The 144,179-nt window shown below is 41.9% G+C and overlaps 1 protein-coding gene across 2 annotated transcripts; it reads right to left on the reverse strand.

Moving 5' to 3' along the window:
* Nucleotides 1-30,164: 30,164 nt before the first annotated feature.
* TCF7L1 (transcription factor 7 like 1) lies at nucleotides 30,165-106,961 on the reverse strand. 2 transcript variants are annotated; one of them, XM_089692466.1, is made up of 13 exons: nucleotides 106,604-106,961; nucleotides 103,741-103,801; nucleotides 98,808-98,935; nucleotides 44,991-45,074; nucleotides 39,359-39,491; nucleotides 39,187-39,289; nucleotides 39,027-39,110; nucleotides 38,775-38,915; nucleotides 35,143-35,302; nucleotides 34,950-35,057; nucleotides 34,546-34,620; nucleotides 33,193-33,247; nucleotides 30,165-32,195 (listed from the first exon to the last, which is right to left on the reverse strand). In XM_089692466.1, the coding sequence occupies exons 1-13, from the start codon at nucleotides 106,787-106,789 to the stop codon at nucleotides 31,777-31,779; spliced, it is 1,737 nt and encodes a 578-aa protein (XP_089548592.1). In that variant the 5' UTR covers nucleotides 106,790-106,961; the 3' UTR covers nucleotides 30,165-31,776. The 2 variants fall into 2 exon arrangements, with proteins under 2 accessions (XP_089548592.1, XP_089548593.1); XM_089692467.1 differs by lacking the exon at nucleotides 34,546-34,620 and having other exon boundaries at nucleotides 106,604-106,960.
* Nucleotides 106,962-144,179: the final 37,218 nt, after the last annotated feature.

Below are 144,179 nucleotides of genomic sequence, written 5' to 3' on the forward strand. Positions count from 1 at the left end.
GTGTTTTGTTGCACATTTTCTAGCCAAACTGTAGCTATCTATCCCTAATCTCCTCCCCCTAGTGCTTTATATTGGCTAAAATAAACACGCCTGAAGCTTGAATACACATGTTGTGCTCATTGGTGTATTTAGGCAACATAGAACCATCGCCCCCCCCCCCCTTCCCGGTGCCACCACCCTCTGCCACTACCACCTGCCACCCATGAGAGAAGATAGAAGGGGTAAAGTGGCAGTAGAGAAGGGAGGGAAAGTGGGGCATGCAGGGAAAGTGGCAGTAGAGAAGGGAAGGGAGTACTAGGTAGTCTTGCAAGGCACAGCAGAGTTTTCCCTGTATAACAGACATAATGGGTATGTCCTACATTTGCTGCATATAATGCATTTAGTACATGAGGTGCACTAAGGTGCATATGAAATTCAGGCAAAGCAGTTTTTTGTGTCCAATGCTGCATTTTCTATTTGAATGCAGCCACAAGTGTTTGAATAAAGAATGAAGCATATGACACAAATGGCTATCAGCTTCTAAAAGTCATGTGAAAGCCGCAAGAGATGCTTCTAGATGGTTTACTGAGCAGACACACATTATCTACAAATCTCAAAGTGCTTACAGACATCAACTAATGTTTGCCCAATTCAACTTTTAACAGCCAAACTGACTAATTTCTAACCCCTGGTAGCATTCCTTCACTCTTACTCATAGAACAGGTACATATAGCGGAAAGCAATCTCCTACATCATTTGAGCCACATTGTTCCTCTGAATGCTGCTCTTCAATAAAAGGATACAACTCCACCAGTCCTTAAACGACTGGAGAGCACAGTCCCAGTCACGGCTATAACTCATCAGCTTGTCTTCGGGTGCCGCCCCCATGAAAATTGCTCCCCAAGGAAAATGCCTTGTTTGCCTCACAGTAAATACACTGCTAGTTGTGCTGTCCTACTAAAGGTTAGCCGAGAGCTAGTTAATAAAACTGACAGAAGCAGCGTTGTGTTTCATTCCAAAACTGAATTTAATTCTGCGAATAGTTCTGTAAAACTGCAATGCAATGACATAAACTTAAGTTACAATATGCTTGTAGACATGTCTTTCACAAATGCATACAGTGAACCCATTCCTTGTAAACAGCTACCTACAAATCACAATAAATACATTTAAATGTGATCTGGATATATATGTGATACTAACAAGCACAACAAATGAACTTACGGGCATATATGTATCAAAGGGAGAATGAAAGAGACCTTCACTGGTGTTCTTCAGAAAGCTAAAATGGCTACAGTGGTAGATGGGAAATCTTTATTTTTAAGACACTCCCTATTCTTGTTGAAAGGAATAACAAAAACAGGTGCAGTTGCAGTGAACACACAATAGATTGCTCCCTACTCAACACAATATTGATATATGCTTGTGTAGCACTACCCCCTTAGGAGTTGCTCCCCTATAGCCCTACAGAGCCAGGCAACATGTATTTCTACACCAACTTGCATTCAGGAGTCAGTAATCAGTCCTTCAGCTTGGTTTTGGATTTTTTTATTAGGGGGATTTCAAATTGGATGGGGTAAGGGGTGTACGGGTTGCCCAACGGAACTGAGAAACTGAGGACAACATGCTGAACTATGTACAAGTGGTTACAGCAAAACAGTCTCTTCTGGAGAGCTAGCCAGTATCACTTGCAGTACCACCCCAGACCCTAGATACTCCTTTTCTAGCTGTTCTGGGTTAATTACCTTAGCAGGGGATACGGTGTCTGCCACATGAATTGTGAAACAGTCCTGGGTGGCAGGCTAATCCAGTTTCCCACTAGAGTGCCTCCTTCCCCTATCTGGTCCAGGGGGTGCAGGTCTATTCACTCAGTCCTTCTCCTGTGCAGCTGGTGGGTTGGTGGCTGCTACTGGTTCTTTAACTGGGCCGCTCCTTCCCTGCTACACAGGTGGTCCTCACTCTGGGGGCTGGTGAAGGTCTGAGCTTTCCTCTTTCCAAGCTCCACTGCCTACAGGTGAGCCCCTCTCCATCTGGGCCTCCTCCCAGGCTTCTCTCTCCAGCCTCACTCCATCTCCTTCTCTTCTCTTCCTTCTTCTCCTTGCTGAGCAGACTCAGTTACTCTTAAAGGTTGTCCTGGCCCCTTGCCAAGCCTCCTGTTGGGGATTTGCCAGGATCTTCTAAGAGTACAGACTAGCCACTCCTCAGATCCACCCACTGCTTCAAGACCTTTCTCCAAAGTTCTAGAGCAGGGGGAAATTCCATAGGGCTGGTCTGCAGAGCCTCTCAGCTCTGACCACAATGTGACCGCTGCTAGCTGTCACACCCAGGATGTTATTCAGCCTTCCTATCTGACAATTAGAGTCTAGATCCCCCTTTGCTGACTAGGAGGGTGCTACACTTGTATTACACCTCTAAAATGCTCTTATACACTTGCAAAATGCTCAAATAAAAACACCTCAAAAACACTCTGCTCAGGTGTGAATGCAGGCTATAGGTATGGCACCTTTGATTTGAATAAATGCTGTCTGAGGGCAAAAGACATTGCATTAGCTCTCTTGCATCAAGTGTAAATTGAACACCATGCTAAAGAACAGGAACCCAGTGAAGGTGTTACAAAGACCCCTCTGTACACTACTCCTATAAGCATGTGAAAGAGGAATTGTCTATTGCCCATTGAAACTAATAATCTGGGCAGGTGGCACTGCAGTTTAGTTCCTCAGACATACAGAGGGATGTCAAGTGTTATTTGAGGTAGCATGGATGGAGAAGTCTAAAACCAGTAACAAAACAAATACAAGATATAAAGAAATTTGCAAAGTAAATCAATAAAATGCATCCCTTAGTGGTAACCATGAGGGATGGCATATCTGGGGGCAAATGAACTATGTATCCACCCCACCCTCCAGGTATCTTGCACAAAGTTTTCTATTATGTCTTCCACAGTAAGGGTGGATAGTAATCTATTAAAGTTACAATAGCCAGCATCCGATTCCGGCTCTGCAGGCATAAATTTGCAAGTCGGACTCCTCAAAGCTCCCGTAGTCTGGGAACAGCTGTAGCCCCCCCATAGTTCAGTAATTTTGTGTATATAGTTTTATGTATAATGCTCATGCTGCATGTAATGCAGAAATCTAGGTCTCCCTAGCTCATGTGCAGCAGCTGCTCCCAGGATTCCGTGATGTGTATAAATGAATAAGCCCAATTAACCCCAGCCTGCTCTGTAAGAAGGGGCACCGGGGACATCATTAGCCATTTCAATTAGCAGGAATTAAGCAGCTCATCATACGAAGGAGGGGGTAAGGAGGCTGTTACACTGGAGACACCATAAATTCCCATGGGATTCTGTTGAAAATCCAAAGCAGTCACTATTAATCCAGAAGTGACAATCATGATGACCTGAAACTTCATAGAACAGAAAAGCAAAGCAAAGCAAAAAAAAGAGAAATATTATTTATAACGATTTTTTTTAAGTTTATTAAAGCTTAACTCCAGGTACCCCAAAAATGAGAGAAAAAAACAGTAATTTATCTCTTTTTTTAATGGCTTTGAAGATGAAGTTCAGAAAAATGTAAAAATTACAACTATATACCAGCAATAATTATTCTTAGCTTCTCTCCTTTTATACTCCTCTTCAGCTAAAAAGTCTCTATTGTGTAGGAGAAATGTAACAGCTAACATCGAGACAACATGTCTGAGCTTGTACCCTATGCACATCAGTGCAATGAAAGCCTTTTGAGTGGTTTAAATAGTGATCCACAGTTGAAGGTGTACCATGTGTACTATGGGTCAGCAAGGGGCAGGAGGACTAATGGTAGTTCTTAGCAAGGGGCGCGAGGACTAATGGCAGTAAAGTGCAGAAGGAAAGGAGACAGAAACAAAAGGAAAGGAAGGCAACAAAGAGAAAGATGTGACAGATGGGATGACAGTTCTGAGAAGAAAAAGCCCTATCTACCATTCCTCATGGTATGGCTACGGTTTCAGATATTTCAGTAATTTGTGTGTGTGTCCCTGTTTAGTAAGCCAGTTAGGAGTGTTTCACCATCAATTCAGTTTGGGTTCTTAATTGTCAAGGGAGGTTCCCTCTTTGATGAAATGGGATGGAATTGGGTAGATCAGGGGTGTCAAACTGCAGCCCTCCAGCTGTTGCAGAACTACAAGTCAAAAAAGGCATTTTAAAGCTGACAGTTTCAAGCATGACTCTCAAAGGCAGTTTGACAGTGATATGCATTAGATGCACACTGACGTGCTAGACTGTGCACTTGCAGCAAGTTAAAGTGGTTGCAAAAAAAGCAGTATCCATTTAACTGAGGCAGATTCGGCTCAAAATGAAAACCTCCTGTACTACACACAATTGTGCCCAGGAGAACTGCATGAACATTGTGGCCAAAGCTGCATCTGTAGAAGCTTGGACTTGCATGCCAAAAAACTTGGAGAAGGTATGGACTGAAGAGCAGGTGTCAGCCTTGCAAAACTGGGCAACAGAAGCTTGATGTTGAAATGCATGGGAAACACCTACCGATCTTGTGGGGTGAGCACCTAAGAGTGCTGTAGGTGTCTTATACTTTAGAGTTTAGACTCTTGAGATGAGTTGTCTTATCCACCTGGCAATGGTGGATTTCAAAGCAGGATATCCTTTGGGAGGTCCTGATGACAAGACAATGTGAGAATCTGTCTTTCTTATTAAAGCTGTGGCTTTTAGATAAACTCTGATAGCTCTGAGAATGACCAGCTGACCTGCTTGGGAGCAGGACACAATGAGGGAAAATTATGTCTTCATAAAAGTGGAAGTTAGATACCACTGTAGCACCCACCTAGTTAGGATGCTAGTAGGATTAGGTAAATTTAGTTTCTGGCTCCTCTGTAGCCAGTGGAGCAGGATTTGATTATTAAGTGTTCTTGCATGGCAAGACCACTTACTGTTATCTCACATATATATTCTTATTATTATAGCCAAATTTACCACCTTAACTCCTCCCACAGTTTTTACACTACATAGACAGTAATATACCGAAACGTGTGGATTGTTCCCGATTGGTGTGCTATTACTTTGTGTTTTGCCGAATGGTTCACGAAATATTGGCGTTTTTGTGGTGAAATTGGTCCCATAGGAATGAATGACGGAATGTTCAAAACTAGAGTGGGAGCTGACAAAAGCTAGAGTGTGAGCTGAAAAATTAGGACATGATTTCTAAACTGCCATCACTCCCTCATTTTCAAGCCCACCTACACAAATCTTGTATCAAAATGTTCAGCTATCCCTGTTGCCACTAAAAATGTCCACGGCTAAGCCATAGTCCTGATAGTTTTCACAATATGACCATTTGTTTGCAACTCACGCTGCCCATTGACCTTTTCCCAGTTACTCCAGCCACTCCAACCACACAACAGTTACTCAAGCCACTCCATCCAGTTCCTCCACCCACTCCAGTTGTAGACTACTGGTGGAGGCAAGAACACTTCACACAGTTTCCCCAGAAATTGTAGCTTTTCTAGTTTTTGGCTGTTCTGGTTGCAGGCTTGACTGCTCCCCCCCTTTTTCTAGCAGATTCTAGAATATAATGGGTTGGAAAAGGCAGATCCTGGGCTGAATATTCATACAGCCTCAGCCAATCCCTTGTGTAATCGAGATGCTGGGTGCAATAACTAAAAGCAAGTCATATACACGCACACAATCAACATGTAGTCATGCAGGTACATTTTAATCAGCATTTAAACCATTACATATTCTACGCATGTGAAAGATCATCTACCAAATGAACACCTGCCCTGGCACATCATAGCATTCACCTGGCACTCCAAGAAATAACACTCCAACTGCAATATTCTTGCAATGTCAAAACCTCCATTTGTATTATCACACGACACACAGGAGGATATATCTTATAGTCATCACAATCTGCACAATAGCACACACCAGTAAGAGTGTGAGCATTACAGCATGAAACAGACACATCATTTGTATCACAGCATAGAATTAATACATTACCAAAGCTATGTTAGAAGCTGGGAGGAACAAATCCCATCGGAACCAAACTGCCCAGGGGGTCACAGGGAAGCCGTAGGTGTGACCAGTCGATGAGCCCATATAGCCTTGGCAAAAATCCCAGCGTCATAGCGTCCTCTGGCCACTAAGGGGGGGCTTCTACTGGTCTCGCCCGGACCGCTGCCTTATAAACCAATTTTATGGAAGCTGTCCAATAGTCGGTGGCGCCACACCCACCACAGGAGGAGCTAGCAGAAGGGTTCCACGAGGATAACAGAGTCACGTTCAACCACCATATTCGTTATCTGAAAAGTCACACTTTTGATTCTTATCTACCCCAAAACCTCTTCTCATCTCCCCCAGACTTAAGGATTTCTAACTTAGACATCTTTAAACAGGTTTTTATCTCCTAATGTGAGGTTACTAGATGTCATAAACACGTTTAATTCCATAAACAAGTTATTATCTTGCTCTCAGCAGAATATCTTGTGACTTTGTTCCTTTGACCTAGATAAATGACACATCAGTCACCTCTCATGCCCCTGGCATTTGGGCAACAATGCTTTATTGTAAAAATTACCCAATCAACAAAGGGTCCAAGGCCAACACATTTCATAGGCATTACACCTGGTCAAGGGGATGACCAGCAGAGGGCTGATATGTGTATAAATAGTCTGAGGCATGGAACAGCAGGGTCCTTGTCCTGGTGAAGAGAGACCCAGCCTGGATGAGCTGTCTGCCATCCTGGGCTACTTATTGGAAAACTGGTGGAGGTTCATCGAGGTCCCAGTTTAGGGAGAGCTGGGGTACCCATTGCCGAAGCTGTGAAAACAGTCAAGAAAAAGTCTGCTGCGGATCTGGCCTGAAGGCTCACAGTACAGGGTCTGGCTGGTACTGGAAGGAGGCATCCATGTATACAGAGACACAGTGACTAGAGGCCTGAGAGAGAGATCATAGAAAGACTGTTGCAGTCTGATATCGGAGAGACTGTTCCAGCGTTGCTGGCTTAGGGCTGCTTCCAAATAGTCTTTTAAGCTGAACGTCAACTGTAACAGCGTATACCCAGAGATGGACGCAGTTCAACCATTTTGGTTTCAACCTCCATCTTGGCCAAGTGGTTAACTGTCCTGACACATATATTTCTCCCTTATCCTCCCCCCACCCCTCCCTCTCACTGAGAGGAGACATCTGGCCAGTGTGTGTGTGTGTACTGTTTATGGGTCACTGGCCGGCCAAGGCATCTCTAGTTAGGTGCCGAGCTGTCTGTGAAAGCTGTATACTTTCTCACCTAGGAAGAGATAGGACCAGCTTTCCCAAGAGAGCTGGAGTCTCACCGTCCAAAGTACCTGTGTAATTTCACGCCTCGTGAAGGGATAGCGGAGCCTTCCCAGGAGTTGAAGGGACTCTGAGCTAATAAACTTAGCTCAGCATAGGTGACAGAATTAGATGAACACTTCTCAAATCAATTTTTCCCCTATGTCTCATATCTTGGAATATGATGGACTTACATAAAAACCGGACACCTCGTCAGATGGCCAATGAGCAGGCGAACAGTTTGATGGGTCACCCGCTTAGCTCGGACCATCAGGGAAGCCGAAACAGAAAAGTCGTGAACCATGCAATATATCATTTCATAATTCATATCTAAATAATCTTCAGACTTGTCTGCATAATAATATACCCACGGGTGGACTGTCGCTTGTGCAGATGGAAAGTTATGGACCAGAATGTGAATTATGAAAGATGTGGGCTCCAGTTTAGGGTTCTGCTTGACGATCCCTCCCTAAACAGGGGATTGGTCTTCTACTTTAGAACCACCCCCTGCTGGGAAACTTTAAAGCAGGCTGTCAAGCCTAAGAGTAGTAAGTTGAAGACATCTCCCATTTTTAACATCAATATACCACCTGGGGAGACCCGTGCCTTTCGCTCTGAAACGTGATCTGCTTACATCCAAGGCTTAATGGCAAGTAACTTAACCCTTTAACTTCTCCCTGTTATCTCTTTGCTGTGCTGTTTTCTGTATATGTATATATATATATATATATATCTTAGTTACATCTTCTCTGTAAATATTTTTATTGCACCTGTTTGACCCTTTTAGTAATAAATCTCTCTTTCTGAAAGTGTTGAACTGTTTCTATAGCTCTTAATTGCAAATTACGAATCCCTGCCTTTGAAGAGACGCTACTGTTTGTTTTAACCCTCTGTATAACAGGCCTGTATTATGACCGGGTTATGCAGTCGATTATATCAACCATTATAGTGTTATAGCTGAACGTCGAGTTTCCTCTTTCTTTGAATAATAAGGAGGTGGTGGCAGTGTGAATGGTTAATTGCATAATTAACCTGACCCAGTAACAATCGATCCAGGCTGCTGGCACGTCGATCTGTATCCATTAGCTGGAAAATCGTTGTGCAGGGTGCAGCTGGGTGTGGCATTGTTACGCACGTCACATTGCGGTTTTATGTCAGCTAGCCCTTCGGTCACAAGTTTTGGTGAGAAGGTCTGGGATCTGACGCCGTGATCGTGACATAATAGACGTCGCGATCGTGGGATCGTCGCATGTTGGTGGCGGCGATCTTGCGATCTGTGACATCCACTACCTTCTATTACAAGAGTTTCATCAAGAAGAGTTTAGTGCACTAGATTTGGATTATCCCAAGGCTCAGCCTATAGCCTATCCAAGTTCTTCAAGCAACAAATACTAAAAAGACACATACTGCCTGGTTTTTCTGTGGAGAGACTGAGAAGCTGCTGTATGTCAGGCTGCTGTGCACCCAATAGAATAGAACCTGGGGCAAACAGTGGGACCCATCAAGGGTCTGTGCACTCTACCACCTTAGACAGAAAGCTAGGTTTTGGGCACAAAACTACTTTGTCTTTTTGAAGGATTAGGAATGAAGAGAAAGCAACTAGTTCACAGTTACATCTGACAAAAATGATAGCCACTGAGAAGGCTTTGCAGAAATGATCATCCAAAGAGAGTTTACTGAAGATTTTAAGCACTTTTTTAAGCTCAATAAACACTTGGAAAAACGCTGGATTAAAAACCCTGGTATCAGTGTTTTAGTAGTGTCCAGAGGCGTTTAGGAGTATTTATGAGCATTAGTGTTTTATCAACGTTTTTACAGTACACCTAGAGGGAAAAAAAAAGATATAAAAAAGCTGTTAAGACCGTTTAACCATTTGCCGCCCGCCCTATGGCCGAATGGCGGCCGGCAAATGTCATCAGCGTTCCGGGTGGACGCCATATGGCGTCCTCCCGCACATGCGCAGATTGTGCTCCTGCAGAGCCACGCAGCGGCGCGATCTGTCACCAGCCGTGTACCTCGGACACGGCCAATGACAGATCTGAGTATCGGCCCCCGTTGCCGGTACCATGTGACCTGCTGGAGCATTCAGATTTTAGGAGCATTCAGCTTTTTTCTGCTATAAAAACGTTTCAAAAAAGTTTTCTGCTCCTAGATGCTGAAGCTCAAAAAATGCTAAAAGCCTAAAGTAGTGTGCATGGACACATAGGATCACACTATTTAGCTTCTAGGAGCAGAAAAAAATATGCTGATAATAGCTTCTAGGAACTTTAAAAAATGCTAGCATTAGGCTCCATGCACACTAGCGCACTAGCATTTTTTTTAGATTCTAGAAGCTGCATTATTTTCTGCTGCTAGAAGCTAAAGAGCAGGGGCGGACTGACAACTCATGGGGCCCCCGGGCAATAGGGGATCATGGGGCCCCTGTGTCCTTGCCCAAACTCAAAAAAGCCTATGAAAAAGGTACCAGGGGCATCTTATGGGGCCCCCTACTGACCCTGGGCCCTTGGGCAGTGCCCGAGTTTCCAAATGGTCAGTCCGCCCCTGCTAAAGAATGTTAACCTATGTGTCCATGCACACTACTTAAAGCAGAGCTCCACCCAAAAGGGGAAGTTCCGCTTTAATGCTTTGTCCCCCCCTCTCCATTAAGGATTGGCACCTTTGGAGAGCAGGTACCTGAAATTGACAGATACCTGCTCCCACTTCTGCTGCAATCGCCTAGGCAAACGGAAGTGGAAGTTGTCCTCCCTCCCCATAGTTTTCTTGGACACATGACAGGTCAGAGAAGACTATGGGGCCATTCACAAAGGTCAGCGCTTCTTACGCATGTGCAGTGGGCACCCGGCTGTCACAGCTGGGTGCCCACACTGAAGATGCCGGCACTAGGGAGAGAAGACGACCGGTGAAACCAGCGATGGTGAGGACACCACTGGACCGATGGACAGGTAAGTGTCTGTATTTTAAAAATCAGCATCTACAGTTTTTGTAGCTGCTGACATTTATTTTGTTTTTTTTCAGTTGGAACTCAGCTATAAGGCTATTAGCATTTTTTGAGCTTTAGGATCTAGGAGCAAAAAAAATGATTTTGTAGAGCTTTTTGGAGTGTTTTTCCAGCAGGAAACAAAAATGCTAAATGCTCCTAAACACTCCTAAAAAGCTACTGATGGTTTTTTTCTAGCTTTTTTCTACATGTACTGTATAAACGCTAATAAGACGCTAACAATCATATTACCAGTGTTTTTTATCCAGCTTTTTTCCAGCATTTTTTGAGATTTAAAATAATGCTAGTGTGCATGGAACCTGCAATGTGGTTTCTGCAGGGCAGAGAGAACCAAATTAAGATCCCAAGGAAGCACAGGGTGCTGTATCTGGAAACACCTTGGATAAAGTTTTTTTTTTTCAAAAGGGAATTTTAAGCCAGAGGTTTTTGGAACAAAATAGACAAGCCTGAAACCTGTCCATTAAGAGTACTTAAGACCAAATTCTATTTAAGGAAGACCAGAATGCAGGGCAAAAAGAAATCTCTGGGATTTAAATGTCTGTGTTTACACCAGGCAAAGAACGATTGACAGGTACTGGTTCCAGCCAGTGACTGAGAAGCAGGATGGATCTGAGATAGAAGGCCTGTCTGGAAGAAGCCAGGGATCATATCCAAGAAGTTTGAGTAAGTCCATGTACCAGGTTCGTCTGGGGCAGTTTGGTGCAAGTGAATTACCTGTATATTCTCTTGCTTTATGTTGTATAGCTCTCAAGACAGATTTCGCAATGTAGGAAAGGCATATATGAACTGGAATGGGGTCCAGGGAATTATCAGAGCATCCAATGCCAGTGCTAGAGGATCCTTGGTCCTGGCTAAAAACGAAGTAACTTCTTGTTCCTGAATGCCAGGATGTTCACATATGGAGTTTCCCATTTCTGACATAAAATCAGTTGAAGTTGTCTGGATGAAGAGCTAATTTCCCTTGGCACAGGTGGTGATGGCTGGGGTAATCCTCCTCCCAATTGTCTACTCCTGGGCTATGGACAGCACAGAGGGCTGGACAGTGTTTCTCTGCCCATGTGATTATTAGATTTACTTCCACCAAGGCTGCCTGACTCCTTTTACCTCCATGGCAGTTGATATAGGCCACAGCAGTGGTGTTTTCTGATTGGGTGACACTGAAGCAGGGGAGTCCAGTGATTCAGAGCTAGCGTTATTGCTCTAAGCTCCAGGATGTTGATAGGGAGCTTAGCTTCCTTGGGTGACCATGTTCCCTGAACTGTGAGCATTTGTGGGGTTGGCATTTGTGATTGTCCTCCATGGTTGTGGTAGAAACAACTCCCCCATCATCAAGGCTGGATTGGATACCCTCCATGCTAGAGAGTTCCTTGCTAGGCTGGATAAGCACATAAGGAGGTTGAAAGAAGGAGTGTGCTTGTTCCAGGCCAACAAGCTGTTACATTGCAGAGGTCCTAAATAGAACTGGACAAAGTGTATGGCCTCAAATGAGGCTACCATAAGGCCCATAACTCTCTAAGAGAATCTTACTGAGGGATGTCTCCTAAGATCTAAGCATCTTAGAGTGTTTTGTTTTCTGGAAGAAAGACTTTTGCCCGGGCTATGTCCAGAATGTGGCCTATGTATTCTAGGCAAAACGATAGTTGACGGGGAGAGGAGTCTTTCAGAAGGAGGTTATCTAGGTACCCTGTTACCAGAATGCCCTGAGATTTTAAGAACCTTTGTGAATACTTTATGTGCAGAGGAAAGGCCAAATGCTGTGCAACAAAATGGAATTGTCTCCTAGGTGCAGGAAGTTCTGATGAGGTGGGTAAATGGGAATACAGTATGTAGATAAATAAGCATTTTTGCTCTCTACTGATAAGTATTCCCCTTGTCTTAGAGAGGCAATAGCTAATCCATTCCATGTGAAACTGTGAACGTGAAGGTGTTTATTTAGAGATTGTAGGTCCAGGATATTACAAATATCCCCATTGGGTTACATAGTTGGTAAGGTTGAATACAGACATTGGTCTATCCAGTTTAACCTGAACAGTATATGTGTGTGTTTATGTCACTATCAGTTTTCATATTCCTGTACTTTGTGTTTGCTAAGAAACACATCTAAACATTTTTTTATTTATTTATATATACTCCCTGCTAACACCAGTAACTGTGGAAAGAAATTCCACATCTTTACTGCTCTAACAGTAAAGAATCACTTACAGAGTTTTAGATTGAACAAACTACTGCTCATCCAACTTCGTTGTGTGGCAGTGTGGCAGTGGGTCTTCTTTAGAGATCTTAATTAAATATTTTTATGCAAATGATACATTCACCATTTAGTGATTTGTATATTGTATATTTGTATATTGTATGGGTTTGATAAAAGTGGCTCAAATTTTCTGTCCCCAAATCTTTAAATGCTGGAACTTCCACGGGCACAGTTTGCTGGGTTCTACTACTGGAACAGACCACTTTTTAGTTAACTCTTTTTCCATTGGGTAGTATTTGGCAACAATTCTGGGAGGGGTAAAAAATTTTTTAGTGTTAACCCAATTATCATAAATTGCTCATTCTATTTGCTCATTAATGGGGAATGTATTTTTAGACCTAGCAAGTCTCTTTGTATCCAAAGGGATATGGCTGGACAAAGGACAATCAAGTGCAACAATGCTAAGGCTTTTTGCACACTATAGATGTTAGCATATCTACATTGGAAAGCATATTGTGTGAAGCAAATCTTTGGGGATGCTAATGAATGGGGTGGGCTCGGATGTAAGGGTGGAACTCTGGGGAATCTAAGAAGGGAGTACTCTGGGGACCTTGATGTAAGGGGAGATTCTGGGGACCCTTTTAAAAGGGGGGACTCTGCAGACCCTGATTTGAGGGGGGGGGGGGGGACTCTGGGAACCCTGATTTAAGTAGGGGGCACTTGGGACCCTTATGAAGGACACAGGAGGACTATGAGAACCCTAATATAAAAGGGGAATCTAGAGAAGCTGTTGTAAGGGGAGGGGGAAACTCTGGGGACCCTTATTTAAGGAGGGGGGGCACTTGGGACTCTTATGTAAGACCCTGGTGAAAGGGGGGACACTGTAGACCCTGATTTGAAGGAGGGGACTCTGGGAACCCTGATTTAAGAAGGGGGCACTTGGGACCCTGATATAAGGGGAGGGGAAACTCTGGGGACCTTTATTTAAGGGGATGACTCTGCAGACGCTGATTTAAGGAGAGGGGGGACTCTTTGGACCCTTATGTAAGACAGAGGGGGGACTCTGGGAACCCTGATGTATGAGGGGATAATGGGGACCCTGATGAAAGGGGAGGGGAAAACTCTGGGGACCTAGATTTAAGTAGATAATTCTGGGACGCTGATGTAAGGGGGGAACTTGAGGGACGCTGAAGTAAAAGGGTGACTCTGGGGACCCTGATGTAAGGAGGGGGAACTCTGGGAACCTTGATGTAAGGGAGGGTGTTTCTGTGGACCTTGATTTAAGAAGGATGGACTGTGAGTACAGTAATATAAGAGGAAACCCTGATGTAATAGGAAATCCAGAAATTCTGATGTAAGGGAAGAGGGATACTCTGTGGACCCTGATGTAAGGGGGGGGGTGCTCTTGAACCCCTTATGTAAGACAGAGGTTTATGTGTGTCTGTAAGACTGTCATTAAGTAACTTCTATTATACAGTGGATATAAAAAGTCTACACACCCCTGTTAAAATGTCAGGTTTCTGTGATGTATAAAAAATGAAACAAAAGTAAATAATTTCAGAACTTTTTCCACCTTTAATGTGACCTATAAACTCTACAACTCAATTGAAAAACAAACTGAAATCTTTTAGGGGTGGAAGTAAACATAAAAAACTAAAATAGTGTAGTTACATAAGTGTGCACACCTTTTTATAACTGGGGATGAAGCTGTGTTCAGAATTAAGCAATCACATTCAAAATCATGTTAAATAGGAGTCAGTACACACCTGCCATCATTTAGAGTGCCTCTGATTAACCCCAAATAAAGTTCAGCTGTTCTAGTAGGTCTTTCCTGACATTTTCTTAGTCGCATCCTACAGCAAAAGCCATGGTCTGCAGAGAGCTTCTAAAGCATCAGAGGGATCTCATTGTTAAAAGGTATCAGTCAGGAAAAGAGTGCCAAAGAATTTTCAAGGCATTAGATATACCATGGAACACAGTGAAGACAGTCATCATCAAGTGGAGAAAATATGGCACAACAGTGACATTACCAAGAACTGGACGTCCCTCCAAAATTGATGAAAAGACGAGAAGAAAACTGGTCTGGGAGGCCTACAGCGACATTAAAGGAGCTGCAGGAATATCTGGCAAGTACTGGCTGTGTGGTACATGTGACAACAATCTCCCGTATTCTTCATATGTCTGGGCTATGGGGTAGAGTGGCAAGACAAAAGCATTTTCTTACAAAGAAAAACATCCAAGCTTGGCTAAATTTTGCAAAAACACATCTGAAATCTCCTGAAAGCATGTGGGAAAATGTGTTATGGCCTGATGAAACCAAGGTTGAACTTTTTGGCCATAATTCTAAAAGACATGTTTGGCGCAAAAACAATACTGCACATCACCAAAAAAACACCATACCCACAGTGAAGCATGGTGGTGGCAGCATCATGCTTTGGGGCTGTTTTTCTTCAGCTGGAACTGGGGCCTTAGTCAAGGTAAAGTTAATTATGAACAGTTCCAAATCCCAGTCAATATTGGCACAAAACCTTCAGGCTTCTGCAATAAAGCTGAACATGAACAGGAATTTCATCTTTCAGCATGACAACGACCCAAAGCATACGTCCAAATCAACAATGGAATGGCTTCACCAAAAGAAGATTACCATTTTGGAATGGCCCAGCCAGAGCCCAGACCTCACTCCGATCGAAAATCTGTGGGGTGATCTGAAGAGGGCTGTGCACAGGAGATGCCCTCGCAATCTGACAGATTTGGAGTGTTTTTGCAAGGAAGAGTGGGCAAATGTTGCCAAGTCAAGATGTGCCATGCTGATAGACTCATACCCAAAAAGACTGAGTGCTGGAATAAAATCAAAAGGTGCTTCAACAAAGTATTATTTTAAGGGTGTGCACACTTATGCAATCATATTATTTTAGTTTTTTATTTTTACTTCCCTCCACTGAAAAGATTTCAGTTTGTTGTTCAACAGAGTTGTACAGTTTATAGGTTACATTAACCGCGTGATGCACAAAATCACGTATATATACGTGATTTTACATTTCCGGGTAGGGGGCGTGCTGTCAGTCACCAGGTCCCGGCCGGTGATTACCTGCTGGCGCCTGGTGATTATTGAGGATCTCAGGCGGGGAGGAGGGCTGCTTTGTTTACTAACAGTCCTCCTCCCTGTCGGCTTGGGCACACTGCTCTGGATGGCTGTGCACAGTGAAGCACCAACACACTGCCCCCCAGTAAAACATACCCAGCACACAGTTAACCCTTTGATCACCCCTCATATTAACCCCTTCCTGCCCAGTGCCATTAGTACAGAGTCAGTGCTGATCACTGTATTGGTGTCACTGGGGATGTCAGTGAAACCAAGTCACTTCCCCCCAGTGTTAGAATGCCCGCCCCAGTCCTGCTATAAGTCGCTGATCTCTGCCATTACTAGTAAAAACAAATTCCAGTATACAGTTAGGTCCATATATATTTTGACACATGCACAATTTTAGATTTTTTCAGGTATTTACCAAAACATATACAAGCTATAGTTATATAATGGATATGGGCTGAAAGTGCACACTCTCAGGTTTAATTTGAGGGTATGTACATCCAACGTACATCCAACGTGGAGGAAGGGTTTAGGAATTACTGCTCATAAGAGTAGCCATCCCCCCTTTTTCAAGGGACTGAAAGTAATTGGACAAATGAATATAATCATAAATAAAATGGTAATTTTTAATATTTTGTTGAAAATCCTTTACTGGCAATGACTGCCTGAAGTCTGGAACCCATGGACATTACCAAAGACTGGGTTTCCTCCTTTCTGATCCTTTGCCAGGCTCTAACTGCAGCTGTCTTCAGTTGTTCTTTGTTTGTGGGTCTTTCTGCCTTTAGTTTTGCCTTCACCAAGTGAAATGCATGCTCAATTGGGTTGAGATCAGGTGATTGCAGAATATTCCACTTCTTTTCCTTCAAAAGCTCATGGGTCGCTTTTGCAGTGTGTTTTGGATCATTGTCCATCTGTAGTGTGAAGTGTCGTCCAATCAACTTTGCTGCATTTGACAGAATTGCAGGTAATGAATCGCTCTTCAGATGGCGTTTGACAGGAGGGGGTGGGGAGGCATTAATGTTTCCTACTGTCTGCTTGTTCTAACACCCAAAAATCTGAACCACCGCACCACAAACGCAAGGTGAATGGTCATGTTTGGTGGGCGCTATTACCCATCAGGTGCGGCAGCTAGGTGCCCCCGTCTGTTGCCTTGGGAGCTTAAGGGGGAATGGTAAAAACTTGACTCAGCCACAAGCTGAACCCTCCCCCGAAAGAAAAATGATCTATAGCCCTGTTGGTGAGAGTATTCCCCTATGGGGTACTCATGGAGTAGGATACAGAAACGGTATGCATGTGTTAAGGAGTACACAACAACCTGGGTGTAGACTGTCCTGTAGTGAAGTCCTCACGTCAAAAGGGGGGAAGTGCCTGAATACCTTATAAAGGGCTCTAGGTGGAAGTATAGTGAGAAGTGCAACCTGTAGTGTGAGGTTAAAACCTAGTTATCCACCTGAGGCTACACTCTGAATTTTGGAATTTTATCACCAAGCTTAAAATGTTAAAAAACTGTACTGTACAAGTGAATAATTTTCAAACACAATTCCAGATTTCCCGATAAACGTAGAGAAAATTCTATTTCGGAAACTTGTAATAAGTGAGGCTACAATCTCGGTCCAGTAAAGATCACCTTTGGGAACATGTAACGTGTTTCCCAGTGCTGTACAAAAGTACAGGGAGAAGTTCCCCATATTAGCTGTCACTTCTCATCATTCATTCACACTGTTCTGTGAATGAATGAACTACCTTACAGCTTTATTAGCTGTCTGCTTGTAGTTCTCAATGAACTACCATGGTGCTGTGGAGCACTGTGGTAGTTCATCGAATCTTCCTGTCAGTATAACTGCTTGCCCGTACATCTCGTATATTGACAGATCTGCAGAGCTTAATGGCACCAGCGATCTGCTGATCGCTGGTGCAATGCTTTCCGGGCTCCTAAAACCAAAAATAATAAATGCACGTTTTTAACTGCAAAAAAATGTGCATTTATTATTTTTGGTCAAAAGGTGAACTTATCCTTTAACCCTTTCACTGTCAGGCTTCCAGCAGGCCAGGTCCGTACTCCATATGAACCTACGTTCCTCCTCTGCTATAAGCTCATGGTCACCTCAGTGAACTTATGCAGGCCATAGACGGGACGTTTATCGGCTGAACGAAAAATCGGCCGATATTCACACCATTAGTGGGGCAATGTTGGCCGATTTTCACAGTTCTTGTCGTTTCTTTTTATCAGTCATGCTGGAAAATCTACGAAAAACTGATGTTTTTCGTAAGCATTGGTGGCAGCAACAACTGATTTTTCGTTTATGGGCCGACAAACGTCCCGTCTATGGCCAGCCTTATAGCAGAAATGTTCAGTAGGCTCTGCTGAACAAAACAATAGCTCTGATTAGCAGCTAACAAACTGCTGATCAGAGCTATTTACCTTAAATTACCCCTCTGGCGATTCCGCTGCCGCCTTTTACTAGCCCACCTGCTGCTTACTCCCCTCCTGCAGTCCCTAAGATAACCCCCCACACCGCCGCCACCACCTGTCCCCTGCCTTCACACCTGCCCCCCCCCAGCACCGCTCCTTACTCTCAGCATCAGCGGCCCCCCGCCAGCCCAGACCTCTGTGGATCCGATGCAATTGCTGGCATCACTCCGCTGCCACTCCTGCCGGCAATTGCACACAAAATCTTTTTTTTTCTTGTGTGCCCCACCCCAGGGAGCTCTTCTAGCTGGCTTTCCCTCCACTTCTCCCGCCAGCTGCCTGGGACTGCCTGTCAGTGACAGATCGTGATCAGGATGGAGAGCGTGTTTACAAGACCCTTATATTTCCTGAATAAGCAAAGTAATGATTGGTACTAATTAGTATGTGCCAGGCCAGTTTGTGAATGAATAGGATGGAGTCTCTATACCAGGGTTTCTCAACTAGGGTTCCTCCAGAGGTTGCCAGGAGTTCCTTGACCAATGAGCAATTTTTGCCTCTCAGGTAAGTTCCCATTGACACCATTGATCTTTTTAGCAATCTGTAAGGGGGTAATTCTTCCCAATGACCACAAGTGTAAGGAGCATTCTTACCTCTATCTACAATTCATGATACATTATTGTGGTAGTCAAAGTCATTTTTAGCAGAGGTTCTCTGAGACCAGAAAGTTATGTCAAACGTTCCTCTGCGTTGAACAGGTCAAGAAAGGCTGCTCTATACCGATTCCTATCCCATTCATTACAGTGCAACCCAGGTTACAGAAAAAGAGATTGTCCTCAGTCCCTTTCTCTGTCTCAAAAGAGACATTATGGGTGTCTCCAGAGCCCCCCCCCCCCCAAAAAAAAAGTAAAAACATTTTAAAAAATGAAATTTGTAAAAAATTGTAAAGCTCAAAAACCTAGTAAGGATAGATTTTGATTTCTGAGATTATTTTTTAACTTTCCTCCAGTTACTTTAAGATCATGCCCCCGTGTTCTTGATTTTGATTACATGTTGAAAATACTGCCCTCCTGAACCTTATTCACCCCCTCGATGTATTTAAAGGTTTCAATCATGTCTCCCCTTTCCCTTCTTTCCTCCAGACTGTACATGTTAAGTTCCTGAAGTCGCTCTTGATATGTTTTATCCCCCAGACCTTTCACCATTTTTGTTACCCGTCTCTGGACTTTTCTATCTTTTTATCTTTTTGGAAGTGAGGTTTCCAGAACTGGACACAGTATTCTAAATGAGGTCTAACTAAAGATCTATATAGGGGAGTCAGGACCTCCTTCCTCCTGCTGGTGACCCCTCTAGTGATGCATCCTAGAATTCTATTCTTTCCCCACTGCCTGGCACACTGTTTGCTCATTTTGCAGTCATCAGTAATAAGTACCCCCAAGTCCTTTTCCTGTGAAGTGCTGGTCAACACTGTACCCCCAATGTTGTACTCTCTCAAGGGATTATTTTTTCCCCTAGGTGCATTATTTTACATTTAGAAACATTGAAATGCAATTTACACTTTTTTTGTCCAATCTTCCAGCAATGCCAAATTATGTTCCATGTTACATAAACCTCCAGGAATATCAACCCTGTTACACACCTTTGTGTCATCAGCAAAAAGACATACCTTACCCAACAAACCTTTAGTTATATCACTTACATATGGATTCAGTAGAACAGGATCTAGTGCAGAGCCTTGTGGTATACCACTAGGGACTGGTCTCTGTTCTGAGTGAACCCCATTTACAAACACACTCTGGTATCTATCCTTTAGCCAACTGCATATCCACTGAACCACCCAAGGGCTAAGTCCTAATTTGTACAACTTTTGTATTAGATCATTATGTGGAACTGTATCAAATGCCTTGCAGAAATCAAGATATGCTATGTCCACAGCACCAACCTGGTCCAAAACATAGGTAATATAGTAAAAAAAAATCCAATCGGATTAGTCTGACATAATCCACCCACGGTAAATCAATATCTAAAAGAATGTGGCACTACTCATAAATCTCAAAAAACATACAAGTGAATTATTGATAACCTAAAATGCCACACTAAAATGACCTCTATAATAAATGAATAAACATAAAATCATGCAATGTGACACGTGAACACAATACATAAAATAAATCTGCTGTGAAAGTGAATAATAATCAAGTGATCACAGTGATACTACAATACCCCTATACATATGACATAAAAGAAATGTGCATAGGACCAGTGTATTGAGATGAGAACCAACCATACACTAGTACCTACGTATTGCCAAACCAAATACAGAATAATATGCCAAAAAATTGATCTCTAATATATGAACATCACATAAGTGCAATATAAATACAAAAAAATATATGTAGATGAAACATATGTGATAACGTGCAAGTAACACACTGATTGAATCAAACTGTCAAAGTTTGATCTGTGCTCAAAAAAGTCCAATGAGTGGGTGACACCACTACTTCAACACACATGCTAATAAAGTGAAGTAACTCCTGGTGCAGAAAATCCAACCAAAGGCTAGATTAGCCTCTCACCTCCAGACTTCGACCCGTGAGGATCAAAGCGTATTGTGGGATCAAACCCTCAGTTCCTTCCAGCACACACTGGTCTCCACTGGTCCACTCTCCCTGCACACAGATCTCCCTCTCAGGGGGTCAGCATTCAAGCAGTGGCTCCTCTTGTGGGGTATGGGTATGTGCCAGTAAAAACATAAAACACAATCTCCCATAGTGTAGTAGGTTTAATTCATGAAGATCTAAAAATACATTAAAATTGACTCACATCCATCCTCAGTTGCTGACAGCCTCAAAACCTCATGCTTTCGGTGTACTCTGCATGGGTATAGGGAAATCAAGGGTGCCTTAAGATGGCCACCATGCTGGAAGTGCATCACTACGTCAGGTTAATGGTTCAACAATACCTTGAAGTTCTCTTAGAACTCTGGGATGAATACCATCAGGGCTCATTGCTTTATTAACCTTTAACTAAGCCAATTCCTCTGCTACCTCTATCTCCAAAAACCCTAAAAACAAGCCATCATTACTACAACCAATATGATTTCCCAACTTATTGTTAGTATAATTTATTTCTGAGAAGACTGAACAAAAGTAATTGTTTAAGTGGTTTGCTACATCCACGTCTCCCTCAGCATACGTGTTGTGCTCAGTTTTCATTTTAGTGATCCCATCGTATTTTTTCCTATCATTAATGTATCTAAAAAAAGTCTCATCTCCTTTCTTAATAGATTTAGCAATTTCTTCCTCTTTCTGTGCTTTGGCAGCACTGATAATGTGTTTGGCCTCCTTTTGTCTATTCCTACACTCTTCTCTGTCAGCTATACCTCCTGTTTCCTTGAATCTCCTATATGCCGATTTTTTTCTTTACTATCCTACTTATCTCTTTAATGAATCATATTGGTTTTCTCTTCCATTTATTCTTACTAACTTGCTTGACATATAATCTAGTTGCCTCCAGGATGGTAGACTTTAACAGTGCCCACTGATTACTTACTCCTGTCGTTTTACTCCAACCTTCAACTTTTTTTTTTTTTTTTTAGAAATTCACCCATTTCAGCAACATACGTCTTTTTGAAATCTAAAACTTTTGTTTTTGTATATGATTTTTCAGTTCATATTTTAGTATCAAACCAAAGACATTGGTAATCACGAGAACCCAGATTTTCTCCCACCTCAACATTAGACAGTCAATCCCCATTTGTCAGTAAAAAGTCCAACCCGAGGCGATCATATTCTAGACTTGTACTAACTATTTTAGAGAAAGCCCATTCAGTGCTTCCATTGCATCCCTGCTCCTGCTTGTAATAGCAGTTTGAGAATTCCAGTTAATGTCAGGCATGTTGCAGTTACCCATAATCAAAACCGAGATAACTCAAATGGATATGAAGGGGGACTTCATATCCATTTGAATTATCTCGACAATCAAGTTATCATAAATGTTCGGTCTATCCTGGGGGTCTGTATATCACACCAATTCTAAGGGAAGATCCCTCTCTGGTTGGAAGGCAGACCCAGAGGGTTTCGAGTAGTAGTAGGTTTTTTGAATTAATGTTAGCCTTATGCCATTTTTGACATATATGGCAACTTCACCTCCCCTCTACCCTACTCTCTTTCCTGTATAGTGTATACCCTGGTATAGTTATTTCCCAGTCATTTGAATCCTTTAATTACATCTCCATAATTGCAACAAAGTCTAAGTTGTCCCTAGACATAAGAGCTGTCAGCTCACAAAGCCTGTTGCCTAAACTACAAGCATTAGTGCACATGACAGGAGAAACACTGCTATCTACTGCTTTATTTTTACCACCAGATACTTTAACTGAAGTGACCCCATCAGCCCAGTCCTTAGCAACACAAACCCTCACATTTATTTCAGCCTGCTGGGGACAGATTTGCTCCTCAACAATTACATCTCTGCTCCCATTTCTCAGTTTAAATGCATGTAAAAAAAACACCTAAATTCCATACTAAGAAGCTCAGCACCCTTGTGTGAGGGATGCAGACCATCTCTTTTGTACAGCTCAATGTCAGACCACCTGATAGCATCGTGACTAACATAACCAAAACCCTCAGCTTTGCACCAATCCTTTAACCATTGAACTTTTGCTATACAAATTACTTTCTCTTGTTGCCCATTATGCACATGTAAGACCTCCAAAAGTGTACACCCTAACCGTTGAAGATCCTGTCCCGTCTTCTGTACAGAACACACATTTCTGGGACAAATCACTTGTGCCAAAGTGCACAACATCAACATTGCACTCATCGCTAGCTTTTTTGACAATTTTTAAAATAAGCCTTTTATCTCTCCTAACAGTAGCACCAGGTAAATATCTAACTTCCTTTGACACTTCCACATGATTTCCTAAAGAAACACCCCTTACAACTGAACTACCAACAAGAAGATGACTTTTCTTTTTAGGAGCTTTAGCCACAACACTTGCCCAGAATGGAACTCCAGATAAAACAGTTACTTTTGGCAAAGAAATTATTTTCTCAGGGTCCTCCTTCCTATGCTCACAATCAACTACTCTTGCAACGCTTGTATTTGCTTCTAGCCCAGATAGAACAAAGTTACGTAGTGTCACACCAAAAGCTACATGTTTATGGTCCATAGGCCTCACTCTTCCTGACCCAACAGTTGTCCACACTTCCTTTTTCCTGCACAGTCTAAGAGGTGGCTTTTTGCAAGGCAGCTCAACAGAACAAATTGCCTTAGACAGCCTCCTAATCTCAGACTGCAGGGCACTAACCAGTGAATTTAGACAAGGAATGTCATCACATAGGCTAGAAAACTGCATACAAAACAGGACAGCATCCCAGCTTCCAAAAAGCACCACGAAAAAACAAAAACCAAACAAGTACTGCACTAAACTAAACCAGACATTTAAAAAAAGATTTACTTAAATTCAAACACAAGTACTAACCAAAGATAGTTGGCAGTTTTCAAACTACGCTGTTCAAACTATGTCCTGCTGCACTTCTCTACAGCTGCACTTCCAGTAAAGTCTACAGAGTAAAGTCTGGAGATCGCACTCCAGAGGCTACTGGACAGGCAGTGAAGAAGCGATTCAATGCCTTGCCACCTGTTTGAACCCCATTTCTGCTGACAAATGTGCTGCAACCGCGTGCATTGCACACAGTTGCAGGGCCTTTGTGGCGCTTCCTCAGACTTGAAGGTGTATTGTTCAGAAGGTGGAATCAGGTCAACTGTGCTGCAGGCTTGCAGAGAAGCATCATGTCCACAGCATTCATTCACTTTTTGCACAATCACATACGTGTGTTATTGTGCTTCGTGTCTTCAGGTATCACCTTTTAGAGCCAGCGGTGGTCTCTCTTGTAATAGCAATTGGAATGGCTAATTAGCCACTTAATTGCCATTACAAGCAGCGGGAAGGGACTGCCCTGCCACCTTCTGTGGCTCACTCGGGCTTTACTGTCCCATCGGGAGACCCGAGCAATTAGCTGGCCGGCGTCCTGAACAAAGACAGGATCAGCTTTGATCGGGTCTCCATAGAGGTAACCTGCAAGTGATGACCTGATATCACTTCTGGTTTATCCGGATGCCATCAACACCATTTTCAAACTAAAGCATTTACACCACTGATCTTGGCGTTTTGAATGCTTTTGAGGGCAGAGGATGGATTTGGAGTCTTATAGATCCCAGATTCTTTCATAAAGAGTACCTGTCACATGTCCATTGCTGTCATAAAGAGATGTTTACATTTTTCAAAAAGGCACAATTTAAAATGTACAAATATTTGTTATTTATTAACTCAATACAGGTTAAGCTTTTATGTTTAGCAGGAATTTTGTAACATTTGCTGTGTTTTTATCTGCTAATAATGATTTTGGGGTATTTTCAGCAAAAATATTGCTTTGATAAACATTTGTGTATGTATCGTGGGGCCTTAGAAAATCAGTAGTACCTTCTTTATATTCTACTGGTCATGTGATTTCAGAAATATATGGTTTAGAGGGGTCTTTTACAAACTCTGAAACCTGTAAGGGAAAAAAAAAAAAAAAAAGAAAACAATGTAAACAAATTGCAAAAATGGTCCGGCCAGCTGAGTTTAAAAAGTGGAGCAAAGGGCTTGACAGCAAAAGGGTTAAACATGTCTTACCAGTCCAGGCTTCCTCTGAAAACTGTGGGTTTTCAGGATCTGATTTTTCCAGAGGCCATGGCCCTGGATGTGTATAGCACCCTGAAGCTGACTACAGTCATTGCAAGTGCCAAGGTGGGCACTCAAGTAGGAACTAGTGCCTGACCCACAGCATGGGGTCTGGGTGCGGCTCCAGATGCTCTGCTTCTATTGTTGCATTAGACAATAGTGAGGTGTTGATTGAATGATCCTTAGAGACATATTTTAATTCACTAGTTTAATATTTTACTAAGAGAGAAGAGGTCTTCTACCTTGGAACACTAGCAAAAAACTGAAGTCTCACAGAGGGTGCTTATAGGGGTACACACGGGGAAGGGAGGGGTGTATCCGGAAAAGTTTTGCCAGTGTTCAAGCGCCTGAAGATACCAGCCTATGACCCGAAGTCTATGAGGAGCCATCCTGCATCCTACAGTGTAAGATTAAGAAAACCTTTTTGACTTTAGCTATACTTTAACAGATAACCAAACCAGATGTATACCTTTTTTCTATTTATTTTCTTTAGCAACAACTTCATGCTTTCAGCATTACCTGTGATACCTGCAAAAGTAGAAAGGGCTGATCCCTAAGAAAGTATAAAGAGATCCAATATCTTAGGCACACTGAGCTTTTTATATATAGTCATGGCCAAAAATATTGGTACCCCTGCGTTTCTGTCCAACAATGCACCACTTCACTGCACACTAGACTGTGGGGTCTCTTATAAGAAGTCGGTGTACCTGAAAAGTGGATCATTTTGGAAGAAAACCATTGTTGTTTTGAATAAAAGGCGGGTTATATCCCGCAAAAGAATGTGAGTGGTCTGGAGAGATTATTTGGAGGAGAGATTACTACGGTATCACGCTATGGTCTTTTCTTTTTCCTGATTTTCTTTGGGGGATTCGGTGAGAGGAGTAAGCAGAAGAGGTACCCAAATATAAGAGGAAACAGCATTTGGAGGTCTCACAAAAGTAAAGGGGGTCCAGGAGCCCTTAATATTCCTGAAAGGCGTGTGACTTACTAATATCTGGTGAGTGCAGGTTAATGTTGATTTCTGCACTGGTGGATGGTGAAGGGAGCAGTAACACGGAAGAATCCAATGATAATTATAAATTGATTTATTTTTGTCACGGGACTGTTAAATATATATATATTTTTTTGGGACTTTTTCGATTTTTTTATCACTTGATTTTTTTGTCACTGGACTTATGAATTTAATTTAATGTTTTTATTTTTATATTAATTTATTTATATATAATTTATTATATATATCTTTATTAGCAAAGCAATGATTTTTCAAGTTGAGTAATGCAATTGAATATGTGGGTTTGCGCTGGTTTTCATTGCAATTACAAATGTTTAGGCATTCTCATGTTTATTTCTTTTTTTGTATTTGTATGATACAAAAGTTGAGAAACAAAGCCAAATCTGACATGCCACTTAAAACCCCAAAAGTGGACTGGAAAAAATTATTGGCACCTTCGCAAAAAGTTGTAAGAAATAATTGCAATCAAAGTTTGTGATGCTCCTTAAACCCACCTGGATCAATTAACAGGTGCTATATTCAAAGTCCTCCTACGCTTTGGTGAACCTGTGACTAAAGCTGCTAACACCTTACCATATACCAAAAAAATGGTCAACCCAAATTGTAAAATGTGGTGCTGCGCGAATAAACAATATGTGAACCCCAATACTTAATATACAATAAATAGGTGACCAATATCCCCTTAAAATCAATAATAGGGGAAGGGGTGAAGAGGTTGTGGGGTTTGACTTATTTGACTTGGTGATCCAAGTAAGATAATCCACAAATATACACAACATTAATACACATTATTAATAAGTTGCATCAGCACGCCAGAAGTTGTGTCACCACGAGCCCACGCGTTCATCAGGGACCCTGATTTTTTTTTTTTTTTCAGGACACGATTATTTTTGGGGTTTGGTTTTTGTTTGTTAGTGGGTGGATTATCCAATGTCGTTATATATATGTTTGTGGATATACGGAAAGTGTGAAGCCGCTTATTTAGAACCCCCATTTGGGGTTACATATCACGTCTATAGGCATTTAGCTTATTTTTTTTGGTGGTTTCATGGATTCACTTTATTTATCCCATATTGGGATCACTGGCATTGTTTTCATTCACAAGTCATTTTGAGCTTATACATACATTTATTCATTTGATTCCTCTCTTTTTTGTAGGTTTACCACAAGGAGTGGTTTCACTGATTCACTTTGTCTTTATCCCCCCAGTGGGATCACTATTTCTTTCACACCAGTTTATCCAGGGCATGTAAAGTTTACATGCGTTTAGGTCACTATAGTTTCACTGGTGTTGTCGTTCAGGAGTTCTCAGTTTCACGTCATTTAATATAGGTGTATTAATATGGTGTATATTTGTGGATTATCTTAGGAGAAGGGGTGGAGAGGTTGTGGGGTTTAGGTCTTATTTGACTTAGTTATCTATTGATTTTAAGGGGATATTGTTCACCTATTTATTGTATATCAAGTATTGGGGTTTACATATAGTTTGTTAGTGCAGCACCACATTTTACAATTAACAGATGCTGACAATATAGAAATCACACCGGCAACCAGTTAAAAAGGTGATTATTGACTCAACCTTTCTGTTGTGCGTCTGTGTGCCACACAGAGAAGAGAGAGCAGCATAAGGACAAAACGTGTGGAAAAGCATGGACGATCTCAAGGTTACAAAGTGCATCTCCAGAGACCTTAATGTTCCTGTGTCCACTGTGAGCAACATTATCAAGAGATTTACAGCCCATGCCACTGTAGCTAATCTTCCTGGACACGAACGAAAACAAAAATAAAAAAAAAAAAAAAAAAAAAACACACTTTAATCAAAGATTGCAATAGGACTATTCGAATGGTGGCTAAAGAACCTCAATCAACTTCCAGACAAGTCCAAGCTGACCTTCAGGCACAGGGTACAACTGTCAGCTCGTACTATATGTTGCCATCTGAACGAAAAGGGACGCTATGATAGGAGCCCCAAGAGGACCCCACTGCTGACACAAACATAAAAAAGCCAGATTGGAGTTTGCCAAAACGTGCCTGAGGAAGCCAAAATCCTTTTGGGAAAATGTGCTGTGGCCAGATGAAAAAAATTACAGCTTTTTGGTAAAGCCCATCATTCTATTGTTTTCGGAAAAATAATTTAGGCCTCTAAAAGAAAAAGATTACAGTCCCTACAGTCAAACATGGTGGAGGTTTATTGATATTTTGGGGTTACTTTGCTGCTTCATGCAGTGGATGTCTTGACCATGTGCATGGCATGAAATCTGAAAGACTACCAAAGAATTCTGGGGTGCAATGTAGGGCCCAGTGTCAGAAAGTTGGGTCTCTGTCAGGGGTCATGGGTCTTACAGCAGGACAATGACCCAAAAGCATACATCAAAAAAGCACCAAGAAATGGTTTCATACAAAGCGCAGGAGAGTACTGAACCAGCCAGTAATGAGTCCAGATCTCAATCACAGAGCACCTGTGGAGAGCTGGCAAAACAGCAGTTGGGAAAAGGAACCCTTCCAATCTGAGAGACCTGGAGCAGATGGTGAAAGACTGCTCCAAAATTCCAGTAGAGAGGTGTAAGAAACTCATAGATGGTTATGGGAAGCCATTGATTTAAGTTATTTTTTTCCAAGAGGTGTGCTACCAAATATTAAATTGAGGGTTCCAATAGTTTTGTCCAGTTGATTTTTGGGTGGAATGTGTCAGATCTGGCTCTCCACTTTGTGTCATACCAATACAAAAACAAGAAATAAATATGAGCATGCCTAAACATTTGTAATTGCAACAATTTTCTGGGCGAAGTGGTACATTATCTGACAAATGCAGGGGTACCAATATTTTTTAGCCATGACTGCATGTAGACATTGCTAAAATACAGGTGTGGTTCAAAAAGTACTATCAAACACTTAGTGTAAAAGTCACTTTCATCCACCAGCAACTACAGCACTACGGTGTGGGCATGTTGCTATGGATGAGACAATTGTGCAGGTGTAACTATGAAAGGGTTAAGTTTGCTCTTACTTTTAATTTGCATCTGACCTATTAGCTTTAGGAGACAAGGATCAAAAAGGTCACCAGAAGACAGTAGGTGATCTGTCAATTGTCTAAACACAACAGGGTTGATTCACTAATTATGGAGAGTGCAAAATCTGGTGCAGCTTTGCATAGAAACCAATTGGCTTCCAGTTATCTTTTTTTAAGCTTTGACAAAAAAATAAACAAAAGTTCACCTTTGGAAACATGGTACACCCGTTTTTACATGTTCCCAGTTCTGCAGCCACCGCCTGATTTCCCCATCCCCCCCCCCCCCCCCCCCCCGTGACAGCAGTACAGGAAGAAGTTCCCCATACAAGCTGTCACTTTTTGAGTAGAGTGCGGGGCTCGGCCTACACAGCCGTGTCATTCAGAGTTCTGTGAATGAATAAACTACTAGTCCTGACAGCCTCAGCAGCGGTTGGCTCGTAGTTCTCAAACGCAATAGTAGTTCATTGATTTTTCCTGTCTGTATATCTGCTTGCCTGTACATCCCGTAAGGGCAAGCAGATATACTGAGATCTTCAGGAGACCTGCAAGGTATCAGCAATCTGACCTCATAACTGTGGTTAGAAAGCTTTTAGCAACATGGGACAAAAAGTACAATACAGAACAGTACTGTAACAAAAAATGCTAGATATTCTTTATTCTGCACACAGTTGTAGCTGTGTTCGCTTTGAGTATTGAATACACATTTAATTTTGTAAAGATGCACCACTGGAAAGAACAGCTGGGGTGAGCACATCACTGCATCAGGACAGGTGAGTGGCTGTTTTGTTTTGGTTTTTTTTCTTGGAAAAAAAGTCAGCAACTACAGTTTTTGTTTTTTTACACAAGAGGCTGAGAACAGCTTTAAAATCAGCTTCCTAGCGTGGCTGCTGGCTCTCAATCACAGCTGTTATCAAGATAACCCAAGCATGATGATGCTGCTGCTAAATTGGTCTGGGCATCTAAGACTTTCGGTCAAGGATGGGTTAAAGTAAATCTTCCTGGGAAAAAACACGGAGGCTCCCACTGCCAACTCTTAATGCAAGCTCCACAAATTTCACATTTCTCCTAGCAATATCTTTTGCATATACCACCTTTGCAGTGCATGCTCTCAGCGTTTAAGTTATGTTGAGAGGATGCAGCTCCACGCATATGTAGGAATTACATCAGTGATGACCAAGTGGCCAAAAAAGGCACTGGTTCAGAAGAAGTGCTGGAGAAGATGGCAGCGATGGAGGAAAAAAGGATTCTAGTGGGAAACTCTACTACATGCAAGCATGCTGTGCATATGGCAAGAGTTCTTACACCACAGCTGCTAAGTGAGAATCTGGATAGGCTGGAGTCTGCCCCATTAATCATGTAAACAATTGCAGCTCCCTTTTAAATTGTGTGTGGTGTAGCTGTAAGGCTAAAAAGATTTGTCTGCCCTTTACAGGAAAGAAAACTAAAACCACATTATTTTAAAACACAATATATTTTCTATTTTGTTACAAAAAGTCACATTTTTGTCAAGAGTTTTCTTTTCCATAAATCAAAAAAAAAAAAAAAAAAAAATACATAATAAAACCGGAGAAAGAATGGAATGAAAAAAAAGGGTGGAAAATAAACACACAAAACCTCAGAATAAGTGGGAGAAATAAAAGAAAAAATACATATATATGTGAAAATAACCCAGGGAATGCCAGAGAGACTGCAGCCTCCAGTCCAGGACCCAACGTGCACCCATCACCCTCGAGACTGCCATTCTGTGAGAATAAATACTCAGCCTATCAATTCACAAGGATATAGTGACATCAGAGAAAATTTAAGCCTCATTTTTAAAATAAAACGTTTAACACTTTGCTGACTCACTGTTATGATGTAACTACTTCCTTGAAAAGTTTTAGGTTGCGATCTATGAAATTGTTTTAAGGAACCTGTGAAGAAGGCAGTTGGCTGTCACAGCTGAAGTCCCCATCCAGTGCTGGAGGCAGACATTGTTGACTCCTGGAAGAAAGTTTAAGGCAGGGCACAGCTCTACAGTCATCACACAAAAGAGTGAAAAGCCTGCCCTGGACATAGCACTGCTTCAGGAGTCAAGCAGCCCAGCAGTGGATAGGAAACTTTACTGCTGCTAATAAAAATGCCTTCATGACCAGTTCCTTTTACACTCACAGAATGTCTGACTAAAGATGGATATCAGTTCTTTATTAAAAGAGACAGTGCTCTTAGATCTCAGAATAGCAATGCCACTAGTTTCTTATAAAATGAATAGGCCACATCTGAACCGTTATTGAAGACCACAAATTGAAATGGTCAGGATCAATGGCTGCGATTTCCTTGTGAAGCTGCATTCTCTTAGATATTAGTCAAACCCACAAAATGGCTGTCTCCACAGCATGGCAATGAGCACACTTTAAAAATTAGACCCAACTCTTAGAACATAAAAAAAGACCCCCTCCCACCCCTTTAATAAAAGCAAACATGCATAGCCCATGTTTTCCCTACCTGGGCACATTTCTATGTACAATTTACATTTTTTTCCTATTTATCCCATTTAAATTTTATTTAAAAAATACAGAAAAGGATTTAACAACAAGATCAGCAGAACCAACGGTAAAGCCGCCAGGTCAAATATTGACCAATAATCCGTGTGGGTCTGGTGTTTCCGGCCAAGTATGTGGTGTATTGTTTGTTGGAGAAGTACAGCCTGGACTGTAGCCTGGTCTGCCTGCACCATACCAGATAATTGTGAGCATCAACACTAGAAATCCCCGTCACTGGATTGTCCAATCATGAGTCACTTATGAGAAAAAATTCATGTCCTGTAGGGCCATTGCAGTGAACTGTATGCATCAGCGCACAGTGATGTCCACATTCACAAAGCATTGTTCATATTTGTATGCATTAAAGGCCAAAATGACAGGGCCCCAGGTGCAGAGCATTTTATATACACGAGTTCGTGCAGAACATCCATATCTGCAAAGCTGTATATTAGGAGTGCAGAGCAGGGTATGTGCAGGTCGACAGGAACTACTCCTTTTATCTGTGTGGGTCCTAGCTACCTGGGCCATAGAGTCCTTTCGAGTCAGTCACTGGATTTGGTCACCAAAGACAGGGGTTGTGCCTGCAGCAGTGGTAAAGCTTGCAAGGCCGATGGGAAGATACCAGGTGGAGACAGTAAGGAGGACGAAAGCGGGATGGGACGGGAGAGCAGTGACGATCCGACAGGAGATGGCAGGTGTCCTGACAGACTGGAGGACGGAGATTTGGAGGCCAAAAAGGCAGCAGAGTGGCTGAGTGACAACTGTACTCTGGCTTCAGGCTTGGTGGTGAGTGAGAGTGGCTGAGCCTGCTCAGAGTGAGTAGCCGCTGGGGCTGCTGGAGAAGCAAGAGCAGCAGAAGGTGTTGCTGGAGAGTCCAGCATGCTACCATGGGAGGAGGCTGGGCTGTCACACGACTTCTCCGCAGTGAGGTGAGGCACACATATCTTCTTGGCTTTAGACACTAATAGAAAAAAAGAAAAAAAGTAAATGCTTTGTTCACAGAATAAATACGTTTGTAGATTTTGTTCCCATCTGCAGGCTTTCCCCAATGGCACCAGACATCAAGTCTTTGGAAGAAAGATGGCCAGTATTCAAATTGCAGTTTTCCCCTAATCAGGTTTGTGGAAAGATCTTTTTATTCACCAATGAATGTTTGCAGGTAGCTTACAGTTAGCCAGATTGTATGATCACCTCAGGTTTTTGGATATTTTTATTTCTATGGAAGTGGTGCACACTGCCAGATTATAGATCTCATGTGAAATGGTAAACAATCTTGTAGCAATTGTTATTTGACAGCTGGCCAGCAGACAAGCCTGAAAGCAAATAAGACTGTGCCTACACATTCAATTGCCTTCTAATGTCTATGGCTGGCCAAATACTAATTGGGAAATACCAGTTAGTCTATAGTTAAAACTATAATTATTTAACAAGGGGAAATGAGTACCATGAGAATTAATTAGGATTAGTAATAGCCCGTCTTGGATCTGATGTGGTATCAAGAAGGGATTATGCATTCTACATTTCCAAATCTTGATTGCAACTCCTTTATGGGACAATTTATTATATACAATCATAGAACACCCAAAAGGCTGTAATGTACTGCCCACAATCAAATGATGTAGCATCTTGAAGGCAACTGCACAGAGCAACACTTGGGTGACAGGTCCAAGTCTGCTGCTGTCACATCCAAGATGGTCTTTTGGAGGAGGTCATACACAAGGGTGCCTTTACAGGGAATTGCATGCATAAAACAAAGTACAGCAAGCATGTAATCTTCTAGGACGATTGTTGCCGATTTGGTCGGGGAAGAGGTTTATATGCCTTTTTATTATTGCTAGATCAATCACCACCACAAAAAAGGCATGGCTTTTCCCTCCAAGGACTACATTAGTGAATGAGGACAGAAACAGACAGTCTCTATAGCACACACTTTGTTTTAAGATGATAACCGCATCTACCTTCTGACTCTGGCGAATGCTGTTGCTTCTCTCTCTTCCGCTTCTTTCTTTTTCCCTGAAAGATGGAAAGCCCAGATAAATGAACATCGGTTGTTTCTTTTGTTACCAAAACAATACACGTGTGATTGCAATAGAGCTGCACACTGCTCAAGCAGCACACAATTTATATTGCCATCAAAAGGAAGACAAATATAACCAACCATTTTGCTGGATTCATGCTTAAAGTGAAATCTCCCCAACTTTAAAGTGCATAAGGTAACGGTTTCAAAGGGCAACATCCATATGGTACAGGCCTTCCATGTGAAGCCCATTGGATTCTAAACCCAGGATGTACACAACTCCTCTTTAATCCAAGATTAAAGGGATACACTTCAGGCAATTAGTCAAATACACATGATGAGTTACATATATGGGTTTTTTCCCCTGCCATTTGTATTTCTGTCAATCAGTCCTGACATTCATAGGAAAGCCCCATCTAGCAGGAAAAGAGACCTGAATTTTCTTTGCTGCACTAAGACCTAGTTCACACCAATGTGGTTTGCATTTTGTCCTTTTTGCAGTGAGGTTTGCATTTTTGCACGCACGTTGACTGAGGAATTTTGATTTTTTTTTGGGGGTGGGGGGGGGGGGGTCAACTTGTTGCGGGGCATTTTAAAAAAAACCCAAACAAAAAAAAAAAACAATGAATGCAAAATTTGTCAAATGCACAGCTTGCCTTTTTTTTTTTTTTTTTACAGCGTCTCTATTTAAGTCTATTGAACCAAAAAACGCAACTTCTGCATTTAAAAAAAAACTAAAAAATTTCCTGACCCTTTCCAAAAACGCAGTGGCTCAAAAATGCTTCGATGTGTGTGTCATAAGAAACCATGTTAAATGAACTGTAGTGCATTGCTGCAAAAAGCACTAAAAAGCGCATTGGTGTGAACACTTACAGATCTTGTACCTCCCCTAGGCTGTGGTTGGATATTTTGGGAGAAACAGGCTGGTGTCTTTCTGCTCTCCTTCTATAACTAGGTCCTTTTATAGAACCACAACTGATTCGCTCATTGTGCTGCTTCTACTGCAAGAAAAACCTGCACTGCTTGCGTTTAAAACACTCAATGATGCAGTAATACAGAGCCACAATAATTAATAATGTCTTTTATATCTGCCTGGAGTTGAGCTTTATGCCCTCTACAATCTTAGAGCTGAAAAGACTGAAGCTTAAAGTATATGTGAACCCTTACCTTGTAAAAACAAACCAACCACTCGGTTTAAAATATAAATGAAAGCCAAAAATGTATGTATGTATGTATGTATGTATGTATGTATGTATACTGTATATAACATTTGCAGAAACAGCGGTACACTGACCTTCCCAGTGAATGGTTGGGGGGGGTGTTGGCACAAGAGTGTGCTTCTATGCCTAGTGTGGTCAATTTGACCCACCTGCGATACAAAAGAACATGACCTATTGGGGATATTTCATGCTAAAGTCATGAGAAGTGGTGTTGTCACCTATATTGGTTGTTTATTATATATTTTTAAATAAAAGCATTATTTCTGTGATGGTTAGATCAATTTTAGAAGCCATTCATGCAGCAATACAGAAAATGCACACATATGACTGCATCAATTACACACAGAGTGCAGTAATATTCCCTGTACAAAAGGAAAGTTACTTGAAGTTTGAACTGTAAGTGCAGTTAAAAGATAATTACCACAAAAGTCTGACACTTGGTTTGTACTTGCAATATCTTTGTTTTGGACACACTTACATAGTTGTCTCTTGCAGACCATGTCGGATAAAGCTGAGAGTGAAGCTGCCTCTCTTTTCTTGCCAGTTCATAATACTTGGCCTGTTCTTCTCGGGATAATGAGTGCCACTGTGGAGAAAGGACAGTCAGACCTGCATTTAGCACCTTCTATTCTCCAGAACAAAAAAGATCAGCCAAAATTTCAAACACTCACTCGGCGGCCAAGGATCTGGTTTATGGCAGCGCTCTCTTTGAGTGTGCATTCCGCAACCACCTTCGCTCGCATCTCTTTCATGTATAGCATGAAGGCATTCAAAGGCTTTTTAATATGTGGCTTCTTCTCCTCTTCTTTCTTAACTGAAACTGGTGGCTTCCTGCAGAAAAAAAGAAATGGGAGTTTAAATGGTTGTTGGGGTGAAATCTCCTCACTGTACATTTCAGCTCTACCTAAAGGACCTCGGCCAATACAAAAAAAAAAACCACATAAATAAATCACTGTCCCACAAGTAACTTTTCACAATATAGAATACATAAAAATTATCGAACCAAAGTGTACCACAGTGACATTGTGTGGTGAAATGTTGGAAAGAACTAGCAACAAAAGCAAGGTTTCTGCAGGGACATTTCACCACTGAGAGCTTAAAGATATATGGAACATACCAGTACCGACCCATAACGGAAATGCAAGTTTTGGGTAGGGTAGGCCTTAAAACTGGATTGAACCCTAAAATAATGTAATAGCTTAGTCCTTAAATGTAGTGGCTACATTAGTTCCCCTCCCTCTTTATTTTTACCCAGTGATCCAGCCAGCAACACTTCTTGTCTTAGGATGTCTCCACTCTGAATGGAAGCACACTGGAGACACCCTTGGACAGCAGAATTGTCAGTGTGGGAAGAGGGTAGTGTTGGTCACTTATGTAAAGTCAATCTAAATCTACTAGTGCATCTAACAAATTAAAGTGAAACGCCAGCTAACACTTTTTGAGCAGCTATAGCAATAGCTGTACCTCTCAGGATAAAGGTTTAAAAAAAAAATAAAAAATTAGAACAAAAATGTATTCTGCTACATATCTTTGGTAAAATAAATAAATAAAAAACCCAATACGTGGATATTAATTGGTTTGTGTGAAATTTATAGCATCTACAAACTATGATATGTACTGGAATGTACGCAGCTTTTACTTTGACTGCCTATCATTTGAGGTGCTAAAATGCCAGGGCAGTAAAAAAAAAAAAAAAAAAAAAAAAAAAAAAGTTTTAAATTCAGAAACCGTGGTAGGTTTCCATGCGAATTGTCTGGCAAGAGCTGAATTTGGGTGAACGGCGATGTATTGTACTTATAAATTGCTTTGGCCCACAATCAATTGGTACAAATCTTAAGTGAAAAAACAGCGGAAGGGCTAAACACTAGTGCTGGCAGCAAACAGGTGTTTTTGGGGACACTATACAATATATTGATCTGTACAAACACTATAGTAGTAATGGCATTGATCAGCGACCTATAGCGTGAGCAATCTTAACGCTAGCTGACCCTGGCTGGGAGGGGAGCTTACAGACCCTGACACTATCTGATGTTACTAGTGGTAGTAATACAGGGATCAGTAAAAAAATTCTATATACGGACACTGTACTAATGGAACTGGCTGGGTGATGGGACGATCAAAGGGTTAAAATGTGCTAATCTAATGTGTGCGTGTAAAACATAGTGCTTTCACTCACAGTTTGGTGTTCTCTCATCTCTTCCTAGATCGACGGGTGGGGGGGCGCAGGCGTGTTAACACCCCCAAATAGAAAGACGTAAGGTTACATCGCTTTGCACAGAGCCGCTGCCCACCCCAATGCAGGCAGACGGTTGGCAGGTAGTTAAAATTAAGGGTGGTTGTTGTGTGTGGGTTTTTTTACATTTTAAAATTCTCAATACAGCATTTTTTTTTTTTTTTTTATTTACATTGATAATTTATTTTTCATTTTAAAAATACTTTTAACAGTAGTACAATGGTTTGTTTTTTGTTTACACTTTGCAGGAGCAATAAAGCTTATTGCTCCTGCAATGCAAAGCTTGCTTTGAACTATCATGAATTTCTTAAGTTCATGATCATTCAAAATGGTGATCTGTGACTGGCTAGAGCTGATCACATTGTACAGGGTGCAGTGATTGGGCCAATCACAGCTCACCAGGAAGAGAAGCAGAGCTGTTATGAATCAGATGTATTCATAAAAGCTTTGCCAACATTGTGATCATGTGATCGCATAGCGTTCACTGGGATCTTCATTCTGCGGTGTCCACATTCATTGGTAAGGAACGCCTCCCTGTGTTAATACAGCCACATACCCGTACATCTCTGCCTGTAGCTGCTGCCAGTCTGCTTGCCGACCGCCCGCCCACAATGTACTGCAGTTACAGGAAGTTGAAAAATAACTTAAAATCGGTGAAAATAAAAAGGGAAGAGACAAAAAAAAGAAATCTAAAGCTGCCATCACATCAACAATTGGTAAGGTGCAATTTAATTTTTGTTTTTGAGTTTAATACCACTTTAATAAGAGTGCATGCTACTGAGCTCCTCTCAAACTGTTGATTTCTTGGACTTCTAATTCACCACTGCACAAGACAGTAGTACATGTATTCCACTATACAACTCTGTATTCTTATGCAAATCAACCAGTTTAAAACTGGAATGTATGTTTCTGCATATCTATTCTATATTATGTTCAGTAGGGAAAAAAAATAAAAATAGGATTTGTTTTGATGGAAGGGCAAATACCGCTGTCAGATTTGTAATACTGTTTGTGTCCCTTTTGGGACAATTCTCCATGTTTCCATTTGTACAAATGGTGCTAGGAAGATCTGCATTTTTGAATTATTGCTAAATCGAGGGATATTGTCATGTGGAGACACTTGCTCTGGGTACAAATGTAAAACAATTTCCCTTGCTTTGGACACATCACCATTCCCCCCCCTGCTGCGTTTTGAAATTTGGGGGAAAAAAAAAACTAAAAACACCCCACACCAAACAGATATTATAATGGAATGGTCAGACTATTTCTAACCAATTTCTTTGGGCCAAACTTACAGGTTCTTATAATGCAGACCTACAAAATAGAAAGGCAGGGTAAATTCATAATTCTCTAAGGAAGAGATGTTAGTTTTTTTTCTTTATTTCCTTTTGGCATTAAATTCAAGCTAGTGATTGTGAGTGTAATAAGGATCCCTGTAAATGGTATTGTAAGTTTACATGCTTTACATGGAATGTAGAATTTGGCTGAGACTGCAATCCAAAACTAGTCATCCACACCATTCCCAGCTTTGCCATATATAGAGAAAGCATCTAGTCAGCAGGAATTGTTCCTTTGCCTCGAAAATTGGTGTATCTTGGTGAAGACTGGCTAGAATCTTCTACTACGCAGCACATGCAAATATTGCGTTAATTCTACTAGTGTTTAAGCATTACTTCTCAACCAAGGCTTCGCTCACATGAGGCATACTAGAGCATATGCTTGTGGAGGCACGCGTTTACCCCACAGGTGTTCCACGCATCCCCATGCAGGCAGTCCCACTGATGTGTATTGGGTCCCAGCAGCTGCACAGACACAGCCAATGCGCTCAAATTTGACATCCATGTGGGTGTATCCCTGAACACACATTAAGTTCGGGGACATGCACCCACACAGATGTCAAATTGAGGACAGTGGCTGCATCCACGCAGCCACTGCATCCCAACTGACATCTTTGGGACTGCCTGAAAGGTTTTGGGTAAACTTTGCCCCCCACAGGAGTACACTTTAGTACGCCCCGTGTGAACTAAGCCTTACATTTACAGAGGTTCACTTGTAAAAGAGAATACGTACGAATTAAGATTTGGGCTGAGGCTTCCAGAGGACGGCTCCTGCTTCACGACAGGTGAGACTATGGCAGGGTGAGGGATCCCTGAGGTGTGCAAGCTGGGATGTGGGGGCACCATATGTGGAGAGAATCGGCTGGAAACCAGGCTACAGTGATAAGAATTAAAGACAATTAACACTGAGCAACAAAGAAGTAGAAATCAAAAAGGGCAAACAAGGAATGAGTGACAAGAGCTTGTTGACAGATTTTTGGTTTACCTGGACATTGAGGCATTCATGGCCAAAGCAGGATACGGATGTCTGAATCCACCTGGAGGAATGGAGTACATAGGCTGGCCTTGCCTGAAAAAACACGGAGTATAAAACAAACCATCCAAAGTAGGTAAAATATTACAGTCAAACCCATCTTAGTACTTACTGTGGAACCAGCCATCCCAGAGGATGAGGAATCTGCCCTACAGCTCCTGGAGACAGAGGGTAATACGGAGACAGCTCTGACGGATGTGGAGGACGGGGAATTCCTGTACAAAAGTTTAGTTAAAGCATTTTAACAAAGGCAATGTCAAATCCCCTAAACACCACACACTTACCGGTCTTTGGATCTATTTCGGGTGACAAGTGTCCAGGTGGTGTGCCCGGTGAGAAGCGGTCCTGGCTGTAGGTGATGAGGGGTGTTAAAGGATGCATATGATGTGGATGTTGGACAACTGGAACCTTGTTGGACTGGGGAGAAAAACAAAAATCACTGGGTGAATACAAAACCACTTTAACAAGCTGACAGACACACATAGTATTGGGACGCCTGCCTTTACATGCACATGAATTTTATTGGCATCCCAGTCTTAGTCCGTAGGGTTCAATATGGAACTGGCTCACCCTCTGCAGCTATAACAGCTTCCGCTCTTCTGGGAAGGCTGTCCACAAGGTTTAGGAGGAGTGTGTCTATGGGAATGTTTGACCATTCTTCCAGAAGCACATTTGTGAGGTCAGGCACTGATGTCGGCTAAGCTCGCAGTATCCACTCTAATTCATCCCAAATTTGTTCTATCGGGTTGAGGTCAGAACTCTGTGCAGGCCAGTCAAATTCCTCCACCCCTAACTTGCTTTTCCAGGTCTTTATGGACCTTGCTTTGTGCACTGGTGCGCAGTCATGTTGGAACAGGAAGGGGCCATCCCTAAAGTTAGGACATGAAATTGTCCAAAATATTTTCGTATGCTGACGCCTTAAGAGTTCCCTTCACTGGAAGTAGGGGGTCAAGCCCAAACCCTGAAATACCACCCCACACCATAATCCCCCCTCCACCAAACTTTACACATGGCACAATGCAGTCAGGCAAGTGTCGTTCTCCTGGCAAATGCTGAACCCAGGCAGGTCTATCGGACTGGCAAAGAGAGAAGCACAATTTGTCACTCCAGAGAACACTCCAATGGTGGTGTGCTTTACACCACTGCATCCAACGCTTTGCATTGCACTTGGTGATGTAAGGCTTGGATGCAGCTGCTCGGCCATGGAAACCCATTCCATGAAGCTCTCTACATTCTCTTGTGCTAATCTAAAGGCCACACGACATTTGTAGGTATTTAGCTATTGATTCTGCAGACAGTTTGTGACTTCTGCGCACTTCAGCATGTGCTGACCTCGCCCTGTCATTTTACGTGGCCTACCACTTTGTTGCTGTCCCAGTTGCTTCCACTTTGTTATAATACCACTAACAGTTGACCGTGGAATATTTAGTAGCAAGGAAATTTCACACATGGACTTACTGCACAGGTGGCAACCTATCACGGTACCACGGTTGAATTCACTGAGCACCTGAGAGCGACCCATTCTTTCACAAATGTTTGTCGAAGCAGACTGCATGCCTAGGTGCATGATTTTATACATCTGTGGCCATGGAAGTGATCCAAATACTTTTTGGCTATATATATATGCGCAAGTCCAGGCTGATTGGGCTGCCTTAACGCTGTGGGGGGAGATTTAATAAAAAAACTGAAGGACTCAGAATATGGTGCAGCTGTGCATGGTAGCCAGCTTCTTACTTCAGCTTGTTCAATTAGGCTTTGACAATGAAACCCAGAAGCCGATTGGTTTCTATGCACAGCTGCACCAGATTTTGCAATTTTAGTATATCTCCCCCTGTGTGGCTTTAATACACAAAAGATGTTGTAGTAATGCAATGCATAATGTGAATGAGCTTTTGGTATACTAATCACAACACTGTTTGACATCAAATAGCCTTGGTGGCTTTCCAGGCTACTATGCATGTTATATTGTAGTCTTTCCTTCCCCAATAAACATTTCTGTAATGCCACACTGGGTCTGGTAAGTGTACCATTTTTACAGCAGCCATTTTACAGAAAGAAGAAAAAAAGAAAAAAAAAAAAAAAAAAAAGTTTGCCTAAACAGGTGAAAACAAGAAGACTATCAAGAAAACATGCCCCTCACAAATCAATCTAATCCCTCCTTATTTGTGCGGTTTTTCTCCTCCGAAGATCCCCATTAAGGAGCTATAAGCATTAGGAAGGCAGACGCCAAGGAGGCCGAGCCCCACCCAGGCAATCGGTCTTTTCCAATGAAGGATTGTGAAGAGTTTAACTTCAGCCCCCCTCCTACATTAAGCAGCAGCTCAACTCTTTGTGCTGAAAGACTTAATGCCTATTGAATAGACAGGAATTCAGGTGCTAATGCAGGTATACAAAGCTGGAACAAAGAAGGACACATGTGTGAGGAGAAACATTTTGCACACAAACACAAATGCAAGCATGAGTGAGTGAGTAAAGTTATGCAAGCATGCGTGTGTGCACGTTGTGCAGCAAGACTGAGCATGAATGCATGTGTATCTTGTCAGCTCTTCCTATATAAACATTACACTGGGCAAATAGGTTTCATTTCCCCATTCCCCTCCACAGAATAGCAGCCTGAAGACATACAGTGAAAAAAAGCCTCAATATAATAAACATGAAACTAGGGTACCCAGGACAAAAGAATTTAAAGGGATTATATCCTTTTATTTAACAAGACCATATAACCACACAGGTTATGGTCACAAAGCCTGAAACATCTGCATGCAGTTTGGAATAATCGGCTTTATGATATTAGTCTATTTGTACTATACACCAGCAGTTCTGGATGTGCATCTGGCTGGTATGATAAAGGAATGATTTGCATGGCTATACCCAATGTCCTGAAATGAGAAATAATCCAATTCTTGGAAGATGTGATGAAATGAGACCTTCCATTCTAATGCAGCCCATACATTGGGGGAATCAGCACTATTTGTACAAACACACAGTGCTGATGGGGGAATACTTGCCACAGCGCTATTGTATATTTTTCCCCACGGGGAAGGCTCCCCACCGGCAGAACACAAGGATCAGTGTTGCCGGCTGTAGCTGGCAGCACTGATCATTCGGGAAAAACCCAACAGACTGGCTGTACACAAGTCGATCGTTAGATTTGGGTGCTCAACCTTTGGCCCTCCAGCTGTTGCAGAACTACAAGTCCAATGAGGCATTGCAAGGCTGACAGTACAAGCATGACGCCAAAAAGGAGGCATGATGGGACTCGTAGTTTCACAACAGCTGGAGGGCCACAGGTTGAGCAGTTGATCGAAATTTGGCTGGTTGGATTAAAATTCGGCTGTTTCAACACCATGTTCATCCAGCTTCAGAAAGCTTAAAATTTATTTAAACAAAATGCGTCTTTACGTATACCATAGTTTTCTTCCTGTCCGGCCCATGTACATAAATGGTTGGAATGCAGTAGCGCCTATCCGGGTGGACGTTTCTACCACGTTAATTTGGGATGCAGCTTGGGGCAAGGGATTTGGCATCGGGTCTAAGGGTAGTAGGGCAGATTTATCCCAATTAATCCTAAAGCCGGAAAAGGATCCAAATTTATATTGTAAAGAGTTGAGCAAACTGTTGGCGCTATATAAATCCTGTATAATAATAATACATAAATGTATGGATAAGGGACATCAGTCTTAGAAAGGGACGTATCGCCCAAAAACAGTAGGGCATCATCGGCATATAAAGCCAATTTTTCTTCAATACCACCCAGTTTAAAACCTACTGCTATATTCTGATCGCCCCTAATGGCCACTGCCAAAGGTTCTGGACGTTTCTAAAAGTCTCCCTGGGAGCACGCAATGGAGTGACCTGTGCCGCTGTGTCTGGTAAACATGGATCAGTGTAACGGGCCACTGTGGGCGGCCCTAGCACTGAGATCGAGGATTGGCCAATCCACGATCACATGCACAGTGGTAAACAAGATGTAAATTCCTGGCATCACTGTTTACTACAGTGAACTCTGATCGATCACAGGGTACAAGGCCATTCACAGCATCCTTGTACCATGTGATAATCTGTGACCAATCACAGCATTTCTCAATGGCTGCAGGTATGCAGCCAGAGAGTGAGAAAGTAGTACAGCTTCACTATGGTTGGGGTAGAAAAAAAAAAAAAAAAAAAAGGAAAATTGTAAAAAGAAAAATCGAATAAAAAAATTTTACACAAATATTTCTCTTCTATATAGAGATTTGGGTTATTATACAGGATTTATATAGCACCAACAGTTAGCACAGCGCTTTACAAAATGAAGTTAAACATTACAGTTACAATACAATTTGGTAAAAGAGGAAACAGAGGGCCCTGTTCGTTAGAGCTTACAATCTAGGAGGAAGGGTTGTGGGATATAAAAAAAGGTAATAGCTGTGGGGGGGGATGAGCTGATGGAGGAAATAAGGCAGTTTACGAGTTAGAAGCAGGATAGACTTCTTTAAACAGAAAGGTTTTCAGGGATCATCCAAAAAGGTGGATAGATTAGGAGATAGGGAGTTCCATAAGATGGGAGAGAAGCTCCGGAGAAGTCCTGGAGGAAAGCATTGGAGGAGGTGACATGGGAACTAGAGAGCAGAAGGTCTTGGGAGGATCGAAAAGAGTGGTTTGGTTTATATTGGGGCAGAGTTGTGGATGGCTTTGTAAGTCATTAGTATTTTGAATTTTATTCGTTGGCCAAGTGGAAGGATTGGCAGAGAGGGGTAGCAGACACTGAACGGTTGGTAAGGTGGATGAGCCTGGCAGCAGTATTCATGATAGACTGAAGAGGGGATAGCCTATGTAAAGGTAGGCCAATGAGGAGGGAGTTACAATAGTTGAGGAGAGAGATAACCAGGGAGTGAATTAGCTTTGTGGTATCTTTGGTTAAAAATGGGCATATTCTGGAAATGTTGGAGGTTGAGGCGGCATGATTTGAACAGGGATTGGATGGGACCTGAAAGTATAGTTCAGAATGCACGGTTACCCCTAGCACCCTGGCATGCATGGATGGGTTGATAGTGGTGCTATTGATCCTGACAGAAATCAGGGGAAGAGGCACGTGGGGGAGGAAATATTATGTGCTCAGTTTTGGCTAGATTGAGTTGTAGGAAATGGTGTGACATCCAGTCTGATATGTCTGTTAGTAAATTGGTGATACGTGAGGACACTGATGGGATGAGCTGAGTAGAGAGATAGATTTGTGTGTCAGCATAGAAATAGTATTGGAAACCATGGGAAGCTATTGGCTAACCCAAGGAAAAAGTTTAGATCGAGGATAGGAGAGGTCCAAGGACAGAACCTTAGGGGACCCCAACAGTAAGAGGAGTAGAAGAGGAGGAAGTAGAGTTTTAAGTGCTACCAAAAAAAAGGTAGCAGAATACATTTTTGGCTAAATTTATGAAGATTTGCAAAATTTTGAGAAAAATGTCCCCCCCCCCAAAAAAAAAAAAAAAGTTTGGGATTTTTATCATTTATATAGCAAAAATGAAATCCAGTGGTGATCAAAATAACACCAAAAAGAAAAAAAAACTCTGAATACCAATTACTCAGGTATGCAACACTGTACCCAAATGAAATAATTTTTTTTTTTTTTTGTGTCAAAGTGTGAGCGCTGCAAGCTGAAAATTGGCTTGGACTGGAAGGGGGTGAAAGTGTCCAGACTTGAAGTGGTTAAATAAATAAAACACTTGTCCCTATTTAAGGTTTGTAGACATGGACACACGCACCTCGTTTTGGTTCTTGAATTTAGATACATTTTAATATAGGTATGTAGGGCTCCACTCAGGTTATGTCAATAAGCCCTGTGCAGGCATCTTAAAGGCAATCAAGCGGTCACTTGAGGGAGCCAATTTCTGTAACACTCATACAGGAGACCATTGAGACATGCAACACCAAACTTACCAAATGTGCAGGTGATGGTGACCTGGCATCCTTCAATCCAGCCGTGCTTGGGGCATCAAGGAGAGGCCATTTCATCTGTAGATACTGCAAAGTAAAGGAGACAGATTTAAAATAATGTCAGCAGTTATAGATAATACTTTAATCAGAACAGAGGAGATTTTTAAAAGATGGTTGTGAGAATAGATTTTTCTATATGCAGATGGCTTCCCTACCAATCCCACTAAGCCACACTGTAGGCAGCTGAACATGGTGGATCACATTCCCCCATATATTCAAAGCTTTCATTATTGGATTTAAATTTCTGTGAAGCCAGGCATAGCCTGCGATATGTTAGAGGAATTTTTCAAAAAAGTGATCATGATCAGCCTTAAATAGTTCTCATGTTGTCTTTTTTTCCCCTCTGCCTCTAGATGGCGCCGTTACAGTTCACTTTATTAAAAAGTTAGACAATACAGCAGGAAAACAAAATACAACATGGCCCAGTTCCATCACCTTCTTCACTAGGAGATTCAAGAGGAAAAAGTAATATTGAATTAAATGCACAGATTCTTAATTCAGCAGAAAAATAAAGCTAAAAATATAAATTAGTCTATACAGCACAACTTCATCTATTCCTCATCAAAAAAATCAATAACGATCATTAATTTAAATAGGAAATATTGTGACAAATTCCTATATATGGGACAATAGTCTAAGGTCTGGTTCACACCTGTGTGCTTATACGTGCATTTGTCAGCTCATAAAGAAGGCATGAGTTGTAAAATTACATAATTTCCCATGAGGTTGTTCATATCTATGCGCTGCACTATAAAACAAGGCATGTCCAATATTTTATGGATTTACCTGCATTTTTCTGACCTATTGAAACACACACACACACACACACACACACACACACACACACACACAAAGCTTAGATGTGAACTCGGCCTAGTCTTTGTAAACCAAAAATTTATCACAAATGTTTTTATGGTTTTGACTTATGAGGTCATTTGACAGCAACATTAAACAGACTTTAGGCCGTTTCCATACAAGTTTTAAAAAGGCTCAATTTTGCAGTGGGTAGTAAGAGATACCGTTATCAATTGAACTTTACTAAGATACTTGACCCCTTTCCACCACTGCCTACCGGCCCTTTAAGTGGATGTAAATGCCAGAAAGCAGCCATTCCGATCATGTGACTGCTGATCGGCAGTCACAATCAGAAAGCTCCCTATTACAGGTATGCATTGGGAGCCTTCTGGTACCCACCAGTTACTGTACTGGAGCATGCAAGGATTACACTCTGCACAGTAAAGGGTTCACAAACAGATGCATATATTTGGCTGCTAGGCGCTAAAAGCCCAACTGCCGAGAGACTGAATATGTGCACCACGTCAGCAGGAACTGGTTAAAAATCAGCAGCTACAAACACTTTGGGCTAGGTTCACACTATTGCATGTGGCTGCAGGTATTGCAGCTGTTCCTGCACCCACAACCAAAATCCGCTGCTCTTTGGAGAGGTGCAAGGCTGCCATTTCTTAATGGCACCCCCACGAGTCTACAACCACAGCTTGATTGCAGGTGTTTGAACCACTGGGAAATTGAAAAGTGCAAAAGCGCCATGGGATTTCCCAGCTGCAGTTTTGAAATGGTGCAGGAAACACAGGCACAGCAGCCCAGTCAAATGAATAGGCTTCTGTTCCCAAGCATGTAGAACCATATATGCGGCACCCTAACTTTAGATGCTGGACTTGTACAAGTACTTTCCAGTGCGCTGATTCCAGTGCTGTCTTCCTGCAGAGATTCTTGTCACTGCTGCGGGTCCCTCATGCTGCCATCTTGATTTGGGAACCGGCTGTGGATAAGATTGTGCAGTGAGAATGACCCTGCAGCCTCCAGAGACGTGCGACATGTCCCAGGAGGCTGAGAGATGGGCAAGGATTGTGGAAGTGGCACAGACCAAAAAAAAAAAAAAAAAAAAAAAAAAGTACCCACTCCTGCAGCTCGGCTCAGGTGGGAGGGAGAGATCAGCGGCATTTCATTTTTATGCATTCTTTATTTTCAGAAAATCGGTTTTGAGTGAAGCTCTGCTTCCAATAATCAAAAACTACTGGAGATGCAATAAGGTATATGAGACGCTGGAAGCATTGTGCCAAATTCATGGAAACTGCGACACTTCCATTGTTCATACAGATATACGGATGTGTGTAACAAATTCAGGAAGTATTTGCGACACTTTTCCTGTAGGTCATTATGGTGATAAATTCATAAAGGAAAACTGCCATATCAGTAATGAGGAAGGCTGTGGTAAATAAGAGCTCTTCAATGATGGAGTAAATGGTTAATTGTGTTGCATCCCTGAAACAATTCTGCTTCAAAATTTTGATTTCTGTTACTCTCCAAGCTTCTCCATATAGCTTGTCTGCTTGTACAACTCTGCCACTGCATAGGAGAGATGCTTGAGATGGATTCACACACATTACAAGTACATAAATTTATCACAAATTCCGCCATTTGTTGAACTACTGCAAGACGAATGTCTAAAAGAGCATCTATGACCCTCTTTAGGATTTCCAGGGACAAGGTTTTGGGTGGAAGGATGTTCTGTGACAACCTGACAATCTGGGGCAGCACAGTGGCTAAATGGTTAGCACTTCTGCCTGGCAGCACTAGGGTCGTTTGTTCAAATCCCAGCCAAGGCACCACCTGCCTAGAGTTTGCATGTCCTCCCTGTGCGGGTTTCCTCCGGGTACTCCAGTTTCCTCCCACCCTCCAAAAGACATGCTGGTAGGTGAATTGGATCCTGTCTAAAAATTGTCTTTAGTATGTATGAATGTACATTAGGGACCTTAGATTGTACACCCCTTGATGTGAATGAGAGAGATATATACATATATATATATATAACTGCGCAAATTGACATCGCTATACAAGTACCTGAAATAAATAATTTAGCCATTACACTCAGGAAAAGCTTTGACAAGATTGGTAGTTTCTTCCATAAAAACCGATCTAGTCAACAGACCAGATCTTGCTGTACCCATATTCTTTTTATTCAGCTGTCAGCCCCAGGAAGATGAAGATGTACAGAAAATGGCAAATCTGGAGATTTGGGGTACTGGTGCTATAATGCAAATGATCTATGGAACATATACAGAGGGGAAAAAAAAAAAAAAAAAAAAAAAAAAAAAAAAAACGCTTCCCACATTTATTTACTTTTGACAGAATATACTTGACAAATGGCCTGCCTATAAACCTCAGAGCTAACATAATGGAAGAAATCTGAGCCCTTCTCTTCCCCCAGATCCTCCAGTGCTGGGGAGGATTTAGGGATTTGCACAGGGAGAGGGGGGTAGCAGGAAACTGCCAGCATGGGCAGATATAAATCCTGGAGGATCCCGGGAATGTTTACATGGGAGAAGGAACTGGGGCAGTAAAACCAACACAGAGCGAGACAAGGTCCAGCTGTGAATGAGCAGCCTGCAGCTAGAGACTGAAGGCCTTGTCCTACTCACAGGAGGCAGCAGCCACACCGCAGGCCCTTTCCAGCACCAGCTTGAAAACCTTAAAAAAAAAAGTTCTTAAAGTTTTATTAAAAGGTTTGTCATGACCGAAACAAAAGGCTGGCCATGGGACGGTGCCCAAAGCAGACAGGGCACTGAGTGGCAGGCCTGCTCCCCAGAGACAATGTGTGGGTGTTTAGGGGGAGGGTGAGGGTTCAGCAGCCTGCCGAGTGACTGGAATCCAGCAGGAAACGTCCTTATTGTTCCTTCTGACAATTTCCAGAACCTAAGCAGACAAATGGCATTGTCGCCCCCCATCAAGCCCCCGCCATACTCCCCCCTACTCACAGCAGTGTTCCAATTTTAAACCCTCTTCCACATAGACAGATAAGCTAAGCTGATATTTGCAGAAAGGAAAGGGGCTAAAAATGCTGGAGTAGTTCCTGTGATAAGAGTAGGGAACCGGCCATCATACACAAACTATCATTGACTGTATTCTGTTCTGATTTCAAGTAAAAAGGAAACACCTGGGCAGAGGGCAGAAAGCAGGCCTCAAGAAGCCATTGGTTTCCTCACTTGTGTGACATTCATTGCAACGTCTGACTTTACTTCCCTATACACAACACAATCAGAACCACAACTATACAAACCTGTGGAGTAGCAAAGTGATCAGATCTACAGACTTCGCCTCCTGAATGTAAATTCCAACCACCCAAGCTATTCCACAATAGACAGACTCACTTTAAAATACAGTGTACAGTTCTAGAGACCTCACTTCCAAGAAGATGGATATGAGGCAAGCAATTAAAATGGTAAAGTGTTCAAGGATACCTATACATGCATTTATTTCTCCAACCAGGCCAAACATTTTTCCACCCAGTTCCTTCGATTTTCATTCTGCCCAGACAGGGCCACCCACTGCTTGAATTTAGGCCCAAGAATGTTCCAATTGGACAAGCAGTCCCAACTGGAATCTCCATTCTCCTCTATTGAGTGGTAGGCATGAGTCCACCTACATCCAACCCGATCTGCCAAAAAACAGATGAATAGGGATCTGTTCCCCTTCCATCTAGTGCAGTGTTTTTCAACCTTTTTTGTGCAAAGGCACACTTTTTTCATGAAAAAAATCACGAGGCACACCACCATTAGAAAATGTTAAAAAAATTTACCTCTGTGCCTATATTGACTATATATAAAGTAATTCTCTTGAATAGGAATCAAACACAAAGAAATTATTTTATAATTACTTTATTATGAAATAATAAAGTATTTTATAATTGGACCCGGGGGCCGGACCAAGAGTAGATGAATGATGTGTATGTGTCATCCATAGTAAGTATAGTAATATTCCCCCATAGTAAGCATAGTAATTAATCCCCCATATAGTAATTCATCCCCCATAGTAATTAATCCCCCATATAGTAATTCATCCCCCATAGTAATTCATCCTCCATATAGTAATTCATCCCCCATAGTAATTCATCCCCCATAGTAATTCATCCCCCATATAGTAATTCATCCCCCATATAGTAATTCATCCCCCATAGTAATTCATCCCCCATAGTAATTAATCCCCCATATAGTAATTCATCCCCCATAGTAATTCATCCCCCATATAGTAATTCATCCCCCATATAGTATTTCATCCCCCCATATAGTATTTCATCCCTCATAAAGTAATTCATCCCTCATATAGTATTTCATCCCCCACAGTACTATTCCCCCCCCCCCCTTCTAGTAAGCCAAGTCCCCCGTGTCAATTCACTTACCTTTTGCGTTCCTCTCGCTGTCTTCCCGCGCCGTTCGGGTCTTCAGGGCGGACTGTGAGAGGAGCCTAGCTCCCCTCCCCTCACGTTCGGCACGCTGCCCCGCCTACACACATCCTGACAGCCACATCCGCAAGCCGGATTAAAAGGTCCGCGCGGACTTTTGGGGCTGCCAACCGAGAGGAGGCAGGGGAGCGGCCGACCGAGAGGAGGGAGGGGAGCAGGCGCCCGGCACACAGAAGAGCCGCATTAGACTGGGTAAAGAGCCGCATGTGGCTCGCGAGCCGCGGCTTGCCGACCACTGAATCATTAGATTCTAATGATTGGTCTATTTGTGAGCCGAAGCCACATGTTACAGATGAAATTGGAATTTTTCCCACGGCACACCAGACAATATCTCACGGCACACTAGTGTGCCGCGGCACAGTGGTTGAAAAACGCTGATCTAGTGGATCGGATGGCAGTTGGGTGTGAACGGACAGGCCCCCAGTTAACATCGGACCTACCATAGAGAGTGGGCTGTCATTGTCTGCCTGATCAGACAAATCCCTGCTGAGTAAACAGATCTCAGGTGGATTCCTCACCTTGTGAAAGGGGCCTTAGGCCAATTCATCAGGAATCGGCCAACATCCAGGCTATATATGGCCAGCTTGAGGGAAAAAAAATCATGAGAGACTGAGGAACTTAATATGTACAGCTTCAAGGCAGACGGGAGAGAAGTAGGATTGAAACCTTAAAATAAATTAAGAGTGTTAGGTCAGGAGGGCAGTAATTTCAATATGAAGCTGAACACATGGGGGCATGACCTCAAACTTCAAGATGAACTTTCAAAACTAATTGAGTAGCGGATGCCTGAAACAGACTTTCAGGAGAGGTAGAGAGTCAACTGAAAGTGACTTTAGATATTCTTGGGATAAACATAGCTCTATTAAAAAAAAAATGCAGATTATGGACCACTTGGTCTTTCTGCCAGTGTTCCACAGGCCATCTAAGTTTCTAGTGAACACTGGCCCGTGAAACAGTTGAGGATGCACACGGTGAAAGTACTCGCTCTCAGAAAGAAGATTACTACATTTGATACTTTTGCTTCAAACTCCTTACAATTTCAAAGGTCTCAATCATCTCTTAGATTGTAAGCTCCAAGGAGTATCTTGTTTTATCTTTTGCATTGAACTGTATGGTCTCCCTTTATTTTGTAAAAACGCTGAGCAAACTTTTGGCGCTATATAAATCCTGAATAAAAAAAAAAAAAAAAAAAAAAAAAAAAAAAAAGAAGAAGTACGTATGCACACGCCTCTCCCTGGCATTGGACTGGAACTGAAAGTTGCTGCTATAGGAGCCCAGTGGGACCTCCAAAAGCAAAGCCAAGCTGAATCCTGAGTGCGGAATATGTAAATAAGTGAAGCCATAAAAGTTTGAGCACTATATAGAGTATAATAAGTACACAAGTAGTGCTACAAGCAGCTGGCTGGAGTGTACCGGTGAACATTTCTACACCGCTCTGTAAACAGACTCAGCTATACAGACAGTTTCATGCAGACAGATTTCTTAATGCTGAATTGTTTTCTTTGCTATAGCCTTCAGGAATGCTTCCCCTCCCGCCCTCCCCCTCCATCCCTACACTCTCCGCCTCCCCCCCCCCCCAATCGGTGGCACAGTCTCCCAGTCACTCCTGCCCTGGGGATGTTTACTTTGGCTGGGCCTAGACCTATAGCTCTGGAAAAAGGAGCGGGGTGAGGGAGACTCAGGGAGTACATGCAGTTACACAAAGCTGCTATATGCTGCTAAGTCTTCCTAAAACCTGTAATGTGTCTGCTCCCCAGAGAGCCATCCCAGGGCATGCTAGAAGGCAAAAGTAGCCCAGTGTTTTAAAATTAATGTGTACCTGTCACTAGAACACAACAGCTGCCGCTCAACCAAAGTTAACGAGCATGTGGCCCATCCATTCTTTACAGGGATCCTGACAGCTAAATGTGGACTGCGAAAGCCAACTTGTTTGTTTAAAAGGTTCAAACTTCATGGCAGTTATCCTTCTCCTTCCTTCACTACCTGTTAAATCACTGACCCAAAAAATACATATGTACAACGACAGGTATCCCAAAATGGATACACACATGCTACTTCCTACTCAGTGGCTCACCAAGTGGTCAACCTAGGATAAAGCTGCACATACTGTTGGTGGCCTTGTTGGCACCACCCAGCTAGACATCTTCAACTGGAAAAGAAAATTGGAGGAGCCAGGTGAAAAATTGTCACCCAAATGCTAACAGATGCAGTTATTATTCGAGTCACGGCTGCTTGAATATAAAAAAAAGTCAGCAGCAGAGGTTCTTCCATATGACTTTTTTTACCATGGATGGAGGAATCTATTAGATAGACTTCACTCAGCTTGTGGGTTGAACAAGTATCTATCTATGCAGGACTATCCCAAGGAAGAAAGGCCTATTCAAACTATTGCAGTGATACAGGTTTTCCTATGCATTACCACAACCAATGGTAACAATAGTGCAGTGCCTTTCATTTTAAATAGCACCCCAGTACACCTAGGGAGCAAGGCATAGATGTAAGTTATCTGTGCATTGTAGTGCAAAATGTACTTTCCTGGGTAATGGCAGCCCATTCAAAATGAATGAGTTTTCTTAATGCAACACACATTACCGTGCAAAAAACTGTGCATTAATAAACCCTCAGCAACACACAGCAGCAGTCTGAATGGGTCCTTTGTGTCTTCTATGGCAGCTCCCATATCTTCATCCTGCCAGATTCCTTTTAGGAACAAGTGGCACATTTCACAGCCCTGTACAATGAACATATAATTACAGTAGCCCGCTTTGAGGGTGCAAATGCTGTGAAACAACCACATGTGCAAGCAAGGCCTTATTTTGTTTGCTGCGAGTCCATTTTAGATGACCATAAACAAGACTGTTCTAAAAGAGTCGCAGGAAGAAAATGCAAAAACGGGACACTGAAGTCTAGGGCATCTGTAGACCAAACATCTGATAAGCCCTGAAATTTCTATGTTTGCAGAAAAGCATACACGTATTACATAATCAAGCTGAGAAACATATGCAGGGCAGCACAGTGGTTAAAGGGGTAGCACTTCCGCCTGGCAGTACTAGGGTATTGGCCCTAATAGGTGTATGTATGAACGCGAGTTAGGGCCCTTAGATTGTACAGTCCTTGAGGGTTAGGGACTGATGGGAATGGGTATACATACATACCACAGAAATTTTGGGCAGGACTATCTACACTAAAAAATTATCCATTTCAGATGGAAAGTTGGAGGCATAGTTCATTTTATCCGACACTTTCTAAGTTATCACTGCCCGGTGTATGGGCACCATATATCCATATATGTAGACCATTGGAACTGCCCCCTTGTAGACATGGCTGTCAGCAATTTTTAATTAAGACCAAACCTTAGAGTGCTAGGTTCTTAGCACCCCTCAATTTTTGAGGCCATCTCTCCATGCTAGGTAGATCCGCTCATTCCATTTGTCCTGGTGACCACCATCAGGGACACAAAAAAAAAAAAAATAATAATTTGTATCTAAAAAGCCAAAATGTTTTGATTAGTAAATTTAGTATATGCATATATAAAAGTTTACTGGCCAAGTAGCAAAGCAGTGAAAATGTTAGTAAAAAAGTTTCCTCCTTGTACATATGAGAGCCAGACGTACACATGTAAGGATTACATTTTTTGATCAATACTGGTGGCATGGGGTAGTTTTTATATGCTGGGACTGGAACTGGATCTCGGGGAAGAAGAAAAAAAAAAAAGAAAAAAAAAAAAAAAAAAGTTCTCATTTTTATTTTCCCTGAGCTATAAAAAGCAGTGAGCCAAGTACAAGGTGGCGGGGCTGTATTTGGGATTGCAGACGGCCTCCCTCTGACCCTGTGCAGGGTGATGTTTCCTCCAGCGGAGCCTTTGATGCGGCTTACACAGCAGTGGATGAAAGAGAACTGGGTAGAGAGGGGGAGTCCCCAAATCTGGCAAAGAGACAAAAATACAAACAGGGAACCCCAGAGCCCTCCTGGAAGCTCAGGAAGAGAAGGGCAGCGTTAACTCTCTCTGTCAGCAGGCCCTGAAAAAGGTGACTAGGCTGCTTTTATGGCAACGGAATGCCAGGAAATGTAGAATACAGAGCAGTCAGATGTGAAAAGCATCAGCTGTCATAACATGCAGAAAGACTGCCATCGTATATATACACAAAATGAGGAAAAAAAACCCAAAAATGTATGTTAATCATAACACATAATAAAAAGAGGAACTCCTACAAGTCTAGTTGTTTTGGACAACATAGGCACTTTGCGGTCTTTTCACTGTGCAATAATTGATTGATCTAACAACCATCTCTATAACAAGGACGCCACTTTATTTCTAAACCCGTTTTAGTGTGAAAGTAACGCAATACTACCAATGAACACATCTGCTTTGTAAACTTGAAGCAGCTATGATCGAGTCCAGAACCAAGACATCCAAACTTCAATTAGTGCTACGTCTGTGCCCACTCCCATTGACCACTACGACAGATTTAGGAAGAATGGCCCAAACAGGTCCTATTACCCTCCCTACCTTTATAAATTCTACATGCAGTTACTGTTTGAACCATTTGGATCCCATAAAAAATTTTCATGAAGAAATAAATATTCTTAAAATGGTAATATATGGTCATTACCATTATATAGGTGAATACATCAGACATTTTGCCTCACTTAGGAGTGTAAATGTGTAAAGCAATGAGAATGCACCATGTAAACCAAGCGTTCCACAGCAAACAGACTATGGAATGGTTACAACCCCTTTTGGCATCCATACCCAATTGGGGTTACTTTCCTTCCCTGCCATCCTGTAAACAGAATAGGAAGAGGAAAACCCAAATGTTAGAGAATAGTCATCAGAACAAGTGTCGCCAATGAAAGATTTACACTCTACTGCTGTTCAGGTGAAAACTCAAAATTTTGGATTATTGCTCACTTTGTGTCCTACTGATGGTGCTCACCAGGACAAAAGAGGAGATCTCCCTAGCAGGGAGAGGCAAAAAAAAAAAACAAAACAAAAAAAAAAAAAACACTAGGACAGACATCAAAAGAGGGGAAGCAGACCAAGAGAAAGATCCCCAAGGTCAAGGGGTCCCAATGAGAAAAAAACTGTGGCTTAAAAGCCGCAGTATGTCCTCATTGGGACCCCTTGACCTTAGGGATCCCTTTCCCTTCTCTTATGCATGAGTAGGTTCCGAGGATATCACATTATGATTCACATGCGAGTCAGCTATGAGTATTTTGTAGTATTAGGGGTTACCATGATTGGAACCCCTTAGGTCTTTATTCATCTAACATTTAGCTAAGGGCATCCCGGTTTTTTATGGTATCAGACATCAAAAGAACCTCCTTAACGAAGACACTGCAAAAGAAAAACCTGACAAGGGTCCCAAACTCTCCACCACAACCTAGAGCTTTAATAAAAAAAAAGCAAAAAAAAAAAGTTTTGGCCTTCGATCCACTGTAAAACAAGACTCTCCCTGAAGTCTTTAGTAACATAATCCCAACTGTTCTGCTGCTTCTACAAATCTTCAGACTTGCCAGCACACATGCGGTACATGGCCTTGGTACGCACAACTTAGTCTCTGAATAAACATGTCTAAATGTGAGAGCTCATCAATACCCATGAGGTCACATGATCTTCCACTTCAGGGGTCAGCGCACGTAAACTGCATTCCCAGGCAAGCAATGGAGAATAGAATGTGAGGGTGGAATCATGACCGAGGGACAAAACAATTATCTAGCCATGTTGCACCCCCTCCCCTTCGCCAAGCTCTGCTAGAACACAAGGTGAGCAAATAAACCTCATTCCTGGAGGGAGTACACCTTGCACAAAGATCAGTACACATCCCCCCCCCCCCCAACCCTGCAGGAATGGGTGCTCATCTTACTTGTCCTTAAGACTTACACTGGTAGCTAGAAATCTAAATATAACTCATGGAGAAGGCTTTTTCTGTGCCATTGCGCTGCCAACTTCCTGGTCCTGAAGGGCATCAGGCAGGTCGAGCAAAATGAAAGAAGTGTTCTCAGTATTACTTACTGGTCACACTAAACATTTAACCCGATTTCATGTTTCCACTAGGAAAAAAGGACAATAAAGTTATGTTTGAATTGAACAGAAGTTTCCTATTATAGCAGGTCACAAGGCTAACCATTCCAATCTAAGTGCTGTACTGAAGAGGTCTAATGCAGGCCCATACATGATCCGAATTCCAAACGATTTTTCGTCTTAAAAAAAAAAACACAAATCGGCCGACCAAGTCATATAGTTCACCCCATACAACAGGTGAAACTTCTGTTCCCTCCAGGTCATGGCTCAAGTGCATAGGCTTTCGGAAAAAACGATTGTACGATCTGACCATCGAGTCATAAATCGGTCGTTTTTCACAAATTTTCCAACATTCCCGATCACCGAAAAAGGGGAGGAACCACGAAAATCAGCTGGTGCCATTGACCCACTAACAAAGCGAAAATCAGCCGATTATTCTTAGGTCCGAGGAGCAGCAGAAAGATAAGGTCATCCTCTGGCTTCCTTGAACAATGCAGGAGCAGCAGAAAGAAGGTCATCCTCTTGCTCCCATGGAAATCAAAAAGCAAAGCGTAACTGGTTTCTAGTCACATTTACTTATGAAACTGTAAAGCAAAAGTGGGCCCCTATAAAATTTAGATTAAACAAAAAAAAAAATTAAACCTCTTTTTTTTTTCGTTTAACATAAGTAACATACATAATCCCTTTTTTCAGCGGGACTGTGGGGGGAGAACGCCTCATCACTTTAAAACGATTAAAGTGGTAATTAAACTCCGTCTTATCTGCATTAAAATTAGCCCCAGAACCTGTGTAATTAATATGCGTTTGGTTTTAAAGGGATGTGGTGGCAACCCTATGTATGTAATGGCAAGAGGTGGTGGGGTGTGCTGGAGGGTCTATTGTTGCTGGCAGCTAGGGGATGAATTTTCATTGGGGAGGGAACTATTGTTGCAAAGGTCTGTTGCTGGAGAGGTTTATTGTTACTGGTGGGGGTTATGTTGCTGGGGTGGATCTATTGTTACTGGGGGTATTTTGCTGCTGGGAGATCTATTGTTGCTGGCTGCAGGGGATCCATTTTACTGCTTTTCCTGTTAAGACATTTCATTTAAAATTACTGCATACCAGAGAAATTATACTTGGCTATGTAGTCTCTAAAAAGGGGAAATACTGGGAGGTGAGCAGATGATGGAACCAATAGACGGTGTACACACACGCACGGGAAATTAAGTATTTTTCAAGCTAAGAGTTTGTTTTAATTTGTCTGTCCGATTTCTTTAGTAAATGGCTGCACATTTCCCTTCTTATCACTACTGATAACAGCATAAATGGTTGCTCAATGGTAGGATAAGAGAATACGCATCATAATTCTGCATGGTTGTGTAAGCGGTCACACTGATGTACAGTGAACAGGATCTGTAACAAGCCTACCAAGTATCCCACACATCCATGAATTGGTGTACAGGGTCATCTGGTCTGCTGTGATAGTCTTGTGATTCTAGCTCATTAAATGACTATTTACTAGCAGAAAGCTCAGGAGGGCAAGGTCTTAACACCACAAACATCCTCTTTCATGACTCTTCTACTAAATGGTGCTGGGGACCATAGAAATTCTATTCTAGCAATTAGATATCTATATGGTACTGGGGACCATAGCAATTCTATGCTAGCCATCAATTAGATATCTATATTAGAAACAAGACAGCACAGGAAGGTAACCCCTTATTGCCTGGGTCTATTTTACAATTGGAATTATGGCAACCAAGACTACATCCTGCTGCAATAATCCCCTTTATTTTGTTCACGGTAAATGGACTTTCCAGCATTCGTGGTATTATAGTGAATGCAGGGTCTTGGGTTTAGTAACAGTATCTGGTCCCCCACAGTACACAGAACTGAAATTATTTTAGTAAATATAAACTTCTAAATACCTTTTCTCAGTTCGAGCAGTCTCATGACTTCTATCAGTGTCCAGCAGAGCACAGGTTAAAGCTTGTAGGAGGAGTTTTCATTCTCCCCTAATTGCCCTATGAGGATGCATAACCCCTGACCCTCTGGCTGGACAGCGCCGATTGGCCCTGTGCTGAACATATGCACCCTCCCAAAACCAAAAAAACAAAAAAAAAAAAACACAACCTCTAGCAATACATACCAAACTGAGCATGTGCAGCTTGCCCCCAAGGCTCTGTTCTAGATGGGCTGGGGACAGTACAAGATGGGGAGTATCAGAGAAGACAGGATCAAACAAACATATTTTACACAATGTAGAGGATTAACCCCTTAGGTTCCACAGTGTGTAGAGGATTAACCCCTTAGGTTCCACAGTGAGTATAACAAGCATGATTTACTGCATATACAGGCTGATTTTACTGTTGTGGGTTTAGTAACAATTTAAAACCAAAACTAAAAATGTATCATATTGCAGCTTACCAATAATTAGATGCGGAGGCTGCATTAGTTTTCTTTTAGGCTTACACCCCCCCCCCCCAGTTTTCAACTAGTGATCTGGCCAGTAACACCTCCTGTTTTAATGAGACACTCCACTGGAGGAATGAGCTAGAAGGCACAGAAGACAGCACCACTGTCCGTCTGGGAGGAGGGCAGTGTTTATTGTATTAGCAGATTTAGATACACTAACAAATTGAATCCAAACTTCAGGTAACACTTTATAATCCATTACAGAAAAGATTTTCTCCTTTTAGGATAAAAGTTTTGCATGAATACATAAAAGCAGATAATTTTTAACCTTCCCATGCCAGTGTCAAGTGGTTTGTCGCCTCCATGTAAACTGATACATTATGCTGGAGAGCTTGTACTTTTGAAAACAGACTTACTGGCTGCTTCACCAGATGAAAATAGAAGACAGCCTAAAAAGAACAGACATTACATCTAAGAATTGGTAAGCTGCAATATAATAAAATGTTTACTTTCAGGTTTAACACGGCTTTAAAATTTATCAAAGAAATACAGAGGCTGCCACTTCTGACCAAAAATCAGTTGTGTGGGTCCAATTGTTTCAGTAAGTTATGAATCACCGTTCCACAAAATATGCAGATCAGAAGAAGGTCAAAAAGGTCCTTTTCTACATACTTTTAATAGACAAATTCAAAAAACTTACTAAAGCAAATGAACCAAAACAGCAAGGGAACTAGCTTTGGAAAAGTTATGAATACCCAAGCTACAAGCAAGCTCAGGAGTGTCAAAAGTCCTCATCTACATACTGGTTCCGGGGCGAAGACTCAACTGAAATAAACAAGGTGAGCATAGCAACCAGGTAATTGGAAATTTCTCTTTATGCCACTAAGAATTTTGGGTGTTGATTTATGCACAATATGGGCACCATGCAATTCTTTACGAATACTATGAGCAGAGATACACACTCCCCTATGTTCTACAATTGCATACACTCAACTTCTATGTTCTAAAACACGCACGCTCATTACAATTGTGACCGGTTTTGAATTGGCAAAAATGAGCCTCACTGTATTTTTAATATTCCTATAATTAAAAAGGTTATTTCCCCATTCCACTATTGGAATATTTCTGACTTTTTTTTACTGGACACAGTGTTAGCTAGCCTGCAGGTATGTGTAGGTAAGGCTACAGGACACTAAAACAGGCGATACAGTCCTTTAACAAGCCTGGCCTCCCACCTAACCAGTCCACCTGCATTCACAGCTTTAACCCAGGATGGAAGGAGTGGCCTACATACTGTAGGTAATATTAAATTACTGGACAAGACAGGATCTTAAGTGGGTAAATGGAACCATGAGCAGCAATTCAAAATTTAAGAACCATGTAAAAAAATAAAAAAAATAAATAAAACAAAATGACAGACCAGATTTACAAACATTTTTCATATAGGAGAGAAAACAAGTAATACAAACAAACAGAACGTCAAGCTCCAGTCTCTCACTGTACCTATCATATTAAAAAGAAATGACATTTGAAACTACCCTTGGAAAAAGTTTCCTCCTGCGATTTCTTTTGCACCCATGTAATTTAAAACCAAACTAGTCTGTAGGAACATTATACCATCTGACTCAATGCGTAGACTCTACTCATGGACTAGATTTCGAGGCACTCCCAGAAAGGAAGTTCAGAGTTTTCACAGCTAGATGGGTAAACAGCACAGACCATAGGTGTCCATCAGTGAGGGTATGACACTGGAAAGCAAGAATATCCATGGTTATAGCACCTAGTTGCCAACCCTGAGTCACTGACCAAGCAAAGTCATACATTTTAACTTGTCTGGAGGTCTATTCTTACGTTGGACAATTGCATCCAGATTAGTGCCGCAGCACAGACTGAGCCAATGTTCAAATTTACCTGCAGATGGACTAGTAATAGGTGAAACCATACTCTGCACCATTTTCTGTTTAATAAATTTAGCTATTAAAAAAGGTGAACCTATATTGAAAAAACCCACAAAAACACAATAGACAAAAAAAAAAAAAAAAAAAAAAAAAAAAGGGAGGCTTCTGTAGCCTTGTATCAGGCCAAAGGATTGACAATGAGCACAACCATCATTTTGAACTGGGACAGCTTGCTAAATTTTTAAAAAGTTTTATTTAAGATATCCATAGTGGGTGACTTCCTACCTACTTCCCGGTTTAAAGCTAGAGTAGAAGGTGCCCTTTTAGGTTTTAAATATATGGAATCTATGGTTGAGTTCTCCATCAAAGAGCAATCACAAATCTCATGATAAATTCTAAGAATACCAATGGCTTCCCCTCACCCCTAAAACAGAACTGGAGGTCATGATAGGACATGGTTTGCTGCAGCATAGATCTTTTCAGAAAAAAAAAAAAACAAAACAAAAAAAAAAACTAGCATCTTAGTTTTTAGCCAGTTTGAATTCACGTTATACTGAAGCTCCTTATTAGAGCAGCCTGTGGCACAGTTCCAGTGCAATATCATAGCTCACTAGCCAAATACTTGTAGCACATTTTCACACTACAAAACCACTGGCTTTGATAAGTATTCATGTTATTCAACATTGTAGCAGAAAACAATGTAACATTTCGGGACCTTCATCTGCAAAGACTTGTATCATAGCCAGCTGAAAAGAGAAAAACACAAGCTTTGTGGAAGATATAAAAAACGGACTTTAAGTTATATGCTTTAAGCGCAAATGTTTTAGTGACCTAATTGTGGAGATCCCATACATGGAGACCTTGAAGAGTGTGAAGAAATCTTTCCACCAGCCTGCCCATACAAGTGTCTAACGTTATAATTTATGCATATATACAGAGATGGTATCTAGGTCCAATGCATGTTTCATTGGGATCCTCCTTGCTTTACTCAACCAAGTTCCCCCTTTGGATATAAAACATGCCTGAGAAATGAAATATCTGCAGCATTCCTACAGTTGGAGAAGGACAGAACACAGCTGCAGCGATGGAAAGGAGGGAGAGGGAAGCAGCTCAAAAGACACAGAAGAAAAAAAAAAAAAAAAAAAATGGAATGAAGCACAGAAAAAAGTTGAATGTTGACAAACCCATCGCTCTGCTGTTCACCAACACGGCATGCTGGTAACAGAACTTCCACTTTGTCAAACCTGCTTAAAGTCTCATTTCAGCCTTCAAGCAGACAATTTGTCACCCAATTTGACAAACTTTGTGGCTCTCACCATAACATTCACAAATGGATCCAATTTCTTCAGCTGAAAACCTGGAGCTGTTGCACTCACAAAAACTATCCATGAATGTTGAGGGATTGATCCATAAAAGGTTGAATACATCTCTCAGTCAATGGCAAGGCGTGCATTTCACACATGAGCCTTCAGTGATGTCCTATGCAAAATTACTACAACTTTAGGCTGTAAACGTTAAAAAATTCTGTATTCTACGCTTGTTAGACGGCCCTGGGGTAGCCAACTCAAAATGAGAAAACCTAGTTTTGCCATTGGACCTTGGCAACATGGCTGTTATGATTGCAAAAAGCTATAAACACTACTGGAAGCAGCAAAACCAAGAGAAAAGATATGAAATAGAGAATAGACTATTGGGAATAACACAATCATGGAAAAACATTAACGCAAGTTAATAATTCTGATCGTTTAGGCCAGAAGAAAAAAAAGGCCCAAACAGCCCAATTTAATGTGTCTTTTCCCAAAACCAGTTGAGGAAAGTTGGTTTCTCTTATTAGCTGGCAGTAAAAGATCTTGATCTATAATCTGTGCTTTGTCAACAAAAACTTCCTCCATAATTGCTTCTAAAAAAAAAAAAAAAAAAAAAAAAAAAAAAAAAAAAAAAAAAAAAAAAAAAAAAAAAAAAACACAGACCACAATTAATTTTTATTATTTCACAGATTCACCAATACCATTCACTAGTATCCATATCTGTAGGGAAAATTTAGACAACTTAATCCAGCCATAATGGGATCGAAATTCAGCAGGGACTGGCTGAATTTTGATCCATGTCTATTGATAGACTTCTATACAACCAGCCTGTGGGAATTTCCCTGCACCACCGGCTACTGTCAAAACGCATTGGATTAGTAGGAAGGATTCCCCCATTCACACAGTGTATGGATGGGGAAATAGTCATTTTTTCCCCCCATTCACCCAGCTGGTTTTAGAGGAAAAAAAAAAACCCCCACAAACCCCACCACACGACTCATCTATGGCCTGCTTTACATGCTAAACTTGTGCATTAAAATAAATATTGAATAATTTGCCTCTGTGTACTTTTATTGCTCATTCTTGCTGTGCAACCTACCTTTCTGGTTCTGAACCTTCCTGGGGAAGATCATCCTCAACCACTTCTGATTATAGGGCAACAAAATGCTACCTAGCAGGGTCAAGCTCCAGGCTTCGTTGTCACCTTTAGCTTCACACTGTGGTCTTAGACTACAAAACAGGGGTGTCAAACTGGCGGCCCTCCAGCTGTGTTGGAACTACAAGTCCCATCATGCCTCTGCCTTTGGGAGTCATGCTTGCAACTGTCAATCTTGCAATGCCTCATGGGACTTTTAGTTTGGCAACAGCTAGAGGGCCAGCAGTTTGACACCCGTGGACTACAAGGTTGAATGCTAACAGCATGCCAACATGTACAGTGAGGGCAGACTGTACATGATAGCACTTGAAGCATCTTGGGACTTTACTTCTGTCCAAACCAAAAGTTTGGACACTGCAGTTGCAATGTGCACTGCAATAGCATATTAGGGGAGGTCATAACATTTTAAAATGCTTCAGAAAAAAACCAAGAGATGATCAAAAGATATTTATGACCCAGTTAATTTTCATAAGGAAATTCAATTATACTTTAAGTGTAAACCACCAAGAAGGTGGCCATCTGCATGTAGATAAGAGGTCTCCCGGAAATAAAAAAAATAAATATAGATACCTCAAAATAGATACTTTCATTATACAAGTTTCTGAAACATCTGAACCTATAGACGTAAATCAACTATTTCATTTGAACTAGATTTCAAGACTAGGGTCACGGACTCAATCTCTACCCTGGCCAATTCAGTTCTGGCAGGTCATGTAGTAATCACTATTGTAACATTTCCACTCCAGCCGTAGGTCAATTCACCTCGTTCCCTGGCTCTGCTTCCCCTCCATCCCCACATAGTTCCCCTCTTCTGACAGTGGGACAAGCTGTTTAGGATTTCTCAGGCAAGTTTTTTTTTCTTCCTAAACAGCTGCAAATCCAGTTACAGGGAGGAATGTACAGGCTGAGCTCATGGGGGCCCCTAGCTTGGGGAGGGGGCAACAGGGCAACTCTGCTTGGGAGATGGAGAAAATAAATCTATACAAAAAGTGGCCGAAAACTTCATCCGTTTTAATCTGCACTCTGCAAAACAACTTCATACAGGCTTCTCCGGCAGCTGGATGTTTTACCTTTACTTCAGTAACATTAGGACAAGTTACAAAACTTTAGTATTTACTCTAATTGCAGCAAGACGCAAGAAGAGGTTCTGCACGATAGAGATGCCATTTTGAAGGGAGAAAAGGTCTGCCATTGTAATGCATTCACAGTGCTAAAATGATATGCACTAGTCCCTACCCAATCATCAAATGAGGGAGGGGGTTTATTGCAATCAAGGGGTCAGGGGTCAGCCAGGCCTTTGGCTTGGGTTTCCGTGGAAACCAGGCCTATTCACAAGAGAAGCAGACACTTCTTCACTGAGACACAATAGGGACCATTAGTAAAAGGAAAAGATGGAGAGAGTGCATAGAAGGGAGGGCTAGAAATGCCTGCCTGAGGCAGCCATTCACTTTCCAATAGAGAATGTGACCAATACTTTAATAGGCTAATTTTTTTTTCCTCCGTAAAAAACAGAAAAGACACTTCACAAAAGAAACAGAGGTATGTTTCTCCTGCTCGCTTCCCAAAGAATGCCTAACGATGTACAAGAAGAGCCATATGTATGAGCCCCAAGATGATACTGACAGACAGAAAAAAAATTAATAAAATTTAATGACCATTTTTCTATGGAGCCCATTTGTCTCTAAAGCAGCTGAGTCATGAACATCCCAGTACAATGCTGACATATGTCAGGTCAGTATGATGTCATGTGTCCACACAATGCAATAAGAAATCCTCTTTAAATTTTTATTTTTTTTTAGACCAGTACTAAATAGTCTTAGTTTGGGTATTGGCAGGTTAAAAAAAAAAAAAAAGTGCCCTGACACCATCTCATCCTGAGGGAAGTAAAATCAGATATGTTTTTCTAGCCAGTCCAATCACTGGAAAGAAGGACATTTTGTGCCTAAAGGGTCAGTACCAAAGACTGATCGTTGCCCGGTCAGTACCAAAGACTGTTCGTTGCCCGGTCAGGAGCTTGGCAAGTGAAGTCTAAATACACCTTAAAATTTCCAATATTTTGTTGGTTGAAAGTGGTTGTAAACCTCAGGCATGAAATGTGAGCAAAGCATATCCCTCTATAGCAGTGGTCTCCAAACTGCGGCCCAGGGGCCCTTAGGTTGCTTTTATCCAGCCCATGGGTCACGATTTAATCTACGGATACCAACAATTGGGTATAATATAGTTGTGCCCCCCACTTACACCAATGAAGGAGCACAACTCCTTCCAATGACACCAACGATGGGGCACAATTCCTCCCAGTGACACAATTGATAGGGTCCAAGGACATCAAATGATGGGGCACAATTCCTCCCACTGACACTAAACAACGGGGTAATTTTTTTTTTTCTACTGACGTCGGGACCTTTTCTACTCCCACTGGCCACAGTCCGGCCCTCAAAGTCTGAAGGACAGTAAACTGGCGCTTTGTCTAGAAAGTTTGGAGACCTCTGCTCTATAGTGCATCTTAATCCAGAGCACCAAGTGTCATTTCTGTCTGCTGCCTCATACATCTGCTATCAGCAAGATTCACTTATGACAAGTTATGCTGACACAAAGAAAATTAAAAAAAAAACAAAAAAAAAAAAAAAACACAACACACGACAACAGGGAAGGGTACAGCCTATGATTGACAACCTCAGCTGTGTTCCTGTGAGCTGTGTGAAGGGAGGGTTCTTGACAATCAGCTGTCAGAGCTCTCTGCGCTCGTCACGAAGCTCAGCAGAGTGTAATTTCAGCTCTCTGCCTCTTTTTCTGAACTCTCAGACAAGCTTTACAGGAGAAGAGAAGACTGCAGATAAACAGGTACAACTGATATAGGTGGATTGGTTTCATCTCTCTGTATCACGTTAGGTCAGTCACTTCACTGTGTATATGTAAGGGTTTACAACCACTAAGAAAAAACCTCCCTACAGATTTTAAGAGAGGACTGAATTGTAACACCAGCTGATAAATATTTCCCATCAGTAGCCACTGTAAAGCTAGATATACACAACATAAAGGGCCTCAGCTTCATATTTTTGTCTCAGGTGTCACCACTGCCAATATGACAGAGGCATTCATTACTTTCAGATCAATTATTTCAAACATTGTTACCATACAAGGCACAATGGCTAAAAGCAGTTTTGTTTCCAAATACCTAGAACAAAGGATTACAGGAGTAGACACTAAGTAGACAAACTGTCACTGAAGTTGGTTTTTAAAGCACCAACAATGAACGTCTTAGATTTTCCCTTTTGGTTTGCTACATAGAACTTTGAAAATCTTTGGTTATATCTGTTCCATATATACATTTTGAGAGCCAATAACTTCCTGTGTAGGAAAGGTTATGGAGAAGAGAGAAGGAGGAGGTGGCGAGGTCAGAATTTTTGTAATCCACCAGAAATGAAGTAGGCAGGGCTGACAGCACATGCTAAGGAATTCAGAAACAAAATATACATGGTGTTGTCATGATAAAAAGAGGAAGTTAGGTGCGCAATACATTTTGTTTTAGAACATCTGCAGTTCTTTTTCTATAGAAAAGGTTTTTCTGCCTTGACATGCCTTTTGGGAAAAAAACAAAAACAAAACTGATCTTGAGTTAAGTTCCTGGTCTCCATTCTAATACATTTCAGCAAAGGGGGTGCACTAAAATGAATGGGCTGCTTTTATGCAGCAAACCATGCATGTTAACACGTTGCTTTACCATGGGTGCAATAATGCAAAATATGGTGTGAAGGGGGTGAGGTGGGGGCTTGCTGGTAAATAAGCCCCATATGTTAAAGAAAGATTATTATATGTGACAGATTTACAGCTCTATTTTAGGGGAAAATAAGGTAAACTGTATTTCAGACAGACAGAGGGGTTGATATACTAAAGGAGTAGAGAATGTTCACTTCGCTTTTTAGCTTAGTAAACAAGGTGAAGCTGTGTTCTTTTGAATACCCAGTTGTGCAAACTGCAAAAAAAAAAAAAAAAAAAAAAAAAAAAAAAAAAAACACAATTCAAAAGTAACGTATACATAATATACATTAAAAACGGTCAGTGATAAAGCCCAGCATATGGGAGTGAATGACAGTACAACACACTCCTAGGGCAATGAGGAATTTCTGTTCATCACCAGCCCTGCAGACCCGGCCATCAATCTCTCCAAAACATATTTCCAGTGGGGAGATTTCTAAACAAATCTGCTTCATTATGAAGAGTGAAAAGCATACACAAACTATTCAGCTCAGGAATATTAACCCCTTAACCCCAGCTCTGCAGGGGTTAATGGCTTCCACAATGCATCAGGCTCCTCAAAGTTATTAGTAGGGTCTATTCAGGAGGAGGGTGGGGGGGCACATCCGCTCTGTGTTCGCTCAGTGCTGAAACCTGAACCCCATCATACAGAAATGCCCCGTAGCTGTTCACGCTATTTAACGCTTCCCTCCAATATCCCACTTCCTGCTCTCCCCCTCGTCCAATTCTTCCATCTGGACAAGTCTGCTCTCTGCCCCAATACACTCTATCACCCCGCAGCCTCTTAACACTGAGTCAATTGTGCAACAACAAACTAGCATTCCCCCCCCCCCCCCCTACTCGCTACTACCCATAAGCACCCTAATGCCCCAATGTTGTTCTTTCCCTCTCCCATGCAAATCAGCATCAAATAAATCTAATTTTCCCTCTAATCTATTTAGCATGCATATCTTGAAATCACCTCTCTTGATGGGCTATCCCATGTATCCACTGGACTTCCAGGAAATTAGAACTGGTCATTAGCTACTTCCCTTGCACCACATTCTTTCAATTTACTCCTGTCCAACATATCTCAAATAGAATTTAAAAAAATCAAAATAAATAATCATGCACTGGGAGATTACAAAGAAAATAAAAAGGAAATTAACTCCTTTTCTTATCTGATGTTAAAAAAAAAAAAAAAAAAAAAACACATTTAATCTTTTTTTAAATTCTTGTGTGCCAAATATGCAAATGTAAAGAAAAAAAAAAAAAAAAAAAAAAGAAAAAAAAAAAAGGTCCACAGCTTCAATTGATGTTGTTATCTGCCCAAAAGGTGCAAAGTATTTTTTTTGCCCCAGGACACAATCAAAGCTTGCCCAGAATCCTATGGAGGACAGCAAAAAGAGCAAAAATGTCTCCTAGGGCAACTGAAACAAACATCTCTGCCCAAATATTTGTGGTTCAAGCAGTATAAAAACAGAACCATATTTACATTCATATTTGCTCACCATGCTCTAATTAAAAGTTAATGAAAAAGCCAAAAATATTCTCTTTAATTAGTAAAATCCTGCATCTGTCTCCTGATGTGAGCTCCAAAGATCCTCTGCATTAAAAGAGACCCAGTGGAAAAAAAAAAAAATGTCTTGCCATTGGTTACATGACTGAGCCCCAGACCAATGCGGGATTTAGGCAAAATGTAAAAATTTCATATTTTTCTCCATAGCCATGTTTTATATATATAATAAACCCCACATGCTGTAGTTAAGACGTTCATCCAAGTCTTTAACAGAGCAAGCTGCAGCAGGGGCTAGGGAAGTATGACTAAATTATTGGGAATCTATTCAACCAGAAGTAAAAGATACACATAACTACAATCAGAAGTAGTTCTGCGGGGAGAAAAAAAAAAAAAAACCCCACACACACCACAAAATCCAAAAGTTCCAAGCTCTCCATATCTGCAAAAACACCAAATAAAGAGCCGACTAGATGGACCATTCTTTCACTAACATTCATTTCATTGAGTTTTCAAAAAGGTCAGACCCAATTCCCATATTTTGATCCCAAAAAAAAAAAAAAAAAAAAAAACTAGTTCTGGTGACTTGGCACCTATACTACTCCCATGAAATGAGCACCACATCCTCTTGTCACTCAATAAATCAGTGTAAGTGTCCGCTCTTCAAGAAAGTGATCCCTGTCACCCCCATGGTGAGTACAGCTGGTGTCAGCTTTCAGAATGGGAGGGAGGGGGGGGGGGGGGGAATTACGTGGCTACATAACCAAGCGCTACAATGCTACAGATGAAACTGTGGGCTTCCCATGATGGGGTTCAGAGTGGGGCATAAGTATAAGGAGCGTGTAAAGACTGGAGAGCAGTTTAACAGCTGCCCCTGAGGTGTCAATGATCCCAGAAGCCTCTGCACCACCTCCCAGGCCCGAGCTGGTGTGAAATTACACAGGGCTCACAGGCATACTTCCTGGGCCAAATGCATGCCATATGGAAGCCAGAACCAATTCAGCCTGAGACTAATACAGCTGTGCCACAGAGCTTACTCTCCAAAATCAGAGGTGCCATCTTTCAACAGACCATGCTTAAAAAAAAAATTAAAAAAAAAAAAAAATATATATATATATATATATATATATATATATATATATATATAAATAAAAAAAATACCCCACAAAAAAAAAAACAAAAAAAACACAAAAAAACAAAAACACCACACTGACCTACTGACTGTTAAAAGCAGCAGGGAGAGAAAAAAAAATTAAATGAAAAATCCTGAAACCATTATCGTGACCTAAGGTACCTATTACAAGTATGCCTCCAGCTAATTCTATCAGAATAAGTTACCACAAATATTCAGCTGTCTGCCATGCAAAAATCCACAGGAAAAAAAAAAAAAAAAAAAAGACAACCAAACTAATGTTTGGGAAACAGTCCGGACCTTTCACAATTTGGGCTTTGCAAAGAAATTTCAGGCCATGAATACCATAAACATTTACCCCACTGGGAAAGGGAGGGATGGCGGCCATTTTGTAACCTCAACCAAGCTAAATAATCAACCACAGGAGAAGTTTGAGTGGTGCGATTTTCCATAGAGATTTACACCAAAGTAACACATTCTGTGCCAGGACAGGCAGGAGCTGCTAAAGGAATTAAAGAGCTTTTTAAACAAACTGCAGAAATCTGCCTAATGCGGTTGCACGGGCATTCTACCGATCGCTGGTCTGTCTGTAAAAAAAAAAGGTAGCGCACTCAGGAAGGGTTAAAGAAAACAGAGAAAGTTATGAGCGCAGCTGGATTTTACTGCATGGGAATCATAATTAAGGACCCCCCCCCACCCTTCAGCCCCCACCTCACGCATACGCTCACAGCCCCCCTCCAAGACGCTCATTCCCCAAAATAATACGAGCCAGATGTGCCCTTGCAGCTGTCTGTGAGCGTGTAGCGGTGACCAATATGGGGGAGATTAACCCCCTGTGCTTCAGCTTCCAGCAACCATTTCAGATTACTGCAAAGCCTAAGCAAATAGGATATAGATTCCTGCTCTCAGAGGGGTTCAAAGTACACTGAAAAAAAAAAAGAAAAAAAAAATCAGCTATTTAGGAAACTAAACTGCCAATTGTTCTCAATACTATAAACACAGATAAGATTGTGGTTGTACACTGACAATGCACTCCATGGCTGGCCAACATGCAGAACAACATTCACAGCAGGACAAGGCAGAACTGTAGTACTCCATCAGCTCCAGTTCATCAATCCCTTTGACTTGGTTGCACCGATATAAATTGGAGATTAGAACTTTCAGACTTTCACAGAACAAACTAAATACAGTTTAGAACAGCCATGCCTAACCAGGGTTCAGTGAAACCAAGGTTCCTCAAAAGGTTGCTAGAGGTTCTTTGAACTGTGGCTGGTTTACAACAATTTGATGAGGTTTGCACAGTTCCAGAGCCAACACTACTTGGCAGAGCCAGCTACACGACACCCATCATCGTTTAGCCATCTGTAAATGGTGGTGTTTTGACAATCAAATGTAAGAGGGGCATTCTTCCTTGACCACCTGTGTAATAGGAGCATTCGTCCCACTGGCCCACCACTGTAATGGGGCATTCTTCCATGATCACCAATGTTAGGAAGGAATTCTTCCAACTGGACAGCCAAGGTAAGGGGCATGTTCCCCCAGTTCCAAATTAAGTGGGTTTAGCTGGGGTTCCCTGACACCTGAACCCTATTTCAAAGGGTTTTTCTGGGGTAAGCAGACCAGGTTTAAGCAGGCCAGAGACAAGTCAAAAAAACGAAAACAATGATTGTGCCATCAATTGTGTTTTTCTAAAAACACCAGCATGTTGGTTGAGGCACTCTTGACTGCGGCACAAAAAAATGGCATGTCCCAGCTGGCACACGAATGATGCAAAGATAAAATTATATATAAATACACATACACTGACGATTGACACAATTTGTTAGTTTTTAAGACTCGTCTATGGCCTGCTTTAGAGCGTTTGTAATACCTCTCTGGAACCTTCTGAAATAAGTAGCTTTACTGAAGACCTAGGGGGGAAAAAGCCAAAATTACTTCAAAACTTCAATCTACTGACTTGCAAACTATATATTGTACCAGGATCTCAGCAGTGTGTTTTTTACTGCATTCAGGGGCTCAAAATACACTAGCTGAACCCCGATCCACAAGGTGTTTACTTCTGCACATCATGGACATCTAAAATCTGGATCCACTTTCTGGTACAATAGAATGTAGACCTTACAGTGACGTTAGCTTTGCATACAATCCAGAGAGCTCCAACAGCCGCATAGGCGAAATATTACAAAAGAGGGATAAACGTTGCCAGAGAACACAGTCATTAAATTATGGAATTATGGTGAGGCCAATATAGCAAAAGTTCAGAGCATATGATGTGGGGCAGACGGGCTGCTGTGGAAGCCAAGATTTTACAAAGGTTAAAAGAAGAAAAAGGACACCGTGTCGTCAGGCGTGAGACGCTACCTGAGCACTAAGGCCCATTGTGGCCGCTGTCATTGTGAGCGTAGTGAGGGTTCTGAGGGGCTGTCAGGGAAGGATCATAAAAAAAAAAAAAAGGGGGGAGTTCTCCTGCAGGCTCTGAATCCTGCTCAGCTGGTTTCATGGTCTGGGCTGTGTATTGTGAGAATGAATAGCTCCTTTCAGCCTGTGAGACAAGAAGCTGTGTGCACAGCCCAGGGGAGGGAGAGAGGGGGGTACGCTGCAGATCATTGCCCCATTAACCCTTTGCTGGTCAAATTCCTATACTGCAAGCATGGAAGCACAATAGATCCTGCACAAAGGCAATCTAAAAACCGATTTTGAAAAATCCAAAATCACAGCAGAGGCAGGGAGTCAGATGCTTTCCAAATGTAAATCTAACATACAAGTAAACATTACCAATGCTAACAAGGAAAATCATAAATAGAAGACTCTAATGAGTTCTGCACATTACGGCAGCCATCTTTAGGTCTCTGATGAGACTGAATCAAGATCTATGGAGGGCCGTACACAGGATGCAGAAGTGACACACTCACTTAAGGCTATGCAGCGCTGTGAAATTCCACATGTCAGGGAGGGAGAGGGCGGAGGGTGCAAGAACACAGACCCCTTTCAGTCTGTAGAAAACACAAACCAGGAGCACAGCCTAGGTGGAGCGAAGAAGGGGAGGAACAAGAGGGGGATAACAAGGACAAAACATACAAACTCCCCATCTGCTCTCGATAACCAGCCACGTCTGACACAAAACCTACCGTGCAAAGCTTCGAAAGCCAAGTACTGCCAACAGCGTGACTCCCAATCTCAGCCTGGGTCCTCAGAACTGGCAGAAGCCTGATTTGCTCTGCAAAATTTAGGACCCTTTTAAAATGAAAGCCTTAAAAGTTATTCTAATGGGACAGTTTATTGGTACATGAACTATTAGTAAAAGCTTCACGATTATACAAATTATGGGCCCTTCCTGCTGGTCACATACCAGTTTTGCTCAACTCTAGTCACTAGTGTGTAATTATAGTGCATGCAAAAAAAAAAAAAAAAACCCACCAAAACACCTTTAATTTTGGATAAAGTGGATTATTAGAACGCTGAGGTTTTACGGTTATCTGGGGCTCTTTTAGAGAGATTTACCCTCCTGTACTGTGGAAACTTGTAGAGTAGAGAAAGGCTAGTACCCATCAACTATTGTGGATGGTAGCTCTGTTGCTGGTTCTCACCTTGTCTGGTGAAACTATGGTCACCTTGACTTTTAGAGGAAGCCTGTCAGAGGTTCACCCAGGGCTCACAGTTTTCAAACTGATTCACAAAAGAGAGAAGTGTATAAAGAAGTGTGTTGGCACTATATAAATCCGGTTTTATAATAATAATAATAATAATAATAATAAATAATAACGTGTGTGAATCTTGGGTTAACATTTGTACAATATTGGATATAAAAACAAAAGAAAAACAAAAAAAAAACAAAAAGAAAAATAGATAGACACCCTCAAGTGTATGGCTCAATATGAGCAGTGACACAGCTGCCTTGTTCTGTGCATCTCAGAGTAGTATGAAAATGTACATGTAGTAAAAAGCCTTCATCATTGTCCCCTGAAGATTCTTAAAAGGCATGTAACAGTAAACCAAAAGACTATACACCTTCTCCCAATAAACCTAACCAGGGATAATCTGCTAGCTATGGGCCAGTTTCTTGCATAGTAAATAGAAATATGCCACCATTACATGCAGATTTCACCCAAGTGAAAAGGAGTTGTGGCCAAACACATTATAACAGTCTACAATTAGGACTCAAAATATGCTGGCATATAAAATGGTACCCACAAATACATGTCTTTATGCCTAAAAAAATCCCATTATTAATATGTAATGTTTAGTTACAAGTAGAGGTTAATACAGGGCACTAACACTGTGAAATTCAATTAACTTTCACAGCCCTCATACAAAAGGTCCTCCTCAATGGTATGTCACTTGGGTTTCTGAAAACTGGTTTGATTTCTAAAGGTTCAATCAGCAGAAATTTCAGTACTCAGATTTTCAAATGGTTTAAAAACACATGTGTTTTACTTACCATACCCTAAAAAGTAGTCCCGAAATAAATGCAACCACTGTAGACCATTGACATCAGCTGTAGGAGATTATCTGAGGTTAAACCACCAACCTTCAAGATACAGTATTCATGTATTATAATACCCCGGTGATAAATACCATCATGCTACAGCAGAAGCAGTAAAAATCCAATTATAAAAAAAAAAATGCAGTTAGTACCCATTCAGCACCAGTAAACTGGTACCAAGATAAACTGCTTCACTTGTTCGTGACCCATGAGTCCTTCTCTTCCATAGCACTGTTGGTGCACACATTGGGCACAGTTATATAATGACATTTGGGATAATCGCTACTATAACACAAGATTAATCCACAAGGCAAACCTTCACCGCATTCAGTTTCCTGAACATTGTTTACTACAGTTTGGAGAACTGCCAACACCCGATTGACTGTTCCTCTACATGGGTGCTCCTTAATGCCAACCATTTTGGTTTTCATGGTTGAACTGCAAAGTACTTTGTGACCATTATTTGTGTTCATTTCTTGGAAGATGATGGTCAATCGAGAGGATGCCTGGTGAAACCCATTCATGTCTCGACACCATTGTTCTGGTTGACATCTTCGCTAAGTACCTCAATGTGGAGACAATAGCATACCTGCCTCCTGTACCCTGAGAAGGCCACCATTTTATGTGGTTAACAGAAATGGGATGGAATGCAGCCTGTCAGTTTGAGATGCACCACTCACGTTATTGGACAGAAAAGCTTATAACCCACAGGTAGCTACATACAAGGCTAAACAAAAAAGTGAATAGGCTAGCTAAAGCTAGACAATGTGGTCCTTGCACCACCATAGTGCTGTACTGAAAATAGTCAGAGGGGGGGAAAAAAAAAAAAAAAAAAAAAAAAAAAAAAAAAAAAAAAAAAAGGGAAGGTAAACCTACAAGACAGGAATATCTTTGAGTCACCCTCATCCTTAGGAACGCTCCTAAAAGAAGGCTGTAGTTTCACAATATGCTTAGGGTCACATTGATTATTCCCCTTGCCAACAGTTTCCACCTCTTCATACTTGTCTTATCACATTATTGTGCCTATTTTTCTGTAAGCAAACTTTATATGCACACACAGACTTGGTTCAATTATTTTTCTTTTGTTGTGCATATATCCACATTTTTGGTAAGGATCACACAAACCTCATGGTGGGTGCAGGGGAAGAAAAACAAACAAAAAAAAAACAAAAAAAAAAAAAACAAAACATACCCACACACCAAAAACAAACATGTGCATAAGCAAACACTAAATACAACATACTGTATAATATAGGTTCTGTAAAGTACATGCACACTTTAAAGATTTTCAACTTGGGCTGCATACAAATATAATAAACATAGGGTTTTTTTACTTTACCTACTTGATTTGTTTGGATGTCCTGTTGACCATGCTTTATATACCATATATTGGCACAGAATGTATGACAATCCAGTATTAACAGGTCTAGCATATAGGTTGCCCAAGGGCCAGCTAAAGGCACTCATATGGCAGGAGGACAACACTGCTGCTAATGGTGCGGCAGGGGGTTAGAGTAGAGTAACCAAGCAACTGCAACACAGTGCTGTTACTGTCAGGATGCCAACACATACGAAAAGCATATATTTCAGGGTTTACATACACTTTAATGTACTAGGCCTCAATTCTCAAACTGTAGAGTGAAATTTAATATTCACCCTGCAATATGGTAATAAGCCATTATCCAGTTCCAACAAAAACTTTGTCCTTGCACATTAAGGATGAGATACGTGACGTAATGGTGGTATTCATGACACCTACAACTCCTGTTAGCTTCCAATTATTAGGCCTTAAAATGTCAGGAGGACTTCATTCACTGTAGTACAGAGGAATTCATTTCGACAAGGTAAATCTATTTGAAGTAGATATAATGACCACTGCATACTTCATATTCCAAGGGTGCGCAACCAACATGCTACATTTTCTGAAAACGGACAGCACTTGTTTCAGCATGGCAAGCATACCTAAAAACACCCATTTTTCCCTGACTTTCAGAGTCCTTGTAACGTTATCTAATCTTTAAAAAGGGCAGACAAAAATTCACTATTGACCAAACACCCTGCCCTAAATATCCAAGTACAGTGTCTGCACCATGTGTCGGGGTCATCAGGAGAAGCTGACTTAAAGGGCTTACTGTAGCCTAGACTGAAGGGTGTAAACTGCACCTGTCCTTAAACCTGGTCATAGCATCACAGAGGTCACATTGAAATGTTTGAAAGATTTAGTCTGCTTTTAAAATTTGATTTTTGAATGGACTTTAGCGAATGAAAACTATATACACACTGTTAGAAAATTTGTTTGAGGGGAAAAAAAAAAAAAAAAAAAAAAAAGTCCATCTTGCTTTCTCGAATGCTCTCGTTACTGTAGTTGAAAACAAATGTCGACTTGACCCACCAATGATTAGAAAACCTAACAAACAATTTCCATTCAAATTTCTACCCATCTATGGCCAGCTTTAGTCCAAACACTTACAGTGTTACTAAACCCACAACAGTAAAATCAGACTAGCAAGCATGCTTTACTGGATATACATACTCACTGTGGAACCTAAGGGGTTCATTGGGTAAAAAGACTGTTTGATCCTTTGTCCTCTGCCCCTCCTCTTGTTGAAATGATCACCTGATACAGACTGAATCCATAGTCACATGCTCAGTTTGGTCTGTATTGCTATAGGTTGGTTTGTTTTTCATGGGACAGTACATGTGATCAGAACAGGGCCAATCAGCACTGGCCAGACAGAGGGTCAGGACTTTCATATCCTCCTAGAGCAGAAAGAAAACTCCTCTTACAAGCTTCAACCAGTGCTCTGCTGAAGTCACAAGACTGCTCTAACTGCTGATGAGAAAAAAAAAAAAAAAAAAAAAAAAAAAAAAAAAGTATTTAGCAGTTTATATTTACTAAAATAATTGCATTTTCATGTCCTCTGTACTGTGGGAGACCAGATATTGTGAATGCAGGGCCCTGGGTTAAGTAACACTACTCCAGTGCAGCTGTGCACTCCCCAGTTTTAGTAAATCATCCCCAGTGTATCCCTCAGTTTGTTCTGCTAACTCATCCCAACCTGCACCCTAAAGTCCCTATAGAAGCGCACCCAACCACTGTTACTGAAAAACTTTTTTTTTTTTTTAAATACAAAAAACGTAAAAAAAGTGTCAAAAAACAAAAAACAAAAAAACACAAACAAAAAAACACAGCACAGTGGCTAAATGGTTACCACTTCCGCCTGGCAGTATTTGGGTTGTTGGTTCAAATCCCAACCACGGCACCACCTGCCTGGAGTTTGCATGTTCTCCCTGTGCGGGTTTCCTCTGGGTACTCCGGTTTCCTCCCACACTCCAAAGACATGCTGGTAGGTGAATTGGATCCTGTCCAAATTGTCCCTAGTATGTGTATGTATGAATGTGAGTTAGGGACCTTAGATTGTACACCCCTTGAGGGTTAGGGACTGATGTGAATGTACAATATATATGTGAAGCGCTGCGTAAATTGACGGCGCTATACAAGTACCTGAAATAAAACAAAAAGGACGTTTTGTTTTTTTTTAAATAATGTAAATGTTATACTTACCTGCTCAGTGTAATGGTTTTGCACAAGGGCACTCCAATCCTACTCTTCTGGTGTCCTCCCCATCAGTGCTTCTGGCTCCTTCCCCCTGACAAATTCTCCAATAGGAAGCCGCTTGCTATGGGGGCACTTGGACAGTCTTGATCCTGAGCTGCACTGTGCTTCCACAGACACACAGCGTGACCCCGTCCCCATTCTCTCCTCACAGGCTGTGACTGCTGCCTGAGCCAATGGCTCCCACTGCTGCCTCTATGTCCAGTGAGGAGAGACAGGACCACTACTCTCAGGAACAGCTCTAGATTGAGATCAGGCTCAAGTATAAGTTTGGCTTTTTTTGTTAAAAATATAAATCAGAACTTGTGAGCTGCTCAAATAAATTTCAGAAATCCAGTATGCTAATTAGTGGATCGCCTGCACCTAACACATACTCCTACCAGTGTGTCTAATCAGTAATACATTTCCAGAATGTGCTGCGCTCCACTTGTTGACATTATCATCAAATCAATTATTCACCTATATATGCACATGTCCTCCTATTAACAATTAGTGCAAGAATTAATCACTATACAACCTCCGCTGTGAAAAACAGTGTCTATATATAAAAATAAGTCCATATATACACTTCAGAAATAGGTGTTCACTTGTAATAAATGAATTCAGTGCTTCTTAATTCACCTCTTGTGTGAAATAACTTAAAATTGCGTGCACCCCCACCGGTTGTGCTCACCTGAAAAATATGACCCAACCGTTAAGTGAGGACATATAATGCTTGTGTCCCTTTAATTGGACCAAATGTGGATGGGATGTATCCTGATGAATGGGATCCCCTTCACTTCATCAATAGGTTTTCCTCCCATGGTGGTTTGTATATAGGAATAAATCAGATCATAGCATTTTATTCTTAGAGAACATCTTAATAAAAAGGTAGTGCACTCACATGATATCTGTATATAAACCCACTTTGTACAGAAAATATATCCACCTGAGTTTTGGCAGTGTTGAAAATCCTAAGTATACCAGCTGGTGTCAGTATGGAACTATCGAGTGTCGTGACGTCAAAGCCGCTCCCCTACACGTTACGCTACTGGTCATGTGGCTTCATCAGGGAGAATGATTAATTCCCCCTGATGAAGCCATGTGACCGATGGTTCCATACTGACACCAGCTGGTATACTTAGGATTTTCAACACTGCCAAAACTCAGGTGGATATATTTTCTGTACAAAGCGATTTATATACAGATATGCGAGTGCACTACCTTTTATAAAAAAAAATGTTATCCAAGGAGAAAACAGTATGATCTGATAATTCCTTTATACAAACCACTGTGGGAAGAGAACTTATTGATAAAGTGAAGGGGATCCCATTTAGCAGGATACCATCCCATCCAAATTTGGTCCAATTAAAAAGGGACACAAGTGTTGTGATCTCTCTTAACGGTTTGGTCATTTTTGAGGTGAGAGCACAACCAGTCGGGGTGCACGCAGTTTAAGTTTTTTCACACAAGAGGTGAATTAAGAAGCACTGAATTAATGTATTACAAGTGAACACAATTTTTGAAGGATATATAGACATTTTGTGATCTATAGACACTTTTTTTAAGCTTAATGCAGTGAATGCATTACAGGTAAAAACCCTCTTATTAGAACCACTAAAAATAAATAAATACAAATATGCCTCTAGTTATTCTTTAAACATTTGGGATAGAGTGGTGAGGGGTGTTTTAGAACCCTTGTTAGGCTTTTATGGCAGCCCATACCCCCATTTGGAAGATTCACTCCAATCATCCTGATCACCAATGTCAAAATGAAACAAAAAAAAAAAATCCAAAAATTTGGGGAATACAGTGTAAATCTTCCAATATTTCCTTCACATTGGAAAGGGAGATTTCCCTCATACTGGAAAGCGATCCTCTCACCTCTGCCAAGTCTGCAGGACTGGAAATGAAGGGAAATCTTCCCAACTAAGCTGGCCATACAGTAGTAGAATTTCGTCTGAAAATTCTCATTTTACTAGCATTTAAAATTGACATTAGTTCACAACCGACATGGTAAAAAGACTCGGAGAAGGACAGAAAATTTTGCTAGCATAAAACAAAAAATTTCTCAGTAAATTGTTTTCATGCAGGAAAGTCCATTCACTTCAAGATCAAAAAACTCTGAAAGCAAAATGTTTCTGAAATATTTTCAAGAGACATTTGTCATCTGACCAAAATGTGGTCATGACATTTGTGGATATGAACGTGTGTGAGAAAATCCAATATATTGGCACATTTAGACGAAAAAAACAAAACAAAAAAAACATCACACAAAATAAAAAACAAAAAAACAAACAAAAAACGACAAATCAAAAGAAACAGGAGCAGTTTTTAATCTTCTACTGTAAAATGAAGTTTGGGCTTTAGATAAAATTTAAAACTCAAGTCATTAAGAGTTACACCACACTGTACAGTCAATCATTCCAGAGCTGGATATATTATCTTCACCGATAACCAAACCTCTTCGGCTGGATTGCGTAGGATATAGCACTTGTCCTAAGAGGAGAGTCTCTTGATAAGAGACTTGCAGCATTACAGGCCATGTCCCATGGGCAGAAGGGCCAAATTCAGGCCCCTCTAGTGTAGTCGTACTAGGCGATTCTGGGAAAGGATTAGGATGTTTTTCTGCATGCAGCCTGAGGCCCCTCTCCAGCTGAGACTTGTCCCCACCTCCCATCCGGAAAAGAGCTCTGTAAGCAAGGGAAGGGTGTTCCACTCCAACCACTCGGTCTTCTGTTAGGACGCTGAAATATTCAACATTTGCTCCTCTGCAACTCAGACTTCTAGTTTTTAAAATAAAACAAAATGATTGGATTCTTGAAGTTTCTTTGCTCCTCAAGCATCAGAGTGAAAAGGGCTTAATATAAAAAACAAAAAAACGGCACAATCAAATATAAAAAAAAAAAAAAAAAAAAAAAAGAAGAAGGAAGAAGGGGAAGAGGGAAGGAGGACCAGTGCACTAATTACACCAACAGTGCACCCAAATATTAGTTAAAGCATGCTAACCGAATTTTACACAAAGGACTCATTTATCAACATGCAAATACCACATACTTAAAGAACAAACAGATTCTACGGAGCTGTTTGCACAAGTAAGTTTCTGTCTACGTTCCAAACTGCAACAAGTCTCCAGGGTGGAATTAAGTGTCATGTCGGATGCGAAGAGCGATTAGATTATATGGAGATTCTTCCTGGATTATCCAGGGTCAGCATATATAGGGGAAAAAGAAAACATACAAAAAGCACTTAATACAGTATAGTCCCTCTTCTACAGGGCTCTGAAACATCTAGCTACCTACAACTGAAGGCTAGTTACTTGAGAGGTGGGGGGGGGGAATGTTTAAAGCTGAAGTCCAGCCACACCGCTAAATATACAGATGAAATTCATATACGGTTTCTGGTTTACCTGCCAAAAGGATTTGTAGATTTCTGTCCATCCAGCTCTTAGATTTATACTCTGCAGCACAAAATATGGATGGCATCACTTACAATTAAAGAACACTGCAGTTTCCTCTGTCCACCCTTAGGGCTCATTCACAGGAGGCTGGGGAAGCAGTAAAAACCTGCAGATGAGCAGCACTTTTACCGCACCCAAACTACTACACCCTTTAGCTGCAGAGGAAGCAGCTGGGAGTGTACACATACAGTGGCCACAATGCTTTGCTTCACAGCCACAGCAGGAGTTATACCCGGTTGCCTTTGGTGGGCATAGCACCTGATGAATTTGGTTAGTTCAAGTAAATGGGACTGCTCTGCAAGTGCCCGGCAACTGCGTGCAATCCATACGGCTGCAGTGCAGCGATTAAGGGATTAAAGCAGGTGTTGAGGAAGAGATATAACAACATCTCATTGCCTGTCAAATGCTGACGAGTGATCTGAATGTGAATTGCTCTTCAGAGAGCAAAGCGTGTATGAAGGAGTCCTTAGTATGCCGACTGTACAATGAATGAGCAGCAGCAGGAAAGAGCAATACTCCGATCTCTCCTCCAACACAGGCAAAAATGGAGTGTGGCATGCCAGTAGTATTAATCCCCAAAGATTGCACAACACTTATGTGTGCAATCAGTTGCTACTACATACAACAATCAATCGTGATTAACTGGGCAGCACAGTGGCTAAATGGTTAGCACTTCCGCCCCTGGCAGTACTAGGGTCATTGGTTCAAATCCCAGCCAAGGCACCACCTTGCCTGGATTTGCATGTTCTCCCTGTGCCTGCATGGGTTTCCTCTGGGTACTCCAGTTTCCTCCTACACTCCAAAGACATGCTGATAGGTTAATTAACTTTTGTCTAAATTGTCCCTAGTATGTATGAATGTAAGTTAGGAACCTTCCATTGTTCGCCCCTTAAGGGTTAGAGACTGATGTGAATGTACAATATATAACTTGCGGCATAAACTGACAGCGCTATACAAAGTACCTGAAATAAATAAATACACTGCAGGCTATTTTACTACCCCACTGCCAAAATGCACCTAGCCATAGGCTGATTTCACCCCTCCCCTCCTTCCAAAAAAAAAAAAAAAAAAAAAAAAAAGTTAGATGCCAGATTCATTTTTAAGCTGGTTGGCCTCCTGACATTTGTTCAGCCCATCCTAAAAATACTTGCTAATAGAGTGCCATTCCCACACAGCACACCACTGTTTTTGAAATACCAGGAACATTCTGTACAGAAATACATAAATAACTGATCATAACAACAAAAAAAAAGGACCTCTGAACATATGGCTTATCACTACAGCATTGCTACATAAACATAACGCAAGCAATTCCTACCTACAAAAATGTACCCAAAAATAAAACAGATGATCCAGTAAAACAGAGATCCCTAATCACAAGAACCAACAATCCATTGTCACCCAAAAAACAGGAGGTGTCTGAACAAGGACTTCATTCCCAGATCACTGAGCATTACTTAAATATTGAAAATAATTTTGAAATGACATTAAGTCTTCAGTGCTTAACGTGTTAAACACTGACATGAGGTTTAAACCATTATCAAATGCAAACATATTGCAGCTTACTAATTCTTTGATGTGATGGCTGCATTAGTTTCCTGTAGGCTCCTCCTATTTTCTTCATCTGGTGATCCAGCCAGCAAGTCTGTTCTTATAAACAAGCTCTCTTGCAGATACAGAGATGAAACAAACCACTGATGGGGTATCTAAATCTTCTAGTACACCTAACACTCTCCTTCCCCCAGACTGACAATGCTGCTGTCCAAAAGGCATCTCTGCTGCTCCTCCATTCAAAGTGGAGACACCAATACAGGTGGTGTGGCACTGGCCAGATCAGCAGGTGAAAGAGGGGAGAGAGGGGGGGGGGGGGGGGTGTAATGGGGGAAATGTTTTTTTTTTTTTGCTCAACACTAATGCAGCCACCACATTGAGTTTTTTCCCGTTCAGCTACTTAAAAAAAAAAAAAAAAAATAATGAAACTCAACATGTATATCCAGCTTAAGCAAAATCCATGTTCCACAAAGCATATTACAGGCCAATGTACCACGAATATTAACACGTTGAAAGCTTCCGCAAAATCTCAAGTAGGGAAGAAAAAAAAAAAAAAAAAAAAACACACCACACACCAAAACAGTCAGTTATTCTTTGAACGAAAGCAGCAGAATTATTAGAATTGGAAAAGCACAGGGTAATCTGACCAGATTGGTGCAGGTTTTTGCACTTCCTGTTACAGAGTGACAACACTGACAGTGTCTCCCAGTTCTGTTTTCGTGTCACATGAACTTTCAGTGGAGGTACAAGTGGCCATTTCAACACATTACACAGGAATGGTCACAACAGGAAGCCAGCCCAGAGAACCACTATGCAGTCATCTCTGGGGTGCATGTAGACAGGAAGTTGCTGCAAAGAGGCTGCAGGAGATCAGTAGTACCAAAATGCAACAAGGTGAAAAATGAAAATCTTATTTATACTCAATGCTTTAGTAAACCATATTAAAGTTTCAGTTAAAGTAAATATAAACTGAACAGCCAGCTGTGAATATATACACACTCTAAGTAAAATATCCTTCTAGAACAGCGGTTCTCAACCTGGGGGTCGCGACCCCTTTGGGGGTCGAACGACTCTTTCCCAGGGGTCGCCTAAGACCATCGGAAAACACATATTTCCGATGGTCTTAGGAACCGAGACACCGCTGCTCTATCCGTCTCCGGGTGTGGGCGGGATGAAATGCCGCCCCTGTCATCTGGACACACCCTTGGGATCAATCCCCGCTGGTGATTGGCCGCCGGAACTGTAGCTCAGGAGAGGCACACAGGCGGCCAATCACCGGCGAGGAGGTGGAGCTTGGAGAGGAGGAGCCGAGCGGCACCGCGAAGATCGAGCGAGTGAAGAGGAGGAGAGCGGCCGGAGAAGGAAGACAGCTGACCGGTAAGTGTCTGTACCATGGGAGAGGGAGGGAGGGAGTGAGCCCAGGCTGGAGCAGGGGTCAGCAAAGTAAGTATCATTGGTGTCAGTGGGAGGAATACTGCCCCATCATTGGTGTCACTAATACCAACGATGGGGCACTATTCCTCCCCCCACTGACACCAACGACGGGGCACTATTCCTCCCCCCACTGACACCAACGACGGGGCACTATTCCTCCCCCCACTGACACCAACGACGGGGCACTATTCCTCCCCCCACTGACACCAACGACGGGGCACTATTCCTCCCCCCACTGACACCAACGACGGGGCACTATTCCTCCCCCCACTGACACCAACGACGGGGCACTATTCCTCCCCCCACTGACACCAACGACGGGGCACTATTCCTCCCCCCACTGACACCAACGACGGGGCACTATTCCTCCCCCCACTGACACCAACGACGGGGCACTATTCCTCCCCCCACTGACACCAACGACGGGGCACTATTCCTCCCCCCACTGACACCAACGACGGGGCACTATTCCTCCCCCCACTGACACCAACGACGGGGCACTATTCCTCCCCCCACTGACACCAACGACGGGGCACTATTCCTCCCCCCACTGACACCAACGACGGGGCACTATTCCTCCCCCCACTGACACCAACGACGGGGCACTATTCCTCCCACTGACACCAATGATGGGGCACTATTCCTACCACTGATGCCAATGACGGGGCACTATTCCTCCCACTGACACCAATGACGGGGCACTATTCCTCCCACTGACACCAATGATGGGGCACTATTCCTACCACTGATGCCAATGATGGGGCACTATTCCTCCCATTGACATCAGTGATGGGATACTATTCCTCCCACTGAGATCAATGATGTGGCACTACTCCTCCCACTGCAAAATTACAGTTATGAAGTAGCAACGAAAATAATTTTATGGTTGGGGGTCACCACAACATGAGGAACTGTATTAAGGGGTCGCGGCATTAGAAAGGTTGAGAACCACTGTTCTAGAACATACTATATAACTACATAAACAGTATACTTCTGATATAATACTGCTAATAGCTGAATAGCCTAGGTATCAATAAGAGAAATGGATACATTTTATAATACAAGTGATTGATTTAAGTACTGGAAATGGTAACATCTAAAAGACCTCTACTACTGTAAAAATACAAACGAAATGCCCGATCATCTTACCGTTCACCATACAATCAGATGGTACAATCTTTGATCAATCTCTCTTAGATTTACCAATAAGGACCTACTTAAAGAAATGCAAGTATGGATGCTGTTACCTAATTACATTGATCCAGCTTGGACCAATATAACTATGCATACCTGGCTGATGAATCCTGGAAGCTGGAAATTAATGTAGAAGATCCTGCTACCCCAGTGATCTCTACTTGCTTCCGGGTCCCATGCTGAGTGGACAACCTGATGCATTGTAAATAGAGGAGGTTGGCAGCTTGGCATGGATGCCATTCAGAAAATGCTTTGTATTGTCTGAATAAATGCAAAGTTGTCCCTGACTGGATGAGGTGGAGAGGTTGGGCAAAGACATCACGTTCTCCACATCATCCAATCAGTTTGCCAATAAGAAAGCAGATCCAGGCATTAAAGTGGTTGGAAAGGCTTTTTTGTTAGCATATACTGTCTATACTGACCTGCTGTCTGCAGTGGTTTTGCACAGAGCAGCCTGGATCCTCCTCTTCTAGGGTCCCCTGCTGGTGCTCTTGGCCACTCCTTCCTGTCAGGTGCCCCCACAGCAAGAATCTTGCTATGGGGGCACCCACTGCTCTGTGTGTCCATTCATACACGGAGCTGCGACTCGGCCCCACCCCCTCTCCTCATCGGCTCACTGGCTGTGACTGACAGCAGTGGGAGCCAATGGCTCCCATTTTTCTCAGTCAATGAGGAGAGGGAGTCCCGGACTAGCCAAGACACCGATGCACATCACTGGATTGAGAGGGGGCTTAGGTGAGTATTGCAGGGGCTGGCGGTTGATGCTGGACACAGGTTTTCTACCTTCATGCGTGAAGGTAAATCTTGAGCCTTTTGCAACCGCTTAAAAAAAAAAAAATTGCTTAAAAAAAAAAAAATTGCTTAATTTTAAAGAATCCATTTAGCAAGTTAGAATTCTGCACGTTTGGCCAGATGTGTGCATGTTCAAACTTGCTAAATGAATTTCTTAAAAAAAAAAAAAAAAAAAAAAATGCTTAATTTTAAAATGGTTGAACTGACTGGTATATCATTCATGGGTTGACCTGATCTGCTACTGTATGGACTCGTCATGCAGATTTTTCTGTATTGTCCAAGGTAGCTCATAGATTTTGGTGCAAGCAGTCAGAATTCTGCAAGCTTGGCCAGATGTGTGCATGTTCAGACTGCTTGCACCAAAATCTATGAGCTACCTTGGACACTACAGAAAAATCTGCATGACGAGCCCATACAGTAGCAGAACAGGTCAACCCATGAATGATATACCAGTCAGTTCAACCATTAAAAAATAAATAAATAATAATAATAATAATAATAATAATAATAATAATAATGCACCCTGATCCAGGAATCTGTATAGGCACTCTTGAGGAAATCCCTACTGAAACTCTGCAGGCTGCCACCGATGAACTCATTCTGTAAATGCCCATTGCCTGGCTGTTCTGCCGGTCCAAAGACTTCAATATTCAAAGAGTCACCAGTCTGGTGGGGATACCAAGGAATAGACAGTTCTACAGTACCTGTATTCCATTCTGTGGGGAAAGCACCATTACAGTACACTTTAGAGTAGGGAAAGCCAAAATAAAATTCCAAAATGAAAATTTCCAGCAAATTTATTCCCTCTTGAAAAAGGACATCTCTACCCATGTAGGTTACACCAGAAGATGATCATTAAGGACCTACAGTATTCCCACCATATGAGTTAGTCTCTTCCAGGCATTTAGGAGTTAGAAGAATGCCAGCAGTGGATTCCTAAGCATGCGCACAACACCACCAGCTTCTAGTGGATGGGCAATATAGCACCCATCATCATTGCGCACATAAAAAAAAACCTGCAGTTTAGTAACCCCACTGCCTTCTGGGATAGCTGTGATGCAGCAATCCCAGGAGGCAGTGGGGCCTGGCCCAGGCTAGACATCAGGAAGTGCTGTCTCACAGCACAGAAATACTGGAACAATAATAATAATTTATTAAGACTGGATGAATTCTGTAGGAAGCACTAGCCCGTCACAAAGCATTGTATTGCATAGAAATGAAGTGTAATTTTGACATTCAGGAAAGTGTTGTAACAAAGCGCCTACACAATGCACACCAAGAGGCATGTGTAAAAGGGAGCACGACACATGGTGTTGGTGTGAATAGGCCCCAACATGCCATCAATCCCAACTACCACTGGGCCAAGCCACCCTGCAACATTCCAAGTGACTCAAAATGCACATCAGTCTCCTCAATATTCCTCATTACACATCTCAAGGCCATGTTTATGTAGTGCAATACACCCACAAATTCCCATATTCAATTCCACCTACGTGTAAAAAGTGTAAAACCTCAAATTATGCATGGATTGACATGCCATGATACTGTTGACTGGCTGGATAACCGATGAGAATGGCCCTAGACAAACCGCCTATACCAATGTAAGTACATAAATATAAAAAGTAAATATTAGCCATAATCATGGTTGTCACTTCGGCTAGAAACAGGTGCAACTTGTCTCAATCTTGGCTCAAATTGCCAAGCCTGAAGTAACAATAGGGTCCTGTTTGTGTAAATGTGGACCCTGTATAGGCTGCCACCCCCTGCACTTATTCACTTAACACCTATTGTTCCCTGAGAACAGGAGGTCCGAGTCCACCCCGCCCCCATTCCCCAATTAGCAGCAATGTTATTTCTGTAACACAGAACCAACAGCAACAGGAGACCTGTGCCCAGGACACGCACACAGGAACACCGATAAGAGACAGCACAGATCACCACACTAAGGAAGGGGTGGGCCCAAGAGCTGACAATTCAACACCATGCTTGGTAATGCCACATAATCCACTAGCCTTCTGCACCGATTGACTCAAGAGGGCACATATTCAAATGTAAGCATTGTGCCACAGAATGGTCCGCATTGCTGTTTATACACCGAATGTCACACAGACCAACGAAGAAAGAAAAATGACCGCTAGGAAGGAAAGCGGGAAGGAAATTGTACCTAGGAAGGAAGAGCCTGATAAATGAGCAGCGTGACCCAGAACATACAACTATGAATAAAGCACAGCAGAAGAGGAACCGGCTAGGATCACGGACCTTACGGAAGCCTTGCTATTGAGGATCAATATTCAGGGTGTCCTAAAAGTTTGAATCCATAGGCAAAGTGTGTTTTACAGTTTAAATAATTAAATAGACAGGACTGGCGACTCTTCTGTATACTCTGAATACAAGAATGTTGGACATTTCTTAATGTAGCAGAACTGATGTGACATGCCAAGATGATTTCCTCTTTTAGTACAATTGTTCTTGGACAATCACTATAGACAACTGGCTTCAGATGACCCCAAAGAAAAAAAATAGAAGTTTATTATTTATTACAGGTACTTATATAGCGCCGTCAATTATATATTCACATCAGTCCCTAACCCTCAAGGGGTGCACAATCTAAGGTCCCTAACTCACATTCATACATACACATACTAGGGCCACTTTAGACAGGAGCCAATTAACCTACCAGCATGTCTTTGGAGTGTGGGAGGAAACCAGAGTACCCGGAGGAAACCACGCAGGCACAGGGAGAACATGCAAACTCCAGGCAGGTGGTCCCGTGGTTGGGATTCAAACCAACGACCTGAGTACTGCCAGGCGGAAGTGCTAACCATTTAGCCACTGTGCTGCCCATTCAACTGTACCTTGCCTTCTGATCTGTCTGGAAAAGTTTGATATATATGAAAAAAAAAAAAATTATCACTCCAAAAGCAAACGTGTGCTGCAGGATTGTCTTGCTGAAACCACATTTTATGTGATTAGAACAAAGGAGTGGACACCCACAGAGGTTTCTGTCATTCAGCCCAAATGGCTAAATGATGTGAATGTACAATATATACATACTGTATGTAAAGTGCTATGTAAATTTATGGCGCTATACAAGTACCTGAAATAGAGGGAAATACAGATTCCCCATGCACACCAACCGCAACAAATCTCCCAATGCTTGCCACTGTATGCTGACAGCCAGCACCCACAGCTGCCAGAATACCTAAACAGTGACAGCTATTCATTGGCTGCAATCACAGTTTGGCTGACAGTTACCATCTGGCTCCTTCCATTTCACCACCCAGTTCCTTCCATTTCTCAACTGACACTTGTTGATCTGGTTGGTGTTGGTAGGGCCACCCATGGCTTGAAATTTGACTAATTCAGCAGGAATTGGCCAAACTTTAAGCCATTTATGGCCAGCCCAAGTTACATTACTATCAAAAACATAAGACCCAATTAATTTGTCACTTGTTTGAAAATGGGCTCCAATATCACACCAGGAAAGTATGTTGTACCATTAGATCCTACCACTGAGACGACATGAGGTTTCCTTACTATACCCATACCCCTGTCAGTCTGTCATAACCATGCAATTTCTAGATGAGCAGCACAGGGATAGAAATTATGATCTGTAATAATTTGATGCCTATGAATCCAGACTTTTGGGATATCCTGTTATTTACTACTGATAACAGTCAAAGCAAAATTGGGTTCTCAGGCCATCTGCCTAAAAGGTGAAGGCAGGCCAAAAATAATTCACAAAAATCGGGATATCAGTAAAGTCTCAAATCAGGGAAATTAGCCAACTGCAAGTTATGGCTATTCACAACAAGAACAGTTTATCTTGTATGTGGAATGTCTAAATCCTAAAAAACACCATGGATGGTAGAATCACTACTGGCCACTGTATTCAGCAGCTGGCCAGATTTGCAGCTGCTAAATACCTGAACAGTAGCTGCCTCTGATTGGATGCAGTAACTGTTTGGATGACAATTTTCCACCTACCTCCTTCAATCTTTCAGTCTAAAGTTAGTTGGGCCATTTGGTGCAGAAAGGGCCACTCACGATTCAAATTTCAGTCAATTCAGCAGAAAATGGCCAAAATTTGAACCACGTATGACCAGCTTTAGAGGAATACTGAAATGGACATAGCAAACATTGGCTACCTAGCCTTAATGCTTTTGATCTGACCGATTATATAGCACCACCAATTTAAGTAGCACTTTACACAATCACATCAGTCCCTGCACTCAAGGGGTGTACAATCTAAGGTTTTTAACTCACATTCATACATGCACATACTAGGGCCAATTTAGACATGAGCCAATTAACCTACCAGCATGTCTTTGGAGTGTGGAAGGAAACCGAAGTACCTGGAGGAAACACAGACACTGGGAGAACACGTAAACTCCAGGCAGGTAGCGCCATGGTTGGGATTCAAACCAACAGCTCTAGTGCTGCTAGGCAGAAGTGCTAAATATAATTTTTTTTTGCAATTCCAAACCTTGAATTTGTATTCATACATGGTAATGAAACATTTCTTCCCCGGTGTATGGCTTTAAAATTACACTAAACACTAAACTGCTGCTAGGTGGAAGTGCTAACCATTGAGCAACTGGAGCCACTATATGGGCCAACAATGGTTAAAAGGTATTTGGGACAGCACGACAGCCAGGTAGGCAACAAGCATCTTCTAAATGATGTTCTCATGCATAGTCTTAAGACTACAGACCAGCAGATCAGGTATAGGATAGAGATGGTTTTCTGAAAGACCAGCTGTTTGGTAGCCAACAGAAGCCAATCAGAAATCATCTGATACCAGCAAATTTAATGTGGTTCCTCTTTGTGCCATCTTTGCCCAAAGCCAAATACTTGATTCTCAACAAGCAGATAGTGTGCACAGTGCTGAGCCATGTCTGTGAGAAGTTGTCATCTCTGGGAGGCAGAAAGGAAACACATGGCAAGAGAAGGGCACAGCTGGTACCAGCAGAGCAGGAGGTGTGGAAAATAGCAGAGCTCCTACAATTGAGGGAGTGAGAAACGGGACAGCATGAAACAGACTGAGGTAGAGTCTTGGCAGATGACCATGTTGGAATGGCTCATGCATTCTTACATGTATGCAGGAATTGTAATCTCTGCTTGGCACCAAAATGAGCGAGACTTTCACAGCAATGTTTAGGAAGAACTCCAGCCTGCTGGGAAAGCAGGGCATTGTTCCCAAATGTTGAGGTGTTAGAACATATCATCTGTGCATCATCTGGGGTTCCAATTACATGGGTGTATTCTAAATTTTGCATTCCAGAGATATTATACAGATCTGTACAATATCCCCAACTACTGTAACTCCTTCACCCGACGTGGACTTTACCTGCTTCCACGTTTACAATAAAGCTACTTGTCTTCTGGTTTTAGACCCCCCCCCCCCCACCCCACCATGGTGAATCCCATCTCTGCTCAATTTGTCAGATTGGAACCATCACATCTCTACCCTCTGGAAACTCAAAAAAATAGTTTTCTGAACGTTCCCTTAAAGCATAAAAGTGAACAAACAAAACAAAAAAAAAAACAAAAAAAAACAAAAAAAAAAAAAAACTTTGCTTTGGCCATGCAGGATTCCCCTTCCCTCGCCCTCCTCCTGCTCTGTTCAGCTGCAAGGAGTGAAGACGGGGATGGGGAGGAGTACGTGGCTCGGTACTGATCTTTTCATGTGAAAAGGAATGCTGTGTGGCAATTGGCAGCTCAGGTACCCAGCACTATCACATGGTAACAAGAACAGAGCTCTCAGCCCTGGGTAAGCTCAAGGTCACAAATTCCAGCAGCCAAATGGTGCAATGGTGTTAAAAGAAGGAAAACTATCAATTTCAGCTATTATCTATGTTGTGATAGTATATACAGGAGTTAGGCCCAAAAAAAAAAACAAAACAAAAAAAACCCCACGACTAGTTTGCAGGTGTGGAAGTGATGGAACGTTCTTTTGCTTCCCGTGTGTGGCGACACCTAGCTAGCAGGTGGGAAGCCTCACTTTTGTCATTCACTGCGTGCTCGGCTAGTAATATGGAGTCATGTCAGAGCTCATTGAGCTTCAAAAAAAGGGCATGTTGTTGGCGCCCACTTAGCTGGTGCCTCTGAATGAAGTTGCCAATTTATTTGCCATATCGCAAGGTAAGGTTATGACAGCATACACAGTTTCTGGGAAAACAGTCTGATGAGCATAAGTGCGGTCGACAAGGTCAACTGACCAAAAGCGAAAAGAAAAAAAAAAAAAAAAAAAAAAAAAAAAAAAAAAAAAAAAAAGGTTGTGCAGGATTGGGACCCGGAATAAAGTAAACAATTGCTGCAACAGTGACTGCAGAGCTCAATCTCAGTCTTCATGGGACTAAGATTGAGCTCTGTATATACCAGGCACCTGGTCGCCATGGCCACCAGAATCCGCATCCTGGCGCCTTGACCCCTGTTAGCCCACACTGCTGTTGTCCCCCACCTCACAGCCTCGGCCAGCACCTCTCCCCCACCCCGCAGAGTGGAACCCAGAATTCCGGGACCCCCCGGAGTCTCCCCAATTCACAGAGTTCAGGCGGACCACAAAGCTGCACAGCTCCATGAAAGCCAGCCCCCTGGAGAACACTGAAGGCAATCCCCCATCGCCCCCCCCATGGAGACCATAAATGCCACCTTCAACTGTGGCGGTGCTTCCTACCAGAGGAGTCACCTCTGGGTGATAGACAGCCCCACCTCCAGCATGGCACCAAGCCCCACAACAAGCAGGCAACATCTGGGAGGAGACACTGCTGGACAGGTGAGAGCTGTCCTGCTGCCCCCCACCTGCGATGCTGCCCATGAGAATTCCCCCACCTGTCCCGCTGGCCCCCACCGGTCTTGCTGCCCCCACCTCCTGTGACGCTTCCTGCCCCTCCATCCAGCTCCTAACATTTTTCTTTTTAGCTGCCTCCTAACTTAGCTGGCTCCTAGATTCAAAGAAAATTTGTCAAGCCCTTACAGTCATAACCTTTGATACTGTACTTGGCAACATGGCAAATAAATTAGCAACTTGAGTCAGAGGCACCAGTTAAGTGGGCACCAACAATTTGCCCTCTTTGAAGCTCAGTAAGCTCTGACATGACTCAGTTTTAGTAGCCACATGCAGTGAATGACGAAAGTGAGGTTTCCCACCTGTTAGCTAGGTGTCTCATCACACAGCAGAAGCAAAAAGTAAGTTACATCACTTCCACCTTCAACACGAAACGTCACTTTCACAACTGCAAACCATGTAGGGTTTCCTTTTTTTGTCTAACCCCTGTATACAGTTGGTATCCAGTTACCTCCATCTTTATTAGTTCAATTATTATTATTATTATTATTATTATTATTGGCAGACATAAGCAACTTGCTATTCGCTCAACTGTAGAATTCCCAAAAAGTACAATAATGTTGGGCTTTGCACTATGGGACCACGTTGAAAAATTATGACTTACTTTCACTATGGGGGGCCCCTATTTATGAAAACTAGTAGAAAAAAAAAAAAAAAAAGTAAAAACAAAAGTTATTGCTAGCAGTAACCTCATTCTTTCACCTTCCCCCAACCCTCCCACCCCCTCAGAGTAAAAAACTAACTGATGCTTTATAAATAGGCTCCCCAAATGACCAAACGGTCATTGGTTGTTTCTTCCCCCTCTCTCTGCAGATTTTAGTATTTATAAAATAGTTACTACTTTTATAATTCTAATTCTTTTTGCCCAGTTTTAGGCTACGTTCACACTAGCCTTGTTAGCAAGCAGCAAACAGGCGTTTGGGAAGCGTTTTCACTGGTGGCGTTTGCAGAGCGTTAAAAATGCTCTGCAAATGCCAGACCAATGCTTGTCAAACGCTATAGGGGCGTTTGGCAAGAGTTGGAAAAAAACAGTCAAGTGTGAACGAGCCCTTAGAGAAAATCTATCCAGAACTCTGAGTGGGGAGGGTTAAAAATAACTTTTTAAAAAATGGTTGTCAGTCTCCCAATTAGGAAGAATATTCTTCACTTTTCATCCTAGTGATGGTGATCACAAAGGCAAATAATCATTCCAATAGGGATACTTTTTGAAAGGACTTCTATCAGCGTATTTTTTTTTTTTTTAGTTGTCTGTGTACCCAGTGTGAATAATTCTATCAGTTCCTAACCCAGCAACCAGTCATCTAAGCGAGGGGACATTTCCTGAATGGGCATATGCAGAGATTTCCCTGGCACGCCATCAACAAAATGTTATAAACCCATTTACTCACCACAAAAAAAAAAAAAAAAAAAACTGCTTTATAGGACTGCTATGGACCCCTTCCTCAGGTATGTAGTCACTACAATGGCCCCAAGTATCATGCAGGTGAATGGTTTGCTCATAACTTGGTGATGTTGTGCCATATGGACCAATTTGTCATCGCTATCCGTAATGTCACTGCAGCACCCAAAACCCATGATCTGTAGCTGTAAGGAGCAAAGTGAACACCACAGGTATTTGGATTTCCTCAAAAATCAGGACACTTGCAAAAACTGAACAGGGGGAAGGAAGAAAAAAAAAACAAAAAAAAAAATATAACCATTGTAACATTTCATATTATTCAAAATGTAACAAGAGGTTTTGAAGACCCACATTGAACTGTGCACATGCAGAAACATGCTTTCCTTTTCGCAAACAAAAACTCTGCCATAGACTCTTATGTGCTGCATATTCTTTCAATCAGCTTTTGTCTACAACTGGCCTCATAAGGCCCAAGAAAGGGGAAAAAAAAAAAAAAAAAACACACCTACACACAACTGGATCTGACCTGGTTTACAAAGATATAGGTTTTATATGTGAACCAGAATCACTGTCACACAGATAAGGTTTTACCAAAACGGACAAAAAGTTGAACAATTTTCCAGTCCAGCCCTCCCACCGAGGTAGGAAGAAGACACATTTCAGTTAATTGAGACAGGTACTGGAGTTTAATTAGCTGCCAGCCATATGCTGTGATGGAGCCTTGTTTGGGGTAGGGTTGGATGGCTTATGAGCCCTCCTCCTGCCCCTGGGGGCAAGGCAATTTGCAATGCACACGGGGAGGGGGAATGCATCATTCCAGTCTGTAGAGGAATTTAATTTGCAAAGAGACAATTCACCCTGATCACCTCCCAAAACACAGCACACAATGCTGGCTCATTAACAGCACTCAAGGGTAGCTGAGGGGGCATTTTAAATAATAAAGAGCGAGCCAGACAAAGCAGTGTGGACCCATAATCCTACCAACAGCTCCATTGTCCCCTAACCCCTGTAAATCACTCAAATCTTGTATTGAGGAACAAGCTGAAATTTGAAGATGGACAAGTATTACCAAATCAGGGCAGAACCAAGTTTTTTTAATGACCAGCAGAAAAATGTAAATATCCTATTATTCAGTAAAGGTCATATAAGAAGCAATACAGTCAATCACTAGGTCACTAAAAAAGTAACATCCCCACCAAAGAAAACAAACAAAAATAAATAAAAAAAAAAAAAAAAACAACAACCACAACCAAATACAAAAGGTTTCATTTAAAGTGCATTGCCATTTTGGCCTGAGACCTGTACCCAATACTAGCCTGTATGCATTCAAACAATCTGCTGTAAAACCAACAGTAAATACGTTTAAGGGATACCGTGTTTTGCAAATATGAAAAGGTGCAATGCAATTAAAAAAAAAAAAAAAAACCCCCACACACACAAATTTTATATATATATATATATATATATATATATATATATATATATATATATATATATATATAGTTTTTATTTACTTTTTCTGTGTATTACACACACTAACCTGGTCTTCATATTTGCTATACTCCCATAACTCTATTAAGGCAAGAACACACAAATCCAAGAGTAAAAGTAACAAAGCCAAGTCTGTTTGGGGAGAGGAACAGCTCGTTCATACTGCTGGCCTTAAAGTGGGCACACAGCCTCCAATCAATGTATCTCAGTCAAAGCACACTTATGCAGGATGAAAGAAGCTGCAATGAATTTAAAGTGAAATTTTCATTCTGGAATGTCATGTGTAAAGTGTATTATACACACTGGAGGCTGCCATTTTTAAAGGCATTTTTTTTTTTTTTATTTAAAAAGAATGTTCACTTTTAGTCAATAGTTTTGCAGTGCTCAATTAAAAAAACATATTATAAGTCAATATTAAAGTAGTACACACAAAGTATAAAAGGATTTTCCCCCTTTAGCTCCCTCTTACTACTAATGATTGCTAGGCTATTTATTAGCATTTTGGCCCACCCACAATTTGTGGAGCCAGTCCTAATCTTGCAGCACATTCCCAACATCTGGATTGGGGAGCATCCACTGTTGTGTCACATGTTCTTCTGCTTCGTAATTACATGTCCCATGAATCGTTGCTCCCAGGCCATAATGTGCATGCGTTCCCAATAAATACTATCAGGTGGTCTCCTGTGTGCGCACACCCATCCCATAACATGCATGTGTGCCTGATCTAAGAGCTCCAGCTTGTCCCTCCCAAACATTTTTAGTTCCAGCTACATACATCAGGGTGGCTCCAGGGAGACCCTGCATGGAAGTGTAGCCACCCTATTAGGTGGAAATACCAGAGCAATAGATTTCAAATTGCATTGCAACACACAGGAGACAAAAACGGGACAGCAAGGATAGAAGTACATGATGAATGGGGCTATATATAAACACACTTTAACAAGGGTTTAATAACACTTCAATTTACACACAATTATTCAGAAATGCTGGCCACACTTACACACGCACAAAATTTACCAATCTGTTTTCCACCACCAGATTAGTAACTTGAAAAGTGCCATTATAACTCTTTAGAAAGGGACCACATTCTGTACCTTGTATGCAAACAAGGCACACAAAAGGTTTGACAGAACAAATATGAACACATTTGACACACTTGAGTAGTAAAATTGCATCACGGGATTTCAAATCAATATTCAGCAAACAATGCATTATAGTGAGTACATAAAATTATAGGAATGTGCTGCAGTGTATATTAAAAAAAAAAAAAAAAAAAAAAAAAAAGCATAAAGCAAATACTACACCGATACAAAACAGGAAAATCATGCTGGAGATCAGGGGTTCCAGTGCTACAAATCACACTTTCATTGTCACAATGGAAGACATACAGAATGTCCACAATAGTATACAGCCTGGCAACACACACAGGAAAAGATACTTACCTCTTCGGCAAGCGACTCAATTCTTCAATCGCTGCTATCAAATACTTCCAGGCATGTAGGCTAGCATTCCAATGGTGGGTGCTGCCAAGCCACTGCTGGCAACACGAACACAAGGGCTGGATAGCTGTGGTGCTCATAGCTTTTTAAGAGAGCAAAGACTTGATTCACTTGTTGGAAGATAAAACTTAGTAGGTTCTAAAGTAAATGTATGCCTGCAACCGAGTCATGAAAACCAAACCAAGTTTTAAATAAAATAAAAAAAATAAAAAAAAAACCCCACACAAAAACATGTTGCTCCCAATAACCAAAACCAGGTTTCACAGCAAATGTTAAAAGCAACTACTATAGACAAAAAAGACCCACATTGTTTGGCCAGCTTTGAAAAAAAAAGAAAACAAAAAAAAAAAAATCTAGCCTATTGTGTGTGATTATTGGGTGGAAAATGTATCTGACAAGTTTTATAAAAACAAAGATGTTAAAAGAACATGTCACAGTCAACATTCCCATCCAGCACTGGACGAGGACCTTGTCCAGCTTTAAAAGCAGTGATGCATATGAAGGAGGACACCCCTCTGCATAATAAAACTCAGTGGTGTAACCATCCATGAAAAAAAAAAAAAAAAAGCATCACTTCCCTGGTATACCTGCCTCTGAAAACAGACTACTTCCAGGATTTTGGCCTCCAGCACTGCATAAGAGCCTTGGATAAAAAGCAACATCCACCATGACCGGTCCAGTTTTTAAGAGATCAAGAGATAGTGTTGTCTATAGTGACCAAATGAAAGGTGTGATGATTAAATACAGCCAGAAGCTGCAGTCTTAATTTGTCTTAGGGGGAAAGACTAAGGAGCCCACAGACTAGGCATTTATGCTCATCCAGAGCAGCCTCTCAACATTTTCAACACAGAGGAACCCTTGAAATAACTTTCCCGGTTTCCGGGAAACCCTGCTAAAAAGTACATCTACAACTCATGAAACAATAGTGTGATAGTCAGCAGGAAGAATGTTCCTTACAGTTGTGGTCATTGGAAAAAGTTACCCCTTACAGATAGCTAAAAATTGCTCAAAAGAACCCCTAGCAAACCCAGGGTTCCATTGAACCCTGGTTGGGGAACCCTGATCCAGAGGGTTGAACAAAAAACACAACCACAGTCCAGGTGGATGAGGGAATCCTTCCGGCTCAGGTATTGTATTCTAAAAGCAGAAAGACTTCCCTGTCACCAGAACTCTTGTGCGCTGCCGGCTATAGCCAGCTGCACTGAATCAGCAGGGAAAATCTGAAAGGGTAGTTAAACAGAAGTACAACCTCCCTGCCCATACATGTAGCAAAATTCAGTCAGACCCTGCTGAACCAGCACAATCCCAATCTGTGTATGGCCAGCTTAAAGCTCTGGGCCTCAGGATCGACCCCAGTGGGCACTTTTGTGACAGAGCTTTTGCCATAAGGCGTTTTATTTTCTAACCTACACTAGAGAACAGATAGCTGAAGAGTAATCACTAATATGCCCCATGCCAGACTGTTTTCCTCCAGCTGTTATGATCCAGATCCAAATGTATTAAAGGAAAAGTCATACTGGTGTTGTATTTATCTATACAGATGCACACAGACTCCAAATGTCACAAGACTCAGACTCTGAAGTTCTTACCGTGCGGGCACTGGGCGAGAGGGCACCATTGGGCAAGTAGTGGCCTCCGAGGTCAGGGATCATCAAGAAGGGGTAGCCTGCATAGGGAGGGCTTTTGAAGAAAGATGCATCTTGCTGCCTTCTAAATGCTGCAGGAGGAAAAAACGCAAGTAAATATTTTCATCAACTGACAATATTACTGTTCTAATAATACAAGATGCAACTCTTGAGTCAGATACAGTGTACTGATTGTGATGTACAAATAAAATAAACGCAAACCATATATGTTACTACATGTGTAATGTTAAAAAATGAAGTCTTTTGTATGTGTTGCTTTTACTGAAATCATGCAAGCAAGGTTTATTAACAGGCACTTCCTTTCCTAGGGTGACAACGCTTACTCAGCACAGGCACCCCTTGCCTTCAGACTCCTGTGTTTGGACTAAAAGAGCTGCATCAAAGAATAGTGCGCTGGCATATTCTTCCATAGTCACAGTAAATGGACATGGAGCCCCTAATGGATTGCATCCATGTCCACATGAGGACCAGACAAATGGTGAATAAGAGGTGTATGACACGGAGAGAACATGGACGGGGAAAACTTATTTACCAAAAATATAATGCAATTCTGTCTTCCTTATAGTGCTATACAAACAAATAGAAAATATTTTGCAATAGTTTAACACTGCTTTAAAGTAGGAGGAAAGTCTAAACGATAAACCAACCTTAAAATGTTGCCTCCCCATTGCCCTGCATATATTTTATCAATGGAAACACCTTTAGTCAACATTTTTCTATATGGTCACCAGAGTTCAAAGCTCCAGCTCCTCGGTGTGAATGTGCAGCTGGTGGACATGTTCTGTCAATCTCCGACATCGCCTAGAGCTCGGGTGTCAAACTGTGGCCCTCCAGCTGTTGCCAAACTACAAGTCCCATGAGGCATTGCAAGGCTGACAGTTACAAGCATGACTCCCAAAGGCAGAGGCATGATGGGACTTGTTTTGCAACAACTGGAGGGCTGGCAGTTTGACACCCCTGGCCTAGAGCTATGGGCACCAGTGTGATGTAACCGATCTAAGTAATTCGGCCTTCCACATTTATACAGAGGAGCCCAAACTTTGTGGTCATATGAAAAAAAAATTAAAAAAATATGCAGAACAACGGAGGCGGCAAAATTTTAAAATTGGTGGATTTTTAAACCTTTTCTTCTACTTTAAGGAATAGACATTAAAGTCATGCCACAAACAAAAGCAACAAACTGCCTAAATAAGCCTAGAGACTACAAGCTGGAGCAATCAGCACTAGAGTCACCTTTAGGCACCATTGGCAATAGAGGCAATGAGGAGGCTTCCTGTAGCTCAGGGGGTGTCAAACTGGCAGCCCTCCAGCTGTTGAGAAACTACAAGTCCCATCATGCCTCTATCTTTGGGAGTCATGCTTGTAACTGTCAGTCTTGCAATGCCTTGTAGTTTGACACCTGTGCTGTAGAGGTACTGACCACCCATGAGGTGACCCATTTCAATTTCTGGCAGAATTTTTTTTTTTTTTTTTTTTTTTTTTTACACACTGTCATGATATTCCAAGTCCTGATTGGCCAGGATTTGATAAATCACAAAAACCAGATAGCCACAGCTCCTTAAAAACAAACGTGGTGCCAAAAAAAAAAAAAAAAAAAAAAAAAAAGACACCCTGCTGCCTCCTGAATTCTATATAAATTTGTTTACCCCTGCATTAGGGTCAGTACAACAAGAATATGTTCTTTACAGAGGATGTGAACCTAGCAAAGGGCCATCAAAGGTTGAGCACCTACAGGATCCAGGAGATGGAAATCCAGATACAGAATATTATTAGGTAGAGGCTGGAATAATGTAGTTGGTATTGGTTCAATGTGATGAGAAAATAAAGCAGATCTGATGATGGACAGGCACACTGGATGCAGTGGGCTCTAAGGAACTGGTTAAATAATTTAAAAGGCAAGGACCACTGCATAAAACATTTTCTTCTCTCCCGGAAAAACAGACTGTGTGCTCTTGGCCAGAAAGTGACCAGCCAGAGCTCAACGTACATAAAGAAAGTCAAACCTGCACGTGCCCATGTCGTACTATAACTGTCCAGCTGATTATCCTTTCCCACCAAGATAACTCATAAAGTCATTCATTCCAGTATGGCCTCATACCCAACGAAAACACAGCTCCCGGTTTAAAAGGCCCCACTAGCAGCAGACGCATGCCAAAGCCCTGACTCACCCTGCGCTGTGTTACACCCTCGTGAAACATGAAGGTTACATTAATCTTACCATAGAATGAGATACTGGAAACGGATGACTTGCATATATACTCACAGATTAAGTAGCATTATAGGTAAAAGTCGACAATTACACATTGTTTTGCTGAACAGTAAAAGCAAGACCTGGCCTTTTCTAAAGTGCACACACACACTATCCTCGTCCACTAAACTGTGCACAAGTGCCAGCAACATGGCAGCCCCCAGAAGAGCAAAACCTACAGGCCTCTACGAGCACTTTGGTTGGATTAAAAAAAAAAAAAACAAAAAAAGTGTAAAAAAAAAAAAAACAAAAACAAAAAAACACAACAAATGTCAATTTACACAGATTACCTTTCTGTTATATGACGAAGGTTTCTTCTCTCTCTTTTTTTTAATCGCTCTATAAAGCGTGCCTTGACAGAGCATTTTCTATACTGCGTTGTTTAAAATAGAACTATAGGCAAAACTTTTTTCCTCTTTCTTCATTTTGGATAAAGGCAGAGTGATAACCCCTGTCAGACTTTTCTTCACCATCTGTGTCCCATTGTGGAGATTTCACTTTACCTCCTGTCCCATAGCCAAAACAGGAAGTGAAAGGAAATTCTTAAAAATTAAGGGAACTCTAAGGGGAACCCCAGGTCACCAGAACTAGCACCCCCATTGCATTGGAAGATTTACTTTTCTGGGGACAACCCAACATTTGGGATTTTCTCTCACTTTCCCTGATAAAGCCAGACAGAGGAGAAGCTCGCTAACAAGCGCACAGACAATCCCTTTGCTCTCTATACTAACCTAAAAAAAGTTTTGCCTTTAGCTATACTTTAAAACCTCAATAAACACTTTGAAATATAAAAAGTAAAGTAATTTATAATACAGAACAGAAATAAAAATGTACAATTTTATCCAGTAAACAAAACAAAAAAAATTGCAAGTAAAAGATACAGAACTGCAACTTCATAAAACAGAGCTCAAAATTGAGGCTCCGACAACCAGAGGCGGTATGGAAATTCTGGAACATGTATCAAGGGCCAGTGCACACCAGAGGCTGCATTCTAGTACTGGGGTGCACATGCAACATAAATGACCAAACGCATTGTTCACTTTCATTTTTTTTTTCAACGTTATTGGAAATGGCATAAAGTGACATTTCATTCATCATTAGTCACCAAAGTGGGTTGTAATACAGTGCATTGCATTAGGAAAAAGAAAAAAAAAATTGCAAATCTTACTTTTTTTTTCTCAGTGCCCACTACTGCAGTGCAGTGATGTTAAACACACAGAAATGAAGGCAAATTGCCTTGTCTATACATTAGGAATACCAAACACATATGTTGTGAATGGGCCCTCAGATTTTTGGACAAAGTTACAGCATTAATGAAAATTATCGGTCACTTTTTGAAAAAGAAAACTATTTATAGAATTCCATTACATGCATTTATGTAAAGCCTAGTCTGACTTTAAAACATGAGATAGAGGAACTAAAAGACAAATGTCTGCATGTGCTAAAAAACAGTTCCAAAAAACCTAAAAAAGCAACTTCTGAAATCATATGCTCTACCCTGACAAATGGCATTCAAAATTCTCATACCCAAAACAAGTATTTTAAGGATGTGATGAGCTCAAGACGCAATTAACCCTTAATGTGTATGCAAACTAACAATAAGTGTCTCATATTTGCTCCCTTTTGGTCTGTTAAAACATACAATTGAAAACATTTGGTTATACCGGTTTGACATAAATTTAACCATTCATCCAGCAAATTTGTGAACTGATAATTTAGTGTTCCTCTGCAAACAGTTATCAGTTCGCATTGTTCCCAGCTTTCATTGATTATAAAACACCTCCCCAGTGTTATGAAAAGGGGAGGCATTATATAGTCCTAACACACTTCCTTCCGAGGATGACACCACGTCTCCCACTTGATACAGTATGGTTGTTACCATAGCACAGGAAGTGTGCTGCTTGAAGGATCACTGCAAAAAAAAAAAAAAAAAAAAAAAAAACCCACAATAAAAAAAACCCACACAAAAAAAACCCCAAAAAAACAAACCACAAAAATAAATAAATAAATAAAAAAACAAACACAAACTCAACTACCACCTCGGAGGACAGGAAAGCTGCAATATTTTCAATTTTCTTCTTGAGTTTGGATAAGGTTCAACTTTGGCAGCTTTAGAAGTGTATGTGACAAGTACAACAAAAAAGGACAGAGCCCAGTGTCAGATTCCCATTCTACCCATTTAGAGCAGCCCAAACAGTACAAGAGACATTCTAATTGGTTGATTTAGATTAGCGCACATTGCTCACTGCCTTATTAAAGATACTGGGTGAAAACGTTTACTAAATTCCAGTGGCTGAGTCAGAGGCATATTATCATTGTATAATTATATAATAATGATAAATGATATGTCTAGAATTGTATTGTACACTTTATATACAACACCGCTCTAGAATTAAGGTAAAGCAATCCAAGTAAAATGCATAAAAATGTTATTAAATCTAGACACTTATGAGACTAGCATTCCATTTTGGGATAGATGACACCATCAATGTAGCAGTTTTAGGTTTTTTGTTTTTTTTGTTTGTTTTTGTTTTAATTCCACAACCTCTACATCATGTTCTCTGGCTGCTCAAGAAAAATAAGATGCGAATGGATGAGGATGTGAAAAGTGGGTGATGGGTGACTCACCTTCTGACAGGTAATCCCGAGGCTTCTCAAAGCTTTCTCTGGGAGGGGGTCGTCTCTCCACCTGAAAAATCAAAGTTAGGTCAGTCAACAATGATTGTAGATCATTGCCCCACTTTATGGTTCAGAGAAGGGAGGCTTAGTGCCGAGTTATGTGTATAGGTCAAAAGTTGGATGAAGGGTGGCTAGCATGACTTAGTACTGGGCAGAAGAGTTCACTAGAGGAGCCTGAACCATGCCCCAGGCCCTCTGTGTACGGAGGACTGGGAACATATGGGGAGTGATGGCCAATCCAGGAATGCATGGTTAGGTCATTAAAAGGATGGAATTAGTCCATGGGGGGCAATATTGGGGGGTCTGCAAATCATATTTCAGATTTCAAGCTGCAGAACATTTGTGTGGGTGTGGGATCTGGAGAGCTGACATATTGGGGTTCATTACACATCTTATCGGTGGAAAGAACTGGTACTGATTGAAATCAAATATTGGACCTGCTGCAGCTTGTACATTGTGGTCATAAGGATGCAGTCACCATATATGTAGCTGAAGGAAGATATAGACCATACAATAAATCTAATGAGATTAGAGGAACTGCACAGCATATACAGGGGTGCATAGAACTGGGGCACCACACATCTCAATGGGCTAAGTAAAATTGGGGATCCACACGTTTCACAAAACTGGGGCTCTGCACATCACACAATATAGGGGCGGGTGCCATCAAAGCACACCAGGCTGCATTAAATTTGGGAGCTGTACATCACACATTGGGGTACACAGAACTGGAAAGCTTTACATCACACATTGGGGTACACAGATCAGTGGAGCTACACATCACACCAAGGTACATAGAGTCAGGTACATAGAATTGGGGTGCTTCATATCACACTGGGCCAGGGGGTACATAGAATCAGAAGAGCTATACATCACACTTGGGTACACAGATTCAGGTATGCAAAATTAGGGTGTCCTGCATATCACATTGGGGAACATGGATGATGCACACTACACTGGGTGCTGCACATCACATTGAGGTATATTGATTAGGTGCTCTGTACATTAAATTGGGCTACATAGAATGGAAGAGGTGCTCTTGACACATTGGGGTATATTGAATAGTTGAGTTGTGCATTATATGGGGGTACACAGAATTGGGGAGCTTTAAACAAAATCTTAGGGGGTGCTTTACATGACACATTACGTGGGGTGCTGGGATACATACAATGGGAGTGCTGTAGATCAGAGGGGCACATACAAATGGGGGTGCTGTATTTCACACAGAATGGGGAGTGCTGTAGTTCACACAGGGGATACATATATTGGGGTGCTGTAGATCATATACATTTAAGGGCTATACAATTATAAAATAGGTTCTCCACATGAAACATTGGGGTACATACAATAGGGGAGCTGTATAACAGCATATAGATATACAATACATATAAATGGAGATGCTGTAGATCACATAGGGTGACTAAGGGGGTGCTACATATGACATTGGGGTACATACAATTAGAGTGCTGTAAATAACACTGGGGGTACATAGAATAAGGGGTGCTAGAGATCACACTGGGGGACAAAGGGGTGCTACACATGAAACATTGGGGTACATACAATGGGGTACTGTAGATCACATAATGGGGTGTTATACACACAGGAGTACATATAATGGGGTGCTTTAGATCACTGGAGTGCTGTAAATCACCCATCATTTATAACAGGGATCCATAATTGAGCCGCTGGGGGAGGGAGGGGCTCTGCCCATGACACTTGGAGTGGGGGTTCGGCTCGCACCGCATAGTGGGGTGTGTTATAGATCACACGGGGGTACTGTAGATTACCCATTATATACATATAATGGGGATATATAATCCATACAATAGGGGTCCTGCACATCAAAACAGTGGAACATATAATAGGGGGTGCTCCACATAAAACATATGGGTACATACAATGGGGGCGCTATAGACTACACATAATGGGGTGCTCCACATCGCACAGGGGTACATATAACCAGGGGTGCACCACATAAAACATTGGGGTACATAGGATTGTAGTCCTGTAGATCACGCAGGGGAGATAATAGGGGTGCTACACAAAATATTGTGGTACATACAATGGGGGTGCTGTAGACCACACAATGAGGTGCTCCACATCACACAGGAGTACATAGAGGGTGCTCCACATCGCACAGGGGTACATACAATGGCAGTCCTGTAGATCATACAGGGGTACACATAATAGGGGGTGCTCCACACAACATTGGGGTACATACAATGGCAGTCCTGTAGAGTACACAGGGGACATATAGTAGGAGTGCTCCACGCAAAACATTGGGGGTACATCCAATGGGAGTGCTGTAAATCACAGGGGACATAGTAGGTGTGCTCCACAGAAAACATTGGGGTGCATCCAATAGGGGTGCTGTAAATCACAGAGGAACATAGTAAGGGTGCATCTAATGAGGGTGCTGTAAATCACAGGGGGACATACTAGGGGTGCTCCACACAAAACATTGGGGTGCATCCAATGGGGATGCTGTAAATCACACAGGGGAACATATAGTAGGGGTGCTCCACACAAAACATTAGGGTACATCCAATGGGGGTACTGTAAGTCACAGGGGGACATCTGTAAGTCACAGGGGGACATAGTAGGGGTGCTCCACACAAAACATTGGGATGCATCCAATGGGGGTGCTGTAAATCACAAGGGACATAGGGGTGCTCCACACAAAACATTGGGGTACATCCAATGGGGGTGTTGTAAATCACAGGGGACATATAGTAGGGGTGCTCCACACACATTTGGGTGCATCGAATGGGGGTGCTGCACAGGGCACTCAGGGTGGGGGTTCATCTCTCACCTCCGAGTCGGAGTCGCTGCTGTGATTCTCCGACTCATTGACCAGCGATGACTTGACGTCGGCCAGGTCCCCCTCGGCCGATCCCTCCCCGGGGCTCTTGTCCTCCTGCTCGCCCTCGTCCTTGAAGCGGATCAGCTCATCGTTGGCCCCCAGCTCGTCCCCCCCGCCGCTGTTCAGCTGAGGCATGGCGATCCCGAATGACGATCCCGGACAGAAGAGAACAGACGGTCCGATCTACAGCCGAGCCGATCCGATCTATAGCCGACTCCCCCGCACTAGGACAGACTCATAGCCCGCCGACAAGTTGGAGAAAAGTTGCGGCTCCCCCCGAAGTACAGAGTCCGGGTGTCAGCCCCCCCACCCCACTGCCTGTCCCCCCATCACACTGCCTCCCTCCCCCCCACTACACTGTACAGCCAGGTCCCCCTCCTTCTCCTCCCACTAAACTTCCTGCACAATCCTCAGGAATGAGATCCCGGATAAGAAAGTCTTTGTATGCTCCAATCCGATCAGGCCCGGTCCATGCAGGGACCCTCAGCCCGGGCTCAGTCCTGATCCATGGAGGGGGAGGGGAGGGGAGCACTGGGGGGGCTCTGAAGTTCCTGGAAAGTTGCAGCCAACACGCAGCTCCAGGTCGGCAGAGATTCCAGAGCCAGGCACTCCACACTGCTGATCAGGAATCCGCTCTCCTGGATTCTTTCTTTTCTTTTTTTTTTCCTGGAGGTGGGGGGGAGGGGAAGATGAGGCACCCCCAGACTGTAGGGACCGATCGTGCTCCCTTCCCTGGGCAGACTGTAATGTGGACCTGCAGGAGCCCGATCCCCAGCCAGGATCCAGGGGAGGAGTCTGCACTGCAAACTGACACTTCTTTAAAAAGAACTGCTCAATGGACAATTGAGGGAATGGGGCCAACATTAACCCTTGTGCTCCTGGAGGGGGAGGGCAGGGGGTGGGCTGCACCACTTAACTCTTCTGCAGCCAGAGCAGAGCAATGCGCACTCCTCAAGAAAACAACATTTGCTGCCTGGAAGTTTCGGCATGGAGGAGCTGAGATCTCTGATCAATCCTGGAGTTCCTCTATGTTGCCCTGCTGACATCTCCAGCAGATTGTGTCAAGAAATCATCCAAAGATAGTTTTAGCTGATTGGTCAGGACAATCTCTGTTGATGATCTGTCTAAATCTTAAAGTGTATGGAACAATAAATGTCCTAATTTCCTCCCCGGTCCATCTGTTACATATACCATTTTATTTATTTCAGGTACTTATATAGTGCCATCAATTTACACAGCGCTTTACATATATATTGTACATTCACATCAGTCCCTAACCCTCAAGGGGTGTACAATCTAAGGTCCCTAACTTACATTCATACACATACTAGGGCCAATTTAGACAGGATCCAATTAACCTACCAGCATGTCTTTGGAGTGTGGGAGGAAACAGGAGTAGCCGGAGGAAACCCACGCAGGCACAGGGAGAACATGTAAACTCCAGGCAAAAGGTGCCATGGTTGGGATTCAAACCGACGACTCTAGTACTGCCAGGCGGAAGTGCTAACCGTTTAGCCACTGTGCTGCCCGAACATTGAAAGACTTAATAAATCTGCACAAAAAAAATCCTTATCCAGCCAAAAAATCTTTTTTTAAAATTTAAATATTTATTAATTTTTCAGATAAATAAATTATACAAACATACTCATTAAAACCTTAACTTATTATCAAAACATTTATCATCGTCCCCCCACCCCCTACCTATTTGCCACCCATCCCCCCCCATCCAATCCCTGACCCCTTCTGCTCTGCATTTTCCTGTTCATTTCTGGATATTGTAATCCCTATAAAAGAAGAACAAAATATGTTTCCATATTATTCTATGTTAATCCCCCATAACCTCTTATGCAGGCCATAGACGGATCGAAGATCGGCCAATTTTTCGAACGATAAATGAAAAATCGGTCGTTTGTTCAGCTGACGTTACCACCAACAATTAAAAAAATTGGCCGACTAAATCATAAAGTTAACCCCATAACTTCTCTCCCTTGCAGGTCACGGCCCATGCGCAGATTTTTTATCGTTAAAACGATCAGCCGATTTGGCCATCATTGCTGGGAAAATCGCCCGATCGTCCAAATCGGCTGCGAATTTTCCAACATGACCGATAATCTCAAAGTGCAAAAAACACGAAAAACAGCCGACCAATTAACCCACTAACAGTGCGAAAATCGGCTGATTTTTGAACCGTCTATGGCCGGCATAAGGCTAGCCTTGACTTTTTGAATTCCTCCCATTTGTTCCATCTTGTATGGTGACTCTTCATCTTATCTTCATTCAGATGATAAAAGTTCGTCCAATTTACATACAGCCAAAAATCTTCTGAGCTGATAACATCCTGCGCTCCCCACCTCAGCACCGTTATCAGCTACCATTGCTGCCTGATATCTTTGTGAACTACAAAACACCTCCCAAGTTATGGAGAAGAGAAGGAAGCGTTATGTAGCCCTAACCAGGGCTGTCTTAATAGCATCATAGGCCCCTGGGCAAAGTGATGCACTGGGGCCCTTACCAGCCTGCCCCAATGTACGCACCTACTCGCAAATGTTAAAGTATAAATAGCTGATAGAATTATTATTATTATTATACAGGATTTATATAGCGCCAACAGTTTGCTCAGCACTTTACAATATAATGGGAGACAATACAGCAACAATACAGTTCAATACAAGAGGGTTAGGAGGGCCCTGCTCCTTGGAGCTTACAATCTAAGAGAATGAAACATATATTTATTACTACCTTTAATAAAATCAATTTTAAGCAATCCGAAAAAGCTCTATAAAATCAAAGACTAATGCCCCTTACACACTATACGAAAATCGTACGAGGACCGATCGTCTGATAATCGGATCGTTATTACACAGCTTTCGGGAGTTGATCACGACAATTCGTGCGACAATATCCAAAGGGACAAGAGCGAACATTTTTCTCATACGATACCAGATCGTACGATTTTCCTTTAATCAGTACAGTAGACGTCCGATAATACAATACAAATACAATACAATACATGACATCACTTTTGAAATTCTTTTCTTTCATAGGAGAATTTTCATATCTTTAGTAACCTTTTCACTGTCGATGTGAGACTAGCAGGCGAAAAAAAAACGGGCGATCTTTCGTCCAATATTGTCATCATGTGTACGGGGCTTAATACCGGCCATCCCGGGACAGCTTAGTAAAAAGGGTGGCTGTCCTGGCAAATCCTGGACAGTTGACAAAGCTATCATGGGGCCCCCATGAACCTGGGGCCCCTGGGCAGTGCCCATGCATTAAGACAGTCCTGGTCCTAACAGACCCCCTGTCCTAAGGTGACAACACTGCTCAGTACAGTTGTCACCTGAGGAAAAAGTGAGATAATGCATGGATCACAGGTTAAAAAAAAGGAAAAAAAGAAAACAAATACAGCCACCACATCTAAGGGGCAGCAAGCTGCAATACTTTACATTTTTGCTCTTGGGTTTGATACAATTTAAAGCATTCATATCCCTGGACTATTCATAAAGTGACACAAAACTCTTGTTTAAAAAAATATTCAAGCTTGTATTCCTAAAGGGTTAGAAAAAAATGAAAAAGTGAACTAACACCTTACAACGTCCCCACTGTACTTACCTTCATGGGTGCTGAGCTGTCAGTGCCCACATAGCCCGTGTAGTGGTCCGGGGATTGAAATCCCTGCTCTTCTCCCTGCAGTGCTTACAGAATGTATCAGAGTGATGCTCTGTTCTGGTGCTGGCCAATCAGAATCACTCGGATCTATCCTGGAAGTGCTGCACAAAGAAGAGAGAGAAGTGCAGAGATTTCAACTCCCCAAACTACTGCACAGGCTGCATAGGCATCACCCACAGAGGTAAGTACAATGGGCCCTAGGGGTAGGTGGTCAAGGTGTACAGTGTTTACCTCTTCATTTTCTTTTTGAAAAGGTGATTTAAAGCAGAGGTCTCCAAACTTCCTAGGACCAGTTTACTATCCTTCAGATTTTAGAGGGGCCAAATTGTGGCTAATGGGAGTAGAAAATGTCCTGGCATTGGTAACAATGCTTCATCATTGGTGTCCTTGAGAGGAATAGTGCCCCAGCATTGGTGTCAGTGGGAGGAATAGTACCCCATTACCATTTTCAGTGGGAAGAATAGTGCCCCACTGTTGGTGCTAGTGGCAGGAATTATGCCCCATTGTTGGTGTCAGTGGCAGGAATTATGCCCCACTGTTGGTGTCAGTAGTAGGAATTATGCCCCATTGTAGGAGCCAGTAGGAGGAATTGTTGGTGTCAGTGGTAGGAATTATGCCCCATTGTTAATGTCAGTGGGAGCAATAGTTTCCTAAGGGCCAGTAAGGAAAGGGCCTTATCCGGCCCTCGGGCCACAGTTTGGAGACCACTGCTTTGAGTTCATATCCCTGGACTATCAATAAATCCACTCTCCATAAAGTGACACTAAACTCTAATTTAAAAAAAATGTATGCATTCTTACAGTGGTTCTGAAAGCAGAAGGTTTTTTTTACCTTAGTAAACCTTCAGTATACAGCTCCCCCCGCCCCCTTTATACTTACTTGAACTTGATCTCGATCCAGCGATGTGCGTGAGAGCAGCAGTTCTCACAGCTCTCTCCCTCCTCATAGGCATAGAGGCAGCAGCTCCTGCTGCTTACAATCACAGACAGTGAGGGGAGCAGGGCCGGGGCCAAGCCACACTCTCTGTGTCAATAGATACACAGAGCCGCCTCATAATCAAGTGCCCCCATAACAATCAGATTTTTACGGGGGCACTCTGCAGGGGGGAGGAACCAGGAGTGCTGGCAGGGGACCCGAGGAGAGGAGGATTTGGCTGCTCTGTGCAAAACCATTACACAGAGCAGGTATGACGTGTCTGTTATTTAAACAAAAAATGATCCGTTACAATCACTTTAACTCAAAAAAGTCCCTTCTATTGCTCACAGTTTCCTCCAAATCCCTGAAATCCTTTTTTTTTATTTTGCTGATGTGATATGACTTTCTGTTAGAGGGTAGTTATGTTCATTCGCCATGTCCCCACTGTATGGAGGAACATAGCCACCCTCTCTTACCCACTCCTGAGATGGACTATGGGATTTGTGGCGTGCATAGAGCAGTGCACGTGGCCATAGCAATGTTTCATTACCATGTATGAATATATTTTGTATGGAGAGGATGGTTACAAATTCAAAGTTAGGAATTGCAAAAAAAAACATTATATTTAGCACTTCTGCCTAGCAGCACTAGAGCTGTTGGTTTGAATCCCAACCACGGTGCTACCTGCCTGGAGTTTACATGTTCTCCCCGTCTCTGCTTGGGTTTCCTCCGGGTACTCTGGTTTCCTCCCACACTCCAAAGACATGCTGGTAGATTAATTGTCTCCTGTCTAAATTGTCCCTAGTATGTGTATGTATGAACGTGAGTTAGGGACCTTAGATTGTACACCCCTTGAGGGTTAGAGACTGATGTGTATATATAAATGTGTACAGTGCTGTATACATTGACGGTGCTATATAATTACCTGTAATAAATAATATTCTGTGTGAAGGTCTAGTGTACATGGGGTTTGTGCTTTTCATCTGATGAAGCTATAATAGAGGGTCTGGAGAAGATGAATATTGAACTGGACAATATGGAGCTATTATTATAGGGGGGTCATTTGTGTTCATTATGTTTGACATGCATCGCCTTTATTCCTTTAAACAGGTCAGTGGGAATGCAGAATGAACGTATGCTAAGCACATCTCAAATGCACACCGTCATTCCTTGCCGAGTTTGACTTGCTTGCTTCTAAGGACTCCTGAATGCCGACATACAATTTGCATAGTACAGATCTGTCATTCTCCCGAATGCAGCAGAATTCTATGCTATGAGTCCATGCACACTGGTCTGTTTTGGGCTGAAGTGTTTAATTGCATAAACCAAAACTATAATAACCTGCATTCTCAGTCCTGCATATGGACTGTAATTAAGACGCATGTTAACATTCGTACTAACATTTACATACACTGGCCCAGTTGGTGGCCACTGCTACTGCTCAGGGCCAACATGTAAACATCAATAATATGTAAGCAGCAGCACCACCGCAGCTAATTACACACTATTGATGTTTACATCCCTCTCTGATGATCCATTCGTGTAGTGTCTTTGGTCATTTAGAATTGGCCTAGGCCAGGGGTCTCTAAACTTTCTAAGCAAAGGGCCAGTTCATTGTCTTTCAGGCTTTAGAGGGGCAGGATTATGGCCAGTGGGAGTAAAAAATGCCCGAGCATCAGTGCCCCATCACTGGTTTTAATGGGAGTAATAGTGCCCCGTTGTTGCTATCAATGTTAAGAATAGTGCCCCATTAATGGTATCAGTAGGGGGAATGCTGCCCCATCATTGGTGTAAATTGGTGGAATAGTGCCCCAAGTGCCAGATAAAGGCAAGCAGAGGGCCACATCCAGCCCCCAAGCTGTGGATCAGAGACCACTGGGCTAGGCCATTCTGAACATCTGAATGGAGGAGCTGCACAGTAAGTGACCTGCTGTGATTGCTGTGCTACAGCCTTGGCTGTCATTTGTTTAGCCAGAACATCCGTGATGACATTACCATCAGATGCTTTTTGTAAATTTTTCAAGAAAGAAGTAGCAACCACCAGTGGGGAATACCTCATTAGATGTACCTTATTGGTACCCATCTAATGCTCTGATAATGTTTTTTCCACATGCCATTCTCAACCAGGGTACTATGGAACCTTAGGGCTCCTCCATGAAGGGTTAGAGGTTACTTGAGCTGTAGCTAACTGATCTCCCATCTGATGGTGCCTGCATAGCTCCAGGTCCAACGCCAATTGGCATAACCAGCAGTATGCCTGAAAGGGTGTCATTCTGGACATCCCTGTATGGGAGCATTCTTACCACTTACCATCACCAGTTTTCCTAATAACCCCCAATGGACTAATCTAATATTAGAGGTTCCTGAGGACTGAAAAATCTTTTAAGTGTTCTCCTGGGGTAAAAAAAAGTTGGGAAAGGCTGCTTTAGGTGGTAGAGAAGTAAGGTGTAATATCTTAGGCAGGCCATAGATGGGCCGTTTATTGGCTGAACTTTCAGCCGATAAATTAAAAATTGAGCGGCCCTGTTGCCAATGCTGCCACCCATGTCTGCGAAAAACGTCCGTTTTTTCGCAGATTTTCCAGCATGACCGATAAAAATAAATGAGGAGATCCGTGAAAAATGGCCGACGGGCTGGCCCCACTAATGGCGTAATTATCAGCCGATTTTCCGTGCGGACAAAAATTTGGACGATAAACGACTTGCCTATGGCCTGTATTACTCATCACTCCCTCAGTGGTTGATCCCTCACTAACTCATGTACAATGCAGGGATATTGGTCCTGCATTGGGTTTGATAACATAATGGTGTGATTGCCACCTACAGCACCTTATAGAAGAGGCTTTGGGGGACCAGTCACAAAGATGGAGTCAGCCTGTTGGAGCAAGGAGTGTAGTAAGTATTACACCTTATTTCTCATCCCCTAATGAGCATTTGACCCTTGCAGTATGCGGGGGACCCATTGTATGTGTTGTTTTTTTGTTTTTTTCCCAGAGTTTGGCCTTAAGTTGACCATTACTGCCCTATACATGCACAGACTTATAAATTAAATAATGCAAGGAGGAACATGCAGTAGCCCATAGCAAACAATCAGGGGGTTACTGGGTTACCTACTGATTGTTCTTTGCTCCCTGCAATGTTACTAATAGGCAAAAGCTGATGGAGAATTTAGAGCAACTAAAGTGTGCCAGTAAGTGTCAACAGGCTGACCAGTTTTGTGGATTGCCTTCAATCCCAGATACACATGGAATCACAGGGTCAATAAAAACAACCAATGCAATAATTAATGGATACTCTGCATCAGAGAAATTCCAGACTGGCTAAGTTGGACATTTTTTCCCAGTCTACTTTGTCAATGCATTGTTAGCCAAGAGCGGTGATTAACCAGTAGTCTTGCACAGTGCACTTGTAGAATACATATGTACATGCCTGAGAACACATTGCAAAAAAATAGCAGCAGAAAATGTCAAAAATAAATAACTATGTGTGCTTAAAAGGGGACAAATATAGATATGGTCTAAACTGAAAACACTTGTTCCTACAGGGCAAAGATCATCCTAGTGAGGCCCAGCCACCATCATAAAACAAGACTTAGTATGTGTTAGTTTTAGGAGTGCTATTAACGTATACTAGGTAAAATATGTAGGCTGCAATCTGAACAGCATGAAAGCCTGGACACTGACATTTTCAGGAGAGGTCAGCAGCGATGGCCTAAATATTCCCCCAAGCACTGTTTTAAAGTGGACCTGAACACAAAAAGTGAGGGTTTGCTGTGTTATAGGTAATATTTAGAATTGGTAATTGTGCCTAAGCAGCACTCTGAAAATCTACTTTGTCTGGAATTCCTCCAGGGCCAGATCTAGATGGGTGCTGGTATGGGTTTTGCCCCCCCCCCCCCAAGATTTTAGTGGTGGCCCCCCAGGAACAAATTTCAATTTAAGGGATAATTTAAGCAGGTGAATTTTGTCCGCTGGCCAAATTTTTTTGTGGGCTGCTCTCCTGTTAAATGTCCTTCCTGGAAAATTGTCAGCCGATCCAATCATATTCAGCCATTGTTCGGGAATTCTGACAACCACCAGTGCCAGCTGTCAGAATAGAATAGTGCTGTGCTGTATAGCATGGACGGATAGCTTATGTACCCCTCTGTGAAGACGATGGCCTTCCATGGTGGTCTTTACATCCTCAGCTCTTCAATGGCCCTTATTGTCGGCTGTGTATTAATGCTATAGACTTGGATGGGGCCATACTCCTGCACTAGAGAAGATAGGAAGGCAACTCCATCCAAACCTACCAGGAGTTACTGAGTGAAGTTGTTCTTTAAAATAAACCTGCGCTATAAAATACATTTTAAAGACACTAGCTTTGGACAGTACCCACCTCCAGGTTACTACACATCACACTGGATTCCCTATAGAGGGAATAGTTATTAGAAATCAATTGTGGAAAAACACTATCCATGTGGTCACCAGTAGCTTACATAGACTTGACAGCACTTAGTATTACGCAGAACTATCAGTTATATCTGCCCTTGCCCATCATACCCATCGTATTCACAGATATCCTTTGCCTATTCCAACCTTGGCTCTTTATTTTCTTGGCTCTTTTTTTTCTTGGCCTGAGAGGACGAAGGGCGTACTGTGACGTCTAAGTAAGACTTTGTAGAGCAGACTGGACCACTTACAACGTACATGCTGCCATTGTTCAGTACTGCCAGTCACAAACCATTGCATATAGCTAGAGATCTTGCTTCTACAGATACTTATGACTGTGCCCAAAGTACACATTCTATTACACTGTAACATTAGATGTTATATTACAATGTAGCATTCAACTGGCTCTAACAAATTCTGTGGAAACTTTACTTTTATTAGTGAACTGCTATCCAAGAGCTTTTAAACATGTTGTTTAACACCTCTGTTTTCGTCACTGTCCTAATTTTACTTTTCACTTAGCTTTTCTTTTGTTATTATTAATAGCACAAACTGGGGCACTCTGCTGATTTAGACCTTCTGGTGCATACACAGGGAAGATTGCACTTCTGTGATGGAAAGATGGATAGACAGACGGACGGACGGACGGACGGACGGACAGACAGATAGATAGATAGATAGATACTAGATAGATAGATAGATAGATACTAGATAGATAGATAGATAGATAGATAGATAGATAGATAGATAGATAGATAGATAGATACTAGATAGATAACATAGGTTCCTTTGTGTACGTCTATCAGTTATTGCATTTGTCTAATATACCATATTACAGATATATCAATTTCTGTCGGGATCGAAATATAGGATTCAGGGTTGGCATCCTTAACCCTGTATCACTACTGACTGCTTGATTACACTAGCAATTGGAAGGTTGAGGGTGGTACAACCATAAGGCTGAGCTGCATTTTGCAGTCCCTCCAGTGCTTCCCCTGTGACCCATTCAAGTGAATGGGGCAGCACTGCAACAGCCCCACAACTGTGTAAAATGCACACAGTTGCACCAGGTTAATGCAGCATTTAGGGTTAGTAAAGCAGTATTAAATCAAAAGAAAAAATGTATTCAATTTGTTTCCTTTTTAGGATTTCATTCTTCTATTTTCATCTTATGATCCAGCCAACAAGTCTGCTGTTTTTCAAAAGCACAAGCTCTCTAGCAGAATGTACACTATATTGCCAAAAGTATTGGGACGCCTGTCTTTACACGCACATGAACTTTAACGCAATCCCAGTCTTAGTCCGTAGGGTTCGATATTGAGTTGGCCCACCCTTTGCAGCTATAACACCTTCAACTCTTCTGGGAAGGCTGTCCACAAGGTTCAGGAGTGTGTCTATGGGAATGTTTGATCATTCTTCCAGAAGCACGTTTTTGAGGTCAGGCACTGATGTCGGAGGAGAAGGTCTGGCTCGAAATCTCCACTCAATTCATCCCAGAGGTGTTGTATTGGGTTGAGGTCAGGACTCTGTGCAGGCCAGTCAAGTTTCTCCACCTGAGATTCGCTCATCCATGTCTTTATGGACCTTGCTTTGTGCACTGGTGTGCAGTCATGTTGGAACAGGAAGGAGCCATCCCCAAACTGTTCCCACAAAGTTGGGAGCATGAAATTGTCCAAAATGTCTTGCTATGCTGATGCCTTAAGAAACCTTCACTGGAACTAAGGGGCCAAGCCCAACCCTCGAAAAACAACCCCACACCATAATCCCCCCTCCACCAAACTTTACACTTGGCATAATGCAGTCAGGAAAATACCGTTCTCCTGGCAACCGCCAAACCAAGACACATCGATCAGATTGCCAGACAGAGAAGCATGATTCATCACTCCAGAGAACACGTCTCCGCTGCTCTAGAGTACAGTGGCAGCATGCTTTACACCACTGCATCCAATGCATTGCACTTGGTGACGTAAGGCTTGGATGCAGCTGCTTAGCCATGGAAACCCATTCCATGATGCTCTCTATGCACTGTTGTTGTGCTAATCTGAAGGCCACACAAAGGTTGGAGGTCTTTAGCTATTGACACTGCAGATAGTTGGCGAGTTCTGTGCACTTCAGCATGCACTTGCCCCGCTCTGTCATTTTATGTGGCCAACCACTTCATGGCTGCGTTGCTGCTGTTCCCACTTCCCAATAGCTTCCACTTTGTTATAATACCACTAACAGTTGACCGTGGAATATTTAGTAGCAAGGAAATTTCATGGATGGACTTATTGCACAAGTGGCAACCTATCATGGTACTAGGCTTGAATTCACTGAGCTCCAGAGAGCAACCCATTCTTTCACAAATGTTTGTAGGAGCAGTCTGCATGCCTAGATTTTATACACGTGTGGCCATTGAAGTGATTGGAACACCTGAATTCAATGATTTGGAGGGGTGTCTCAATACTTTTGGCAATATAGTGTATGTCCTAACATTTCCCTACCTGCATACTTCCTCCCAGCCAGAGCAGTAAAGCAATGACAGTCTGGGATCCGGCACCTTTCAAAACAAGTCAGCAATATTGTTGTCCATATCTCTATCCTCAATGTTCCCCTTGTTAGAATAGCCAGAAATCTATCCTGGAAACGTAGAAGCTTATCTACACATAACCTTAATTTTAGTAAGATAACTTTGGGAAGTTAGATTGCATTTTTATTGATTTGATAATCTTATGAAGAGAGTATATTATATGTTTTCTTATTTGTTTTTCTAGTTCGGTGCTCATCTCTTTGTTAGTATATATCCCTAGTACTCAATGCTGGTGATCCAAACCTATTAATACGTTGTGAGTTTGATATAAAATGTTCAGTTATCATGGTATTGCTGCTAAAACATCTATGCACATTCCGGATAGCAGAACATTTTTATTGCTCCATGTTATGCTTTTTGTCTAACAAGGCATTCTAAAGATATCATTCATCAAGGCATCCACCACTATCATTCGCAGGGCAGATGTTATTCATCTGGCAGTCCAGATTGGACATTATTAAATGATAATGTGTTCTTCTGCCCAGCACGTGTAGCTATGCATCTGATAATTTAATTAGCAGAACATTAAACTTCTACACTTGTCAGTCCACACACACAACAATCCTCAAATAATAAAGTCAGATTCAAAAAATGATCATTTAGGCAGCTTCACACATGCATTAAATAAAAGATGCAGGTCCATTTCTGCCAGCCCAGACATCTGGGTGGATCCTGACATTATAGTCGTAAGTCATAAAAACGTAAAGTGTAAGCCTTTAGAATCACTTTAAAGCTTCTTTTGCTATATTTTCATGATCCTGCCAGCAATTCACTTCTTGTCTTAGGGTGGCTATATCCCCCCTCCTCTGTATCTGTGGAGGATTTGGGGGCACCAGAGCATGCGCACTCCCCAGCTGCTGCTCCGGGTGATCATTCACGCACAGAGCCACGGCTTGGCCCCACCCCCTCTCTCTTCTCATTGACTCACTGGCTGTGACTGACAGCCAATGGCTCCCGTAGCTGTCTCAGCCAATGAGGAGAGGAAGTCCCAGGATAGCCAGGACTCCAGTGCACATCGGTGGATTGAAAGGGAGCTTAGGTGAGTATTGGGGGGGTGGGATGCTGCATAGAATACATAAAGGTAAAAAAACCTTGAGCCTTTACAACCACTTTAATAAAAAAGAAAACAAATACAGCCACCACATCTAAAGACTGGCAATCTGCAATATATTATAGGTTAAGGTACACTGTAAGGGTTCCTCCATGTTAAAATGGTGGGGAAAGGATGGTCTTCAACTTACTTTTACTTTCATGATGTTTCTCCCTATACGTGTGCTACAGGATGGATGCCTTTAACCCATGGAGAAGTGCAGAAGACATATGTGAAGCAGCAGCGCCAAGTCTTTTCTGTCCACACATGAGCAGATCTGTCACGGAGAACAACCGAAGGTAATAAATCTACCCATGCTCTTTCTAAACTCTACATCTCTACAACCTTCCTTTTTTATTCATTACAGGTATCTATATAGCGATGATCACTTGCATTGCACTTACATACTGTACATTCACATCAGTCGCTACCCTCATGGAGATTTTCAGAACTTGGTTAGATTTTCTAATAGTGTGGTCAAATTGATGAGTTTTTCTACCAAAGTGAAGATAACAGAAGTTTAGGATGGAAAGTTTTTCTCGAACAAACTAATTTCTAATCATGAACATGGATTTCGCTTGTGAAAAACTATACATACAGTTGCAAGAAAAAGTATGTGAACCCCTTGGGATTACGTGGAGTTTTGCATGAATTGGGCATAAAATGTGCTCTGAACATCATCTAAGTCACAACAATAGAAGAACACAGTCTGCTGAACATAATACTACACAAACATTAGATGTTGCCATGGTTTAATTGCACATAACATGTAAACATTCACAATGAAGGGAGGAAAAAGTATGTGAGGCCCTAGCTTAATGACTTCTCCCAGAGCTAATTGGAGCCAGGAGTGAGCCAACCTTGACTCCAATCAGTGTGATGATATTGGATGTGTTGCTGACAGCTGTCCTGCCCTTAAAAAACACACACCTGTTTTGGGTTTACTGGTTTCAAGAAGCACTGTCTGATGTGAACCATGCCTCGCAGAAAAGAGCTCTCAGAAGACCTACGATCAAGAATTGTTGACTTTCATGAAGCTGGAAAGGGCTACAAAAGTATCTCCAAAAGCCTTGATGTTCATGTGTCCACGGTAAGACAGACTGTCTACAAATGGAGAAAGTTTAGCACTGTTGCTACTCTCCCTAGGCGTGGTCGTCCTGTAAAAATGACTGCAAGAGCACAGCGCAGAATGCTGCATGAGGTAAAGAAGAATCCCAGAGTGTCAGCTAAAGACCTACAGACATCTCTGGCACATGCTAACATTTTTGTTGACACATCTACAATAAGGAAAACATTAAACAAGAATGGAGTACATGGGAGGACACCACGGAGGAAGCCATTGCTGTCCAAAAAGAATATTGCAGCACGTTTGAAGTTTGCAAAAGAGCACCTGGATGTTCCACAGCACTACTGGCAAAATATACTGCGGACAGATGAAACCAAGATTGAGCTGTTTGGGAAGAACACACAACACTATGTGTGGAGAAACAAAGGCACAGCACACCAACATCAAATCCTCATCCCCACTGTGAAACATGGCGGAGGGAGCATCATGGTTTGGGGCTGCTTTGCTGCCTCAGGGCCTGGACTGATTGTTGTCATTGATGGGAAAATGAATTCCAGAGTTTATCAAGACATTTTGCAGGAAAATGTACGACCATCTGTCCGCCAACTGAAGCTCCGCAGAGGATGGGTGATGCAACAGGACAATGACCCAAAGCATACAAGTAATTCAACAAAACAATGGCTGCAACAGCACAGAATACGCCTTCTGGAGTGGCCCAGTCAGAGTCCTGACCTCAACCCGATTGAAATGCTGTGGCATGACCTTAAGAGAGAGATTCACACCAGACATCCCAAGAATATTGCTACACTGAAACAGTTTTGTGAAGAGGAGTGGTCCAAAATGACTCCAGATCGTTGTGCAGGTCTGATCTGCGACTACAGGAAACACTTGGTTGAGGTTATTGCTGCCAAAGGAGGGTCAACCAGTTATTAAGTCCAAAGGTTCACATACTTTTTCCTCCCTGCACTGTGAATGTTTACATGTTATGTGCAATTAAACCATGGCAACATCTAATGTTTGTGTAGTATTATGTTCAGCAGACTGTGTTCTTCTATTGTTGTGACTTAGATGACGTTCAGAGCACATTTTATGCCCAATTCATGCAAAACTCCACGTAATCCCACGGGGTTCACATACTTTTTCTTGCAACTGTATTATATTGAAACCTGTTTAATAAGTCATAGATTCCATTCAAATAGCAGGTTTGGAGGAAACTGTAAAGGCTTTTGAATTAAATTAGTTGACTCAATGAAGGAAAGAAAGAATGTTCTGACAAACAATTTTTTTTGTGAACCTTCAAATGAAAAGCTAGGCCAGCATAAGGCTCCCACATCACATGCATACATACATACATATACTAGGGTCAATTTAGACAGAAACTAATTAACATACCAGCATGTCTTTGGAGTGTGGGAGAAAACAGGAATACCTGGAGGAAACCACACAAGGACAGGAAGTACATGCTAACTCCATGCAGGTAGTGTCCTGCTTGGGATTCGAATCAATGAACCAAGTGTTTGACTCGTTCAATACTACCCTCAGGCATGTGCAGGTTGTAAAAATGTGTATCCTTTTCTATGAGCAAAAATGTGTTATTACATTGCCAACTGTCACGGAATTGCCCAGGACAGTCCCAATTTTTTTCGAATGATGTCCTACCATTGCTCAGTACCAGCCAATGTTCTGAAAATCGAAGATCGGGGTGGGGCAGCGGCAGAAAGGGCTTCCTACTTCTGCAAGAGCTTAAAGCATTTAAAAAGATTCAAAACTTTCCTGGCCCCATTTGCTCAGTGGGAAGGGGGACCGCAGCAGACTTGGGACTATTCTTCCATTTTTGGGAGCAGCGGAGTAATTGCTCCAGCTGATTGATGTAGAAGAAGCCACGACATTAGTTTAATTCAAAGTAGTCTCTGCACTGCAGATTAGCACCCGAAAATGGAAAAGTAGTCCCCAGTCTGCCTGTACTGTTCTCCCATTGAGCGCCCCCAGGATCCGCACTTCTGGCGCCCATGAGGGAACTACTGAATAAGTGTGAATAGTAGAGGATCCTGCCTCGGTATGCGCTGTGCAGCCTTCTTGGGAAAGTTTGTGCCTGCATGAAGAAGGAGCAAGCCAGATTAGCTCTTCCCTGGGGGCACTGCTTGTCTTCTTCTAGGACCAGGTGTAGTAGAGGGGAGGCTGACTGATACTTCTCTGAGTTCTCACTACACAGAATTGATCTTTCAGCTGCAGCTGACAGGGACAAGAGCAGTTGCAGCTGCAGCTGCAAGATCTCTTCTGTATTCTTACTACCAAACTCTCTGATTAGGTCACTCTGATAAGGACACCTGATGGGTACACCTGCTCTATATGGTCACTGTAATGGGGACACCTGCTCTCTGATGGGGTCACTCTGATAAGGACACCTAATGGGTACACCTGCTCTATGGGGTCACTCTGATGGGTACACTTGCTCTATGAGGTCACTCTGATGGGGACACCTGCTATATGGGGTCACTCTGACGGGGACACCTGCTCTATGAGGTCACTCTGATGGGGGCACCTGCTCTCTGATGGGGTCACTTTGATAGGGACACCTGCTCTATGGGGTCACTCTGATGGGGACACACCTGCACCTGCAGTCTCTGACCAACTCCTTTACTACACCTGCAGTCTCTGACCCTCTCCTGTGGTACTCCTGCAGTCTCTGACACTCTTTTGTGGTATTACTGCAGTCTCTGACCCTCTCCTGTAGTACTCCTTCAGTCTCTGGCCTTCTCCTGTAGTACACCTACAGTCCCTGAACCTCTCCTCTAGTGCGCCTGCAGTCTCTGACCCTCTCCTATAGAACACCTGCAGTCTCTGACACTCTCCTGTAGCACTCCTGCAGTCTCTGACACTCTCCTGTAGTATGCCTACAGTCTCTGACCCAGTCTTGTAGTACACCTGCAGCCTCTGACCCAGTCTTGTAGTACGCCTGCAGTCTCTGACCCAGTCTTGTAGTACTCCTGCAGTCTCTTACCCAGTCTTGTAGTGTGCCTGAAGTCTCTGACCTAGTCTTGTAGTGCGCCTGCAATCTCTGACCCAGTCATGTAGTAAACCTGCAGTCTCTGACCCTTTCTTGTAGTACTCCTGCAGTCTCTGACCCTCTCCTGTACTATGCCTGCAATCTCTAACCAGCTCTTGTTATATGTCTACTGTGTTTCATCATCTCCTATACCACGCCTGCAGTCTCTGACCATTTCCTGTACTATGCCTGCAGTCTCTGACCATCTCCTTTACAATGATTGCAGTCTCTGACCAACTCCTTTACTACGCCTGCAGTGTCCTCTGTACTAACTGCAGTGAGAGGTAATAATGTGCAGTAATCTCTAGCAACCAATCAGTGAGCAGTAATGATTTGCTGTAACCTCTAGCAACTAATCAGTGAGCGTGGACCAGTTCTTTATGTTTACATTATTACATTTTTTGGGATAAGTCTATATGTGCGTGTTTGTTTTTTGGGATATTCAGGTGGAGAGTAAAATTACATGGAGAAGTACTTGTCATATATCAATGGCCCACCAATGGTCTGATTCTTGCAGTTGCACTACTTTGCAATTGTACTCTATAGCCCCTCTATCCCTGCTTCTTTCCTAAAGGGTATCTTCAGCCAAAACCTTTTGCTTTTAGTTTTGAAAAGTGTAGTGGAAAATTCGAACCTCTGTTTTTTGCTGTTTGTGTACCTGCAGAGGAGAGTTACCTGGTCACCATTATCACTGGGCCAGAAAAATTCACAGGAAATGCAATGTTTTTCAGTTGTCATTGGTACAGGAAGTCAGGGGAATTTTTCATTTCAGATACCTATTCTGGTGATAACCATCTTGAGGGGATTTCTCATCAATTTGGAGAGATTTTCCTCTTCCTTTTGTGTCTGTGTGACAAAAAGTGAAATGAAATCCCCCCAACGGTACACAGTCAGCAATAAAATCCTGACAGCGATTTTAACCTTTCTACCTTATATGAAATTTATAAAAACATATTTTTACTTTTGCAAAATATACAAGTTAAGCTGACTATAGACATCAGAGAAAGTTTCCCTCATGTGTTTCTTATAACTGGATAAGGGATGCTCCTATATCTGGAGGCCCTAGGTTAGGGGTCTCCAAACATTTCATTAAGAGGGGTACATTGTATATTACAAATATCTGTGGACCAAAAAAAACCCCATCAGTTTTATAAATCAACAAAGCAAATTTAAATGAATGAATACATTTTTACTTGTTTTTTTTTAATCAGCATAATATGATTTGGAACTGCAAAGAAAAAAACTTCAGTAAAACAAAGCAAAGAAATTCCAAATAAAACTGAGCCCACCAGAGTATTTCCTCACATCAGGGTCTGCATCAAAGTCTCCCCTTACATCAAAGTTTTCTTCATAGTCCCCTGTTATATCAGGGTCCTCCTTAAAACAAAGTCCGCATCAGAGCCCTCCTTACATCAAAATCCCCATTAGAGTTCCTCCTTACATTGGGGTTCCTATCAGAGTCCCCTGTTACATCGGGATCCCCATAACACCCCCCTGTTACATCAAAGTTCGCCTTACATCTGGGTCCCCATTAGAGTCCCCATCAAAGCTCCCTTACATCAGTGTCCACCTTACAATAGAGTTCCCTGTTACATCAAAGCCAGATAAATTATTGTAGAGGGCCTGATTTGGCCCGCAGGCCATAGTTTGGGGATCCCTGCTCTGGGGAACTAATGTAGGCATCCCCATTTAAGTTGGACTTCTGAGACAATTACTATTGTTTTTTTGCCTCCAGAAGTCCAAAGATGTCTGCTTAGTGCTGCATACCTCCATGGGCACAAGCGAGCACATGTGCCCAATGTGAGCCTGTCTATTTGTGTCACAATCATCTAAACTGGGAAATTGTTCAGTGGGCAGATTGTGGGTACACAGCTGGATGCCATCTAATGTTTGTAGGCTGCTTTAGATTCCCACATTTTTATCACCTCCTCCCAATCACAGCCCTCACTCCACCTCGCTAAAGCCAAGCTCCATAGGAGGGGCCTTGCAGATCTGTCAGCGTCTTATCCAAAGCTGGAAGGAAAGTGACAGAAAACAATGTTTCTTTCTTGAAAATCCCTGGAAAGGAAAAGAGAAAAAAAACAAGGCTTCGGAATCCAGACAATTAATCACTGGTTCTCCAGCCCCCCATCGGCCTATTCTCTGTGCATTGTGCTGGGACTCACATCTGTGCGATCTTTCATGGGTTAATATAATTGGGAAAAATGAGAGAGACCCTTCAGTAAGTTTTTCAGACACACACACACACACACACACATAAACCTCCCCTCAGGCATAGTTTATATACAAAGAAGAGGGCCCATTGTACAAAAATTCTGAGGAACCCTGTCTGGAAATTCATGTTATATCTAAATAATCACAAAATAACAAGTAGGTTATACTTTACTTTACACTTTGAGAAAACATTTTTGATCCTCTTTTCAAGCTAAATGGCTTTTCATTTTTTTAAAAATAAAAGGGAAAATATGGAGTGGTGAGCAGTCAGTCCCACCAAAGTAAAGGGACCCAGTCACTTCTAAAGCTTCCTGCAGTGATCAGAGGATATTCACCTGACCTGTCTGGTCATGATGCCACATCTTCAGGCGGTCCCCTACTGTGGAAAACATGGCCTGGGAAGAGTTAATTGGCTGGTCCTTATAGTTCTTCTAGTGTTAGGAATGTCTGCAGGGTGCACTCTCTACTACCATCATGGCAACAAACATGCCTGTGCACCCAATGTTGTACATTGTACACCCCATTGTTGTAGAATGATCTTTGAGTTCACGCTTGAGCTGGACATCTTTGGTCATTTTGCAAGGGGGGGGGGGGGGGGGTTTGTACATGTGTTTTTGCAGACGTCTGAGGCTTTAACATTTTATAATCCATTGTTAGCCCATGGAAAAATAAATTCGCAATATGTGTGTCTTTACAAGTGTTTTTCACATGTTTTTTATGCATTTATCCAGCACTCCCATTGAAGAGTCTATTGGGGTAAAAAATGCTTGAAGCTTGTTGATCAAAAGGAACTTGTAAGGGGGTTGCAATTGAGCTAGTTAGTTGCTGCCCTGGATGGGAGGGTAAGGGTTAACCTTAACCACTTCAAGTCAGGACACTTTCACCCCCTTCCTGTCCAGGCCAATTTTCAGCTTTCAGTGTTATCACACTTTGAATGACAATTGTGCGGTCATGCAACACTGTACCCTTATGAATTTTGTAGCATAAACAGATAAAACTTTATTTTGGTGGTATTTATTCACCACTGGGATTTTTATTTTTTGCTATATAATGAAAAAGTCCAAACATTTTGAAAAAAAAGTGTTTTTCTTATAATATTTTGAAAATAAATCTTTCTTCATAAATCTTGGCCAAAATGTATTCATATATATTTGTAGTTAAAAAAAAATAACTCAAATTAGTTTATGACCAAAAATTATAAGTTTTCAATTTTGTTTTACTATTGTAATTTTTTTTTATATTATTATTTATGTTTTTTTTTAACATACTGTCACCCTAGCAGTACAGTGTCACCATAGTGACACTGTGCTACTTGTGGGGGGGTGATAAAGATTTTTTTTTCTTTTTTTACACTGATTGCTTTTACACCCATAAAGGCTGTAAAACCAATAATTTCTCCTTTTCTCTGGCTGCATTCTTGCAGCCATTGAGAAATACTGTGAGAGCTGTGATTGGTCACAGCTTGTCACATGGTACAAGGCTGTTGTGAATAGCTTTGTACCATGTGACCTCTGTGATCATTCACAGATTTCACACATAGTAAGCAATGATGTCAAGAAGTGACATCTTGCTTACTACTGTTCCTGTGATCACTGATTGGCCAATCAGTGATCACATGAATCAGGACCTCACACAGAGTCCCATACAGCGATCGGTATCCCAGGGAGCGCGAGCAGTCAGTATATGCGGAGGCCGTTTATAAATGACCACCCGCTCCTGTACTGCTCCTGCCTGGCCATTTATGTACATGGACCGGATGGGAAGTGGTTAAATAAAGAGAAAGTGCTCCTGCACTTCTGGATATTTTTTCACTCAACAACACAAACTAGACATAATTGCAGCAGTCATCTAACTGTGTAAAATAATCACAAAAAAGTAAAATTAAAAAAGAGATGAACCGCGCATGGTCATAAACATGTGCATATTTTAGACATGTCGTAAACCAGTCCCATAATTTATGTAAAAAGTGTTTGTGCTTGTGTTCAACTTGTATTCAAAATCCTGATTGGTGCTCCATTGTGCTCAACAAAAGTGCCCCACATGAGCTGACACTCACCCTTATTCCATGACCATCTATCTCTAAAATGGTCATTAACACTTTGCGGGCCAATCCTAGTAAGCCAATGGTCCCCTCTAAGCTTGTGAACTTCTCAAGAGCCCATTTGACTGCATTACTTGCATGATGTTGCTGAAAGTTAGTAAAAAGTGACTCAACATCTACTGTGACTAAAAAACTAGAGTCTTCCACTCCAAGACCAGTGATTTTATTAATGACATCTTTACTATCCTGTAAATAAGAGGGGCTTTTCCTTACTAAGTGTCGAGGATAGAAATCTAGATATTCCCCCAACCTTGAAAAAGGGGAGTCTATCCAGCTAAGAATAGGTCTACCAGGCACGGGGGGGGGGGGGGCGCGTTTCATATAGTGAAAAATAGTGAAAAATCCTGGACAGCTGGATGTGGACAAGACTCAGCATGTCCCTCCTAATTGCAAGTCTACAGTGAGGGTGTACATTGAGACAGGGACCCGAGGGTTAACTGGAGAACAGTTATGGTGCTAGTGTACATGGTGTACATTAATCTCTGAGAGTGGAGGCCCACCTTAAGGTTGAGTATTCCTCCACAGTGGCCTTAGCCTTGTCCCAGGGCATTGATGAAAATGGCACGGAACAACGGTACCCCATGTGCTAGAAGAGTGATTCTGTTACAGGTGCCTAGCATAGCCCAGAAGAACCCACCAAGGGGGCAGTCCTCTAATGTGACCCAGACTTGGCACTCAATGAGTTAATGGGAAACATGGAGAAAAGGTTTATGATCACCTGCCACAAGCTGCTACAAGCTCTATTGGAACCATAGGGTATTGGATGTTCAGCATTTTGGAGCTCTGAGCTTCAAGCTACAGGTGTGAATGGAGCCTCATAGGAAAGATCATTCAGCAGTCAAATTGTACATGTATGATAGGCTAACATATGAAGTCATTAGTCAGCTTAAAGTGAATATAGTATCAGATTTATTTCTTTCATGACAAGTGTCAGGGAAGAAAGCGAAGAAATCCTGACAAATGCGCCAATGCCCAATATGGCTGCGCTACTTTGCGCAAAAATGGCGCAGTGGCGCATTGTGTACGCGACAGCTCACCGATACACACAAGGCGCGATAGTTGCTGGCGCCCAGTGGCCTTTATAAGAACTGCAACTCCTCACAATAATTGCTGGATTATAGTGAGCCTCCTGTTCCTGTGTTCCTGTGCAAGTTACCCTGCTGATTACCCATCTATCAAGATCCGCCAGTCTTCTATAGAGTCTGCTGCTGTACCCTCTCTACCCACGGGTGTCATCTCATCGGGTATCGCCAAGCAACTACATCATTGGCAACTCATGCTTCTCTGGGTACTGCGTCTTCTGTTACTACCATCAGGGGTGCTTTGCACTTAGCCGTAAGGGGAGCCCACTTGTCACCAAAGCCTTTAGTCAGGTATGTGACAATAAGTCTATGCATGACAATACCTTTAACCTGTGCAGAGAGCAGAGCTGTGGGAGGGGCCCAGAAAGTCCTCCCACTACTGGCTGCCTGCAGAAAACTACAGGAGGGGTGGAGACAAGACCAGTCACCCTGCACAAGGAGAGAGAGCAGCAGTGACTGGTCTTCATTGCAGGAAGTTCCTGCACGAAAGTAAAGTTTCACAATGGATTACTGCACTGATCTGGAAGAAATACACAAAGCACATCAGGATTCAAGGAAGAACACATGCATTTAGAACTTATTTATGCTGACTTTCAAAGTTACTGAGAGGTCCATTTTATGTAAATGGTAAATGTGGACAATGGCTGATAAGTTATCAGACCCTTGGTAACCTAATGTAATATGGAGTGTGCCTACATTCAAGGCTCTGAACCTGTGTTTTGGACAGGAGAGGTTCAAACTCTCAGGGCCTGTTAATGCACACTCTACATGGTTCTATCTGTGGTGCATTGGTATTCATTGTGAATGTAATCCCAACACATCATACAGTGAAGCATAGTCCACTGCAGTGCACCACAAGGCAGGTTTCATTCATCATTGTCAAATTTTCAAAATCAGCCTCAAATAGTGTGCAGGTAAAATGGGTCACCTTACAAGTTCAAACTGGGTTTAATTATGTGCCTTAAAATAAAAATTCAACATTGCTGCGTTTAGACAGCTTTGTTGAAAGTCCTTACCTGTTTTTGTTCTGTAGTTATTAACAGAGGTATCTTAGTGAGCGTTGATAGAGGTTTTCCCAGTGATTAGGCTCAGAATTGTAGTAAAATAGCAGCCTCTGAGGCTCATTTGCTGTACATTTACTAAAGATGAAACTCCCAGTGCAGTAAACTTTAATGGCTGGCTCACACCAGAACGTGGTGTGGGAAACCCGGGTTCTGTGCATGTTTCCAGCACTGCATTCCAAACACACTGCAGATTTGATCCACAGTGGGTGTCAATAGTAAGTTAAAGTAAAGCTAAACACATAAACAGAGCAGAGCTCAGGAGCGAGCACACATGAATGCCCCAGAGCAAGCAGCTTGCTGTGGGGCATTCAGCAGGGGGGATGGGCCAGGAGCGCTGGGGGGACCTGAAAAAAGGAGGATAGGGGCTGCTCTTTTCAGAACCACTGCACAGAGAAGGAAAGTATGACATTTTTGTTACGCCATTTACAAACGCTTGAAAGACAGTTTTTGTTTTTGTAAAGTATAAACTTCAGCTGTGCAAGTAATTCACTGAAGATAGAATTTCCAGTGCAGTAAACCTAAAGAAATTGCCAAGGATGCCATATGGAATCTGTTCAGAATCTGTTCAGGCTTCTTGGACGTTGTACACCAGTGGGTGTAACGACGTCACAGGTCGGCACTAGCGGTCTGTGATGTCATTACACCAATCAGCATACAACGGTAAGGTGCTATATGCTTTGTGTACCCTGTGATGCTTGTGAGTATAATTTATATATAATAAATTGGAAGTTTTCAGGGACATTACTCTATGGTCTCCTGTTGTTCTCTTTCAATTATATTGCCATTTGAAGCCTTAATTAGACACTGGGAGTGGAATTTGTATTTTTTATTATTATTTTTTATTATTTGTTGATTTTGTTTTTCAGTTTTTCCATTATGTGGATTTTTTTGCTGGCATTTGAGACTTCTAATTTTAAGTATGTTTTTTAGTGTTAGCATCTGTATAAGGTGCTAAATAATTTGTGTTTATTAATATAAGGGTTTGCACGCCTTTTATATAACAGTATTTGTAATTTCCTGTACCTGGAATATAGAGTGCTGCATCTGCCTACTGCCCTAAGTGCATAAAAATATTGGGTGGTAATAAATATAAGTACTGTTGTCGTAGAGAACTTTTATTCTTCTTGTCTTTCAGTCTGGTTGCAAACTGAAAATATATTGGAAATGAATGACAAATGTTTCTTTTTCAGTTATATATATCTGAGTTAATGAAATTGGAGTGCACAGTTAGTGAGACAAAAAAATACCAGTATGCACCTTTAACCTCCAGCCCTAATTTCCATGGGACATGAAACTTTAAACCAATCAATTTTGTGATTTCCTCTTTCAAATAGCTTTCCACTATGATCATGGCTAAGCTAAGCAGGAGAGGCCACCATGGAGTCCTATTATAGGGGATCGGAATTAGATCAACAGAATGCTGCAACAAAATCCCACCAAGATTAATTTATTATCTAATGCCACCTTCCATTCTGCAGTGTATTTGGACTAAAAACTGTAATGCTAGGTAATACAGAACAACAGTGAAATAAATAACCAATTCAATATACTGTACCCTGACTTTGTTTTCTGAGACCAGATACCTCTAAGTTCTCTTTTGTAATTAGTTTGTTTTTGTGTTGCTCATACTCCACCAGTGGCACACAAGTTGCATTGTGTCTATGCTACTGGGCGTTTTAACATCCAGTTGACCAAAAACCAATGGTTCTGGCTAATCACACTGCTCTGATCACATCTAAATGCTTAATTATTATTACAGCAGAGTACTAGACAAGTCCCAATGAAGGCTGAGCTCTTGTTTTTTTTAATCTTCCAGCATTCGAGGTGTGGGAGATGGACAGCTCAGTTAGCCTACACAATGGGCACTTTAGCAGAGGTGCTCCAGCCCAGCTTCAAACGGAAGATCAGTTTAAGAGAAATATAAACTAATTTCCTTCTAACATGACTGTACACATAACGTTAACGCTAGAGGATGAGATGGTGAGCACCGCTTTGTCACTCTTCTTCATGTGCTCAATGTACACTAAATGTTGCATATTGTACTCTGGGTAAACAGGACACTATCATTATCATAAAAAAGTAACAATGACAAGTCATTCCCAGGAAAGGTTACCTATAAAGCAAATTTAAAGCAATGTTGTTGTAATTAATATTTACCTTTTGCACTGCCTATGCCGCTGATCTTGATTCTCTTGATGAGATAAGCTTGCTAAAGAATCCTCAATATGACCAGCAGGGGGGATCCTATTTCCTGTGGTCAGTAAACTTACTGCTAGTGACTAAGAACTTCTGTGGGAGAAAATCTTATTGCCCCTTACAACCAGTAATTATTTTACTTCCACTAACCTTCAACGTAAGGGCACTATTTTACATACTCTTGACTGCTGCACTTTATACACTTGTTGTATGGTACACAGTTCTGACCTCTACACTATATATGCTATGTTGTACATTACATAGTCCTGGCTTTTGCACTATGTATGCTATGTTGTATGTTACATAGTCCTGACCTCTGCACTATGGATGCTGTGTTGTATGTTACATAGTCCTGACCTCTGCACTATACTTTATATGCTATAATGTACTGTACATTACAAAGTCCTGGTCTCTGAAGTATGGATGCTTTGCTGTATGTTAAATAGTGCTGACCTCTGCTCTGTATATGCTATGTTGTATGTTACATAGTCCTGACCTCTGCTCTGTATATGCTATGTTGTATGTTACATAGTCCTGAACGCTACACTCTGTATGGTATGTTGTGTGCTACCAGGGGCGGACTGACCATTTGGAAACTCGGGCACTGCCCGAGGGCCCGGGGTCAGTAGGGGGCCCCATGAGATGCCCCTGGTACCTTTTTCATAGGCTTTTTTGAGTTTGGGCAAGGACACAGGGGCCCCATGAGTTGTCAGTCTGCCCCTGTGTGCTACATAGTCCTGCACTGTACATGCTATGTTGTATGTTGCATAGTCCTGACCTCTGCATTGTATATGCTATGCTCTATGTTACATAATTCTGATCTCTGCAATGTATATGCTGTGTTGTATGTTACATAGTCCTCACCTCTGCACTATATATGCTGTATTGTATGTTTCCCTGAGCTGTGGACTGTATATGCTTTGTGGTAGGTCACGTAGTTTTGATCTTCGCATTGTATATGTTATGTTGTATGTTTCAAAGTCCTCACCTCTGCACTGTATGTTACAAAGTCTTGACTTCTGCACTTTATATGCTATGTTGTATGTTACATAGTGTTGACCCTGCTTTTGATATGCTATGTTGTATATTTGGCTGAGCAAAGTGTTTATTGCCTCAACAGTTGCTGTTTGCAAGTAGCTTCCATCGGATTTAATGAGGTTCTTCTTTAAAAGTAGGCTCATGGAAATATTTGTTCTCAGGTTTATGTTCATCTGTGAAACTGCTACTTGTGGCACAGAAATTAAGGGGTATTTTGTGGGCACAATGACTGAAGCATATGCAATGTACTGTATAGAAGTAGGCCCCAACTCTTTACCCTTTCCCCTTTAAGCCATGCACAGAATTCAGAAAATTGTATCCACAGTGACTACATTGAATGTCTCATATGTTGTGTATCTCCTTCTCTAAAGTTCTAAAGCTGGGAGGTACGTTTACTGCCTTAGTGATACCCTGAGGAAGACGTATCAAGCAAGTTACCATCATCAGGTGCAGTAATAGTGCAAATCAGACTACCTTTCATTTAGGAAAAGATTTGTGTTGTTTCTCTTCAACCCTTGAGCCTGAAATCATGGGCGGCCATCTGCTACAGCTATGTAAACATATGATACAGATTTGAATGTTCACACAATTAGGAAGTGGTAAGCGGAGTTTTTTTATATTAGCATAGTGCTGCTTTTGAGCAGCAGAGGAGGAAATGTAATTATTAGGCTGTGATCTCATAATAAATCAGTACCATAGTTTGTCTCGCTGCTCCTTTTTTTCCTGTGTCTTGCTGAGCTGCACTAGTAAGACATTTAGGGTGATTGTTTTTGGAGAAATCTCCCCAAATGGGGAACAGACAGCAATAAAAACGGATCCCTACAACATCAAAAACTGAAAAAACTGACAAAAACCCCAATAATATACAGTGTGTGTGTGTGTATATATATATATATATATTTATAAACTTCAGAGGTGCATGGTAAGCATGGATGTTGTATCCTGCTCAACAATCTTCTGAATTGGGCATGTATACATTGTCCTCCACCTTCCTGGTGGGCTTCTCCTCCCCCAAGCAAGGGTTTTAATCCACCTTTCCAGCCCTACCTCCCTGTATTCAAAGTCCTGAGCTTCTGCTGAGAAAAAAAATGTGTTTTGTTTAGTGTATAATTAACTATTCTCTGGCTAATGCTTTGTTTAACGAGGTGCAAGGATACTAATTGTTCCCATTGTGTGGGGCAGTTATGTAGCTACCAGTAACAGAGACAAGATGCCTTTACTTTTAACCCTTGTCCAACCACAGCTAGCTATAAGTGGCTACTTCTCATGCTTGTTACAAAAATAATAGAAATGCCCCATAATTCCCCAATAAACTTCAGTTGCCTCTACTAATTGTAATAGTAATTACTGTAACTGGGATAAGGAAACCTGAGAATCAGTAGGGTTTATTGGCCAGCTTTCAGACCACTGTCCCCATCATGGTAAATGATTAAACTAGTTTATATCAAGCCAGATTTACCATTCTAGATTCCTTCTACCATTGTGATGGTAATATACAGATTGATCTTTCACTTCTTATATTGGTAAATGTGAAAATACATATAAAAAGTTTCACCCATGGGATACTAATTAGGGAAGAGGTCTTGTAGGTTACAGATTGACATGGAGTGTACATATCAAATCCATTCAGAAATGTGGAAAACCAACACCTCTGTGTAGTACTTCTGCAGCCATGATGCCTAATTATGCTACTACTGAGGATGAAATGTCCAAAATACGTAATGATTTGTCATTTTAATATGGTTTAATAAAGAAGAGTGATTTTCATAGATGTACTTTACTGAGATATGATCACTAAGTGGTCACTAAATACCTGGCTGTGCGGGACACACACCAAGGCATCTCAAAACAAGAGCAACGAATCAGATTTATTTTAATATTGTACCTTTTTCTTATGAATTCCTCCCTCAACTACTCTACAGTAGCACTTCAACAGAATAAACCTGCGCCTGACCACACTAATTGTGCGCCATCTGTCTCATCTTGAAGAAAAATCTATTCTCCCCGCAAAATACCCCAAAATTTCAAGAAATTGGCAACCATAAGTGGTTGATCCCACTTCAGTGGAGAACAAATAAGGTTCCATCTCAGATGCACTAGAATGATGCAGAACCTAGTGGTCAGAATCTGAGATAGAATGCATAAGTTCCTGCAGGTATGAGCATTGTAGGACCACTATTGACCATATGAATTTCAAACCTCTTCTACCCCTCTTGATGTAAGCTAACTGTAGAATTGATATCAATCATACTCTGCTGACCAATAGTTTGGAATGTCTCATTTTGCTTTTTGAGCCTTCTCCCAACTGTTGCAAAATCAAGAACAAGGGGACATTACCTCAAACTAACAGAAGGGAAAGTTTAAAACGAATCTTAGAAATTATTATGTTACTGAATAGGTAGTTTATGCGTGGAATAGACTTTCTGCAGAGGTCTGTCAACAATAAGTGGCTTCAAACATGCTTAAAACAAACAGACAAACAAAAACACATAACTTAAACAAAAAAAACAAAAAACATGGGCAGACTCGATGGACCACTTGGTCTTTTTCTGCTTTTCTATGTTTCTGGGTTTTTTTTCTTTATTTTACTTAGTTATATGTGGTTTAATTGGGAAAACGATTTATGCACACACTATCTTTGGTAACAGATGTAGGAAAGATTTCATGGTTGATCTTTGGAAATCATTTGTTTGGACTCTCCATAGACCAGCCTTCTTCAACTTTTTACCACAGAGGAACCCTTGAAATAATCTTCAGGTATCAGAGATTAATCTATCCAGGGCCAGTGGGAAGAATGTCCACCTTATAGGGGTGGCCAGAATTACACCCTTGCAGTCATGCGGCTGACCTTGCAAAGTGGTGTTGAACCTGGAGCTATGCAGGTACCATCAGATGGGAGGTCAGTTATCCACAGCTCAATATACCCTTAGCTACCCCTAGAGAAACCCTGGTTGAGAACAGCCGCCATAGACAGTTACGATAAATATTCCTCTGTTGCCCTCTGACCATACAATGCTTATTATCTAACATATGTTTACCTTGGTTTACCGTAAATCTTAGAAAATGCAGAAATCTAATCTCCAGTAGTAGTTCTATCACAGACCTGTGTCCATTGTGCAGGGATACCACATACAAAAAAAAAATGCATGGAGTTTGTTAAATGAGGAGCAGCCTAATTTGGTTTAATTGTGTAGCTAATTTGCTTGATAAATGCTTTGACTTATCACAAAAACGTAAGCAATCGGTAGCGTTTGATTGCTCTCTGACACCTGAAGTCTGAAATTAATATTTAAAAGACACATAAAGGGTTTTTTTTTTCAGAAACCTGAGCATATACCCATTTACTTTTAACACATTTTGACTACAACCAAGATTTTTCTTCTACCTCCAGACAAGAGCAGCATGTTGGCGGGAGGGCAGCCATTTTCCATAAACTGAACCTGTCTTGATAATCTGTCTTTGGAAGAGGTGAAGTTGAATTCTTCCCAGACAAACACGTTAATGAGTGGCCTTTCAAGCCAATAATTTTCTGTTTGCTCACCAGGAGAATGAAGCAGTAACTGTTGGGGCGGGGATGTTTAGAATGTGAATTAGACTTGGAAAGAGCAAAATGTGAAAAAAAAACAGGGATCTTGCCTGAAGGCAATTAGATTTTGTTTTCTTTTTAAAGGCAAAATTTCAAGAGTTCAAATATCGTATGGTGACGCAGCATATTGTCCATGTAAATAGGGTTCACGGCAAACAGATGATAAAATCTACTCAATTTTATTCATCTGTAGTCATTTATTGCTGGTATGTGGGAGGCAGGGCACCCTGGGGCCCCAACTATTCAGTAAAACCACTGCAAGGATTACACTGCGGATTAGCACAGTGACACACACATACCCTTATTTGTTTTAGAAGCACACCACCCTAACGACTATTAATTTGTCATGGGATGGGGAAATGAAACAGATACAGCAAGTACTGAAGGCAATAAAACTTTCAGAATATACTATAGATGACTTGAGTCAGAGGAGACATCCTAGTTTTTTGGCCCAATGAGCCTCCAGATAATATATAAACATGAATACACTTACCATATCCAGTGAGTATATAACCTAAAGCTAGCTAAACACTCCTCCTTTATGATGGAGGATGGTCTCTCCTTTATGATGGCCATACATGTACTGTATCAATATGATTATCCAACTGATCATTTTATGCAACTAAAGTGATCTAACCGAATAAAAATCATAAACTCTTCTGATGAGCTCTTCCTCAATTTGGGCTTATTGGAAGGGCCATCGGCCACTGTCAATCAATACCAATCAATCAGACAAATATCTGTGTGTATGTTGGAGGGCCAATCACAATACAGATAGATTAAATTATCATTTTTAATGGAATGTTTAAACTTATGTCTGATACATTGTATTTTCAGTCAATATTCACCCAATTGCCCCAAGATTAACCACAAATTGATGTTTATGGCCACTAGCACTTTGTAATGTGAGGGCCTATCTATGCAATCCATTTAATTTGCATTCAGCCAGGCAGGCCCTTGTTTGGTAGATGCTAACAGGAGCAAACTGTGCAAGGCCTGAGGGGTAAATCATATCAGGAGAGAATGGAGGAACCTAATTTGTATGGCTTCAAGTAAACAAAGGTAAGGGGGGACATGATTAAAACCTGCAATTTTATTATTTGTGTGAATAAGGTTCAAGAGGACAGCATTTCATTATAAAACTGAGCAAAAAAAACAAAACAAAACAGGGGCATGGAGGAAAGTTGAAGAATGATGTTACAAGAAATTTTATTTTACCAAAAGAGTAGTAGATACTTGAAACAGGCTTCCAGCAAGGATAGTGGGTCAACCAATAGTAACTGGATTTAAACATGCTTGGGACAAAAAGAAAAGGTTAAAAACAAAAAGAACTTGCTCAATGGACCACTTTTTCTGCTATATAAAGACTGTATTGTGTATGACAATGTAAGTATGGCTATTTTATTAATAAGTGGCTGATACTGCTTAATGGGCATAAATAAATGGCATTCATCAAGCATATGAATTTTTGCAGGTTTTTTGATTGCTTCTTGAAACCAATGACACGAAAAGCAGATTGCCTGAGACATACGTTGATAAAACACAGGATTGGCATTCAAAGACTTGTTTAGCGCACTACAAGACTGAAATGTTTAGAAAGTGTTCCCAAAAAAGCTGACCACAGCAATGTCTAATTATATGTAACAGTGTTCAAAAACATGAATATAGCAATATTGCACCAGTTCTCAGATGTGGGGGCTGCATACCTTTTCTTCCAAAATTTTAAGCTGGTGATCCTGCCAGTAACACACTTCCTGTCCTAGGGAAACAACACTCACTTATTATACTGAATCTATGGAAAAGCTACCTTGTCACTCTAGGAAAGAAAAAGTGTTCAAAACCACAGAACACTCATTTATGCCATTACATGGGTGTGGGGGAAAGGGGGGTGGAGGGGCTGGGGTAAGGTATTCTGTAGTTTATAGCGGGGATAATAACACTGCAGATTTCAAGGAACTTACAGGCTTACTGGATTTCAAGTACAACCATAGGATACTAAGGGCTTGCTTATATTTGCAGTTGGGGATCAAAAAAAGTGGCTGAACTGCATTTTTACTGCCCACACAACCACTCCCAATTAGAGTAGAACTATGGGAACTTTTAATTTTTTTTCATTTTTGATAGAGTAAGGGAAGGTTATGATCTCTGTCATTTTATTTTTTGCCATCTGTGTCCCATTGGGGAGATTTCCCTTCACTTCCTGTCCCATAGCCAAACCAGGAAGTGAGAAGAAATCCCTGCAACTAAAAGGAGTTCCATGGGGACCTCCAGGTCACCAGAACTAGCGTCCCCATTGGAAGATTTCTTACTTTTCTGGGGACAACCAAAAATGTGGGATTTTCTTTTACTTTCAATGATAATGATAAACAGGATAAATAGAAAGGATGAATCTCCCTAATGGGAGCAAAGACAGCAATGAAAACCTAACAGGTGTTCTAATCCATCTCAACTCTTTGCTTTTAGCTGTACTTTTATCTGCAAATGCAGTGGCCACACATGCCACAACTACAATTCCCTGCTTTGCGGTCATGCCAGGATCAAAGTGAATGTGGCAACAAGTCATGCAGTGGTACTGCAGAATTTAAGGTGTTTAAAGCAGTGAGGAGGCGACATATTGCCTCTTCACTGACCGTCAAATGCCTCTGAAAAGTCATCCAAGCGTGAATCACTTTTCAAAGGAGCAGCAGCCCTAGCTGCTAGTGTAATGGAATGCTGGAAAATTTGCGAAAAACAGCCGATTTTTGCAATCATTGGTGGCAACAGAACGACCAATGTTTCGGCCGATAAACAAATCGTCTATGGCCTGCACTAGGCATGCAGACTGCTTCTACAAAGATTTGTGAAACAATGGGTCGCTTTCAGGAACTCACTGAATTCAAGCATGGTACCGTGATAGGTTGCCACCTGTACAATAAATCTATCCATGAAATTTCCTTACTACTAAATATTCCACAGTCAACTGTTAGTGGTATTATAACAAAGTTTTTGCAACTGGGAACAACAGCAACTCAGCCACCAAGTGGTAGGCCACGTAAAATGACAGAGCGGGGTCAGCACATGCTGAAGCACACAGTGCACAGACGTTGTCAACTGTCTGCAGAGTCAATAGCTAAAGACCTCCAAACTTCATGTGGCCTTCAGATTAGTACAACAACAGTGTGTAGAGATCTTCATGGAATGGGTTTCCATGGCCGAGCAGCTGTATCCAAGCCTTACATCACCAAGCGCAATGCAAAGTGTCAGATGCAGTGGTGTAAAGCACACCGCCACTAGACTCTAGAGTAGTGCAGATGTATTCTCTGGAGTGACCAATCATGCTTCTCTGTCTGGAAATCCGATGGACGTGTTTGGGTTTGGCATTTGCCAGGAGAACAGTACTTGCCTGACTGCATTGTGCCAAGTGTAAAGTTTGGTGGAGGGGGGATTATGGTGTGGGGTTGTTTTTCAGGGGTTGGGCTTGGCCCCTTAGTTCCAGTGAAGGGAACTCTTAAGGCATCAGCATTCCAAGACATTTTGGACAAAATCATGTTCCCAAGTTTGTGGGAACAGTTTGGGGATGGCCCCTTCCTGTTCCAACATGACTGCGCACCAGTGCACAAAGCAAGGTCCATAAAGACATGGATGAGCGACTTTGGGGTAGAGGAACTTGACTAGCCTGCACAGAGTCCTGACATCAACCAGACAAAACATATTTGGGATGAATTAGAGTGGAGACTGAGAGCCAGGCCTTCTCATTCGACATCAGTACCTGACCTCACAAATACGCTTCTGGAAGAATGGTCAAACATTCCCATAGACACATTCCTAAACCTTGTGGACAGCCATCCCAGAAGAGTTGAAGGTGTTATAGCTGCAAAAGGTGGACCGACTCAATATTGAACCCTACGGACTAAGACTGGGATGCCATTAAAGTTCATGTGCGTGTAGAGGCAGGCGTCCCAATACTTTGGCAATATAATGTATATGTGATCACTAACCATGCCTGAGCCTGAGCCTGGAACTCTCGTGGATCACTGAACATTCAGGGACCACAGAAGCAGGAATCACTGTGATCTGGTTAACAAAAGTGATGATGTACGTGTGCCCTGGCTTGGCCTACTATAATGTGAGCAAAGAATCACAAATGTGCAGAAAAGGATTGTTCATGCTGAATAAAATGACAAACAACTCCTCCAGTTCAAAGTGTTGATTATGACTGCATAGGCACCCCTGCTCAAATGGACTCACGCAAGCAAAGCTCATATCCATTACATTGCTAGTTAATATTGGCTCGTATATAGGAGCCAAAAGGAAAATGGCTGGAGGTGAGGCCTGCAGCATAAGGATGACATTATACACAGCTTGAGTTTGTGCTGAGTATTTTACAGAAATCCTGGCACTGACGAATGTGTAAACAATGAATCAGCCTCTGCTGGTTACTATCCTGTGACTTCATCTCCTCCAGCAAGTAGACAGTGGGACTACGCAGACCCGCAGACCTTCCTTCCAACCCCCCTCCCTTTCCCGGCTCATTGTTCATTTAGATTATTATACTTCTTCATCAATATGTGTATTTGACACAATCAAAGTGTGACCGCTCACAATGCTAATCCCATACTAATCCCATAGTGCGCACCGGTATTTTTAGGTTTGTTTCTCAGTATCCATTACCCTGTTCTGTAGCCATGCCAAGGTATGCATGTGCCTGTTTCCATTACGTTTTCCAGTCCCAAATCTGGCCATACACAAGGGAATCTGATTATTCATAACACATCACCAGACCTATAGACAAGCCTTCTGTTACCCAGCTTGCAATCTGCTATAAATTCACCAAAGAATAGCACAGTGCACTATTTGCACTACAACACTATGATTTTTGTTTTATAACAAAACTTTTTTTTCTAGTTTTTTTGGGTATGCATTTCTGAGTTTAATATGGGTTTTGTGGTATTCTATTTGTAAAAGCCAATTCACAAGAGGTTATTGTGTGGGACGGTATTCCTAAAAATAAAGGCAGTAGATTTCTATGGTGTGTCCATTAAAGGAGCCCTTCCAACTGGAAATAAAATAACGACTTAGGCCCCTTTCACACAGGGCAAACTCCGCCTGCAAACTGCTTGCTCAGTAAGGGATCTGTCTGCTGATCCCCGCTGAGCAGGCAGAAAACAAGTCCATGTCCACAGAGCCCGTTCTCCATAGAGGGGAACGGAGGTTCCGATCGGGTCCGCTTGAAGAAAATGGACAGGCGGACCCAATCAGAACCATTGCGTGAAAGAGGTCTTATAAATAGATTAAAGCATACCTAAACTGTACAAAATAAAAAAAAATTGCGAGCAGACATGCTATATCTCCTCCGCAATAAAACAAACTTGCCTGTTAACAAGCTGTTTTAGAATGTACAGTGGATTGTGCATTCATAGCTTAGTGTATATTTTCCAGCATACCTTGGTGCTGGAATGAATGGACATCCATGAGTATACACGGCAGTTACATATTTTTGGCCTGGACAATTAAGAACAATTAAGACAATTAAGAAGGCTGAAGAAAATCAAGTGAAGATGTTGGAGCCAACAAGACAGCCAGCTTTAATGATTTAGGCCTCACGTACACTAGGCTCTTCTGAACGCTTTTCTCCTGAATGGAGAAAAGTAGCATTAAAAACTGTGCCTAAAGCTCGTTTTTCAAGCACAGTTAGACACATCTAGATGTGTTCAGGCACATCAAGCGATTGGGCATTTATTAATTTCATTGGCCACTGAAATAAATAAATGCACCTAGCATTTAGATGTGTTTACATGCATTTAGGCATGTTTTTTTCTGCCCAAGCGTTCCCCTCCTGAATTCAATTTGGGTGCATTCAGATTTCTGCCTCTAAACCCCTCTAAAAGCCTAGGTGTACATGGACATAGGCCAACACAGAGGGACATTTAGGGGCAGAAAACAAAAGTCAAACGCCTGTAAAATGGGTGCTTGTCAGCTGCAGTGTGCATGAGGCCTTACAAGAAATGGTAGCCTTCAATAGTTAAAGTTAAAACTTTAAAGGTATAGTTAAATCCAAAAATCTGTTTTTTTATTATGTTTTGCATCATGCCTCATTGTACTCAGTATCTTAAGAAAGTAGTTTTTGTGAATCTGTAGCAAACTTTCCTGCCTGTAGATCCTGCCAGTGACAGCGCTTCCTGTTGCAGGCTGACAAAGCTAATCCACAGACTTGCAATTAGTAGTAACGTTGTCAGCCTGTAATGTATTTTAGTTTCCTGTTATGCTGCCTATCACATCTATTAGATAGGCAGCCCAATGGTCACCTGAAAAAGCATGCACAGCAGGCGGACAACGCTGCTGCTTATTGCAGTGCAGTGCCTTAGCTTTGTCAGCCTGCAACAGGAAATGCTCTTACCGACAGGATCTCCAGGTAAGTAATTAAGGCCCCACTCACACTTATGCAAAGTGGGAATATGTGTGCGATATTCCATGCTTTTTCACAGCACATGAAAACACGCTATGTTCTGGCAGGGGCACTGCATTCATTCTTAATGGCACCCTAAATGCACTAAACAATGCATATGTGCTAAATTGCACCACGATGCATTTGCATTTGCCTAGTGTGGATGTGTACCACTCACTTGTGCCCTAGAGGGGTTGTATTGTATGAGTCTATATAGACATCATTGGGGCTCTATTCCTCCTCATATATAATAATAATAATTTTTTACCCACATTGCCTCATATGGGCTAAGGGTTATGATCATATGGGCTTAGCCTCATATGGGCTTAGGTCTGAGAGTATTATCTCATACTGAGGTGATGGTGAACCGGGGTAATTACCCTATTGTCTACTATTAATGTTTAATAAAGCATCATTTTTGGAAATTATTCTGAGTATTGTATTCTGTCCAAAATGTAGCCACTTTCCTGTGAATCTCTTTTCACAACTTCTTTTTTTGTATGCATATCTTTTGGCTACTGGACGGAAGCCATTTATTGGGTGATACAGTAAATATCTATATGAACCTCTACCCCTTATTTTTCGTTATCCGTATTCCTTTTTTCATTCAACCCTTTGGGTGAACGAAAAAATATTACTAATGTCTGGGCTGCCTAAGCCTTCAGACATGCGGTCAACACTAAAGAGATCCCAGATCTGCCTTTTTACCAGAAAAACTCAAAATTGCAATCCAAAGTTAATTTTTACATATCTGTTTAGTGATGGCTATACACTATTAGATTTCTGAGTGAAAATGTGTACAAAAATTCATACAAAAATCTGTATAACAATTCTCAGTACATTCAACAGTTTGACAAATGTCATTTGAAAATAGCTAACATTCAATTTTTGGAATTAATGTATCTTAGCAATTTGTTCATTCATGAAAGATTTTCCATCCTACTCCTTTGAATAGTCTTGTCTCTGTTTGAAAACAAACATCAATTTTACCAAATGGATAGGAAATTGAATTAACGTCCTTAAAAAAATTCTACTA

Source organism: Staurois parvus, unplaced genomic scaffold (genome assembly GCF_062004578.1).
Source record: "Staurois parvus isolate SC_StPar_1 unplaced genomic scaffold, SC_StPar_1.0 ptg000586l, whole genome shotgun sequence".
NCBI lineage: Eukaryota > Metazoa > Chordata > Amphibia > Anura > Ranidae > Staurois > Staurois parvus.

Excerpts from the sequence above, each read along its gene's own strand:
- TCF7L1 (XM_089692466.1), bottom strand. The coding sequence starts at position 106,789 with ATGCCTCAGCTGAACAGCGGCGGGGGGGACGAGCTGGGGGCCAACGAT. Across the intron at positions 98,936-103,740 it reads TCGGGATTACCTGTCAGAAG|CATTTAGAAGGCAGCAAGAT; the intron begins GTGAGTCACCCA and ends TTCCTCCTGCAG. Across the intron at positions 32,196-33,192 it reads GCATTCGCCAGAGTCAGAAG|TGTCTAAAGCCAAGAAGATA; the intron begins GTAGATGCGGTT and ends TTTTTCTATTAG.